Source organism: Canis aureus, chromosome 30, assembly GCF_053574225.1.
Source record: "Canis aureus isolate CA01 chromosome 30, VMU_Caureus_v.1.0, whole genome shotgun sequence".
NCBI classification, from domain to species: Eukaryota; Metazoa; Chordata; class Mammalia; order Carnivora; family Canidae; genus Canis; species Canis aureus.
Genome location: NC_135640.1, coordinates 31,855,846 through 31,975,932, shown reverse-complemented (window position 1 = coordinate 31,975,932; position 120,087 = coordinate 31,855,846). Strand labels below are relative to the sequence as shown.

Below are 120,087 nucleotides of genomic sequence, written 5' to 3'. Positions count from 1 at the left end.
CTTGTGAGCTTTCCCTTCTTTATCTTAAGCCACCAAAAGATTGGTAGCAGATGAGTGAAATGATCATCTGTATGTTGGTAGAGGATTGGTCTGGCTGCTGAGTGTCACTGGACTAAAGGGGTCAAAGGTGAGTCCAAGGATTTTTATACCGAAAAGAAGTGAAGGCAGAGACTCAAACTGGTCCTTGGAAGCCAATATTCACTGAAGCATTATTCACAATAGCCCCAAGGTGGAAACAGTCCAAGTAGTCATCCTCAGATGAGTGGATGAACTAAATGTGGACTTGTATTCACTCATAAAAAGGAATGATTTCTGATATATGCTGCAACATGGATGAGTCTTGAAAACTTTATGCTGGGTGAAATAAGCCAGGCACAAGATGATAAATATTGTATGATTCCACTCATATGAAGTATCTAGAAAAGGCACATAGAGACAAAAAGTGGATTAGAGGTTACTAGGAGCTAGAGGAAGAGAGAATGAAGGATTTTTTAAAATTTGTTTATTCATGAGAGACACAGAGAGAGGCAGAGACATAGGCAGAGGGAGAAGCAGGATCCCTGGAGGGAGCCCGATTCAGGACTCCATCCCAGGACCCTGGGATCACGACCTGAGTCAAAGGCAGATGCTCAACCACTGAGCCACCCAGGTGTCCCAAGGGAATGAAGGATCTTGCTTAATGGGTACAGAGCTGTTGTTTGGGGTAATGAAAAAGTTCTGGAAATAGTGGTGAGGGTTGCACGGCATCATGAATCTAATTAACACCACTGAATTGTACACTTAAAATGGCAAATGCTATAGGTTTTTACAACTTCACAAAATTAATAACGTGGTATTCCAAAACCCATCAAACTGTATACTTTAAGTGGGTCGGTTGTGTGGTACGTGAATTATATCTCTATAAAGCTGATTTTTTCTTAATCAAACAATAACAACATCTGAGTAGGTCCAAGAAGATGACTGGGGGGGTGGGGGGAGCGTAGCCAGGAGGCTATGGCTGTGCTTTGAGCTGGGGCTTTGCTGGTCCAGAGAAAAGGGGCAAGTGGTCAAACTGGATTGGGCACTGGGGAGGATGGACGGTGCTGGGTGGCTAAGCTGTTGTGGGACACAGGGGAGAGGAACCCAAAGGACAACTCTCAGCTGCCCTCCTCTTTGCCCCTCCGCTACTTGCTGTGAAGCCACATTTTAGTCCTAATCTGATCTCTTTAAGAATTTTTGCATCTTGGGACACCTGGATGGCTCAGTGGTTGAGCATCTGCCTTCGTCTCAGATGGTGATCCCAGGACCCAAGATCAAGACCCACATCAGACTCCCTGTGAGGAGCCTGCTTCTCTCTCTGCCTATGTCTCTGCCTCTCTGTGTGTGTCTCATGAATAAATAAATAAAATCTTTAAAAAATATTTGGCATCTTGCAAGAAAATTAAAGAATTCCATTTATCTCCCTCTCTGGATTCCACACTTCCAAGTTCCTTTGTGCCCCCAACCAAATGGAAAGCAGTTACTGCCTAGCCCCCATTTCCCTCTCTCTAAATATTATATAGTTGAATGCCTCAACTTTGAGCCACCATAAAAGCTCTTAGGGTGAAGAACTAAGAGGAAAGCACACACTCCAAAGAGAGGGAAACTCTTGTAAAATCAACGTGGGGCATGAAGAGAAATGACCTTTCCCACCAAGACAGTTCCCCCCTGAACTCTTTCTCCTGTGATGGAATTTTAAAAATCACGACCCATTATAGCCACTTGGTTACTCGTCACGACTGCAGGGAATGGAATTGAAGCAGGTACAGTCTGGTGAGGATGAGCCAAACACTACAGCTCCTAAAGTGTCACCACTCTCAGCAACCCTTTGAGATAGGGGCTAACCAGCACCAGCTGCACAATTCACTGGCCTAGTGCAAAATGAAAATTTGGGGTTTTTGTTCAAAAATAATTAAGAATTGGGGCACCTGGGTGGCTCAGTGGTTGAGCATCTGACTTTGATTCAGGGCATGATCCCGGAGTCCTGGGATCGAGCCCCACAATTGGACTCCCTTCGGGGAGTCTGCTTCTCCCTCCGCCTATGTCTCTGCCTCTCTCTGTGTGTCTCTTATGAATAAACAAATAAAATCTTTTAAAAAGTAATAATAATTAAGAATTTCGAGACAATAGCAGCAAAGCATTTAAACCAAGCGTGGGGGAATCCCTGGGTGGCGCAGCAGTTTGGCGCCTGCCTTTGGCCCAGGGCGCGATCCTGGAGACCCGGGATCGAATCCCACATCGGGCTCCCGGTGCATGGAGCCTGCTTCTCCCTCTGCCTATGTCTCTGCCTCTCTCTCTCTCTGTGACTATCATAAATAAATAAAAAATAAAAAATAAACCAAGCGTGGGCTCTTTGAGCATGTGGCCCTGAGCGACTGCACAGGTCACATGCCCGTGAAGCTGGCCGTGGTGCTACCGCTAACTCTTTGTCTCAGATGTGGAAACCTATGACACAAACTCACACAGATCATCTGTAGCAACATCTGAAGCTTTCTTAAATGGCAAAGACAGAAATTGGGGATGGAGGCCAATACAGAGTAAAAGTGTCCCTTCTTAGGTGATGGCACCATTGGGTGCTCTTGGCCCTCTTTGCACACAAGTGTGAGAAATGCCCCTGTACCTGCCACATTCGCTCTGTGTCAGAGGCATCCTTTGCAGGATATTATAAATTCCATGCCTTTTTTCTTCTTTGGAAGCAATCCTGTCCCTTCTTTCAGCTCTAAGTGACATTCCTCTTTTCCTCCTTGTCTGACACCCTGGCTACTTCCTTCCCCACGGAAGCCTGCCTACATTGGAGTCTGTTGCGTGCTCAGACCCCAGCGCTGCACCTCACCCCTTTCTTCTGTGCCACCAAAGGTAAAGCTCTGCGCTTTCAACAAAGACTGGCTACAGCCGTTCTCAGAAGACAGAAGCCACCATTTGTCAGCCTCAAAGAAACCAACCTTTCAGCTCAGGAGACTGAGGCCGAATGTTGTCCAGAGCTAAAAAGGCTTATTTTTAGAAAGCAACAAATGGTGGTTTGTTTATAGAGCTGGCACCAAAGAGGCACATCAATAGCAAAGAGCCTGCTCGCTGAGGACTGGAGGTTTGGGCGGGGGGGCACTAGGAGGGTTGTGTAGGCATGTTTGGCCCAGAAGCCTACAGAAGGTGGCCTTTAAGGATATGCCAACTGATGTGTCTACGGCAGTCCATCCAAGGTCAAAGGCATCAGGCGCAATAGTGTCTACTCTGTCACACAGGGGCATTTGACCTCTCTGCCCCCATTTTCCACATCTGCAAAATGAAAAGTTTGGGCTCTACAGTCCATTTTGGCTCTAAAAGCCCATAACCTATTTAAATTAAACATAAGATTTCAGGAAATTGGGCTAAATCTATGTGATTCCTTGACATTCCCTGATGTTCCCTGAAATTCATAATTTCATTCGTTTTTGTACATACTATCAGTTTGCTTCTATGTCAATCATATTTTTCCCTTTCTAAAAGAAGAATGCAATGCAAGCAAACTCCTGGGGGTTCTTAGAGCACTGCGAATGAGTAAATTCTGATCCATGGGAGATTTCAGTGTAAAAATTCCCAAGTATTCAAAGCGGTTTTCAGAACTCAGTTTCTGAAAGAGAGTAGACGAGTCCCCCTCAAGACTAGAAGGTGTTGAGTTCCCATGGAAGCTCTAAGGTTGCTCCCTACTGCCTTCTGCAGATACTGCAGAAAACCGAGTCGGCCCGAGAGACACCCTCGTCTACTCCAGAGGACCCCTAACTTCCTCTCCACCCTCTTGTCCTTGCTTCCCTTCCCTGTTGGGGGCCAGGCACCCTTCTTACCCAGCTCTCTGTCATCAGAAAGGAATGTGTGCTGATGGAAGGAAGCTGTTGGATGTAGTATGTGGGAAAGAAGCACACGTAGCTCTGAAAACCAAGCTTGTCCTGCATGCCGGCACAGTGTAGGCAATGGTTAATTGTATGGGTTCTGTGGTCAGAGCTCAGGCACAGAGGTTCGAATCTCAGCTTGGCCGCTGTGGACACTTGTGTATGGATGGTGGTGCCGTTTAGAGCTAATATAACTGAGAGATTAGAGTAGAATCCTCATAGATGGTAGCAATGATAATAAATATAACCATATTTTATTTATATTAATAAATATGCCCAATATTATTATTATTGAGCATATTAATATTATTATTTATTGAGCATAAGACAGTGTTTGACTTCCATCTGAACCCATGCGAATGTCTTTTTTTAAGATTTATTTATTTATTCATGAGAGACACAGAGACAGAGAGGCAGAGACATAGGCAGAGGAAGAAGCAGGGAGTCCAATGTGGGACTCGATCCTGGATCCTGGATCCTGGGATCAGGACCTGAGCTGAAGACAGATGCTCAACCGCTGAGCCACCCAGATGTCCCCTTGGGAATTTCTTTGTGATTAAATACACTTTCCATCCTTAGGTAGTGATGAAAGTAGTTTCCAACGTATTCATGTCAAGGACAGTGGTCCTGGCCCCCTGGTGGAATTTTGTTTTCCTTTTCCTGTGAACTGGTTAGGACACTCTCCCCAGTCCTGGTTTTTGAATATCCCCTTTCTCTCCCCACCTCTGGTCCACTGTCAGTCTCCTCGGGCCTGGCTCACCCCATCGCCCTCTTCCTCCGCCCAGAAACGTCCCAGTCCCCCAACCCTGTGTGATATACCTGAGTTCTTGGGACCCGAAAGAACTTTCTTCCAAAATGGCAGCAGCCAAATCTGATGCCAGCTCTTCAAATCCTCAAAGGCTTGATGCTCCAGATATAGAAATATGCTTAGGTACAGACAGATATAAATTACTTTTGTTGTCATAAGATGCACATAACATAAAATTTAACCTCTTGACCATTTTTAAGCGGATAGTTCAGTGGCATTAAGTACATTCACTTTGCTGTGCAAGCATCACCACTAGACACCTCTAGACCTTTTTCATTTTGCAAAACCAAAACTCTGTACCCACTAAACACTAGCTTCCCATTCTCCTCTCTTCCCAGGGCCTGACAACCACCATTCTACTTTCTGTCTTTATGAGTTTAACTACTTCAGATGCTCATAAAATAGAATCATACAGTATCTGTCCTTTTGGGACTGGCTTATCTCACGTAGCAAAACGTCCTTAAGATTCATTCATGTTGTAGCAAGTGTCAGAATGTCCCTCCTTTCTGATGTTGAATAATATTCCATTGTATGGCTAGATCACATTTGTTTGCCCGGTCACCTGTCACTGGACACTTGGGTTGCTTCCACCTCTTGGATATTGTGAATAATGCCGTTATGAATATGTACCAAATTTTTTTAAATTTTATTTTTTAAGATTTCATTTATTTATTCATGAGAGAGAGAGAACGAGAGAGAGAGAGGCAAAGATCCAGGTAGAGGGAGAGGCAGGCTCCATGCAGGGAACCTGATGTGGGACTAGATCCCAGGTCCCCACCATCAGGCCCTGGGCCGAACGCGGCGCTAAACCACTGAGCCATCCGGGCTGCCCTTTTTTTTAAAGTTCATTCCCAAGAGAAAGACTTTCTTGTTCAAGGCTGAATAACATTCCATTGTATGTATGCACGGTACTACCCCTTCTAGTGACTTCATCTCTCCTCTAAAGAAGAAAAGAGGATGGTCATGTATATGCCCAGTTGGCTTCCCATTGGTCAACAACAGTAAACACCCTTCAGCCAAAGCCTCAGGAAGGTGAGAGATTGACTGAGAGGCCCAGGACTATTGCACAGGCTCTGGGGAAGGGAGATAGCTGGAGTTTCAGAAGGTCCAAGTCCCGCACACCAGGCAAGGAAATGCCACTAGGAACTGTCAGTGGCACCCTCTGTAGGTGAGAATCTCAATTTATGTCTTCGTAATGGTGACAGGAGCCCACAAATTTCAAAAATAATTTTTTGTTGTGGTCAAATATGCGTAACATAAAATTTACCATTTTAACCATTTTTAAGTGTATAGTTTAGTGGTGTTAAGGACAATTCTGAGACAGATTTTTGGTACAGTTGTTTCCATTAAAAAGTACTGGTTCTAAAAACTACTTAAAAAAATAAAAATAAAAACTACTTAAAACTCTCTCCCTCTACTTCTCCCCCTGCCTCCCCCCGCCCCACAAATGTTCTATAAAACATTCTCCCTTCCTTTTGGAGATTTTATGACATATTATTATCACTAAGGGGCCTTTTACTATTAAATTTAAGTGGCTAAGGGTGCCTGGGTGGCTCAGTTGGTTGCAGATCTGTCTTCAGCTCAAGTCATGATCTCAGGGTCCTGGGGTCAAGCCCTGTATCGGGCTCCCTGCTCAGTGGGGAGTCCTTCTGCCCCTCCCCTGCTTGTGCTTTCTCTCTCTCAAATAAATAAAATCTTTAAAGAAATCTAAATGGCTAATTGAGACAAACAGTTTGGAAACCAGTCTTCCACCACTGATGAAGACAGGGGTAGCAGGTATTCAGGATAATATTCATTTAGCCTTCTGAGTGTTCTGGGCAGACTTGATGACCTTACCAGCTCCAGTAGCTTTCTTGGCCACTGCTTTGATGACACCCACATCAACTCTGTCTCATGTCAGGAACACCAAAATAACCCAGAGGAGGATAGTCAGAGAAGCTCTCTACACACATGGGTTTGTCGGCGACCGTATCAGCAATGGCTGCATCACTGTATCACCAGCTTTCAAGAATTTAGAGCCATCCTCAAGCTTCTTCCTTGAACAACAATCAATCTCCTTCAGCTCAGTAAGCAGTGTGAGCTATGTGACAATATGCACAGGTGCATAGCCAGCACTGATGAGGCCTAGGTGGTTTGAGATAATCACCGGAGCCATGCAATCACCTGCTTCCATTAGTGGGTCATTTTTGCTGTCACCAGACAGGTTACCATGATGAACATTTTTATAGACACGTTCTTGGCATTAAGTCCACGTTGTCCCCAGGAAGAGATTCTCTCAGTTTCATAGTGCATTTCAACACACTTGACTTCAATTATAATGTTGGCTGGAGCAAAGTTGCCACCATGCCACGTTTGAGAACACCAGACTCCTCTGGGTCCACAGGAAAGGTACCAATACCTCTAATATGGTAGACATCCTGGAGGGGCAGATGAAAGGGCTTGCCAGTTGGATGAGTTGTGGCAGATGCCATTCAGAATCTCAGGTAGCATGGTTCCACTGGTATTGCCATCTTTATGGGGGACTTTCCATCCCTTGAACCAAGGCGTGTTAGCACTTGGCTCCAGCATGTTGTCACCATTCCAGTAATTGGCACAGATGCTGCTGTGTCAGGGTTGTAGCCAACTTTTTAAAATTTAGGTGTTGACTTCCTTAATGATTTCCACAAACCTTTTCTGGCTGAAGAAATTCATCTGGTTAATATCAATAATTAGTTGTTTCATGCCCAGCATGTAAGCCAGAGGGTATGCTCATGGGTCTGCCCACTCTTGGAGATAGCTGCTTCAAATTCACCAACACCAGCTGCAACAATCAAGATAGTACAGATGTGCTTGAGATCTTGAGATGTGCTGTGATCATGTTTTTGATAAAGTCTCTGTGTCCTGGGGTATCAAAGCTGGTCGTACAATACTTTCTGGTGTCCAGTTTTCATGGGGAGATATCGATGGTGACACTAGCTTATGTTCAGATTTCAGAGTATCCAAACCCCAGGCATCCTTGAAGGGCCCCTTCCCCATCTCAGCAGCCTCCTCTTTAATTCTTCAGTGATTCTTTTGTCCATCCTACCTCACATGTAGATCAGATGGCCAGTAGTGGTGCACTTGCCTGAATCTACATGTCCAGCGACAACAATGTTGATATGAATCTTTCCTTTCCCATTTGACTTAGATGCAGCAGTGGTTTTCATGACACCTGCTCTGATGGCAAATCCATCACAAAAAAAGGGGTGCCATGTTTACTGTACATCAAGTTGCTATATATGCATAGATCTTTGTTTCAAATAAACTTTTATGTTGGAATATTCCAGATTTACAGAAAAGTAAAAAAGTGAGGGATTCTGTACACCCTCACCCAGTTTCCTCTAATATCTGTACCTTTCATGCTTACATGGTAATTTATTAAAACTAAGAAACTTCATTGGTACACTGCTGTTAAGTAAAGCCCAGATTTTATTTGCAGTTCACCAGGTTTTCCCCTGGGGTCCTTTTTCTGTTCCAGGATCCAGTCCAGGGTATCACAGAGCATTGTGTTGTCATGTCTCCCTGGGCTCATCTGATCTGTAACAGTTTCCAAGTCTTTCCTTGTTTTTCATGACCTTGACAGTTTAAAGAGTATACATGATATATTTTTTACTGTCCTTTGATTTAGGTTTGTCTGGCATCTCTCATGTGACTGGGCTGGGGTTATGGATTTGGGGAAGGATACTACAGAGGTGATATCCTTCTCATCCTATCACATCAAAGGTACATGATAACAATGGAACTTATCACCACTGATGTTAACCTTGACCATTCAGCTAAGATAGTGTTGGACATGTTTCTTCACTATAACTCACCAGTTTTCTTCTTTCCTAATCTAATCTTTGGAAGTTACTAAGTCTACACTGGTGTGTGTGTGTGTGTGTGTGTGTGTGTGCATGTGTGTGAATTAAGCTCCATTTTTTGGAGCAGGGAATATCTACATATATTATTTGGATTACTTTTGTAAGAAAGATTTGTAAGAAAACTTACTTTGTAAGGAAGATTTTCTCCTGTTTATTTATTTGTGCAATCATTTTTTTATATCAGCATAGACTTACTTATATATTTATTTTATACCATAGATGATCATTGAATACAATGTTCATTATTTTGTCCTTCAGACTGTTCCATTAAGAATTATTTCAGGTTGGTTCCCTATACCCCTTTGACATATTCCTCCTCCCTATTTTTTTTCTCCAGAGTTTTGTACTTTATAGTACTACAAGATGCTCCAGGCTCATTTTATGTGTGCTCTGTCCCAACCTTAGAATCAGCCATTTCTGCAAGGAGTCATGGTTCCTTTTACTCAATAATGATATTAAAAACCAAGATCTGGGCACTGGGTGTGCTAATTACTACTGGCGTGTCACTACTTTTAGGCCCCATCAGTGAACAGAACTAAAAAATGAATGCATATGTACTAACCCAGGTAGAAAACATGTGCACACTTATGTCTGTATCTACCCATCTTAGTTTATATTAAGCTAGTTTATATTAAGTTTATATTAGGCTAAACATGAGATCATACTGGCTTCTCTAATGCTAATCCAGTCCCACAGGGTTCACTCTACCCCAACCGTCTTGGTTTTATATAACTTTCCTCTCCAACAGTGAGAAGGCTGGTCCGCATCATCCCCCATCCATTGATTGGATTTTGTTCAACCCAGGATACATGAAAAACAATTTTGGAGTCTTTAACCCATACTTCCATAACATGGGTCTGATTTTGAGTTTGTATTCTGTTTCACTAGGCTATTTATCTAGTCTTTTACCATTACCAGTATAATTTATTAAAACCTTGTCTATGTCTTCATGCATGATAAGGAAGACCCCATTATTCTTGTTGACTTAATCATTCATAGACCCTTTTTTTTTCCTACAAAGTTATCATGATTTTTTTGAGTTTCTTAATTTTGATTGAAATGGCAGTGGTGATATAGGTTGATTTAGGAAGAGTTAACAGAACAACAACACGAAGACATTCTTCTACAAACATATGTCCCTTTATTAAGTCAGATCTCTTTAAAAATGTTCTCCTTAACCATACTCTACAATATTTTTTAGTTCTGAGATAATTCACTGGTTTTCTCTCTCTTTGTGAATGGTGTCTTGTTTCCTACTATCTTTTTTTGATAAAGGGGCATTTTTATGTATCTTAATTTATTTTTCATTTAAGTTCAATCAATTATCATATAGTGTATTATTAGTTTCATAGGTAGAGTTTAGTGATTTATCTACTATATTTTTAAATTAGCTCTTGCTAAAGTAGAGGTGATGACACTGACTTGGTGATTTGATCTCACATGTGACAATCTTGTGCAACTCTAGTTTGTGTTTCTGTTGAATTTTCTAAGTAGATGACAGTTTTATCTCTTTTAATTCTTTCATATTTTTTTGTCTTGACTCATCTCATTACTCAAGACGTGTATGAATAGATAGTAGCACAGATAGTGAGCATCCCTGTCTTTTCTATTGTTCTCATTCACAATTCAAATGCATCTACAGTTTTTCCATTACATATGGTGGCTGCTGCAGGTACATACAGTCTTTATCAAGTTAAGGAAGTTTTTTCTATTCCTAGTTTTACGTGAGTTTTAAAAATCGTAAATATTTCTTCAAATGCCTTTTTAAAGATTTTATTTATTTATTTATTTATTTATTTATTTATTTATTTGAGAGAGAGAGAGAGAGCACAAGTTGGGGGGTTGCGGAACAGAGGGAGAGGGAGAAGCAGACTCCTCACTGAGCAAAGGGCTCCATGCAGGACTGGATCCCCAGACCCCGGGTTCATGACCTGAGCTTGAAGGCAAGCACCTAACCAACTGAGGCACCCACGCACCCCCTCAGATGTCTTTTTCCATCTATTGAGATAATAATTGGTTTTTCTGCTTTAATCCATTACTGTAGTGAGTGACATAGACATGATATTAAACCTTGTATTTCTTGTTTTTTAAGTACAGTGTTGGTTCAGGTTAGCTAATATTTAATTTACACATATTTATGTCCATAAGTGAAATAAGCCTATCACTTTCTTACTTTATATTATCCTTAGCTAGTTTTGTATTTAAGTTCTATTAGCCTTATACAAGATATTAGGATGTTTTCTTTCCTACATCTTTCATGGAATAAACTGAGTAAGATAGAGATTATCTGTTTCCTAAAAGATTACTAGCCTTCACCTAGAAAAATAATCTGTATCTTGGGAAAAGTTTGATTAACACATCATTTTATGTAATGATCACTGTTCTATTCCAATTTTCTGATGCCCTTTGTGCCAATTTTGGTCTTTTTGCCCTTTTCCAGAAATATATATGTTTCTTTTAGTTTTGAAAGTTTTTGAGAATAGTTGTTCATAATATTCTTTATTATTTAAAATCCTGCCACAGATTCGTTTACTTAATCTAAAAAACAAGAACAAACAGCTTTTGGTTTCTGGATGGTCTTTAGTTGTTGTCATTACTGTTGTCTCCTCATTCTCTTTGTAGTCAATTTCTTTCCTTGTCTTTGCTTCTTTTCCCTTCTTACTTCTTTGGGTTATTTCTGTTGTACTTTTTTCCAGTTTCTTGATTTGGAACATGTACTATTAGCTCATTTGTTTTCAACCTTTCTTGATTTCTGATAAAAGTATTTTAAGCTCTAAATTTTCCTCCTAGTGTTGCCCCATAGATTTTGCTATATAAAGTGTTCCTTTTGCTGCATTCCAAATCATTCATAATTTCCTGTATGCTTTCCAAAGATTAATTTAGTAGAAGATTCCCCCCAACCCCCAGCCTTATGGAATTTTAAAAAACCTACCCTCCTATTTTTTTTAAAGATTTTGTTTATTTATTCATGAGAGACACACAGAGAGAGGTAGAGACATAGGCAGAGAGAGAAGTAGGCTCCCCACAGGGAACCCGATATAAGACTTGATCCCAGGACCCTGGGATCATGCCCTCAGCCAAGGGCAGACACTCAACCACTGAGCCACCCAGGTGCCCCTAAAACCTATCCTCTTACTATTAAGGTTCAATTTTATAGCTTGGTGGTCAGAGAACATGGTCTGCAAATGTTGATTTTTTAAAAAATTTATTGGGGCCTCCTTTTTTGGCCTAAATGTGGTCAATTTTTATGACTTTCCTATTATTTCAAAAGAATATGTATTCTCTCTAGATGTAAAGTTCTCTTGCTATCTATCAATTTGAATGCATTGTTACTCAAATTTTCTAAATTTTCTCCCATTTCTGCACAATGATAAGATGGTAGACTGGTCTCTATTATATCTTTGAAATGTATCATTTGATATTTTACTATCTAAACTGGGTATGGATTTTGCTACCTTTTGCTGTTCAAAAAATAGGGCTGTCAATTCAATAACCTAGTGCTTTGAGTGGTCTGGCCTAAGATCCTAGTCACCAACATAACACATATTTATGGAGGACATGGCTCTTGTATGCATTGTCCTAGCAGGATCAGTGCATACTTCCTGAATGGACTTGGAGGTGTATTTTTTAAAATTGATTCATGCTCCCCGTTTATAAAATGTGACATGGGATAATGTCTGGAATTCACAGGCAGATTCACGCACAATGTTCAAAGACTCCTCTTGTCCCAATCCATGACCTCTTTATTTTCCACCAGCCCCATTCCCATTCCCATGCAATGTCACAATTACTAGAAATTCATTTTGGGGGTGGTGATCTCCAAGCGTCCTCTTTTAAAGTATAAAAATATTTTCACAGGTTGGCTACAAACTGCTATTATTCTCCAACATCTAATGGTGAATTGATCAGAGTTCTCTATTTTCTGGTGGCTGGCTAAAAATACTTTTGTAAGGGAACAAGTTATGGAGGAAGGATGGGGAAGAAGGAGAACTAACAAAGGGAGGGAACCACAAAAATGAATCCTTCTGGAGGGGCGTTTTGCAGGGAGATGAGCTCTGGGAGAGCTGCTCCAGCTGGGGCTCTGGGAAGATAGGGGCGGCAAGGATGTGTGCATGCAGGTGTGGAGGGTGATGAGTGAGCAGAGACTGGACTTGAGAGATTCAAAACACAAACTTCATCTATGTCAGAACTCTTATCAAGACTGGCTTCACGCTTACAGCTCACTTATTCCATATTGGACTTTTCTTCAATTTTGCCTCAGAGAGGAAAAGAAGGCAAGTTTCATGCTTCTGTTTTCTTCTCTGCTTTACTGTCATTTTTGTAAGAAGCTCACAGTGCTCTAACTTGGATCATGCTAATGTGATGTGACTATTTGTCAAATCATTCATTTGTACTTATCACAAGGCCCTATAACATATCACCTTGGGTTCTTGGCTAAATTCTTTATTGCTGTTGAACTTGCCAGGTGTGTCATATTCTCAGTGATTACTGTAAGCCCCTTGTGGGTAGGCATACTGTGCTACACGTTTTTGAATCTATTATAGTCAGTTGTATAATGCAATGCATATAGCAAATATTGGTGGATATTGGTGCTTTGTTGACTTGAATTGAGAAACTGTAGGTTTACTTATCTTTTCTAGCTTATGGACACCATGTCCTTCACCTGAATTCATAATGACTTTGAAAGAATACTTCATTTTGCTCACTGCTAAACAAACCAATGATGGAACTGTCTTGATCTTGGTAAAGGCCACACTAAAACATCCATCACCAAAGAGATAAACACTTGTATCAGAATGAAGAAATTCCATATCTCTCCTCTCTACATGACTGCATTAACAAGTTTTTATCCAGATGAAATAACACAGGGTAAACCATTTTGATAACTTTTTCGTCTCTACTGCAATGTATACTTCTTGCCTTCTGAGTGACTGCAATAAACATGCTTAATACTAACTGTATATGGGCTCTGATTCAGTTTCTCTTTTTACCCCTTTCCAGAACTTGAAATTAAACATAAGATTGAGGGGCACCTGGGTGGCTCAGTGGTTGAGCATCTGCCTTTGGCTCAGGTCGTGATCCCGGGATCCTGGGATGCTCTACCTCTCTCTGTGTGTCTCTCATGAATACATAAATAAAATCTTTAAACTTATAAGACTGAAATAGGGGTCTTAAATGAGTCTGCATCCAGTTGCTGTCTGTATGAGTCTTGAGACTCTTAAATAAGTCTTAAATGAATAGACATATTCATTTAAACCTCTATTTAAACACACACACTTAACAGGGGTGAATAAAAAGTGTGGTGACTAGGGATGAATTGGTTGGCTATTAGAGTTTGAACATTTCCCTTGGCTAATTCTGCCATAGTCCAGAAGCCAGTTCACAGGCTTATAGACTCAAAAACCTGCATCCTGAGGCATTTTGATCCAAAAGACAACCTTTTATAATAGACTGACATTAACCAAGACATTTACCTATTCAACAACTATTTATTGAGCCTTGTGATGTACCAAATCTGTTCTAGGTAGTAAGAATGAAGCACGGAACTTTGTCCTGTGCCATTACAGAGTGAACATTTTAATAAAGAAGTTTGACAAACAAGATGAATATCTAATGTCACCAGTAGATATTAAAGGCAATAAAGGAAAATAGAGGAGGAGGAGAAGAAGGGGAAAGATGGATAGGAAGAGCCCACATGAAATCAAAGTATGAGTCATGTGAGATCCTGGTAGAGTTTCAGAGGAAAAAGCAATTGCAAAGACCCCCAAATGGATACCAGCTTAAGATGCCATGAGAATAGAGTTGTATTTATCATCAATATAGAATGTTCTCTGGAGCAAATAAAGCCCTTTCTCTCCATGCAGGCCTTTAATATAGAAAGCCATGTCACTACCTGGAAGTTGTTTGGTAAGCCTGATAACTGAACAAGTGGGGTTAGCCTACTGGCATCAATGATTCGTGGCATCAGGCTGAGTCTGAAGCATTCATCCATGCTTCTGAGCCATGCCTCAACAGGTATGTCTCTGGATAAGGCTGGGATAATCTGTTTTGTTTTTAAACTGAAGATAGTAACTGGGGTTAGGATAAATTGGATGAGTGGCTCCAACACTTATTAGCTGGATAATACTGGCAAGTTCCCTCATCCTCCCTAAGTCTTTGTAAAGAGAGATGATAGTTTGTCCAAGGTCATACAGGCAGCAACTGGATACAGGGATTTTGATTGTTTCTTACCTTTCCCTGCTGCCCTTTGGTCCACCCTGGTTGCAAACAAAGTTGGTGGTTGACAATTAACTATAGGAGAGAACCAGTGTGGACAATGAGCCAGAATTAAGCCTCTGTCTTTACTAATGGGAACGTTGTCCTTTACAGCTTGAATTTTGGGTATATCCTTATCTCTTAATACTGCTGCATCAGTTCAAATCTCTTAAGATGGAGGGAGTCTGCCTCTAACATAAGCATTTCCACCAGTACCATAGTCTTGCCCAGTCTGAGTCAGTTCAGGGTCAACACCCTGGGCTTTTTCTGTTAGAGACTCTAAATCCCAACAGGCCACAGAAGGTACCATGGATGCTCATCACACATCTGTTCATGGAACACAGGGCAGTATTATCTCAGAGTAGGAGACAATCTCACAGAGAATTCCAGGAATCACGAAATTACCCATTTAATGAGCTGGCTCATCATTTATTTGAACACATATCAATCATAACCAAGTATTGATGAAGTCGAATTAAGAAATGGGACGGTCTGTTTTTGCTTATTTAAACCTCTATTTTATTGCAAAGCATTTAATGCTGCTTTTCAAGTCATTGACATCTTACAAAACACAGTACTCCCTGCCCTTGTCCCCTCCCCCGTCAAAGTAGTTTTTCTTTCTCTTTTTAAAGATTTTATTTACTCATGAGAGACACACACACAGAGAGAGTTAAAGACACAGGCAGAGAGAGAAGCGGGCTCCATGCAGGGAGCCCGATGTGGGACTCCATCCCAGGACTCCAGGATCACGCCCTGAGCCGAAGCAATGCATCACTTTCTCAGCTCAGGGCAGCCCCCAGACAGCGTAGGGCTGGCTCTGCCAACTCGATTTCAAGAACGGGAACTTAGACGTGGAAGTTGCTGCTCTGCCCACGAATGAAGGGTTTTCCAGAAGTTAAAGTCTCTTCGCACCTGCATGGCCGGAAGGGTTCACGTCCTCCCATCAGTTTGGGGAAGAATGGGACGGACGGAGGCCAGTGCGGGGCGACACGCCGTCTGGTTTGGGCTGTGACAGAAACTGGAGCCAGCTTTAGGGGCGCCCGCAGGACCCTCGGGCCAGGTGCGCGGGGGTGGGGTGGGGTAAGACCTCCCGCCCAAGGCCACCTGGCATTTAGCCGGGGGCTGCCCCCAGCCCCGCCGACCTGCAGGGCCACAAAAAAGCCAAGAAAGCATCGAATCCCACTGCTTGTCCAGCAAGTTCTGTTATCCGCAGCGTCAGGGAGCCCTCAGGTCAAGAACTGTGAGTGTGCAGCCGCCACACCCCGAAACGCGCGCCCTCGGGGGAACGCACCTGCCGGGAAGCCTCGGGAGGGCCGCCGGGGGCGGGAGGCGGGTCCCCGTGGGCTCCTCCTCACCGCGGCCGGGTGGGGATTGCCGGGAGGTGTCCGCTCCTCCTAAGAAGCGGGCGAGCCAGCGAGGACGCGGGAGACAGTAAAAAAACTCGGGGGTGCGCACGGATGCAGCCTCGCCTTCTCCCCTGGACCACCTCCCGGGTCTCCCGCCCTCCCTCAGGCCCCGCCCCTCCGAAGCCACGCCCCCTCCGAAGCCACGCCCTCCAAGGCCACGCCATCCCTCTAGGCCACGCCCCTTCCGTCGGCTTCGGCCCCTGACGTCGGGCTTTTTCCTGAGGCCCCGCCCCTTCCGCCGGCCCCGCCCCTTCCGGCGCACGTGTGGCACCGGGGCGAGCAGGGGCGCTCCGCCGCTTTCCGGGCATCCTTTTGTGGGGACCCCGGGTCGGAGGGTCCCCGCGCGCCCCCGCGCTCTCGACCATGGGAGTCCCCAAGAGGAAGGCCCCGGGCGGCCAGGACGGCGCGGCTCCCCGCGCGGGCGCAGCCAAGCGGGCCCGCTCCGAAGAGCTCACGGGCGTGCGCTTCAAGGCTCAGCTGCGGGAGCCGCAGGGCGCGGAGCCGGGTGAGTGCGGGGCCCGCCGGGGACGGAGAGCAGGTGCCCGCGGGGCGGGGCCCGGCCGCGGCCCTACGCCGGCCCGACTCTCCTCTGTGCAGCCGTTCCCTGTCTGAGCCACCGAGCCGGGCCTTCCGGTGTGCAGACGGGAAACTGAGGCCCGGCTGCTCGACGGCGGAGGGCCCCCCTTGCCGGGTGGTGACCGCCCCACGCGACTGCACGCCTCCCTTGGCCGGGCGGCATCCCTCCGCAAGCTCCAAAACCTCGTGGTTGCAAGGGTCAGGGAGGCAGATACGGGCTCCACCGCTTCACGCAGCAGACGACACTTAGGCACTTGCCGAGTCCCAGCTGCGAGCCCGCTCGGGGCTGCTCAGTGAGAAGGTTTGCTGCTTCTCTGTGGCTGTCAGCGCTGTTTTCAGGAGCTTTGAGCCTCCAAACACTCAGGCTGATCCGATGACATGTCCTAAGCCACCTCCTGAAGCCCCACAAGGACCAGGTTTGACCAGGTTTGACCAAGTGACTAAGATGGAGCAGATTCTGTAATTTCACTTTCTGAAAAGCGTGATCGATCACCCTTCTTCACAGCTGCTTGTAATCCATGAGGAAGTATGTAGGTGATGGGGGAAAAAAAACCCACAATTGAATCCGCTGCTATGTGGAGACACTGGTGCTGTCTCAAAATAAAACAGTGTCCCTGGGCTAAAGGGATTATAAAGTTGACGGCCAGAATATCTCCAATTAATCATTTGTTTTCTGTAAGTTTTGTTTGTTTTTTTAAACAATCTTTTTTTTTTTTTTAAGATTTTATTTATTCACGAGAGACACAGAGAGAGAGAGAGGGAGAGACACAGGCAGAGGGAGAAGCAGGCTCCATGCAGGGAGCCTGATGTGGAACCCGATCCCAGGTCTCCAGGATCACGCCCTGGGCTGAAGGCAGATGCTCAACCACTGAGCCACCCAGGTGTCCCTAAATTTTGTTTGTAAACATTTGATCCCTGAAGCTGCCAGCCACTGTTATAAAGATGATAGGTGCTTTAGCATAGAATTATACATTATACAATTGTACATGAATACAATTACACATTATACAAATGTATACAAATGTGTACAAATGTGTACAAATTATACATTATACAATTATATATGAATGCATTCATTCATTCATTCACTTGTTCATTATTTACTAGTGGCTGTTATTTGCTAGGGAAAAAATGGCGAGTATAACCCCCATGGGCACTGTCATTATGGAACATACAAATAGTGAAGTGGGGAAGGCAGATAGCAATCAATAAAATCACATACGGAGAGTTCTACATACCAGTCCTCCAAAGGAGAGGTACCTGATGTCCCCAGGCCTCAGACCTAATCTGGGAGATCAGAGAAGTCTCCCCAGCGTAAGTGGCTTTTCATGGAGTTGTAGGATGAGGTCGAAACAGGGACAGGAATGTTCGTGGCAGAAGAAAGAGCATGCTTAATTATTTAAAAGATCTTCATTCATGTAAATATTCATGATTTTGCTCAGAGAGCTTCATGGCATTCAGGTGCTGCGTTTGAACAGGTTTCCCAAGGAAACTCAGGTTGATAGGCGGTGGGTGCAGAAGAGATAGTTGGAAGATGTGGCAGGGCTGAAGTCAGAGGGTGATCGGTGAATCCTTTGTATGAGGCTGTATTGAATTTGTGTTTGAATCTGGTCTTTATCTTGGATTCTCTCTCCCTGTTAATATGTTCTCATAACTTTCTGTGATGAGATCTCCTGATGGAAAGATCAGGGAAGTGGAATTGACAGATGTAAGGTTTTGCTTTCATCCAGGTATTAGGAAAGGTTTTTGGGGTTTTTTTTTCCAGCTTTATCGAGACATTATTGACATAACTGATGTAAGTTTAAGGTGTACAGTGGATGATGACCAGCTTGGTTAACACTTCCATCCCCTCACATAATTACCATTTTTATGTGTGATAGCATTGAAGATCTACGCTCTGAATAACTTTTGAGCATATAATATACTACTGTTAATTATACTCACCATGCTGTACATTAGATCCCCAGAACTTATCTTACTATTTTTAAAGGAAACGCTACTCCCAACATGGGCCCCAAATTCACGACCCCAAGATGAAAAGTCACATACTCTTCCTACTGAGCCAGCCAGGCACCCAGAACTTCCTCATCTTATAGCTGGAAGTTTGTACACTTTGACCAACATCTCCCCATTTCCCCCACCCCTTATCCCATGGCAAACACCATTCTGCTCTCTTTCTCTATGAGTGTGGCTCTTTTAGGTTCCTCACATAAGTGGAACATAAAGTATTTGTCTTTCTCTGACTTATCTTGCTCAGTGCCCTCAAAGGATGTTGTTAAAGGCAGGATTTCCCTTTCTTTTCAGGCCAAATAATATTCCATTGTATATAGACCTATTCACAGAGATATACCACCTTCTCTTTATCCATTCTCTGATTTTACCCCGTTTGTGGGGCAGGGGTAGGGCTTCAGGGTTAGATTGGTCAGGACCCAGAGGGTGCCCAAGGGTAGATCACCGCACCAAGATGGGTTGGGCTTTAAAGCAGGTCCTTTGAATGCTGTTGCCCGTACCCTCCCTGGGGATAGAGAAAAGGCCGTGTCAGAATCCTTGATATCCTTGTGTCTACATTGCTGCTGTCTTCTCGTTCTCAGTAAGTGGTGGTTCCGGTCCCCTGGATGCCAGACATCTGCCTCTTGTCACAGTGGTGGCTTGTGATTGTTGCTAAAGAGGTAGTCCTTGTTAACCTTTGAACATTACTCTATTTCAGCCTTAGAAGCGTTTGTCGCTGCTGCCAAGAAGTTACCTCGAGAAGACGTATATGATGTTGTGGAAGGGTACATAAAGATTTCTGTTGAGTGTGCAGAGATCTTCCAACTCCTGAATGGGGAGAAGCGACCTGAAAGTGAAGTACGTTAGTCCTTACCTGGCTTGCTGAAGAGGAGAAAAAGTTCATGCCACTATTGTGTTAAGCTTGATGGAGAGAAAATATGATAGAAATTTCCAAGATGGGATTCCTGGGTCGCTTAGCTGGTTAAGTGTCTGCCTCCGGCTCAGTGATCCCAGGGTCCTGGCATCGAGTCCCGCATTGGGTTCCCTGCTCCACAGGAACCTGACTTCTCCTTCATTCTTTCTGTTTCTCATGAATAAATAAATAAAATCTTAAAAAAAAATTTCTAGGACACTACCAGCTTTCTGTAGAAGATGATACTTTGGTTTTTTTTTTTTTTTTTTTTCTGTAGGAATACATTCAGTTTTGCATCATGACTTATCAAAGCATTTTAGTGGAAAGTGCTAACCTCATATTAGTGAATGATACCAGAAGGAAGGGTCATAGATTCTTAATCTAAATATATTTGGTTATGATATGGTTTGTTTTTAAGTAATCTCTGCACCCAGCGTGGGGCTCAAACTTACAATCCCAAGATCAAGAGTCACATGATCTCTACTGACTGAGCTTGCCAGGTACCGCCTTAACATGGTTTGTTTTAACAGAAAGGAAGTAGGTAGAAACCACATGTCATGATTGCAGACAGATACTGAGTTCCCTGGTTTTCTGGTTCCAAACAGGTTCAAAGTTTGGAATATTTATGAACCTGTTGAAAGCTCAGGGTTATTGCTATAAGACCCTAATATCCGCAAAGCAGTGAGGCCTGGTCAAGATTTCTCTCCTCATCTCATTTTGTGGAACTGTAAGCAAGCAGTTCTCTCTTTGGCTGGACTATGAAAGTGAGACTGATTTTAGAGCCTGGGATCTGCAGAGCTACCTGCTAGGCTGTCACCTTCCTGCCTTTGGCCCAGGATCTGTTGGAAGTTTTGTTTTTTAAAGATTTCTTTTTCATTCGTGAGAGACACAGGCAGAGGGAGAAGCAGGATCCATGCAAGGAGCCTGATAAGGGACTTGATCCCAGGACTCTGGGATCACGCCTTGAGTCAAAGGCAAGATGCTCAAACATGGAGCCATCAGGCGTCCCTGTTGGAGGTTTTAAAGTAACTGGCTAAAACGAGAAGCATATGTATGGAGGGGGGAAAAGAAAAACCCAAATGAGCTGATGCATAGGCATTTCATTTCTTTGCAGATGCTGTTAATATTTCAAGTTTTTGAGGCCATACTGTTGCGGACTGCGAGCGATCTTTCCCATTTTCACGTTGTAGGGACCAACATCGTGAAAAAGCTAATAAATAACCACATGAAGCTCATCTGTGAGTCCCTGTATGCCTCGGGCTACAGGTAAGCTGCCTATATGTGGCAGGACTACTCATGACGTGGTCTGCATTCATCTCTCCCTGAGTGCACTTGACCTTCCTTCCACTCATAGAGCGGAGCTGAGCAGGCTCTGAGGCCATCACGGCTGTGGCTCTGCCCCTTCATTTCCTGCTGACCAGCCCCTCACTGTCGCTGACTCTTCTGTGTGTCCATCTCACTCCTGCCCTGCTATTCTTCTTGCTGTCGTGGGAACCTTGTAGGCATTCTTGCCATTGTCCATCCTTCTGCCCCAGTGGCTCTTCATGTTGGTCACACACTCCCTGCCTCTCCACTTCAGGATGTTGTAGTGCAGAAGTGGCATCTCAGGGAGGCCTTGTTTCACCACTGCCCATCTGCTGTCACTTTGTGTCCGTTTGCTTGTGGACAGAAGTATCTGTTTGTAGGTCTGTTTGCACAGCTAGATGTTTGATTTAATACTCTTGACTGTCTGTTTCCCTCCGCTAGAATGCAAGGTGCATGCAGGTGGAGTCCTTGAGTGGCCTAGAAGATTTGGTCTTCCACCACCTAGGACGATGCCTGGAGTGTGGCGGGTGTGCAGTAAACCACAGATCCCGGGTGGCCGTGGGACGGGAAGGCTGCTGAGAGCCTGCTCTGAACAAGTCTCCCCCTGTGCCCTGCAGTGGCAGGGGAGCTGTGGGTCTCCCAGTTACAGAATGATTTCCCAGAGAGAGAAATTGCCATCTTCTTTGTATCTCACATTTTGTATCCTTGGATCCTCTTCAGACTCAATCTTTAAGCTTTGTTTGGAGATTTTGTCAAGTTGTATATTCTTTTCTAGAGCCTGTCTGGTGTCTCTTTGCTTCCTCTTTCTGGTTTGGGGAGAGCAGACCCTACAACCAGGAGCACAGCTGGCTCGGTGCTTCTGCTGTTCCTGACATGCCTGATTTTCTCGTCCCTGTGCAGGATGGCTCGAGCCTGCCTGAACCTGTTGGCCGCCATGGTGACCCAGGGCCCTGAGGCTGCCAGGGATGTCTGCAGTCATTTTGATTTGAATAAAAAGACCTTGTACACCCTGGCCACCAAGAGGGATTCGAAGGTGAGGAGCTCTGAGCGTCTTGTCCCTCCTGTGTATTTCCTTTCCCTTTGGAGGGCCATCTTGATTTGTTTGTTGTCCTTTCTCTGGCCTTGGTCCTCACATGGGAGGAGAGGAAGGCCTGTGTGTAGAGAAACATGTGGCAGAGCCTGAACAACAGGGACATCTGAGGACAGCTTCTCTGGGGGCTCAGGCCTGTGAGGATGACATAGTTTGTGAGCATCTTCACAGAGCAAAAGAAATGATCTCCGTGTGCCTTGCAGCATGGACCTTGGGGCATCCCAGTCCCGTTTCTATTCTGTCCACTTCGGAGAAAACCCTTGGAGGTTTAAACCAGTGACATCATCATGGAGGACACATATGGCTTTTTAATGTTCCTTGTGTTTCCCATCAGTGAATCTTTTTGTTTTATATATAAGATTTTATTTATTTATTCATGAGAGACACACACAGAGAGGTAGAGACATAAGTAGAGGGAGAAGCAGGCTCCCCACAAGGAACCCATTGCGGGACTTGATCCCAGACCCCGGGATCAGGACCTGAGCCGAAGGCAGACGCTCAACCGCTGAGCCATCCAGGTGTCCCTACCCGCCAGTGAGTCTTGTAACAAGTAACAAGTAGCTGTCGGACTATGCCAAAGGGAATGGAAGCGTGACTGGTTTTCAGGAGAGCTTTTATAGAAAAAGTTCCCTGGTGACTCTAGAAGTTTCCTTTGGGTTTAGAGTCTTGAGGAGGAAACACAAGTGGGAGGACTCAGAAGCGGGAGAGTTGTTGCACACCAGCCGTAGTTGTCTCAGCGCTCCCAGCTGGCCCCGAGGACAGCTGGGGCTCCCCGCTCCACACCCCTGACCCCTGCACAGACAGCAGACCGACAGTTACCCACGTGTCTGCCAAAGCAGAGAGCCACGTTAGCCTGATTTACTTCTGCACCCTGTCATCTCACTCTTCGGGGAAATTAGTAAGTTTCCACACTGCCAGGTAATAGGCTGAAGGTTAATCATAGTAACACCCGATAACTTTTCTGGCTCTGTGAGGTCAGCTCAGTGTTAAGGGTGGTCCTGGCATGACAAATAAGGTGTGCTCTGAGGAGAAGATTCCAGGTCTTGGTGTCTCATGGATATTCTTTTTTATTACTGTGAGTTATTTACATACCCTGAATGTGTCAACAGATTCCATTCGTTGAATAATGGTTACTGACATTTAAATGCATTTCTAATAAAAAGAATTTGCGTGCTGTTTGCACACTAGGGCAAATGTCACGGTTCTTTGGTCTTAGCTTGGCAGTCGGCCTGTCAGTAATGATGCAAGTTCCCTTCCCGCTTCCACCCTGTCTCTCTGATCTCAACCAGCTCAGCCCTGTAAGTAAAATACATCAGTACCCCGACCACCCACCAAGACATGAGAGAAAGTTCTAGAAGTAGGGCTCCTCTGCCTGAATGGATGCCAGCTATAGGCTGTGCATGTGCTGCCTCACCTCAGGGTCCTCTTGACAAGTGTTTTTACATGTCCTTGATCTGTAAAATGGGAATTATTCTCAAGATGGAAGTGTTTTTTTAGTTTATGGTGTACCTTAACTATTTTGTCATGGGAAATGGTTTTTAGACATTAAATTTTTATGTTCCACATAGGAATGAGTCTCATGGATATTGAATGAGGACGTTAAAAAATAGAGAGCAGCCCAGAGAACCCCCCATGTACCCATCCTCCAGCTGCAGACAGTTACCTCTGCCGTGTTTTTGGTTTGTTTTGGGGTAATCAGGTATAGCTGATCCCACATGTGAACCATATTCCCTCATGCATATTTCAGTGTGTATCTCTTAACAGAAAGCAACCTTTTGAAACAAAACCAGAGGCGATCGGGGGGCTCAGTTGGTTAAGCATCTGCCTTCGGTTCAGGTCATGGTCCTGGGGTCCTGGGATCGAGCCCTGCATTAGGCTCCCTGCTCAGCATGGTATCTGCTTCTCCCTCTTCCACTCCCCCTCCTTGTGCTCTCTCTGCTAAATAAATAAATAAAATCTTTAAAAAACAAAACACAAAACCACAGTACTATTCTTGTACATGTTACCGTAAATAACTCTTAATATCACCAAATGCCCAGTTTGGTCTCAGTTTTTCCCCACCATTTCTGAAATGTCCTTACACTTTGTGTTTCAAATCAGGATCCAGACCAGGGCTACGTATCGTGTTTGGTGGGTATGTTTCTTAAATTTCTTAATGTTGAGTTTTCGATCCCTATCTTTTTTTTTTTTTAGTTAATTATTTATTTATTCATGATAGAGAGCAAGAGAGAGAGAGAGAGAGGCAGAGACACAGGAGGAGGGAGAAGCAGGCTCCACGCCGGGAGCCCCACGTGGGACTCGATCCCAGGACTCCAGGATTGCGCCCAGGGCCAAAGGCAGGCGCTAAACCGCTGAGCCACCCAGGGATCCCCTCTCCCCAACCTTTTTTTTTTTTTCATGTCATTTAGTTATTGAAGAAGCTGATGGTTATCTAGATCTTTTTTTTTTAATAAGTGCATTTTTTAACATTTTGAGGGGAATTATTAAAGCCTCATGAGGAGAGAGGATTATGGTTCTTTTTCATCCAGCCAAAGAAAGCACTGTTCATGTCGTTTGCCAAAAAGGAGTTTTACCAAATATGTTTTGGTCTATTTTAGACAGTGTTTTGCAGAACAAGCCATAAGGAGTTCAGGATGCTTTCTTCCTAGGATGAATAGCATTGTGAAGTCACAGAGTAGGAATGAGGAGTAAGCATGTGACCCTCTTGCCTTTGATGGGGCTTGCTGGGGATGGAGGTGGAGGCCCAGGGGACAGTGAGGGGCTGTCTAGTCGAGGATGAGCAGGAGGCATGGCCGTGACTGCTTGGAGTGGGGTGCGGATGCTATCTCTTGGGCATCTTGGCTTGTCCACGATGTCAGGAACCTGAAATTTGGGGTTGGCTGGAATATACAAGATGGATACCAGGAGGTGAAGACATTCCATGTCAGCTCAAAACTCGTTGCTGAGGCGAGCGGGGGGGCGGGCTGGTACCCTGGAGGGGATCTAGTCCCAGTTGCTATGTACAAGCAGGATGGAAAGATCTAGAATAGTACATAACTGAGATCCACGTTCTAGGACTCTTGCTTCCAGGACTTAAGTGGACAAAAAAACAAAACAAAACAAAACAAAAAAACCCTAACAACCAAAACCCCAGAACGTGTAGAACCTTCCCAACTAGCTAGCAGAGCACAGAACCTAATTTAATCTTACCAGGCAAGTTTCAGCATCATACCAGCATTCTTTTGAAACACAAGGCATACATAGATAAGGCCAACAAATTAACTGTGCTTGGATTAGTTGACAGGTTTCTTTCAACGACCAGGCATCTAGGTAGCTTGGGAGCAGTGTTTACGTTAAGCTTCCTGAGGACAGGGACAATATCTTAGTCATTGCCATGTCCTCTCTCGGCCTGAGATCATGGCATCTTGAATAAAGGTGGTGTTTGAACAACACTGAATTGGTGAATTTTGAAGGCACCAAAACGTTGCTGTACTCTGAGGAAATGCAGCTCATTTTCACATGGTATCCAAACTCCACATTGTGAGGAGGTCTCTAGAGTAGTCCCTGGGATAAGGAGGATGGTTTTAAGCTCATAGTGGAGTTGGAGTAAGGTCTGATAAGGTCTTGCTGGAATGCTGTGGGGCATGGGTGGAGGTGTAGACCCAGGAATACAGTCAACGTGTAAGATCCCCCATCCAGATGTTGCAGAGTATGAGTCAGATGGCCTTTCTTCTCTCCCTGAGAAACATACACCCGGCAGGACAAGACAGAAGTAATGAAATACTCACATAGAGACCTAAATGGTTCCAAGTGTAGTCCTTTCATCTTGAGGAAAAGCAAAATGAAAATGCTCTGGAAGTTCTGAGAAGAAAGCACTTCTCTGTAGTCAGACATGAAGTTGAGCAGGAAGCGGTATGTTTGAACAATGTCTAGTTCTAGGACATATTTGCTTAGTAGCTATGGGACCTGGAATGAGTTTTTTAAATTTCCATTTCCTCATCTGTAAAATGGGTATAGAAGGCATCTCCACCTCAAGTTGTCATAAGGAGTAAATGAAATCACACATATGCAGCCTTTGACTTAGTGTCTGGTGTATAGTAAGTGCTCAATAAATGACAATGATGTCCTCCTCTTCACCATTCCACCATCATTACCACCACCCTGCCATTACTAATAGGAATGGAACTATCTGGAAGACAGACTTCTTAATTTTTCCAGGCATCCAAGGGCAATAATTCTCCATGGTATTAACTTCTTTGCAGCAAATTAAGATATCTTTGGAATAACTGAAGTAGGGGGAGAGTACAGTTGAAGCACCGGAGGATCCCAGTGTATATGAGCTAGTGCTAGTACAGCCAATGAGCGATGCACATGATCAGCCACCAGGGTTTGAAACAGACGAGAAGACACGATGTGTGTCTTAAAATTACTGGGAGGGATAGTTGATCAGATGGTCCCCATAACTTCCCCTGAAGTGTTGATGACTGGCCATGGCCTGTGGGCCCTCCTTGAGGATGTCCACTCTCCTGGAAAAGCCACACTGGTTTGTAATGTGACAGCATCTGTGCTTTGATGTCCAGAGTGCATTTATAGTACCTAATTTATAGTAACCTATATAACCCAGACATCACCTCACTGGTGTCAGCTAAAGTAGAACCGGTCTTTCCATTGGCTCTGGATTTTCAAAAAAGTGTATATGATTTCACTGGGAAGTGAAATAGATGGTATCTAGATGGGCTGAGAATCTTCTGCTCTATGCTGAAGTGGTCCATGAACCACAAATGTTTAAGTATGATGGGGGAAGGGGACACAACTATACTTTACCCATACTTTTATGTTTATGTAGCAGTGAGCCATTATGCTATGGCTTTTAAGCACAGTGGATGAAAATATGTAATGCAAAAAAAAAAAAAAAAGAAAATATGTAATGCAGATAGACATCTTGATAATTTTTATTTTTGGCTTGTTTCTTGACATTTTATTTCTTTTTTTTTTTTTAAGAGAAGGAGGACGGGAAGGGGGGTGGAGAGAATTTTTTTTTTTTAATTTATTTATTCATGAGAGACACAGAGAGGCAGAGACACAGGCAAAGGGAGAAGCAGGCTCCTCGCAGGGAGTCTGATACGGGACTTGATCCCGGATCCTAGGATCACCATCTGAGCTGAAGGCAGGCAGGCGCCCAACCGCTGAGCCACCCAGGCATCCCGAGAGAGACTCTTTTAGCAGCTCCACACCCAATGTGGAGCCCAGCACAGGATTCGATCTGATGTCTGACCCTGAGATCATGACCTGAGCCAAAACCAAGTCAGATACTTACCTGACTGAGCCACCCAGGACCTCCATACTTTTGTATGTAGAAACAGCTTGAAGGAAAGAAAAATAGAGCAGAAGATGGAGAGAAAAGAGCAAAGAAAAAACCCTGTGTTCCCACAGAGAGATGACTGCTGGTTTTAGACTTTGAGCCTCCTGACAGCATAAGACCAGAGACTTCCGTTGCTGCATTCTTGCTTTGGCGCTGGGCAAAGGGTATGGATATACACATGACACATGGTCTCCTTCCCCCTAGGGTGTGCATGATGTCCGGCTGGCCTACATTCAGTTTGCCCTTTCCTTTCTGATTGCCGGCGATGACAGCACGATCATGCAAGTGCTGGAGTTGAAAGGTAGGTGTGCCTCTGTCTCATAGCAAAGCCTGATTGCAGCTGTTTTTGGAAAGTCTCCTGCAAAGCAGTTTTCCCAGGATAAAAAAGGTCTGCAGCTTTTGCAGCTGCTGCTGCACGCTAGAATGAAGGACGCGTATGCGGTGAAGCTTCCAGTCAGGTCAGTGCGGTTGGGAGGTGGCTAGTCAGCATGAACAGAGGTATTCTTGCTATGTTCCCTGGAATGCTGAGCGATGTCCCAACAAAGAATGGATGCAAACTTCAGAGACTCGTATGAACAAAGGGGGCTTTATGGTTTCAGAACATGGGTAGATACGTACCCTGGCTACCTGCTTTTCCTTTGTAATTAAGGAAAAAATAAAGTTTAGTTACTTCGATAGCTTTACCAAATGTTAACCAGAATATCACTTATAGAGCTTCAAGGAATTCCAACTGGACCACCTTCTGGTGGCTGTCACCCTAGAGCCAGGCTGGGCTTAGTTGAGTTAGTTGAGAGCACTTGCATATTATCAAGACATTCAGTAAGACAGGGAATAGTAGCGCCAGACCACACTTAGCACATGGCAATTGCTCTGTATGAACCCCCCCTAGAATCCAGCTCTGTCTGCAGGTGGGGTGAGCTCCTTGCTGGAGCTCTGGGAGTTGTTGGAGGAATGACGTGGTGCCTGTGGCCCCATGTGGTCGGGTGTCCAGCCTGTCTCTCACCTCCCCCAGGGTGGAAGACCTAAGCTCTCTCCAGATGATTGCCAGGCACCATTTAACAACAAGGTGTAGGTGCTGATCACCCTGTATATTAGCTCTGGTCCGTGCGCGTAGCCACCTTGCACTAGGGAAGAAGCACCGTGGAGATAACTTCATTGCGTGCCTTTCCTGCTTGGGGCCAGCTCCTGTGGGAACTGCTGCTGCTGCCAGGGCTAGGAGTTCTGCAGAATTCCCCTGGCTCATCTCAGCTGTCTGACTTTCATTAAAAGACTGTGATTTGGGGTTATTCACCTACACTGCTAACAGACAGGGCTGCACTTCAATTGGTGTTTTGCAAGGCATTTAGGCCAGTATGCATCAGAACTTTAAACACATTCAATCTGGCCTTTCCATGTCTAGTCATTTATCCTAAGGGAAGAATTAAGGATGTGAGTAGAGGTTTTCTTAGGGGATATTTTTTCATATTAGCTGAAAATTGAACTCCTAACTGTCCACCAGCAAGGCATTGATTGTGCAAACTGAGGGCTAATCGTAAGATGGAATGCAGCTATTAAAAATGATGTTGACATATGCTTCCTGACATCAGCCTTTTAAACAGTATGCAATTAGGTATAAACTCAGTGTAAAGCTGTCAAGTATCCCATTTTACTAAAAGATAAATAGAACAGAATATGGATCAGAATATCAGAAGGCTCACAGCTAGTAATCTAGAGGTTAACACTGTTATTTAGTAACAGTGGTATTTTCCAATTTTTCATTTTTGGGGAATGAATTTGCTTTTGTAGAATGTGTGCCCATGGAGCACCTCTGGAGCAGGTGAAATTATAATTGCTCTGATGTTTCTGCCCTGTATCACCAGTACATTAGCAATGGTATGGCATCAAGCTGTGGTGGCTGATTCCTTGGGGATCCAGAAGTTTGAAAAGAAAGCAATCATTCTGAATTCTACCACCAGTCAATAAAATGATGACCATCATTTATTTTAGTTCTTTAAAGATTTTATTTATTCATGAGAGACCCAGAGAGAGAGAGAGAGAGAGGCAGAGACACAGGCAGAGGGAGAAGCAGGCTCCATGCAGGGAGCCTGACGTGGGACTCGATCCTGACGTGGGACTCGATCCTGGGTCTCCAGGATCATGCCTTGGGCCGAAGACAGGTGCTAAACCGCTGAGCCACCCAGGGGTCCTCCTGATGACCATCATTTAAAATGTAACTCTGAGCAATTCTAAGCAAAGAGAGACATTTAGCAAAATCATAATCATACCATACATTCAAACGGTCAATACAGCATTAATTTTTTTCAGAATTAATTTTATTTATTTATTTATTTATTTATTTATTTATTTTTTATTTTTTATTTTTTATTTTATTTAAATTAATGTGAGAAAAGGAAAGTGAAATAACAGAACTAATGAACTTTAATGGTTCTGTTATTGTTTTACCTTTAGATACTGATTTCCTATGAAGTAGTTATTCCTACTGTAAACTTGCATAATTAAGAAAGACAAAACCTAAAAAAAAGAAGAAAATGGCATTGTGTGCTGCGCCATTTTAAGAAGTAATGTTCTCTCATCTGTTCTCATGTTCAAAATATTTCTGAGTTTAATGCTGTGAACCTTTTACTTTCAGAATTTATTCCTTGCATCTTTAGCTCAGGCATAAAGGAAGACAGGATTTCTACCATCAATATTTTGTTATCCACGCTGAAAACCAAGGTACGTGCTTATTCAGTGTTCCTGTCATTTGTCTTTTCCAGTGTTTGACAGGACCCTAGAGCTGTAATGGTGTAGGGCACACATTAGGGTTGACTTATAGGTGAAATGGAAAACTTTCTTAAGGCTTCCATATTATCACACCAGGAGTTGCTCACTATTTCACGGGAAGCCTTGGATTAATTGAAAGCTGTAAATTACAGCTGTTTTTCATTTACACACTTAGCAAAACATTATTTTGAATTACCTTACATATTCTGCCTTTTACAAGCATCTGGTAGAAATTTTAGAACTGGCTGAAGGAATTGCTGTCTTTAATACAAAAGCAACTTAAATGATCAGTTAGAAAAACTATGACCCTCCCAGTAGAAAAAGTGAAAACCATGAATTGGTAGTCCCTGTAAAAATAGCTAGTTAGCATAATATTTCAAACTGTGGTTCTCAGCTGGGAGTGATTTTGTGCCCCTCCTCCCCACTGTGGGACATTTGAAAGCACCTGGAAACATTTTTGGTTGTCATGACTGGAGAAGTACAACTGGTACAAGTGGGCAGAGGCCAGGGATGGTGCTCAGCATCCTACATTGCACAAGACAGTCCCTTACAACCATTATTTGGCCCAAAATGTCAATTTGTGCTGGGGTTAAGAAACCCTGACTAAAAGTAATATAAGTCAGGAGATAACAGGTTTTTTTTCACCTATCAAATTAACATGCATCTTTTAAAACAATGATATTCATTGCTAGCAGAGATGCTTTGAATCAGGTACTTTTGTGGAGGAAGTGTTAGAGCGGGTCTGGCAGTATGTGTCAAAGGTCTTAAAGATGTTCCTAGCCTTGGGGGTGTTGGGAGGTTCTCAGAATCACCCAGGAAGCAAATTTGAAACACATACATCTGGGCCACATCCCTAGAGGTTCTGGGAGTGGGTTTATGGGGAGCTGAGAACCAGTGCCCCATTTCTAGCCCCATAATCAGGGATACAGACTCTGTACAGGGATGCTGATGACAGCCAGAGTGGAAACAGCCTAATTGTACACACCATGGGAAAGGTGAAATAAATTATGGTCACTCAGGCTAGAGTGATATCGAGCCCTCCAAAATGAGGTTCTAAAGGAGTTTTTATTTTTATTTTTTTTAATTTTATTTATTTATCCATGAGAGACAGAGAGAGAGGCAGAGAGAGAAGCAGACTCCATGCAGGGAGCCCGATGTGGGACTTGATCCCGAGACTCCAGGATCGCACCTTAGGTGGAAAGCAGGCTCTAAACCGCTGAGCCACCCAGGGATCCCTAAAGGCGTTTTTAATAATGTGGAAAAAGCTCATGCTATATAAGTAGGCAGAAAACTCTAAGTATAATCTCAAAGAGATAAACAAATGGTACGTGTATGTATATATTACGTGTTGCGGGGCAGAGAGCTAAAAGGGAATGTACCATGATGCTAACTGTGCATATCCTAGGATGGTTCAAAGGTTGTTGACTTTTGTTGTTTTTCTCTTCATATTTTTCCTTTTTTCAGTCAAGCTTTTTGCCATAGGCCTTACGTGGTTTTTGTAATGACGAAGTACAAGAAACACTTCTAAAAATCAAATTCCTTGAAATTAATTTGTTCTATTGTTTTTAGGTAGTTCACAATAAAAATATCACGAAAACCCAGAAGGTGCGTTTCTTTACCGGGCAGTTATTGAACCACATAGCAGCTCTCTACAGCTGGAATGGGATTGTTGATGTAAACCTGGAAAATGTTGAGGTACAGTCCTGTTGGCTTTGAATTGACCTTACTGTTAGCGTGTGGTCCTCACCGCTGGAGGCTGAGGAATCCACCTGCCTTTAAAAAAAAGAAAGATCCCCCATTTAATCTGGGTCTCTTGGCTTATGATTATATTAATTCTCTACCTAGATGTAATACGGTCTTTCAAATTTTATTTTTTTAATCTCTGCAGTAATCTGATATTAGACTTTTTTTTTTTTTTTTTTTTTTTTTGCTCCCATTAAAGAGAAAACTCTTACTCCTTTAGCTGAGTGACATGCTGGTTTCCCTACAGGGCTTGCCCTGTAGACACATGGTGTTGATCCAGGCTCTCTTCCTTCTCTCATTGACCTCTTCTTTTCCATCTTTCTGTTCTTTCCATATGAGCCTTTAGAATTTCAAGGCCAATTGCTTTCACTTCAGGATCCCAAGTGCCTTAGGAAAACCCCAATTTCCTCAACTCCTGACATGTGTGATTTATTTTGTAATAGTCACTCAAGTGTTGAGTTAGACCAGTTGCTCTCGAGTTGACCCAAGGCTGGAGTACCTTTTAATTCTCCTCATTTTGATTTTCCTCAGGGTGTTTCTGAACATGGAGTTGGCCAGAGTAGTAAAGGCTCAGACTTCCTGTGAACTTTATAGTAATTTACCTCTCAAGAGCCCTGTGTTTTACCTGCTTTTATCTTGGTGACTTGCCTCTGTCCTCTTGTTTTCAACATGTTTTGTATGCTTTATTACCAGGAAGCCTTGGGGGCTTAATAAAAACACTCCCAAACGTGGAATTTTATTCAAAAGAGCAAGAGAAATTAAGTCATTCTTAAGCTTGTTTAAAAATACAGGTTTAAACTTGTCCCTCTTAAGAGTATTTTTTTTTCTTTTTTTAATGGTTCTACCTTATAGGTGAGGATGTTCAAATTCAGAGTTAGGTAATGCTCTCATCACTGGTTGCATTCTGGTTTCCAGCCAGAAGCTATCCAGGAGCCCATTAAGAGTTTGGCCTCATTAGAATAAAAAATGCTCCTATCACTCAGGACAGTCTAGGGGATTTTAGAACTCTGTATGGACATTAGTCTCACCCCATCACTCAGGAATGTACAGCGGTTTTGGAAGCCCTCCTCCAGGAACTGGGGGTGCAGACCAAATTCACATTACCCCTGAACTAGGCAGGGGCTAGGGGCGCTGACCCCCATGCAGTCAAAAATCCATATACAGTTTTTGACTTCCTGAAAAACTTAACCTAACTACTAATAACCTACTGTTGATTGGCAGACTTACCCATAACATAAACAGTCGATGAACACGTTTTGTACGTTATGTGTATTATATACCATGCTGTTACAGTGGAGTAAGCTGGAGGAAAGTAAATGTTATTAAGGAAATCATAGGAGAAAATACATTTATAGTACTGCACTGTATTTATGGAAAGCAATCCGCATAAGCAGAACTGTGCAGTTCAAACCCATGTTGTTCAAAGGTCAACTGTATTTCTTCTATCATAGTATCAGCACAAAAGCAAAGAGAAGCTTAAAGAAATGATTCTGTAACTGAAGTATATGCTGTAAAGAGAGGCTTTTTTTTTTTTTTTTTTAAGATTTTATGTATTCATGAGAGGCAGAGACATAGGCAGAGGGAGAAGCAGGCTCCATGCAGGGAGCCCGATGTGGGACTCGATCCCAGGACCCCGGGACCACACCCTGAGCCAAAGGCAGATAGATGCTCAACTGCTGAGCCACCCAGGTGCCTCATAAAGAGAAACTTTAATCATGGGGGCTCTTCACTCGCTAGCCCAGTGGGGACTTCAGCTGTACCATTGGTTTGCTCTGCCAGACACATGGGGCTGCTGTAAAAATTAAATGAAAACTCTTACTGTCAAGTACTTGGAAACAATACAAAATAACATAAAAATGTTGAGTTATCTGTAGTTTCTTGTTCTAGCAACTCCATTCAACTTCAAAAAGAAATATTTTCTTTTTTAACTCAGTTTATTTGAACTAAAAAACAGTTCATCCATTTCCTTCACCACCCTGCCACTCCCGGCAACCACCAGTCTTTCTCTGTGTCCATGAGCTTGTTTGTTGTTGTTTTTTATTTAACTTATTAATTTCTGGGATCCCTGGGTGGCGCAGCGGTTTGGCGCCTGCCTTTGGCCCAGGGCGCGATCCTGGAGACCCGGGATCGAGTCCCACGTCGGGCTCCCGGTGCATGGAGCCTGCTTCTCCCTCTGCCTGTGTCTCTGCCTCTCTCTCTCTTTCTGTAACTATCATAAATAAATAAAAAAATTAAAAAAAAAAAAACTTATTAATTTCTTTTTCAATTCCATGCATAAGCTGTGGGTTTTTAAAATCTTGATTGGTGTTTCTGTTTGTTTTTTTTTGAATGATATGAAGAATTCAAGATGTTTTCTAAGAGGTCATCAGGTGCCTGGTATTATCCAGTTTTACTCCACAGCTCTTACCGAGGCTTATAAACTTGAGATTTTCATTGAATTTTTAAAAAACCTTGTAGGCTTCTGCTGAGGATGCAGGGAAAACCATGGTGAGGGAGCTTGTTCACACCTTCCTGATGGATCTGTGCTGTTCACTCAAGCATGGGATTAATTTTTACGATGCATCGCTCGGCACCCTTGGCAGGTAAGATAGCACCCCTGGGAACCCCGAGTGTGCACTCCTCAGTACTCCTCACATACATGACTTGCTGGGGAGACCCGTGGAGTGATGGGATCGTGCTGGATTACAACTAGGATTCTAGACATTACCTAACTCATCTCAGCGATGAACATTTGGTGACCTGGAGAGTGGCTGCCCATTACAGGCCCTCAGGGCAAAGGGCTGGGGGTAGCCCAGTAGGAGATGTCTCACCCAGCGAGGTGCTGCGGGTTTCACTCCAGATGTGGCATTGGCTGGGTCTGAGGGTAAGTTTTACCTCTGCCTCCCCAGAGAGTGTGAGCCCCTTTGCGGGCCTCGATGCTCTCCTGAGGTGGGAGCCACTGTGATCCCAGTTTAACGGATAAGGGAGGTGGGCACAGAGAGGTTGGGTCATTCAGCCCGTAAGTGGCAGAGTTCACATTGAAACCCAGGGAGTCGGGATCCCTGGGTGGCGCAGCGGTTTGGCGCCTGCCTTTGGCCCAGGGCGCGATCCTGGAGATCCGGGATCGAATCCCACGTCAGGCTCCCGGTGCATGGAGCCTGCTTCTCCCTCTGCCTGTGTCTCTGCCTCTCTCTCTCACTGTGTGCCTATCATGAATAAATAAAAATTAAAAAAAAAAAAAAAAAAAAAGAAACCCAGGGAGTCTGGTTCTAAGCCCATCCTCGTACCAGGCACAATAGTCCTTCCTCTCCTCAAAGACAGCCGCTAATGAGCTAGGTTTTCACAGTTTGGTTTTTTTGTATTTCATTTTATGTTGCACAGTTACGGTGCCATTTCATCAGTGAGGAAGCAAAGCCCAGACCTGATAGTTTAGATTATGTTCTTTCATTTATTTATTTTTTCCCCATTTATTTATATATATAATTTAAGCTTGTGTATTTATTTTAAATTTAATTAATAAAAATCTTTTTAAAAAGGTTTTATTTATTTGAGAGAGAGGGTAAGCATGTGTGGAAAGTGGGTGGGGAGGAGCAGAGGGAGAGGGAGACGCAGACTCTCAACATGCGGAGCTTGATCTCCAGCCTGAGATCATGAGCTGAAGGCAGGCACTTAACTGACTGAGCTACCCAGGTGCCCCAGAATTATGTTCTCTTAGACCTTCTGTTTTAGTCTAGCTGTAATACATATCCGTGTTACTAGTTTTTAAATAACCAAAATAGCATACTGTTGGATTTATTAACCTGCTTTTTTCCCTCTCGATTGTAAAAATATTAGGAATATTTTCTGGTCATCATGAATACCTTTAATTAATTAATTAATTAATTTTTTTATTTACCTCTGTGGCATTTTATTTTTATAAAGATACAGGTGGTTTGATTTAGTTTCACCCACCCAGGCAGATGACTGATTCCTTCAGAATGAGATAACACGGTGGATATTTTTTTCCTGCTTGTGACTTGTTTTGATTCTGAGGTCATTGTGAATTAACTTGCCCCACCTCATTTCTTTTTCTTTTAACTTTTTTTCATGATAGTGTAGCTTTTCCCTCATCAGCAAAAAAATCAGGTCACTTGCTTGTTAAAGATAACAGCAGATTTTTATAATCAAATATACGTATTATATAGCATGTATTAACATTAACATATGCTTTGTATAATAACGTGTAATATATAAGATTTGTAGTATATAACATGCCTAAAACACATGTGTTTTCCTCTGTAAGACCCATAAAATAGATCATCATTTGATGAACATATTTGAATTAACTTGTAGGTATGGTTTTGTTCAAATAAGCTGTGGCTTATATCAGTTTTTTGAAGCCGGGGCAAATGCAGATGTTTGCACTTAGAAGAGGAAGGGAATTTTGTTTGTGGGGATATTGATGTAAAACTTAGAGAAAATTAAAATGTATTGTCTGGCAGTAGTTGTAAGGCTCTTGCAGCTCCATTCAGGGCTCGCGTCACCACATCGGAGAGGCCTTCCCTGGCAACCCTTTTCTGAAATAGCCCATCTTCTGTCACTGCCCTTATGCCTGGCTCTTGCTTTTGACCATGACTTAGTACCACCATGAACGTTTGTTTATTTACTTGTTCGTTACCTGATAGACAAGAATTGATGAGAACGTAGGCTGGTCTTTTTGGGATCCCCGGGGTCTAGGACAGTGCCTGGCACATCATGAATGTTTGAAAGCGAGGCATTACAGCGTAGGCCGGGGTTGGTAAACTTCTCTAAGGGAAAGGTAATATTTTAGGCTTGGTGTGCCATACAGTCTGTATTGTGACCACTCAACTCTACCATTGTCGTAGTGGAGCAGCCATGGACATAATGGGTGTAACTGTTCCAATAAAGCTTTATTTACAAAGACAGATGGTGGGCTGTAGTTTGTCAACCCCTGATGTGAAAGTTAAGAGAACAGAATTTGGAGTCAGCTGTGAGACCTCGACAAATACTTGCTTCTCTCTGCCTCTGTTGCCACATCTGTAAAATGGAATCAAAATTAGTATCCACCTTAGAGAAAAGTAGCGTGTGGAAATTGCCTGGAGCAGTGGCTGGCACGTGTTGCACACTGTAAATATAAATGTCATCTATTTTATTACAATACTGCTTGAAATAACGTGGATGTGTCGTATTTTTAGCGTACTATGTAGATTCAGCATTGTGTTCATTTGATAGCACAAACTTTTGCTCGTGAAATTTTCATATTAAGAATGTAAGCTTTTTAGACTTATAGAGCATAGGTTTCTGATCAAATTACCCTCTAATGCAGTTTTTGAAAAATTATTATATGTAAAACTGCATATTGCATCTTAGTTTTAGTCAGTTTTATAAGGGGATATGGAACCGTGAGGATCCTAGAAGCTGTCAACGTGCATGCTAGTGGTAAATTCTGAGATTTTCTGGAATTATGACTTCCCAGGGACAGGCAGAAATGAAAAATCATCCTTCCTTAGAAGGATCTGGGGGTAAACATAGAGTCCTGTGGGTTTGCCTCTGTAGATCCTGGGCTAGTTGCTTACTTTCTGCAAGTTTTAATGTCCACAGGTTTTCTTGATTATTATTTTTATGATCTTATACTTTTGAAAACTGCCCACTTTGGGACAAGTTTTCAATATTTTCATACAGTAGATTATTTTCCCCTAGATGAGCTGCTTGTGGCTGCTAAGTGAAAGCACAGGAATTAGAAATAAGTTAGAAACAGAGGAGGTGGAAAACCCGTGGAGACTGTGCCATTTTGTCGCATTTCAGAAATTTGTGGCACTGGACCACAAGGCAGTTTTGCGAGCACCTTCGTTAAAAGTCTTTTCAAAAGAAAAACATATCCTCTCTTTTATACTTAATGCTCAACATGCATATTTCTTTACACATGTGCTTTTTCATGTGCATTTAGAGGAAAGAGGTCAGGAAAATCTCACAGTGAAATTCTGGGCGTGGATTCCTTCCTCCCGGCGGGTTTGGTCCTTTCTTTATAGTAGCCTTGACTTCTGGGCAGACTGGCAGGTGGATGGGGTGGAGACAGAGAGTAGGTTTCTTCCTCTGCATAAAAATCAAATGGAACTCAAGGGAGGCAAAGAGAAATGGGAGAACAGGACAAAGTGGAGACTTTCAGCCACTCAGAAATACAGGGGGAAATTGAAGCCCTTTGTTGGAGAGCTGGAACCCCACAGGCCATGGGAACACCCCACTTTGTGTCATGAGGGAGATTCAGAGGTGCAGTTTGCCAGCCCCTTGTGTTGTAACTGTGTTCACGGTGTGTTGTGAAAATGCTGCAGACCCTTCTCTCCTCTCTCTGGCAGAGGTGGGAACCTGACCCTCTTGCACTTCCTGTTGGGTTTGAAAACCGCCGCTGACGACGAGCTGGTGGGTGAGCTTGTGGTGAACATCCTCAAAGTGTGCCCGGACTTACTGAACAAATACTTCAAGGAAGTCACATTTTCCTTTCTCCCAAGAGTGAAGTCCACTTGGTCAAATAACATCAAACTACTGAACAAGGTAACAAACCTGGGCATTCCGGAGTGTGTCAGGTGGTGGGCAGAGTGTCAGGAGCAGAGACATGGTGCCTAGGGAGAGAGACAGTGACGTGCCCGTGAACGTCAGGATGGAGAACCTTTCAGGCATTCTTCGAGGGTGCTTTAGAATGTGTCAGGCTGGCATCTGGTCCTCTGAAGACATTCAGCTTTTCATTGAGCTGAATTTTGAGGTGGATGCCTTTCGAGTCTGTTAAGCCAAATTCATCGCCTTCATCCAGATTTTGCTTGGAGTGAGATCTTAATGAATTTTAGCACATTTAGGCTGGAATTAGTGAAATGTCTGAAATGTAGGATCGTTTTAAAGACTACTGTTTTAAGTACTTAGAACAGCTTGAAGTAAGCTATGAAATAATCTAAGTGACTATGCATTAATATCTTTTTTTTTTAAAGATCTATTTATTTGAGAGAAAGAGCACGCAGATGAGCAGGGGGAGGGGTAGAGGGAGAGAGAAAAATCTCAAGCCGACTACCCGCTGAGCATGGAGCCAGGCGTGGGACTTGATCCCACAAGCCAAAACCAAGAGTCGGCTGTTTAACTGACTAAGCCACTCAGGCACCACTGTTAACATCTTCTAATCACAGGCAACAGCCTTCCTTCATCCCACAATGGAGGTACCAATTGTACATTCTTTGGCCGTACTGCCTGGCTCAGTCATGCTCTCTCTGATCTGTGGCCTGCCTAAGGTGAAATATCTAGGATTGTTTTCTTGTGCCTCGATCTGAGCATGGGATTATCTGTAAAACAAGCTTTCATTCAAATATTCTCTCATTTTTCCTGGGTGTGTGTGTATGCAGTACCCATGTATATCTTGGGACAATAAGGAGGCATCTTGCCTCCTCATTTGGGGGAAGGTAGTCCTGTGGCCATCACCCCCCTTGGTAGCTGCTCTGCCCAGGGAAGGGTAGGGGGCAAATGCATGACCTTTGCAGGCCTGGGTGCAAGTCCTTGCTTCACTGATTTCTAGCTCTGTGCCCCTGGGGAAATTACTTAACCTCGTTGAGGTCCAATTTTGTCATCCATGAATGTTTTTTTATTTTAATATAAAATATCCCTACCCCAAAGTGTAGTCATGAAGTATTCAAAAGATGACATAATTCGTCAGGTGCCCGTCAAGTGCAGTAACTTGAGAGTAATACGTTTGTTAATTCTAGCAGTGACTTATTTGCCATCAGAAGTTTTAAGGGGCTCCCCAGGCTGCAAGCTGAGCTCTGCTTTGCAGGTCACTGCCCTGGTAACAGTCTCGTGATCTGACTTTTCTCTAACAAGTAGATTCAGAGGTTAATCTCCTGGACCCTGTTCGTGGCAAGCCTTGGACCTTTATCACTTATAATCATTTTGTTGGAATGGCTTCACTGTGGGGTGCCTACAGTGAGGCTCAAGCTTGAAACGTAACCAGCTCATGCTCTTTTCTCTTTTTCGTAGATCTATGAGGCCCAGCCGGACATTTCCCGGGCTTTTCAGACCAGAGAGTTCATCCCCTTGCCTCGGCTCCTGGCAATGGTGATGGTGACCACCGCACCTCTGGTGTGCAATAAGATCATGTTCACCCAAGCATTAAATGTAAGTTGTTGCCTTTCTTCTAGAACTTTCTCAGTTCACCACATTGGCCTTTTTGGGGATCGTTCTGAGAATGCCTGCTTGGATTTATTGGACGGTGTTTTGTCAATGAGCCTCAGGCTTTCCCGTGTGTCCACTCACCTGGGCAAGGGACCTGGAGCCCGAGGAGCATTCCTGCCAGGGGATGCAGCTGCTGATGTTACTGCTCCAGCACAGAGCAGGACCACAGACCCCTGCATGGCTCTCTGCACTGGCCAGAGGGTGGGAGTCTATTGGATTTAGGAAGGGCAGTGTGCTCAGCTGCAGTGCAGTGTCATGTATGGAAGTATCAGTTGAGGATTTGTGGATGGAGTAGGACTACAATTTAGCAAATCTTGTCTTTTGTGGTTTAAGTGAATAGTGGAGAACATTTACTTTGAGGATCAGCTGTTTCAGGTTTTTTGAGAGGAGATGTTCATGGAAAAAAAAGTGACACATTTGCAGAAAAATTAAATTTCGTTGTTATGAAGGTCCCCAAGTCCTTCCAAAAGCTGTGTTTTGAGGGATACGTGCATAGTACCGAGGCTTTAAGTGAATGGCTGTGGACCCTGCCAGGCCCTCCTAAACCCAGGTGGCCTTGAGCCTTAGCCGGGAGAGGCTGGGTTGTGGATACAGCAGGACTGGGATCTGCCGTGGTGAGTGGCATGGGCATGAGGTGGCCCCAGCGATGATGGGGCAGTCAGTGCAGAGTGGCGAGGACTTCTTTGGTTGTGCAGTGGGGCTCCGCATCTCTGGTACCTGTCCAGGTTCTGTGCCAAGAGTGGGCAGTGGGCAAGGAGCAGGGGGGAAGCCGGTGTGGGGCTGCTCAGAAAGGCCATTTGTTCAGGTTGCCAAATCACAATAACCAAAATTAGGACCCAGCTCACTTGCTCATTAGTCTGATGAGAGGCACAGACTGTTTTATCTCAAGGGGCTTTCGAGGAAACAGAACTGAAAGGCCTATGTCGGAGCTGCCGTTTGTGGGTGGAAGACCATGTCCACAGCGGCTGTGTTGGTGCCCCCAGGGAGTGGTCCTGGCAGGTGGTCTGGGATGGAAAGCCACCCCTTCCCTCTCCCAGTGTCGTTTCAGGACAGGGGGTAGTGCCCTTGATGGGAGAGGATGTCCCCTGGGTGGGCCTCGTCCTGAGTGGGCCCTTCCTGACTGTGACAGTGAGACCGGCGACTCGGGAGTGTGTCTGGGGGTGGCTGCTAAGGCTGTGGACTCTCTGTGCACACATGTGTATGTTTTACGTTTTTCTTTTCTTTACAGTGTCATCTGAAAGTTTTTACTAGTCTAATTTCTGATTTTAGAATCACAAAAGAGCCCATTTTAGAAACTGGAAATGAGGTGTTGGGAGGCAATGTGTGCCCACGAACACTTGTTCGGGCCCTGCCTTTGAAACGATTATGGAGAGGGAGTCACTGCTGGCTTAGGGCATTTCATGTAGCGCTACTTTCATGTCCAGCATCCGTATGAAATGAACCCCTAGCTAATTGGAATGCTAGGAAAATGTGGTGTCATGCTTGCTAAACTGGAAGCCCATCCGAAAGCCACTCTGTGTGTGCCTGCCTGCCTGCCAGTCTTCATGGCCCATCGGTGAGCCCGGGGCTGCACCATACCTTGAATGCACCTGGGCCCGATGGACTTGGTGAGGGCTAGGCCTGAGCCCGGGTCTCCCAGGATGTACCCTCATTTTGGTCATAACTCAGGTTCTTGAGCTGTTTATTCCCTCTCTGCAGCGAGTGGGGATTTGGAACACTCTCCTGGCTGTCATTCTGAACCCAGGTAGAGTTTGGTTGTTGGAGGCCTATATTGAGGGGCTGCACGCTTACCAAGCTTGGAGGTGGTTTTTCATACTCAGTGCGTGGTGCCTTTTTTTGTCACCTGTGCACTCAACGACATTACATGCTTTTCCAGGGTTGGGTTCTGGTGAGATCGTGGCTGTTCTTGATGGGGATAATCCATAGGAGCTCAGTGGCTGTCAGAGAAAGACTGACTAAACACAGACAATGAAGCAATTAAAAATAACTATTAGACTCTTCTTTGTATCGCCACTGCTGAGGTCAGCTCTGCAGGAGGTCAAGAGGTTAGGGTCCCCAGGCTGCTGCTTCCCCCAAGAGAGGCAGGAGCCAGCCAGACCCAGGACTTGGGAGGTCTGTGTCCACCCGTGCAGCCTACAGACTGTGGATTTACCTCTTTTTCTTTCCAGTTGGACAGCAAGTCAGTGAAACACACAGCTTTATCCCTTATTTCTGTCATTTTGAAAAGAGCATTGAAAACTATTGACCACTGCCTGAATAAAGAGATGTGGCAAGGATCAGGCGTGTACACGGCCACAGTGATGGGAGAGTTTGTGCAGCTCTTCAGAGAAGCTCTAAGCAAGGTAGGCATGGAAACCCGCTTTGGCCATTCCAGATGAGGTTCTGGGGCATTCCTCCCAGCTGTCACAGGCCAGCACACCGAGGCGAGAGGCAGTCCCAGGACAGGCTGGGTGCGGAATGAAGTGCTGTGGAGGGGTTGGGATGCTCCATGGGACCTCAGTCCCTTCGGGAGCTCTTCGTTTCTCCCTCCCCAGTCACCGCATCCACACTGCAGGGGGGCCAGAGTGAGGGTCCCTCCTGCACCCTCTTCCCTGTGGCCCCTTCTGGTAAGTAGCAAAGGGCAATCATCGTAGATGGGGTCATGCTGGGCAAGACCTCCAGCCACTCAGGGGTCAGCTTTCTTTATTCCCAGTGTCTTGCTCAGGTGAATGAGTCATCAGGCAATTTGTTGTAATTTTCAGGGCTTGTTTTGTCACCAAGTCCATGGTGTCTGCAATTGTGAGAATCAGCACAGAGCAGAAGTGGCGGGGGGGGGGGGGGGGGGGGGGGCATGGGCCTCTTGTCTCTCCACATCCCGTGTCTTACACACCTGCGTGTGCTCATTATCTTCTCTTCGTTGTTGCTTGTCCTTCGTAGGTTCATTTCATTTGTTTCTCTCCCTTGTTTAGTGTGACTGGGGTTTTTGTTTTCCCTTTTAGATTTTGCCAGACCTCAACACCATTGTGTGGGTCTGGCAGTCTCTTCGAAAGCAGGACACAAAACAGGATGATGAGAAAGGAAAGAAGAGGGACCACTGGACTCCTGCCACCTGTGCGGCTCCCGAACGAGGTGAGGGCTGCGCGGGGCTCTGTTGTGTGTGGACAGAGGGGGCAAAGGCAGCTGGGGACACCTCCTGTCTAGAGGGGCTTTCAGAGTATCTGTTGGAAATGTGTGCAGGCTTTATGCAAGTACTATGACCCCTCTAAAGACTTGAATGATGGGTACCATGTGCTCTGGACTTTCCATGGCCCTCTCTTTTGCTGTGTGGGTAGAGGTGGGGTAACCAGTCCCCCCAGTAATGAGATACATTGACTCAGACCTTGCTGTTGGCCTGCCAGGCAGTGGGCCTTGTACCTTCTGTCTGGGTGCTACTTAATCCATATGGTGGTCCTGCGAGGGTGGGCAGTGCTATGTCCTCATTGTTCAGATGAGGATGCTCAAGTAGACAGGGTAACTTTAACATGTCTCAGGTCACAGCAACAAATGGGGATTTAAACCCAATCCATTTGGACAGTCTTGACCTTTACCACGTTGATGTCATAGGGATCTATCTGTAGCCTCTGTGTTCAGCGTGTTGCTGACTGCAGTGGGTCACAGACGGCTTGGCTGCTTCCTGACTGCTGATTAAAGGCAAAGAATGAGTGTGCTTTCTAATTTAAGGTGTTTTATCTTGGTTCAGATGATGCTGAAACCATTCTTCTGAAAGCCGTTCTGCTCCAGGTCATATGCCTATACCAAAAGGTGGTCCCACACGTGGTCACGCAGTACAACTTTGACTTCAGCAAGCTCCTGAAAGGTGCGTCTCAGGAGCCTGCAGGTGGCCCTCTGCTGTTTCTGCCAGCAGGGATGAAAGAGCCCCTGGAGCTGGGGGCCGGGAGGGCTGGCGGGCCATTTCACCGGCATGCGTGATCCATCGGCCTGGTTATTAGCATTTGGACTCATAGTTTTTTAAATAGCCAGGCTTTTTAAAGTAAAGATCAGGGAACCCTTAGCAGCCGCAGACAGAGAAGGAGAAGCCAGGCAGCCCGAGTTGTCTCCTGGGGATGAGTGACAGATCATGTGACATGAAAGCCTCTTTTCAGAGGCGCAGGGATGCAGAAGTTAGAGCCACTTCGAAGGGATGTCCCATTCATGCAGATACTTCTGACAAAGTTTACTCATATTTTACCCAGTGAGACAGGTTCAAACCATATCTTGTAAAGGTAACGTTATGCCTGTCTGGTCACGTTTCCTTGATGGAAACTTTGTCTAATAAAATCTGCTTTATAAATGGGCCTACAGAAGAAAACTTGCAGAAATGCCATTCCTGGGATTTATATAAGCTATTGGAATAACCCTAATGAAAACCTATAATTAATTTTTTAATTGTTGGAAGGTGAAAGGTCCTCTTTGCTGTAAGAATACAAAATTTACCAGAATGTGGCCATTTAACATTTAATACCATGTTGTTCTCAAGCAAAGAGAAATCCAGAACTCAGGCCAGAGGATGAGGACCTAGTCCTGGGCTCCGGTGGCCACAGTGTACTCACGAAATGTCTGCATGTATGGGGAGTAAGGCTAATGCCTCCCACCCGGGATAACACCCAGGGGGGGCAGCATGAGGTGCCCCAGGCTTCAGGCTGTAGGGAGAGGTCAGTGTGGGCCAGGGGGCTGCTTTGGGCGGGTACAGTTGGGGCTTTTTACTGAAGATTTGGACAGACCACAGGGTGGGAGGATGTGTCAGGTGAGTTGTGTCTAGGCAGAAGAATGGGCCCAGGATAGGGTGGGACAGAGCCCCATATTCCCCCTTCTTCTGCAAATGGAGGTCCCCTCGGCCAGGGGCTGCAGTTGCTGGGCACCTTCGTCCACCTGACTTCTGTCTCTTTCCCTCTTTTCCTGCCCACAGGCATCATCTCAGAGCAGGGCCTCCGCGAGGAGGTGCCTCCCATTCTGCAGCACCACATTCTCAAGGTGGCCCTGGAGCTGCCCGCCAGCAAGTTTTTGTGGTTAAAAGCACAGGTAGGAAGCAAAGAGCTCTCCCGCGTTCTGGTAACTCACTCTTGGGCATGTTGGTTTTTTGGCCTGGAAAATTGTAAGTGGATCAGAACCTGATAGTTACAGAGAAGACATTTGCAGTTCCCCTTTCAGATGCTTCTAGGGCCGAGGCCAGGGCCTGAGTCATGAACCAGGAGGGCTGTGAGTCTCTGCTTTTGCAAAATAAGATGTTTTCATGTGTCCTTAACTGAAACGATATTATTGCTGGATGCTGGGAGTTTTGGGTTGTTTCTTTTTTTTATCTCGACAATTTTACATCTTGCTTGTCATTTTAAAACGTTTCTGGAAATAAAATACGTTCTTTTTCCTTTGTCCTTTATTCTAGAAGAACTTAAGACAGAGATCAGAGTAGATACCAAGCCGGAGAGGATACTGGCTGGTGGAAAAATCTGTAAAACTTGCTGGCATTTTTTTTCTGCCTTTAATAGCGTCTTCTAGAACATTCTGGAGAATATGATGTTGAATCAAAGGGAACTCCAGATGCAGCACATCCTCACTTGTGTACTTAAGCATGGGATGCCGTGTCACTTCTATTCAAAGAAAAAGTGACCAGGCAAAATTAAGCATTGTCAAAGTGTTTCTCAGTAGCTCAGATGACAGTTTTTTTAGTGACTTGGATCTTATTTAAAATCTTACAGAACCAATCGTGTGGAAACGTTTGTGGGCGTTTTCACATGTCGTATTTCCAGAAAGGCATGCCAATGCAGTGGGGTTGGGGGGGGTGTTGCTGGATCCTCACCTGCATCACAATTAAGGATTGACGTGGGTGCTCCATGCATCTGCACCTTTACTGCTACTTACTGATGAGGCAGCCGGGGCACAGAGTGGTTAGGGCACATGTGCAAGGTGCCAGCCCTAGCTGGATGATCCAGAATTGGCCACAGACAGTGTGGCCACAGCCTTGCTCTCAACCTCCTCATCCCACCGTGAGGTCACTGCTGACTCCAGAGCGATGACCAGCCAGGGGCATCATTGAGTTTTTCACCCCAGGTGAATAGGGCCAGTGGGATCCTGATGACTGAAAAAGTGAACAGAGGGAGAGGCCTCTTTGCAAGAACCAGTATTCAAATATTAATTTATATTCTGTGCCCCACCTTCTGCTTTAACGTAAAGTCTGCTGGGCTTCATGAACACCAGCTCTTCTTACGTTTAGGGTCATCGTCATTGCCAGGGGCTGCAGGGACACTCCAGCCAAACACAGCCTTATTGGCATTTGGACCTACGATCTGGAGCTCCATGTACTTCTCTGAGATGTGCGTTTGAAACTCAGAGGCCTTTGTGAGAGGCTTAATTACTCATAAGGGGTCGATTCTATCAGGACCAACATCTTGCTGAAATGCAGCCAGCTTAGTTCCCCAACTGCTGTTCGGGGTTTGGTTGAGATTCCGAAGCTCCTCATGTCTAAAATCCCAGCAGTCTTGCCAGGTCACAGGTAAAATGAGAGGAGATAAGAGGCCTGGAAGCATACTGGGTGTGCGGTACCTGTTTGCTCAGCATATAGTGGCCTCTATAATGTTTATAACGTGCTGCTCTTCAAATTCCAGGAAGGCCCAGATGCAGAAATTATTGGAGGAGAACGATCTGTATTTTACTTACTAATGAAAATGTTTGTGACCAGTAACCATCTTCAGCTCAAGTCATCGACCAAGCTGCTGATCATAAAGGTGAGCATTTTCTGCTGGTTCCTGATTCAGAGAAGCATTTTTACTCTTTGTTATAATAGGTGCTTAGTAAACAGTTGTTAAGAATTAAAGGTGTTAAAAAAAAAAAAGAATTAAAGGTGTATCAAGACTTCTGTAAACCTAAAAGTAGGAGGTTTTATGGCAGCTTTAATTTGTGACATCTAAACTCAGCCACATTCCTGAGAGGCAGCACAGTGAAGTGAAAACATGGGCTTTGAGGTCCTGTTTCCAGATTTGAGTCCTGGTTCTACTCTTCCTGGGTGGCATGGGGCAAATTACTCAAGCTCTCTGAACTTGATTTTCCCATGGTGAATGGGAATGATAAACCGAAAGGATTGCAGAGGAGAGTACTTGTGATCACATAGTAGGTCACTCCTCGTACATTGTAGGCTCAATAAATGTATTTCCGGCCCTTCAGGGAACTGTTTGCATAGACCATCCCTCTTCCCATGTGTCCAGACTCAGCCTTCTCTGGACCTCAGCCTTCCTGACCTCCTCCATCACCCACAGTAAGGGGTCAAAGTCAGTGGCGGAGAAGGGGAGTTGTACCATGAACCTCTCTTTCTTACACTCGGTACTTAGTTGATGTAGCCAGAGGAAATCTAATTCCTCATTTCTGTCGCACAGCAAATGTCTCAGGGGTGCTACAGAATTCACGTGCATTGTTTTTAGGGTGCAGAGATTTTACCTTTCTTTGAGGGGCTAATCTTGCTACCCTACAGCCTTCTTGCCTGAACTGTTTGACGAATGTGAACATCTGGGTCTTGATCTCAACAAGTTGCCGTTTCCCTATAGGCCTGTACTTGACCCTGGCCTAATTTCATGATCGCTGACTGCACGTGGGTGGTGTTGGCACAGCTGGGTCTCCTTTTGGTGCACTCTGCCGCAGGGCTCATGCAGTGGGGCTGCTCAGACTCTGAGTCCATGGCATCAGGCCATTTGGGGACGTCATTTAATCACTGTGGTCCAAGGTCCTGTCTGTTAACACATTCTTTTCTCTTTGGAATGCTGGTCCTGGGTTTGAGGCTTGAGGGGCCGCACAGACGTGACGCGACATGACAGTGGTGTGTCATCTTGGAGAATTTCATGCAAGCTGACTGCTGGTTGCTGTGAGGGGCCGAGTCATACATGTTTACCTGGGGTCTTTGTAAAAATCCAGATATAAAAACCAGACTCCTGAGTAGCAGCTGGGTTTTTTTCTTTTTTTTTCCTCTTTATCATTTAGGAGTTGAAAGAAAGGAATAGGAAGCGGCAAAGCCAGGGGTCATGTGATCTTTGGTGGAGCGCAGAATGATCACTTTTCCTTGTTTCCGTCAACCTTGGGAGTGTTGTTTTGAAAGAGTGGCTTTTGGAGTAGAACTGCAGATGAGGCTCTGACCCCACCCTACCCCTGCCCCCCCCCCCCCCCCCCCCCCCCCCCGGTCTGCTTCCTGACAGATTCTGCGGGACACGGGTGTGTTCGAGCACACATGGAAGGAGCTGGAGCTGTGGCTGGAGCACTTAGATGACACTGTGGAAGAGAAACAAGAAACTGTGATTCAGTTTTTGGAACGCGTAAGCACGTATTTTCAGCATAAAGAAGCATATTGCTAAATATGCCAAGTGGCCTTCAGTTAAATGAAGACATTTTTGAAGCACCAGTGCCAAAAGCCCACTGCTCTGATTTACTTTCTAATTCCTGCTGAGATGTCAGAATCTATTTAGTTTGAGAATCTGTAAAATGGGAATATATTACCGTTGACTAATTTCCTTTTGGGGATTTGTTTTTGCATAAAGAAGATAGTGATATGCTTAGAGCAATATTAAAAGCAATGGTTTATACTAAAAGGAAATTTTTTTTTTTTTAAATTCTGTAAGGGACACCTGGGTGGCTCAGTCAGATAAGCGTCTGCCTTCAGTTCAGGTCACAATCTTGGAGTCCCTGGCTCGAGCCCTGCATCAGGCTCCTTGCTCAGTGGGGAGTCTGCTTCTCCCTCTCCCTCTGCTCCTCCCCCCACCTCCTGCTCATACTAGGTCTCTCAAATCAATCAATCAATAAGATCTTCAAATAGATAAATACATATATTCTGTAACAAAAAGTTAAAAAAAAACTTTGTAGAAGAATTATTGTTCTTACTGAGGACTGCTAACATTTTAGCTCTTCCCTTTTTACTTTTTTTTAAAGATTTATTTATTTAATTGAGAGAGAGCATGTGTGCATGCGTGTGCGTCTGTGTCTCTGTGTGTGTGTGTGTGTGTATGTGTAGAGATGGGGGAGAGAGGTAGAAAAAATCTGAAGCACACTCCACGCTGAGTGCAGAGCCCAACACAGGACTTAATCTCAGGACTCTGAGACCATGACCTGAGTTGAAACCAAAGGCAGATGTTTAACTGACTATGCCATTCAGGTGCCCCAGCTCTTCCCCTAATGTTACCAGTGACATTTTTGGGCATATTTTCATTTCATTTGTGACCATCAAAATGCTTTCTGCTCTGTTTTACTGACGTTATGACCATCTAAATGCCCAGGTTTTACTGACGTTGGTGGCGAATCCCTATTTATACACAGACAAAGCATCTGACTTTGTCCAGGAAGCCAGCACACTGCAGGCCACTGGGACGAAGCAGGATGCTGATGATGTCAGCATTCCCATCTCTCACATTGACGGTAGGTGTCACTGCCTCTTTGTGCACCTCAGGCTCCTGAGGATGGAGCCAGTGGTGTATCAGTGATGAAAATGAGAAAAATGAACATTGAAAATGAGAATTAATGTCTTACGCAGAGTTCAGACGTCTGTTCCTTTTAGTCAAAAGATCAGCCTACTCTGGAAGTGAAAATTGCCTTACTTGCTCATGATAACAGGGAGTATGTACAGAATCTATGTGCTGAGCTATTTTTATTTCTGCAGTGTTTCTTCTGTGCCAGGTGCTGATGGCAACTCTTCCTAAATCTATGTCCTGCAACCTTGTGAACCACCCTTGTGGCAGGAGTCCTCATCCTCATATTATACAGTGATAAGGCAGCTGAGGCACAGAAAGTTTAGGTAATTAGAGCAAATTCACATAGCTAGTCCATAGGAAAGTCAGGATTTGAATCCAGACACTGGCTCTGGTCTGTGCTTCAAAACCCTTATGCTTTCTTGCCTCTCAGATTCTGACTCACTTGCCTTGATATCCAGGTTGAGATTTTCAGGCTTCTTGGTGTCACTTGAGGAAACTTCAATCTCTTATCACCTAAGCTGGATATCCTGCATTTTGGCAAGGATCTTAAGATGTGATAGCTGATGTCCTCATCTGTTGAGAACAAGCTTCATATTAAGTCTTTTTCCCCAGAGAGGTTTAGCTTTTATGTTTTCTCTTTTACCAAACATTCTTTTATGCCTTCCTGTGGAGCTCTTTGCACTGGGGTCCTTCGGTGGCTCTTGCCTCAGGTTGACTGTCCCCTTGCGTCTTCAGATGTTCTCGACATGGTGGATGTCCTGGTGGAGGGCAGCGAAGGCTTGGATGAGGAAATTGGATTCCTACTGAATGAAGACATGATCCTGCTCACGTTCCCATTCAGTGCAGTGGTTCCTGCAGCCCTAGAAGCCAGAAATAAGTTGCTCCTTGGGACAGAAAGTGAAACAGGTACCCATGTGTTGTCAGGATCTTCTGGGTGCACCATCCAGCTGGGTCTCCGTGGGGTAGGAGGTGTGATTCTAGGGCCTCTGAAAATAATTGTTGAAAATCCAAGGCAACAAGGTTCAGACCCACCACCTTGATAGCTACCTGGCCTTTAGAGTTAAGCATGTACGGATAAGAATCTAGACGTTAGCTGGACTTCGGGGAAATTGGTCCTTTGAGGGATAAGTCTGTAGTAACGCATTTGCGTGGCTGTGCAGACAGACCCCTGCTAGGACATTGATGGTTTGTCCTCGATGTTTATTCTTGCTATCACAGTGCTAGAGTGTGAGTCTTTCGTACTTCCTGGGAGTTGCCAGAACCTAGAACCAAGCAAGTACTCATAGATGACAACGGTGTGATTAGTCAGGTTTGCTTAGGCTTTGCTGCAATAACAAGTAAGCCCCAACTTGTAGTGGTTTAATGAGTAAAGGTGTCTTTCTAGACCTTGTTGTAGTCCAATGCAGGTCACATTGCTCTTTTGGGTGATTGCCTGCCAGGAGGCAGCTCAGGGATCCTGGCACCTTGTAGCTATGCCATCTCAATGTATGATGATCTCAATGACCCTTCCAGGGTCACTCTGGAAGAGGAAGAGAGAGCAGATAGTTGAGCAGAGGCTGTTCTAGCCTTGCCTAGATGTGGCTAAAAAATCAGTCACTTGGTCCCAGGCTAACCACAGGGGCGGCCCATGGGCCCGGAACAAGAGATGGTTTGGTGGGCACCGAGCAAGTCTCAGCCCCAGGTAGTTTTTGCATCACTTCTTCTGTGCCTGGATCCCCACTTCCTGGCATCAAGACCTGAAGCCTGACTGTGTGTCACACATTTAATGAAACAGAACCTGGGTGAGCTCTGCAGTGATCACACCTGCCTTCCAGTGTGTTTACCTGACCCCTTGTGGAATTGGCATGAATTTTGCTGAGTGTGGAATGCGTATGGGAGTTGGTGTTATTGATGAGTGATCCCAGCAGGCCTCCCTCATGCATCTCATTCCCTTGCAGGAGAGAGCATCGTGGTCTATCTGACGACCGTGCTGACAGATCTCCTCCATACCCAGAGAGACCCTCTGGCTCTGTGTCTGCTGCTTCAGGCTTATGACAAGTTGGAGCCTCCAGTCCCACCTTGCTGCCACCAGCTGGCCCGGTTCCACAGATACTACAGCCGCTGGATCCCAGAGCCAGCCCGAGAGGCCTCGGTGAGCTGCGGCATCACTGCTCCTTGGAAACCAGGCCTTTCCCTAGAAAATCCCGAGGTGACTTCAGTGGGTCACTCTGCCTGTGCCCCAGCTCTGTAGCTTTACAGCTCCTCGGTTTCCAGGAAGAAATGTGTTAACCTTCTGATTTCCCTGCACAAGAGAAGGAGCTTAGTGGTGTCACTGCTGCTCAGCTGATAGGATGGAGCGTGGATGATTCGGTGATGCAGTGGAATTGAATTTCCCGCTGACAGGATGGTTGCCTCATCAGGTGCCAGCTTCAGGGAGGGAGGAAGTTGCCTTTTCTCCTTGTCAGATCATCTGGCATACCCAGTTCTGGCCTTCTTCAACGGGCCTTAGCTTGCCCCTGGCAATACGGCTCAGCTGTCAGACCAGGCCCTAGTGGGCCTTAGCAGTCTCCATTCTAGGAAGACTGAGAAAATGAAACAAAGAATCCTCTTCAGGTGGGGACTATATCCTTCTAATGGGGTGCTGCAGGTCTGGCCCCAGTGCAGAGAATTTACAAATGTTAGGGGCAGGGGCGAAGAAATTAACTTTGTGGTGTGTGTTTTGTGTATGCATTGGATTTTAGCTGTTCTTGAAAAAGCAGGTGGCTCGGGCCCTCTGTCTTGTGATACCTGTAGCTGCCGCTTACGGTGGTGCTGAGGATACTATGTGTATTTTAAGTCATTCCTCACAGCAACTCCGAGAAGGTGGTCAGGACTTTCTGGGTTCATTACACACATGAGGAAACTGAGGCACAGCGTGGTTCCAGCACTAGGCAGCAGTGGAAGTGGGGGGTCAGGATCCCACCTAGGCCGTGGGCTCTAGCATCCACACCCTTCCCGGCCACTGCCACCTTCCTCCGCTGGCTAGCCTGTGGTTCAGACTTGGTGGTGGTCTTTCAGAGCCCAGAGGAAGCGTCACAGTTCAGGGCTGCACCGCATGGGTGCTGGAAGGCAGGTATCCACTTTGTTGAGTAGGTCCCAGCAGTGCTTCTCACCCTCCAAGGAGTACCACCCACAGTCTCTGGGCCCCACGCTCAGTGGGTTCAGTTCAGCACCTCTACCTCAGGCTCTGGGGTTTGGCCTCTCCGGGCGGTGCCCATGCAGTGCTGCTGCTGGTCCAGGGACCCCACCCGGAGCCCTGCTGCCTTTCCAGACACGTGCAGCCTCGTTTCCTTGGCCTTGGGAGTGTTTGGAGTTAAAGTAATGAAAGGCATGTGGGGTCATTAGAGAAGGCAGCATGGAGATTGTTGTAGAAGTAAGCAACTTCGGTTTGAGGTGGAATTCCAGAAATTTGTCTTCATTCTGTCCACTGTCTTGTTAGCCTCCCAACAAGGTTCTCTGAGCGAGGCTCCCGGGGAAGGCCTTTGGAGGCCATGCAGCTTAGCAAGCTGGCTCTGTCCCGGCTGCAATCTCCCAGTTTCCAGTGATGAATCCTCTTTTTTTTTTTTTTTTTTTTTTTCAAAGATTCTATTTATTTGAAAGAGAGAGAGAACAAGCACAAGTGGGGGAGGAGTGGGAGTGGAGGAAGAAGCAGACCCCCGGCTGAGCATAGAGCCTGCTGTAGGGCTCAATCCCCGGACCCTGAGACCGTGACCTGAGTCAAAATCGAAAGTCAGACGGGCACTGGGGGTTATTCTGTATGTTAGTAAATTGAACACCAATAAAAAATAAATTAAAAAAAAAATTGGAAAAAAAAAAAAATCGAAAGTCAGATGCTTGGCTGCACAGCGACTCTTCTGAGTGAAGTGTCTGTCCCACGCAGCTCCAGTCGCAGCGTCTGTTCCCCAGCGTGTGTGGACACCTTCCTGGTCCACTGCTGTGTTGACGGCCTCTAGGAATGTCCGTGTAACTGAAAACATTAGGGCTTAATTTAAAGTAAACCGCCATGTGGTCACATATTTTTTTAGTAATAGGATGAGACAGCGAACTGTTGCTTTGTCGTGAACATCCCCCTGTACCTGTCTTTGCAGACTGTGGTTCTCACCTGTGGTTGTTTGTCTTTCCTCCTCTCAGGGCTTTCTCAGCCTCCCCAAGCCCCTTCAGACACCAGGCAACCTTGGTCCCCAGGGCCCTCCCGCCACCTCCTTCGCCACCCTGCTGCAGACAGCCTACGAGAGCGAAGGCTCACTCCTGGACGAGCAGGTTCAATCACAGCTGCGGGCGGCCCTCCAGCACATCCCGATGCACCAGGTCCTGCGCTCGGCGAAACACCTGCTGCTCTACGTCAGGAGCACTGTGGAGAGCTTTGGCCAGGTCCGCACTACTCCTGCCTCACCCTGCAGCCCCCACACGTTTTCACCACTCTGCCCCCAGGGTGGCCCCCTCTGAGTCGGGCCCAGACTGCATGATGGTGTTGATAGAATCCTGGAGTCTCGTCACCCTGTTGCACACGAAGGGACTTGGTGATGTGACACCTGCAGGGCACCCACTCCGCCCCCGTCCCCCCCCACCCCACCCCAACACACACACAGGGAGCCCAGGCTGCTAGTTCACTCCCTGCTCCACTCTGCTGGGCTGCTTCTCCTCCCTGGAACAGATGTACGCAGGTGACTTTAGCACTCATTTCCTGCGGGCCTCACTCGGAGGCAGCATGGCCAACCGTGTTGCTGGGGCAGCTATCAGGCAGGGCCCTTCCAACAGCAGCCTGGATCAGTGCACTGCCAGACCCACTGTCTTTCCTAAGTTTGAATTTAGTAGAGTTCCTTGGTGGGCTTTCCATTCCCGGTGTGGTTTATAGCATGTTAGTTTGGGTTTCCCTCATCTTGGTCAAAGTAAACCTGCACACTTCATCAAGATTTAGGGCGCACACCATACGGAGAAAGGATTTTGAGGTTATTGGTGTTTTATAAGGAGTTGCCACTCTAGCGTGCCTCCCTCCTCAGTCCTTATTTCTGGTAACATGGCAGCTTTTGGGCACAGAGGGAGTCGGTGATGACCGTTGTGACTGTGAGCCCTTCCCTGGCCTCTTGTCCTCACAGCTGGGCCGAAGTACAGGGCCTGCCCTCCTGCAGCTCCTCCTGGATCTCCTCAGGTGCCTGGTCGTCCACTGTGTGCAGCTGGATGCAGAGAACCAGCAGAAATGCCAGGCTGCCCAGGCTGAGGCTGACCTCTTTTTGGACATGGAGTCCATGGCCTCGCTGGAGCTGGCCAGTGACAAGGTACTGCTGCCCTTTTTCCGTGGGTCTCCTTCCTGTTAGCCTTTTCCTGTACACTCTCAGACCCTGGCTTTCCCTCTGCTTCTGCTCCAAGACGACGTGTGCGTTGTAGGCAAATAAAGAAACATAGAACCCTGTGGAGGAGACACTGGAAACACCTCCGACCCCTGCACCCACAGAAAAGCTTGGTGTCATTTGGGTGTGTAGCTCTTCACCTGTTTCTCTGCTCCCACTTGCCCTCCCCTGTGAGCAGTTTCTCTTACACCGGGGGACATGTGAGCACCTGGAGAGACAACGGGGACACTTTCCTTTTGGGCAGTTGCAGTCTGTGTTGGACGAAGGCTGGGGAGTGGGTATGGCTGGCTAATCAGTTCACCCCGAGAACTTGTGGCTCTGGGCGGAAGCCCCTCCCCTGCTGTGAACCACCGAGCCACTGTAGATTTGGGCCAGGGTGCATCGCTCACCGTCTGCCACTTTCCCTGGTTTCCTGGGCTTGGGAAGCAGCCACGTTCATGTCTCACTCCTAATGGACATCCTTCTTCCTTTGACCTCGGGCTTGACTTTCTGGGAGGTGTCTATGGGTGCAGGACCACCTGTTAGCTGTTTGGTAGGTGGTGGGGGGGTGGGCAGCAAGGCAGTGCTAACAGGAAATTGTGCTTCTCTGTTGGAAGGTGTGACAGGCTCTTCTTTCCTTACCTGACAAGTAAATGAGGAGAATGTATTCCCGTCCCTGGGGACTGGTGTCACTTCATTGGCTAGGAATTGTGTTCTGCACAGCTGCTTAGAACGGCTGGATCAGATTAGTCTCTAATCTAGCAAGGGCGCTTGGCCGCTTTCTGCTCCATGGCTTAAACACGGTGCTGGGGCAGAGCTAGTTCCCCGGGGTTGCTCAAGGCTCAGCCTCCGCCCGCGTGCTACCTTCAGTTCCGGCTCGTGGGCTCGCACAGCAGCTTGATTCCCAGACACAGGGTCTCTCCCACACTGATCACGCTGCTCCGTACTCAGGAGAAACCCACATTCCTCAATCGGATTGATGTTGGAGGGCAGGGCTGCTAAGCAGAAACCAGATGATTGATCTTCAACACGTTTTGATGTTTCTGCGTAGCCCATCCCCTGGCGGAGAGCAGTTTTGTTGTATAGTAAATTCATTCAGGCTGAATTCGTCAGACACCTGTCAGTCTGGGTGGGGCACTGGCCAAGCCAAGGTCCAGCTGTCACAGTCACCTGGGGAGGTGATGCACTACAGTCAGGTCATAGCTTGGCCTGGGCTTGGGTTGGGGTTCTGTGGGGCACCCCTGAGAGGGGTGTCAGAACTCAGGCTTGAGGATGGAGTGGCTTAGGAATGCTATTTTCTGCCCTCCATCCTACTCCCTGCTGGCCCTGGGCCGTGTGTGAGCTCTGTGCCTTGTCACTGTATTTCAGACGCTGGAGGAGGTGCTAGTGGCCATCCTCAGACACCCCACACTGGAGGGCTGGTACCTGGCCCTGGAGCAACAGGCCCTTCCTCCGCACACCCTCAGCCCCATCCTTGTGAAACTCCTGGCAGCCCGCCTCAGCGCAGGGGTCCTGCAGCTACTGATGGCAAGTGCCCCGGTCCTCCAGAGCATTGGTCAGCGGGGCCTCCTGGCCAGGTACTCGGAGGCCATTACCCAGAGCGTGTTGAAAGAGCTGCGAAACAGGAGGGCGGCCCCGGCCACGTCACCACCAAAGACCCTCCCGCAGCTGGAAGCCCTGCAAGGACTGCATCCCTACATGGAGGGCGCCCAGCTCCACGAGGTCATCCTGGCCCTGCTGAGGCTGCCTGAGGCCCAGCTGGTGACCCAGCGACCCACAAAGTCTCCCCAGAAGGAGAGACATCTGAACGCTCTTGGCAAGACCCTGGTCCAGCTGTTGACTGGCAGCACCCAGGACCAGCTGCAGAGCAACGAGCTCCTGTGGGCTTCCGAGTTTGTGAAAGGCCTGGGGGCTCTGCTCCCCACATTGGCTGTGGACGAGCTGGATGCCGTATTCCTCCATGCTCTGCAGAGAGAGCCCACACTGGCCCCCGCGGTCCGGGCAGACCTGCTCGACAACTGCCTGGCCCGGCGGTCGCAGCCTGCGCTCAGCGTGGCCACCCTGCTCGTGCGGCTGAGCTGCACCCACCTGCTGCGGTTCGAGCTGTGGTGCGGGCGGCCCGGCACGGGGGTCTGCCTCCAGGAGCACCTTGATGACTTCCTCCCCGTCGTCCACGTGTACCTCCAGGGCAGGACCCAGGGCCGCTTTGCACGCCTGGCAGGAGGTACGGAAATTGGAGGCTTTGGGCAGCTGGGCATGTGAGTCTGGGGCGGAGGAGGTGGGATCTGCAGGTCCCTTTCTACACCTGTACCTTCCACATTTGGGACGTGGTGAGGTTCTGTCTCTCCTCCAGCCACGGACCCAGCTCGGGAGATGGAGAAAGAGGAGGGATTCGGCCTGTGGTTTGAGATGCTGCCCTGATGCTCCTGTCTACCCTGAGCCCCCCACTGGAAGCTGGGAGGGGTGGACTGACAAAGGGTCAGCTCTGGGGCAGGGGAGGCATTAGAGTGTCCTTCGTCTTGTCCCATTGTCCCCTCCAGAAGGAGGGTCGGTGCATTGACGCTGAGTCAGGGCAGCTTGGGCCCAGCCCTCTTCTTCTACCTGTAGGGTTTCAGGTCTGAGGCACTTTGTGACCACCTGAAGTCTACTTTAATCCTCTTTATCGTGTGTGTGAATGGTGGTTCACTCACCGCTTTGCCTTTGTGTGTCGTGACTTCACACCAGTGACAATAGATACTTTAAAAAGTCTTAAAATTTAAAAAAAATAAAAATAAAAATAAAAAGTCTTAAAATTTTTTTTATTTATTTCTTTTAGAGAGATAGAGAATCTCAAGCAGACTCCCCACCGAGTAGGGAGCCTGATGTGGGGCTCTATCTCACAACCCTGAGATCATGACCCGAGCCGAAACTAGTGGTTGGCCACTTCACCCACTGAGCTGCCCAGGCGCCCCCTCTAGTGATTCCTGGTGCACATCTTCTGACAGGCCCCCCTGGTTCCTGTGCCTTTGGGGCACAAATCCCGAGTCCAGAGTTTTGGTACTCACAGTCCCATTACCAGCTTTGAGCAAGGCGTTAGGCACAGGAGGATTGACTGACAAGAGGTGACCAGTGGCGTGCTGGTCAGTGGTTAACAAACTGGCCTTGCCTCTGTCAGTCTCCATGACATCCGTGCTCCTGCCCAGGCCAGGAGCTACAAGTGTGACCAGCTACAAGTGTGACCTCAGCCAGTCAGGATTCCTCCAAGTTAGCCAGGGGCTCTGTAAGCTGGTACATGCTGGGCCTGGCACAGCAGTGTGTGACTGTCTCTCCTTCTCGTCTCTACCTAGTGTCCTCTGCTGTCATTCCTGTGTTGAGGAAGGCCCTTTGGAGACAGCTGCAGACCAGGCTGCTCAGCACAGATGGGCCCCCAGAGTCTGGGCTGCATCAGGAGGTCCTGGCCCAGCTGGTCCCCTTTGCAAGAGCCAAGGACCTTGCTGCCCTCATGGCCCATCTGCCCGGCTTGCTTCAGACTCCAGGCAGGCACAAGAGGTATGAAGGCTTAGATCGCTGGGTGGCCATTCCCCTTTCCACTTCACTTTTCCCTCTAGTTTTTACAAAATGGTGAGAATTTGCTGTGCTGCTGTGGTGACAGTCGGTGAGAAAGCACTTCCTACAAGAAGTCTTCCAGCCGTCCTGCCTGGAGCAAGCACGTCTCCAAGAGTGGATGGTTGGGTCAGATTCCCTGAGAGCAGCAGTTCTCAACCAGGGGTGGCTTTGCACCCTCCCGGGCACAGTTGGCAACATCTGACATTTTATATTGTCATGATGGGGTGGCGGGGGGTGGGGGGTTTCTGGCATCTAGAGGGTGAAGGCCAGGGGTGCTGCTAAATATCTTATTATGCATAGGACTGCCCTCCCTTCCCCCTGAAAGAATAATCTGGCCCAGCGTGTCAGTAATACTGACCCTGAGACAGTCTAATTTAGGCAAAGTCTGGATAACAAATTTTTGTTTCTGGTTAAATAATAATTGTTTCCTGGTTAAATAATAATTGTTTCCTGTAATTGTAAAAATGCTGGTATATCTGCTGGAGCAAGGAAGCCAGGGCAGCCTGGGACTCCGTGCTTGGGTGCTGAAGGGGGGCAGGACCAGGGCATCTGCCCCAATGGCCCACTGTAATGTGAGCTACTCAAAAGCTGGAGGGATTTAGGCCATCGCCTGACTCTGTGCCTCTTGTCTTCTGCTGCAGTTGGAGTGTGGCCGACTCTGTCTCTGCAGTCCTGGAAGGGTCGGCACAAGAGCTGCGTGCCTGGAGAAGGACTCTGCTGGACTCCTGTGTGAAATGGCTGATCGTGTCTTTCAGTAGTGGCCAGCTGGACCACAACAGTGCCCAGGATGAAGAGAGGCAGATGCTGCTGAGATTTAATGAGCTGTTGGTAGGTGTCTCTCCTTTTCTTAGAGAGCCTGATTACACTTTTAAGGGAAAGCGTGGACTAGGCAGACCAGAATTCACAGATGTGCTCCAAGAACTAGTGGGAGATGAGCGGGGCTGTGTCCGGGAGGCAAAGTGACAGGCGGGGGGCAGGTCCTAAAACCATGTGCCACCGTCTTCCAAGGATGGATATTGGATTTTGTCAAGTGCTTTTTATACTTCTACCAAGATAGTTTATGGTTTTGTTTTTTTAAGTCTGTTAATATGACTTACATTCATTAATTTTTGATCGTTAAAAGTAACTTTATGTTCCTGGGATGTACCTGCTTGATTAGTCTTCTCATAGTGTTGGATTTGATGTGCTAATATTTCATATTATGAATCTTTCCATCTATGTGCAGGTGGGATATTTGTTTTCTTTGTAATTTTATTTTCTAGCAGTCTTTCTTTGCCTGGTTTTAGGATCAACTCAGAGTGAGTTGGGAAGCGTTTCAATCCAGGTTTTGTATTTCCTGTAGCATTTTAAAGTGTTGCTTTAGTGTCTTCTGGCACGCCTTGGACTCGATAAAAATCTGTCATTCTTTATTTTCCTACCTTAGGTCTTTTTTCCTTACATTGTTTAAAACAACATGATCATGATGTGCCTCAGAATAGTTTTCTTTAAGATTCTTACGTTTGGGGTTCACGGAACTTCTTGCCGCTATTAGCCTAGAGCTGTCGTAAGATTTGGAAATATTCAGCTCTTATATTTGGTCATTATTCCCTTTTATTCAAGTGTCTTTTTTTTTTTTTAATTCTTCACAAAAATAACATCCTGAAGCATATGAGTTGCTCCTTAGTGCATGATGTAAAATTGCAGTAAAAATTAGAGTCTGTGACTTGTGTTTAAACTCTGGACCCAAAATTTAAAAAGTAATCCTGACGAGAACAACCCCAGGTGACAGTTGTATGATAAATAGATTGGTAGGTTAGAGATCAAGCAGCGTGCTTACGTTGTATTAAGAGACTTTATAATCTCTATCTCAGCTTTAATTCCTTGTGCCACAGGTTTGTGCATTCAAGGCTCCTAGGAGCCCAAACATGGCAGAAGTGGGGGGTGCAAGGAACACCCCTGAGATCTAGAGAGAGCAGAGTGTAGAGGAGGGTGCTGGGCCTTCCCGTGTGGCCCCTCACCTAGCAGGCTGGCTTGCTGGCTGATGGCGGGCTGTGCCCTTCAGGGATTTGTGCTCCGGGCACGCCGTCTGCCTTGCCTTCCACAGCTCCTTTTCTCTCTCTCCTTTTTCCCGTCTCTCATAGATGTCATGTTTCCAGGGTGGTTTTAGGTTCGCAGCAGAGCTGAGCAGACAGTACAGAGTTCCCCTGTGCCCCCCCTCCCCATCCCCAGGCCCACGCAGCCCCCTACTCTCGGCCCACCTCACCAACCCTTTTAACTGAGGACACATTTTCACGTGAAATCCAGTCTGTGTGTATGTGTGTGTGTGAGAGAGAGAGAGACATACAAGCTCCTAAGTGTACAGTTTAGTGTTGACAAGTGCATAGACCCTTGTGCCCACACTCCCATCAGAGATTGTCATCATCCCAGAAGGTCCCCTTCCCTCCAGAGCACCCACCCCTCTGATATAACTTAGCACCATATTTGGAGATTTTCTCTGCATCAGTGATGGGATCAGCATTGTCTCTGCTGGTGGTGCAGAGGTCATCCCCCAGGGATGCGCTGTCCTGTGTTGAAGCCATATGTGGCTGGCCCTGTGCGTGCTGCAGGCCGCTGGTGCCCTCGGAAATGGTGGGCAAGGGAAAGAACAGGACTTCAGGGAGTTTTCTCCTGCTCCTTTAGTGGTCGTAGACACGCTAATGAAATGACAGAGCTGCTAGCAGAAATAATAAAATGATTTTAAAAATTGAAGAAAGAAACAACCACTTGCTTTCGTGGGTCGCTTAGGTAACTATATTCGTGTTTCCTGAATAGCTGTAATTCAAGTTCTGTATTCTCTGTTTTAAATGTATTGAAGAGGTCCCATGACTATTTCTTGCTTATTTTATTCACAGAGTTCCCTTAATGAAGTTGATCCTGGCGATTGGCAGAAATTTGTGAAGACTGGACTCAAGTAAGTCCGTTTCATCCTCTCGCTGTGACTGGGTAGGGGGTGTGCATGTCCGATGCAGAGCCAGACTTGTTAGCATATGAGCATGGCGTTGGGGGTGGGGGTGGGGCCTCTGCCGCTCCTGTGTTGGGGATGACAAGCTGCAGAAGGCCAGAGAGCTGGATGATTTGCCTATTAACATGGGGTCTGCTTCTGGATCTTAGAGCCTTTAAAAAATGAAATACGTTTTAGAAACCAGATGCACACAGAGAATCCTGCAGTAGCGCCCAGATTTAATAAGCACTGACAGCTTCCTGTGTTTGCCTGGTTTATTCTCCTTCCTCCCCTTCAAGCATCACTTTCCTGAGGTCAGGCTTTGTCACGGCTGTGGGCCTTTGCCTACTTTGGTTGCATGCCAGCCCTAAACAGCGTGTCTCTAAACAGCAGTGACGTTATTTCAGTCGGCTTCACATTCTGTACAAATGTATCACATTATGTGCCCCCCCCCCTTTTTTTTTTGCACTGAAGTGTTTTTGACTCAGGCTGATACACACAGATCTCAGCCCATTTGTTTTTGCTGCAGGGCTGGTGGGGGGGAGGGGGGCAAGCCTGTTTCCTGACTACACCGCAGTTTATACAGCCAGCCTCCTGCTGGTGGACATCTGCCTCCCTCCCTCCCATGCCCGCAGTGAGGGCTGCTTGGCTCTCAGTGCCCCGTGCCAGGTTTTCTCAGGGAGGGCCATTCACTGGCACTAAGTGTGGGCACAGCTTCAGTCTGGCTAGATTTTTAATTTTCTCTCCAAAGTTTCTGAGCTAACCTAACACATCTTTTCCCTATACCTCCCTGGCTGTTTAGAGTCAGACTCTTCGGTGTTCAGCAACCAGGTAGTCACAAAACGGGCTTTCATTGTGCCTATCATTTTCATTTTCCTGGTCAGGCACCACCTTGAAACAGAGAAAAATACTCACCTTGCCTAAGAGGAGAGAAAGGTGAGAAGGAGGGTCACAGATAAATGACCACCAGTGATCACCATCACGAAATGGTGACATTTCTTTCAGGCTTTGGTTTGTATTTCTAGAATGCCCACTATATGCTAAGTGATTCTCAACATTATTCACATATGACTGGAAAGCTGCTTCGTTCAAGAACCTGATGCTTTCATTCCTTCGGTGGATTTATGGGGGGCTTAAAACAGAAGGCCTCCGAACCATTGGGTGGGAGTTCTGAGTTCTGAGTAGCTGGAAATAAGGAAGGAGGGAGGCTGACCTGGCAAGGTATGCTGAGCAGTGAGGGTCATCTTGATTCAGGCTCGGCTGTTCTGCTGCCTCCTCGCACTTTAACAAAACAGGAAGTTTGTTTGGTGTTCATCCTGCAGGGAAATGTGTCCCCTCCCTGTTTTCAGAAATGCCCCCCTGTGACAGGTGGGTGGCTAGGTGCGTGATAAAGCAAGGGTCCCACAGCAAAATCGAAACAGGTAGACAGAAACGCACTGTCATATTCTCATCTTTGTGGTGTGTTCGAAGTTTTTCTTAATAAGATGCCAAAAAAAAGGTTTTTTTATCGTCTCCTGCGAAATAAAACTTCCCCGTCTGAAGATCTTTCCCCCTTCGATTCTTGCCTCCTAGATTTCGGTATCAGGACCACGCATTTTTAAAGGCCCTCCATGCTGCCATACAGCACCTATATCTTCCCGAAAACTCCATGTGCTCACAGCTTATCCAGCTTCCGCTGGTCCACATGATGCTCACACAACATTCTCTGTTTTTGCCAACTCTCCTGAAGTCTGAAGAAGAGGAAGGCCCAGACAATCAAGTGAAAGGTGACCCCCTCTCCTCCCCAGCCTCCCATTTCAGGGGCAGATTTTATGTCCTGACTTGTGAAGCTAGCTATACACTGAGGTTTCACACCTCTGTGTTTTCAGAGCTAAGGAAGCTTTACCAAAATGGCATTAGGATATTTTGTTTCTATTAAATCAAAGCTCAAAAAGTGTTTCCTCTGACCTGGGGCCAAGCAGCAAATACAGACCTCTTTTCAGAGTCTGTTCTGGCTTCCAGAAGTTGTGTGTGAGGTCTTAACTGCCCTATTGTGGTAAAGTGCTAAAATCTGGGAATTAGGGGAAGTTCGGCTGCCCTGAGAAAAGTTGTTTAGTTGTGTGAAATGCTTTAATGAGAAGATCGAAACCTTCCTTTATCAAGGGCGAAGAGTTCAAATGTCCCCGCTGGTAGTTCCCTGCCAGGAAGCTCTCTGAAAGCCCAGGTTCTGAAAGCTCTACCCCTAGTTGGTTCTGTGGGGTTAGTTTCAGCACCATGCTGCTGAGCTTGGTATAGGCTGCGGGAGAGTTCAGAGGAGATGGTCTGTAGGGTCCAGTCGTCTTGAAGCCATTGCTCTGTTTAGGAATAGGATTAACATGCTCAGACCCGGTAGAAATCCCCATGGGGTCGGTGTGTAATGGATTGCTCGACTGAAGAGAACTATCTCCCAAGTTCCTGGTGTGGGTGGTAGGAAGACCAGAAGGGCCCGCCCTGTATTTAGGCAGGAGCAGAGGGAGATTAGACTCTTGGCTGACACAGTCATGGGGAAGACGCTTAGGTGCTGAAATCTGTGGTGGCCTAAGACTTGGGAGGGGGAGTGAAGAGAGTGATGACAGCCTGGCCAAAGACCTGGGGAGGGAGATGACTGTGAACATGGGCTTCTTTTAAAAAAGGAAAAAGATAACTCTGGGAAACGAACAAGGGGAGGTGGAAAGGGAGGTGGGCGGGGGGTGGGGGTAACTGGGTGATGGACACTGAGGGGGGGCACTTGATGGGATGAGCACTGGGTGTTATGCTATATGTTGGCAAATTGAACACCAATAAAAATAAAAAATAAGGGATCCCTGGGTGGCGCAGCGGTTTGGCGCCTGCCTTTGGCCCGGGGCGGGATCCTGGAGACCCGGGATCGAATCCCACGTCGGGCTCCCGGTGCATGGAGCCTGCTTCTCCCTCTGCCTGTGTCTCTGCCTCTCTCTCTCTCTCTGTGACTATCATGAATAAATAAATAAAAATCTTTAAAAAAAAAATAAAATAAAATAAAATAAAAAATAAGTAAAAATAAAAATAAAAAAAGGAAAAAGAGGGACAAGGCACAGTCTAAAGACTGGTATTGTTCAGAGAAGAATATTTAAGCATTTAAAAGTTCCCCGAAGTGCTTCCTCCTCTACTTCTATTCTCTCCGTGTGCATATCCCCCTGCACTGCTGTGTGTTTCAGTGTTATTTTCCTTCCAGAAGCGCTGGTGGACCTGATGTCGGTGGTGGTGAAGTTGTGTCCTTCTGTCTGTGAAAGCAGCCATTTTGCGGTGCTTCTGGGGGCCTATGGTGCCACTCTCAGCGTGCTGGGTAAGGGTGTGAGGACTGAGTGGTATATGCCTGGGGAGTGTGAGGGGACCAGGCGGGCAGTGTGACCAGGGAGTCTGAGGGGACCAGGCAGGCAGTATGAGTCTGGCAGGGAGTCTGAGGGGACCAGGTGGGCAGTGTGGCCAGGGAGTGTGAGGGGACCAGGTAGACAGTGTGACCGGGGGGTGTGAGGGGACCAAGTAGGCAATGTGACCAGGGGGTGTGAGGGGACCAGGCAGACAGTGTGACCGGGGGTGTGAAGAGACCAGGCAGGAGTGTGACTGCGGAGTGTGAGAGGACCAGGCTATATGCCACGAAGTGTAAAGAGACAAGGCAAGTGGTATAACCAAGGGGTGTGAGGGGACTGGGCAGTGTGACCAGGAAGTATGAGCCCAGGTGGTGTGACAGGATGGAAGGAGGCTATGAGGGGTTCAGCTTTCTAAATGGACTTGATTTGACTTGTAGACCAGAAGATTTTACTGCTTCTCCGGGCCTATGAACAGAACAACCTCAGCCTCGTGAACTTCAGGTGAGGTTGGGCTTGGAGGTGTGAGCAGCAGGCTTTGAAGCTGTTACCTCGGACTGAGGGAGTGTGTTCCACACAGCAAACTCCCCAAATTTTCCCTCATACCTTTTTGATTCTTGAGGAGAGGGTGGTGTGGATGGAGCTCCCCTAGCTCACACACCAGCTCCCGTGGAAAGCTTGGCCTCACGGTCTCAGGATGGTCCTTTGGCAGGGGGCTGCGTTGTCAGGGTGGCCCTCCCCTCCTGGTTGTCCTAGAACTGCCCCACCCTCATTTCCAGCTGGAGTGTCTAGTTTAGTTGATTTTTCTGAAAGTCCTTTTTCTCACTATTTACTTTGGACAGGAGTGACTTTGACGGGGTGCTGCTGGGGAGAGGAGTGAGGGGCAGACTGGATTTTAAGGGATGTTCTCTCTGCCTCTCCGGGCACGCACACACTGTGTCTGTCTCTGGACCTGTTTCTGTCCGACTGTGTCTTTCTTGTCTGCTTCTCTGTCCGTCCCTCCTAGGTTCTCAGCACAGCCTGGGCCTGAGGGGCCGAGATGGGTGCCTTCCCCTATGGGCCCTGCCCCCCCCACCAGGGTCGGGCCTAACGGGACTTTTGTCCGATGTGCTATTCATGGAAAGCAGCTTAGATGCTCTGGGCTACCCTAGTGTCGCCTTTTCTCCTTGTCATTAGGGCCAGCCCCCAACACCTACCCAGTACGTTCATGAAGAAGAGTTTGGTGCGTTAAGGCAGAAAGTGGGTGAACTGGGCCAACATAAATAGTTCAGGAGGACTCTGCAGGGAGGAGAAAAAATAATTTTCATGGCGGAATACTTCTTTTTAAAGATAAAAGCTGTATTAGCCAAAGAACCACCCGCCCCCTGCAAAGAAAAAGAACATTTTCTATCTCTTGAGGATGTGCAGATTATGAATAGCCGTTCTTTCCCTTCCCCTTATGAGCTGGCCTCCCCCTACTGCTTTGACATTGGTGCTGTGTCAGCTGTACCCTTTCTGGAGTAAACAGACCATGTGTCCGTAAAGGAGAACAAAGCGGAAACAGTCTCTCAGTGAAGAAAGAGCCGTTTCAGCCGCTGTCTCTGAGAGAGTTGAAGACAGTTGAACCGGGCTGCCCAGACGGGTCAGAGTTGGTTGTGGGAGGAGCGGGAGAGCGGAGGTGGTGCCCACAGGACTCCGTACAGCTGAGAACAGAAGAGTCTCCTCAGTCAGCCTGCATGTCACATCCATTTCCACCCCTGGAATAGCGGAAACTCTGCTTTCCAGCACATGGAAACTCTGTGGACGGCCGGTGGAAGGATCTGCCACCAGCAGACAGGGCCCCATCGACGGGTGTCTCCAGTCTGTCAGCTGCTTGCCTGCTTCCCCACTGGGGAACAGCCTCCTGAAGAGGCTGATTTATATTTTGACTTGAGTGACTCTTATTGACCTGCATAGAAAGAAGTCTGTATGTATGTATGTATGTATGTATGTATGTATGTATGTATGTATTTATTTATTTATTTATTTATTTATTTTAAAGATTTTATTTATTTATTCATGAGAGGCACAGAGAGAGGCAGAGACACAGGCAGAGAGAGAAGCAGGCTCCATGCAGGGAGCCCGATATGGGACTTGATCCCGGGCCTCCAGGATCATGCCCCAGGCTGAAGGCAGGCACTAAACCACTGAGCCATCCAGGGATCCCCAGAAGTCTGTATTTAGAATTTGGTTTATTTATTTATTTTTTTTAAAGATTTTATTTATTTATTCATAGAGACAGAGAGAGAGAGAGAGAGAGGCAGAGACACAGGCAGAGGGAGAAGCAGGCTCCATACAGAGAGCCTGACGTGGGACTCGATCCAGGGTCTCCAGGATCACGCCCTGGGCTGCAGGCGGCGCCAAACCGCTATGCCACCGGGGCTGCCCTAGAATTTGGTTTAGAAGGTTTTTGTTTGTCTGTTTGTTTGTTTTAAGATTTTTATTTGTTCATTTGAGATAGAGCACATGAGAGAGAGCATGAGCAGGGCAGGGGCAGTGGGAGAGGGAGCCTGATGTGGGGCTCGATCCCAGGATCCTGGGATCACAACCTGAGCTGAAGGCAGACCCTTAACTGCTGAGCCATCCAGGCACCTCCAGTTTAGAAATATTTAACTAAATAGGTGTTCTTTGAACGTTGGCTGTTTTACAGGGTGCTGGGACCAGTGTCACTGGGAATACCCAGAGGAGTGAGACGCAGCCTTGCTGTCTGTTAAGGGGATCGGATTATTGTAAATGTAACTTTTTAATTGGCCTTTGTTGATGTAACTAAGCTGTTAGGGGAGCACTCTCTCCTTAGGGGAGTCAAGGAATGCTTCATGACCCGGTTGGCGCTGGAGGGATTTGATGGTGGTGAGAGTTGGTTGGAGGAGCCTGGGGGTGCCACTCGGAGGGAATAGTGTCACCACCGCTGGGAGTCGGGAAAGTCAGTACATTTCTGGGAATGGTGAGCGGGTCCACTTATGTACATCACAAGATATGTGTAGGGAAAAGGTGGTGGGAAGGCCGGACAGGCTGGTTAGTAAGGATCTTAAGTATCAGATGGAAAAACTATCATTTCCATCCAGGAGACAGCTGATAGATATTGTGGGGCAGAGAAGTGGCCCCCGTGAGAGCTGGGCTTTCAGGGAACATCCTCCACTGGTGGGGAGGTGGGTGGGAGATAGTGGGGAGAGAAGTAGAAGGAAGGGAAGGTAGTCTCTTGGGGCAGCTGTATCGGGTGCTGGTGGCATACCAGGTAGAGGCGTTCATATGGTAGACTCGAGGCAGGGACAGCTAAAAGGCTGTGGGGGCAGAGCTGCTGTGGCCCAGCCGCTGGACTCTGGAGCCAGACTTCTCAGTTTTGCATTCCCGCTCTGCCACTAACCAGCTGGGCTAAGTGACCAGCTGAGCAACTTTCCTGACCCTCTCTGTGCGTCTTCCCTCATCTGCAAAATGGGGATCATAAGAGTACCTTAGGGAGGGGAGGGGTTGTCACACAGGTGAAGGGCTTAGAATAAGTGACACATCATAAGCTCCATGCAGCTGTCATCATCCCCCCACCCCGTCCCCCCCACCCTCATCATTGCCTCCACCCTCATCATTGCCTCCACCACCCCCACCACCTCCTTTGTTACAACGGGGATTAAATGATAGAACACATGTCACATGCCCCAGACAATGCCTGGCATGTGCTTGCTGCTCGACTAAGCTACCTGTGATTGTGATGGTCCTCGTTGTCATCATGAATTCTTTTCTGTCTCTTCTCCCCTCCCCGGCTCCAGAGTGTTGCTGTGGGGCCCGGCAGCGGTGGAGCATCACAAGACGTGCCGGAGCCTGGGCAAGTCGCTGTGGCAGCAGCCGAGCGTCGGGGACATCCTCCGCCTGCTGGATCGGGACCGGATGATGAAGACCATCCTCCACTTCCCCCAGAACCGGAGGCTGCTGTCCCCCGAGGTGCGGGGGTGGGGTCATCAGGGAGCACTCCCAGTGGCAGAGGGTGTTGTTCTGCTCGCCCCTTTGGGGGTTCTGTATGCACCCTCAGCTTTAGCATACCGTAAGATACAAACGCTATTTCTTTTATGGATCATTAACATCATTTGAGTAAAATTCCAACTGTGTACGCAGGTACCAAGACAGGACCCCTGTGGACCTGTCACTCAGCTTCAGCCAATATCAACACTGGCCATGCTTGTTCCATTTATGATTCCCTGTCTGAAAGACTAATTTTTAAAGCAGATCCCAAAGATAACCATTTCATGCAGAAGCACTGGTGGGGTTTTTCTTATGCTTTTGAATATTCAAAATAACTTGAACTCTAGGTGTAGAAGGATAAGCATTCACATGTTATTACATTTACGGGGCCAAACCACACATTTTTGTTCGTTTCGGGCTATTTCAGGACACACAGGAACTGATATTTAAGGACCGGAGCACAGTGGATCTCGACGGTCTTTATGATCCCTGCTTTCTCCTACATCTCTTCAGTGAACTGACCAGGCCAGGTAACCATAGCCCTTGGCAGGGCGGGAGAAGCAGCACCTGCTGTGCGTGGCCAGGGCTGTGACCGCAGTCAGGTGTCCATGGGAATTACCACCATGGTAATTGAAGGCTCGTTGTTAATCCTAAAGGGCTTTCATCCACCTTCTCACCTTTTCATTTCAGTGATTTTCAGAAGTAACAGTGAATGTTTTGAATATACAGTGATTTAAAAAAAATTGTAATTTTAAAATCTGGGAGCATCCCTTCATTCTTGATGTTTTCCTAATTCTCAATGGCAAGGGCCTTTTCTGAATTCTCACTAGATAATGATTGAATAGCATCAGATTTTATCCTTGAGATCAAGCGAGAGCCTGCTTGGTTTAAGAAAGTGAAACTGCATTTTGTGTCTAGTAGCCAGAGGGTAGGAGTCTTTGTTGAGTGAACGTAGGGAGGAGACAGATGACAAACATGCATGCATGTGCACCTACTGGTGAGGACCAGTGTCTGATTCCCAGGTGCGGCAGGTCTGCTGGTTTGTGGTATTTCATCACCGATAGGCATGTAATGTTATCTCATTGTGGTTTTCATTTGCGTTTTCCCGACGGCTAATGACGACAAGTGTCTTCTGCTTCATCTGCCATCTGTATGTCTTCTTCAGTGAAATGTTTGGTCGTGTCTTTTGCCCATTTTCTAATGGGATTTTTTTTTTTTTACTGTTGAGTTTTGAGGGTTCTTTATATATTCTAGATACTTGTCCTTTGTTGGATATGTGACTTACAGATATTTCCTCCCAGTCTATAGCTTATCTTGTCATCCTCTTGACAACGTCTTTCACAGAGCTTAAGTTCTTCATTTTGAGCAAGTTCAGTTGATCAATTTTTCTTTTTACGGATCACGCCTGCACTGCTGGGAGAGGCAGGAGGGACCTGTGGCTGCTCCTCACTGGGCCTCTCCTGATGAGGAGGCCTCCTCTGATGCCCAGCGGGGAGCAGGAGGGGCCTCTGTTTATTGCCCCCCACCTCTCTCTGGGCCTTTTCTGACAAACACCACTCCAGCAGGGGACTTGGGGTCCTGTCCCACAACTTGACAGGCCCCACACTCCGCCTTTGCTGGCGTGGGTGAGAGCGGGGCCAGGGCTTTCTCTGAGATGTTTGGCCAGAGCAGAGCAGTTGTCCAGATTTCTTGTCTTGTCAGGCTGCTCCTTTTCTAGTCTTTTATCTAGAGACTAGAGAGAGCAGGCTTGTTTTCAGGCTCTGTTGTGCCAGTTGGTTTTCTGGTCACTGGCTTCTTCAGCTCAGAATCTAGGACACCAGAAGCAGAAAGAAAGCTCAGGGAATTCACCTGAAGACCCCTAGCTGGTCAGCTTCCTTTCCACCTTTTATAGTCATCTTCCATCAATCCAGGATTTTTCAGTTGTACTTAACTCGTAAAAACAGAGAAAATAACGTCAGCTCCATCTTCCCAGAATTCTACATGTAACTTAAGTAATTTTGAACTTTGGATGATATAGTCACAGTTCAAAATTCAGGTGGTACCAAAGGCTGTGTGGTGACACTGTCTTCCCACCTGAACTCCGGCCGTTGTTTCCTCCAAGCAGGGACATGTGTTAGCTGTTCCTCGCATGTGCTCCTGGGCCTCGCTTGCTTCCTTGTAGCCTGTCATGACTCCAGTCAGGCCCCCACGGAGGGCACCCAGGGGCAGGCGTGGTGGGCGAGTGCAGGCGTGTGTTCTGTGTCTCTGCTCTTTGGCACGGCAGCGTGAGGCTTGCAGGGACCCCCGGGCCACCTGGGTTTTGGTGCAGCGGAAGACCACGGCTCCTTATTCATGCTCTTTTGTCCCTCTTTCAACTTACAGTCGTCCTTTTATGCTCTGGTGCTCGTACGTGTGAACAGATTTGCTGATCCTGCACCGCTGCCTTTCCTAAGAACAAGATGACGGAGCTGGGTCTTCTCACCGGTGACCCCTGGGGTTGCCGTGGCCCCCCAGCCTCAGTGAACATGACATTCTGTGGCTTAGCCAGATTTTGTTTGCCAGAGAGCAGGGGCAGTGGGGACCTTTCCTACCAGTGTCCGATCACCATGCTGGGCAAGCAGAGATCTTCCTGGGACTTAACAGAGCCACAGGGACCAGTGTGCGGCCCGGAGGCTCTTCTGCTTCCCCCGCCTTCAGCCCCCATGAGATCTGTTTCTTATCAAATACAAAAATAGATTTTCCATAGTCTGAAAATAGGAGATAACTCGAGTGGATTATAGCAAATCACTTAGTCTGTTGCTGCCTCCCTTCAGAGATTTTAAGAGAGACAGAAGGCAAAAAAAAAACCTTGGAAAACACTAATAAAAATCCTAAGATTAGGACACAGTGTTGTTCTCAGAATCTCAAATGCCACCCTTTTTGGATGGGTGGACAGTGTCTGGGAGGCCTTTGTTGAGAGAAGTATTAAATGGTCTTTTAAATTAAGAAAATCTCCAAATACAGCCTATTTTGAGTTTTATAGGCATAATGCGGATAGGAAAATTTGCTAAACATGTCTACCCTAAAGAAGATTTGTGGTAGCTTAAGATACCAATTACACTAAAATCTTTCACAACAAAGTAGAAAATCTTTAAAAGCAAAGAGGTGGATAAAGATCTAAAAATACAAAAATTAAAAAGAACAGACGAGACAAACTAGATCATTAAATTTTGCTCAGGAATACTTATCATCCAGAACCAAAGGCAGAAGCATGTTTTAAACAAATTTTGTTGTCTGATAAAGGGAAGCACACCGGTTTGTAGGGAAAGGAAAATTTCTAGCAGTAAAATGGTAAGTTGAACAGAACAGAAATCTGTGAACAGCATGTGGGCAGTGTAGGCTAGGTTTATTGTTGTTGAATTAAATCATGAATTTATTTCTCGAATTATTTTTAACATGTATTTTTCTTTTCACTTCTGCCCTTGGCAGAGAAGTAAGCATAAAGAATGTTTTAAGTGTGCTTTTATTGAAGCGTGGTATATGGGAACGACCACAAATCCTGTGTGTGTAGTGGGAGTTTTGTTGAAAACACCGCTGGATCAAGGAGCAGAATGTACCGGGCAGCTCCTCAGGCCCCCTTCCTAGGCAGTACCCCCTTCCTCCGCAGCAGGAGCCAGGGCCCTGTATTTGAACTTTATGGGAATGGTGCTCTACGTGATGTGTTCTTTTGTCTCAGCTCCATGCACCATGCATTGTGTTTGTGAGATTCCTTCACATTGGGTACGGAGCAGAAGCCCTCAACAGCGTGCTCACTTCCCGCACTGGCCCCTGGGTCCCAGTGTTCCTGACGTCTTGCAATCCTAAATTGAGCAGATGATCAGTTTTTAAGCGTGGCTGCCAGACGTCAGAGAAACCATAGCCTCGCAGCTCCATTTCAGCCTTTCCTGCAAATGGGAACCTATTTTCTTAACCTTCCTGCTTCCCGGCGTTGAGTCCTTGGCTGACAAACAGGGTCAGCCAGGGCTGTTCGCAGCAGCAGCAGTGACAAATGCTTTTTCCACAGTGAATTCTTGTCCTCAACAGAACTGGGCTGATAGCTTCAGCTCATAACTCACGTACATCACAGAACAGAGAGGCCAGTGTGCAGTTCTCTGAGCCTCGTCACCAGACCATGGGGACACAGGTCCTTGTGGACTCCTCGCTCACCTGCCAGGCCACCCTCGAGGAAGAGACATGAGGATAGCTCCTGGTACTCTGGCAGCACGGCTGTACACCACCGAAGCCCATAAAACCTGGGGGTCTTTTTCTCTTAATCCTTGCTAATTGTGCTGGTTAAACCATTTCAATCCAAAGATCTGTTATCAGAAGGCCAAATTGCTATGTGCAAGCTTCCTGAAACAGAGAGTGGCATTTATAACTATGTTTTGATAGCCTGCTATACTTTGAGCACCCCAGGGCAGCTCTCCTCCTGAAGTGTTAACAAAACCAAGACTTCATAGAACAGCAGGTGACCACAGACATGAAATTGACTTTTCCTCAGGGACGCGTGGAAAATCCATTTGTCTTCCAGAACGTCAGTGATTACTAAAAATACCCTAGGCAGCTGAGTACTAGCTGTTTTTAGCCAGTGTAATATTGAATGTTTAGACTGTTCTCTTTCCCAAATACATTCCCTTTACATGTGTTTGGTGTATAGGTATGTAGGTGTACCTTAACACATCTCTTCTCCTAAACAAAGTTATCCTAGTTGGTTGCTTTTTTAAAGCTTTGGGGGTTTTTTTCCCTGCCTTTTTTTTTTTTTTTTTTTTTTTTTTTAAGATTCTGTTTATTCATGAGAGACAGAGAGAGAGAGGCAGGCAGAGACCTAGGCAGAGGATGAAGCAGGCTCCATGTAGGGAGCCCGACACGGGACTCCATCCCGGGACCCCAGGATCATGCCCTGGGGCAAATGCAGGCACTAAGCTGCTGAGCCACTTTTCATCAAAACCAGTCACTGTCATTTGTTAGAAATGAGATTTAGTCTGTATGCTCTTAGAGCCCAAAAGTCTTTCATTTGTTCTTTTTTCATCCTTTTAATCTGCGTCTTGATATTGGAAGTGGTTTTCTGTTGACAGATGTACTTGGGTTTTGCCTTTTTGAAGCCCAATCTGACCATCTCTCCCTTTTAATTAAGATGTGTACACCATTTACATTTAATGTGATTATTGATCTGATTCTGTTTTGTTTTCTTTGTTGGTTTTTAGCTACAGTGCGTATGTGTATGTAGCTTGAGGGTTAATAGAACTCACCAATTTATTTGTTTACCTTCAAGTGAGATTATACTACCTCATGGATACGTAGAAGCACCTTACAGTAGAATCAATCCACTTGTGCCCCACCTCACTTTCCATGCTATTCTTACCAGACATTTTAGTGCAGTATGCTATAAGCCTCACAATATGTTTTTATTTTTGCTTCAAATTGTTAGTTACCTTTTAAGGAGATTTAAGTGTCTTATATTCACCATCTTACAGTTACCATTTCTGGTTCTCTTAACTCCTCTTTGTAGACCCAGATTTCCATCTTCTTTCATTTTCCTTCTGCCCCAGACACTTCGTTGAAGAACTTGTAGTTCACATCTGTTGATCAATTCTTCAGCTGCTTTATAGGGAAAAAAAAAAAAAGAACTTTTGAAAGGTTTTCATAGGGTATAAAATTCTAGGCTGACAAGTTTTTTTTTTCTTACTATACTTAAAAGATGTTGCCACCTGATTTTGGGTTACATTGTTGCTAACAAGAAACCTATCAGAATGCCTGGGGGGCTCAGTTGGTTGAGCATCAGACTCTTGATCTCAAAGTCATGAGTTCAAGCTCTGCGTTGGGCTCCATGATCAGCACAGAGCGTACTTTAAAAAAGAAATCTACTGTCATTCTTACTTTGTTTCTCTGTTTGTTGTGTGATTGCTTTGAAGATTTTTTTGTTTGTTTACTCATTGGTTTCAAGCAATGTAAGTAGAGTGTGCTTTAGTGTGATTTGTTTCTTGTATTTGGGGATATTCACTGAGCTTCTTGGTTCTACATTTATGAAGTTCTTGTCAATTTTGGGAAAGTTTTGGCCATTATTTCTTCAAACTTTTCAGAGACTCCAATTGCACAAATATTATTAACCTGCTTGAAAATTGTCCCACAGCTCACTGATGTTCTGTTCCAGGTTTTATTTTTTTTTTTCCTCTCTGTGTTTCAATTTGGATCATTTCTGTTGCTGCCTTAGGGTTCACTGATCTCTTTGTCTATAATGTCTAATCTGCCAATAATCCCCTCCAGTGCATTTTTCATCTCAGACATTTTAATATTCATGTCTGGAACCTCATTTTGAGTTTTTATAGCTTCTGTGTGTCCATTTAACATACTCAGTGTTTCCTCTAGCTTCTTGAACATCTAGAATACAGTTGTAGTAGTTAAAACAGAAGCCTAGTTCCTATTACCTTTGTCGTATCTGAGTCATTTTCATATGGATTTTTCTCTCCTAATGGGCTGTATTCCTGCTTTAACGTCTGATAATTTTTTGTTGTAAACCAGACATTATGAGTTTTACCTTGTTTGGTGCTGGATATTTTTATATTCCTGTGAATGTTCTTGAGCTTGTTCTAGGACACCTTTGAGCTACTTAGAGATGGTTTGATCCTTCTAGTCTTGCTTTGAATCTCTGTGAAGTGGCACTACAGCAGTGTTTCGCCCCACAGCTGACTTTAAATCCTTCTGAGCAGTCTGCCCTCTCCTTATGAACTGCGAGGATTTTGCCCTGGCTGGTGGGGACAGGACCTACATCCAGGCAGGTACAAGCCTGGTGTTCCCCGTGTTCCCCTTGTTCCTCAGGCTCTGGTAGCTTCCTTATGACTCTTGCCGAGTGGCACTCAGCTGAAGACTCTGGTGCTCTGATTGGAGCTCTCTTCTCCGGGCCTCTCCCTTGTGCACTCTGGCCACCTCGGCCTCCCAGTTGTGTGCTCTGTCTGCACAACTCTGAGTTCTCCTGTCTCTGCCTAGGTTTGCCCTCCCTGTGTCTTAGCCTAGAAATCTCCAGGCTTCAAGCTGGGACAGTGAGAAGTTTCATTCTGTTTGTTTTTTCTCTCAGAGATTGTTGTCAATTGTTGCCTCATGTCCAATGTCTTGAAAATCCTTGTTTCATTTCTAGTTTTTTAGTTGCTTCCGGTGGACAGGTAAATCAGGTTTCTGCCACTCTCGTGGCTGGAAGTGGAAAGCCTGGTTATTCTTTGTTATGATATAAACATTGAGACAGAGGAAGGGAACAGTATGTATGTGTCTGCATCACCATTGGTCACCCCTCAGGGGAGATGCTGGTGGAAGGTCCAAGGAGCTCTGCTACTCCTGAAGAAGGAAACTTGATGGTTTAAAGGAATTTCTATGCTTTTGGGCAGCCACCCATTTGGAGACAATTATATGCCTATGGAGCTGTTTGGATTACAGAGAAGTAGCTGATGATTACAATTTTTCTTCTTCTTATTTATTCTCAGGTTTTTTTTAATTGCCAAAGCTATCCTTTTAAGTCTAACTTTAAGGAAAAAGTGACCTTTTAAAAACATTATTGGTGGTATTTCTTGTATCAATAGTATATTCCAAGATTACACATTTGGGGTCGTCACGTCAGTTGGTTTGTGTTTGGTTCCTAATTTAACCAGGTCACCAGGCACTCAGTCTAAAGAACGTCTGCGTGGGTGATTATCATAACCAGACCTGCTGCTTAATCATTTTTAAACACAGTGACCTATCCTTGTTCTAAGGCTTTTCTTCACAGTTTTTTTTTTTTTTTTAAGATTTTATTTATTTATTCACGAAAGACACAGAGAAAGAGAGAGGCAGAGACACGGGCAGAGGGAGAAGCAGGCTCCATGCAGGGAGCCCGATGTCGGACTCGATCCCCGTACTCCAGGATCACGCCTTGGGCTGAAGGCAGGCGTTAAACCACTGAGTCACAGGGATCCCCTTTCACAGTTCTTATCACATAATTTGTGATGTGTTTATGTTATAAAAGCATTTTATTTGTATTTATGTGTTTTTATTGTAAAAAGGCCTAGATCTTTATTAAAGAGGATTTAAAGTGTTCTGAATTTTGTTATTGGTAATCACATCCTTCAAGTTGTGGTCCGGTGAGTTCCCTTTTATATCTGGCCTTCTCTCTTGGTCATGTCCTTTCCTGAAGTGGTTGTGAGTTTTCACAAGGCCTCACGGGTGACAGACGGACATCAGCAAGCAAGCTCTTTAGACTCTAACTTTTGCTCCAGCTTGGTAAGCCACTCTTCTGTGACATTTTTGTTTGTTTGAGGAAAGAAGTATGGTTGGAGAATGGGTATAAGTTAACCCTTCATAAAATTGATGGGCCAGGGGCCCTGGGTGGTTCAGTGCCTTCAGCTCATCATGATCTCAGAGTTCTGGGATCAAGCCCCACATTGGGCTCCCTCTCCCTTTGCTTGTGCCCTCTCTCTTTCTCTCTCTCTCTCTCTCAAATAAATAAAATCTTTAAAAATAAGGAAATTGAAAGGTCAGACAGGTTTGCACTGACTGAATTTTCTAGCCTCCCTGCCTCTCGTATTTTTAAGAGTGATGTTTGTGGCTAGGAATCCAGATGCTGCGGGCTGAACAAGATAGAGACAGGGAGCTGCTTTTCTCTGCCAGCTTCCCAGTCGTGTTTCCCAGGCCTCCGGCATGCTGGGATCTTGTATCTCAGGTCTGAATGGCACCTCCATTCTTCTCTGGCTTGTTGAATGCTTGTGAGAAGTAATGAAATAATCCTGATTGGGATCGACAAGCATTTTAGAAGCTGCAAGTATGGATTATTGCCATGCAAAAAAAGATAGGCTTTTATCCAACCTAAGTGGAAGTTAAGGGGAGCTGGAGAGACTTCATTTCTTGTATCACTCACTCATAGCTGATATTGGCAAAATGCAAAAGGAAATTTAATTCTACATGTTACACAAGCATCGTGATCGTCCCGTGTGTGTGTGTGTGTGTGTGTGTTAAATGCCGTATTTTACTTCCATAGAATTTGTGGTGGATTGTCGAAAATTTTTGGATTCCAATTCTCTCGGCCTAACTGTCGCAGCCCTCAGCAGCTATGACCCCCAGATGCGAGCTGCAGCCTACTACGTCCTCGCAGCCTACTACTCGCACCTAGAGGGGGCACGGTTCCGAGAGCAGTCCCAGGTGAGTAGGGCTGAGGGTCCTGGGCAGACCTCAGAGAGCTGGCTTTCCACTGGGTCTGGTAGAAGGATTTCTGGGGAACACATAGGCATGTTGGCAGGAGACTTCTGATAAAGAGCCAGGTCCGTTCCCTTTTAGGGATTGATGCTGGAGATTGCTTCTAGTTCTCAACCTTTGGGGAGATTGAGAAAGCTCTCCCCTTTCAAACACTTCTTGGCTGTAGGTGGGCAAAGCAGTTCAGTTTCTCTGGTCTGAACTCCGTGGTTAAGGCAGCTGTTGTCCAGAACACACTGAGCCCCAAAAGTCCATGCTCCAAGGTGGCAGGGAAGGGGAACAGACTGGATTGTCAAGGCGTGGGGCCAGGGATTCTCTCTGCCCTTGTGCACATGTCTGGTCCTCAAGGAAAAGCAGAAGTGTTTCTGAGATGGCAGTGAGCAGGGGCATTGCCATCATGAGCATCATCTTCAGTGGCCTCTGGGATGTGAAGAGTAGGCAACCCAGCAAAACTTGCATAAGACAAGGTTGGTCACAGTTCTGAAAATTGTTGTCCTTTTCTTTCCCCCCCTTTTTTTCTTGGTTTTAAGCTACTTTACCTGTTAGATGTAGTCCGGAATGGGATCCGAACGCAGAATATGAGACTCACCTTCACCTTGACTCTCTTCGTTGCCAAGGCAGCCCTGCAGATTTTGAAACCAGGTACCACTGGTCCATTTGTTGGCTTTAATCCTGCAGGCGTTATCCATCACACGTGTGAGAAAGGACCTGTCTGGGTCATCCCATGCATGTAACAGTGAGCCACATGGATGTCCACAGAAGTGGCCAGGGAACAAAGCATGACTGTGAGGAAGCTCTGTATGGGCCCCTGTGAGTGAAATCAGAAAAAATAAAACAACAACAAAAAAAACAGTGAGAAAGCCCAGTGTAGACCAGTGTATACAAGAGAGGCACGGAGTACATATTTGCATTTGCTGATAGATGTGTAAACCTGAGGTACACGCATATCACAGCACTTGGGTTGGGGGGGCGGGGTGGATCCTGCACAGGAGGGCGCCTGACATGGGAAGTCTGTCCATCAGCAGCTGCGGATCCGTACTTGGAAATGAGAGTCTGTGTGGCTTGTGGGTCCTTAGCCAGAAGGTGTCTGGCCCATGTGTCACCGCGCAGGTGCTGGCTAGGGCCCGAGAACCAGCTCCTTCTGTGACTCACCCCAAGCTACCACTGCCGAGGTGGCATGAAGACAGATGTTGGCACCATTACAGGCCATGGGGTTCTTGGAGTCTTACATGGTCACATTCAGTGAGGCAGTGGCCGCCCATCTGAGGCCCCCCAGATCAGATAGTGTGTCCAAGGCCCCACAGTTCATCTCCAGCCAGGTTGATATAGGAATTCAGATCTGGTATCCACCAATTCCTGTATAGTTTTTATGATTTTTCTTCCCCTTAGAAATTATAGGAGGGAAGACAGTCATTTGTAGACTCTAAAGAAAAAAGACACTTGTTAAGAAAATGTCTTAGCAGAAGCTTCGGTGACTGGTCCAGCCTCTGCTGCCTCAGACCTCATGTCAGGGTCAGGGGCCTGGGCAGCAGTGGTCATGGGGTGGCCTCCGAGGATCCTTGCAGTCTGTACAGGATGGAAGCGGTGATCCATCCCAGAGTGGGAAGCAACGCAGGGTGGAGGAGGTGTCTGTCCACATTGGTGTCATTGCGTTCCAGAGCAAAGTGACCCTGGGGGTGTGTGAGCCTCCTGTGCTGTGACAGTGCCCTTCAGTGAGAGGCTGATGAGCGTGGGTGTCAGCCCCCAGCTCTCCGTGTGACCTGATCGAGTCTCCCTCTGCATACCTGCTGATCGGAGCTTAGTAGGAGGCTGCTGTTGGGGGGGATGAGCAACATCCCATAGTGGTTTCCGAACCGGGGGAGAAAGCCTGTATGCGGCATAGAGTGGGGCAGTCTTACTGCAGTCTGATTCTCGAGAACTGAGGATCTGGATAAGGATACAAAAGCTCCACAGGGCAGGGATTTATGCCTGACTCCCTCAACCCCTGCTCCCCACCTCCAGCAGAGCATGGGGGTGGCGCTTGGTGCCTGCGGTAAGCCACTGTCTGCCTTTGTTCTCAGAGGAGCACATGTACTTGAAGATCAACAAGTTCCTGCTGTCACATGAGTACTTGAATATGAACAAAGTGCCTGGCTTCTACCAATTCTTCTACAGCTCGGACTTTGAGGTAATGCTTCTGAAGTCCCCGGGATCCCCAAAAGACTCCTCCATTGGATTATTAGTCCCTGCTGTCATTCTGACATGTTCCCCCAGATACTGTTGACGGTACAGCAGCATAATTGTTGGAACAAGGTCAGGAAGGGGAAAGGTCACGTAGGCTCTCTTACAGAAATGCTTTTCATTCCATGCATTCGTTTTTAGGTGGCTTCTCACACCTTAAAAACTCTACTTCAGAGGCCTAAGTTTTATGGCATTCTCGTTAATATTTTCTTGGTGGATGCCTGGGTTAAGTATTAAACATGCTTTTGTAGGACACGTGTGTGAGTCAACACAGTGCAGAGTTTAAACTTGACTTGCTCCTTTACTTCTGATCTGAAGAAACTGAATCAAATATCAAGTTGTATTTTTGTTTTAAGATTTTATTTATTTGAGACAGAAGAGAGAGAGAGCACAAGTGGAGAGGAGGGACAGGAGAGAGACTCTGTGCTGAGCAGGGAGCCTGACGCAGGGCTAATTCCAGGACCCTGAGATCATGACCTGAGCCAGAGGCAGACGCTTCACCAACTGAGCCACCCAGGTGCCCCCACTATTGAGGACTTTAGATGACATACTCAGAAATGGAAATTTTTTTGCTGCCGTGTTGCCACCACTTGGAAAGAGTGGGGTTGAAGAGCCGTCAGTTAAAAGGGCTTTAACTTATTAACAGTAGTCTCTGTTTGCCTGGCTCGTAGCAAAAGACAGAACGGGAATGGGTGTTCGGGATCCTACGGCAGGGGATGCGGGACAAGCACTGCTACAATCTCTACGCCAGGCGAGGAATCTTCCACATCATCCTTTCCTTCTTCAGCAGCCCTCTGTGTGACGAGGAGGCACAGGTAGGCAGGTCCCACAATCTGTTTGAAAATAAAAAGTCTGTGCTTTTTTTTTGGAGGAGGGGTTTATTTATTTGGTGGTTTGGGGGTGGGGAGAGAGAAAGAATGAACAGGGGAGGAGCAGAGAGAGAGAGACAGTCTCAAGCAGACTCTGCTCAAGGTGGAGCCCGATGCAGGACTCAATCTCATGACCTTGAGATCATGACCTGAACAAAACCAGGAGTCTGGCACTGAGCCACCCAGTGCACCCCATTTTCCCTGAAGGTTTTCTTTGGAAGTCACACCCATGTGAGTTCTCATCCCAGCCGGGACATGACCGACCTACTGATTTGCCATTAAACTGACTTCGACGAGGGAAAGTGAGATCCCATGAGTGCCTTTCATATTGCCGTGTGGGGCTGGCACCCACCACCGTGTGTCCTCTGGTGAAATGCTGCTTGTCATGGCCTCTTGGCTGTGTCCTGGCCTGAGAGTAAGGCCTGTGCAGAGGGAGGAACTGACCAAAAGTCGTGAGCCTTGGAGCTGGCTTACAAAGTCTAGGGACAAATAACCTCCTTAAATGACTAAGTGCTTTCACTGAGACAGTTTTGAGCCACCAGAATGTCACTAAATGAACAGAAGCTGTAGATTCTGAAAACTCAGCTAAGAAACTAGCATCAGGAGTTAAAACCAACTGCATCAGAGCCAACAAAAGAATCTCCTTGACCAACAGCTCGTGTGAGAGTGTGCTCAATGCCACGGGTGGTTGGAGAGAGTCACTGGGCAAAGCCTTTGGTATTTGAACTAATTGCTCGCCCCGTCAGCTTTTGCATCTGATGGTATATAAAATGTGGGTAAATGGGAGCAAGTCAGGAGTAAAATACTCACTGGAATAAACGGAATTTGGATATGGTAGTTTTTATGTTTTATGACATGTGAGAATTCTGAAACACCCAATTAACCATTTAGGGGGCAGTCCCATTCTTTTATGTCTTCCTTTCCAGATGCTAAAACCCAAGGTACTTTTGCTGCCTCAGTTGCCCAGTTTCCCCATGTGGGCAAAATGGGCTGCTAGCTGTTTGGGCACAGCAGGACTCCACGTTCTCTCCCAGCCTCCTATCTGGGCCATGTGGTTTCTGAGCTGCAACTTCCTGCCCGTGGGTTGGTTTCCTTATGATGGACCAGCAGGAGTGGGCACCCCCGGGGCCTGGCAATTGCTGTGAAGGCCCGTGTTCTCTGGCCGGCACGGCCACCCCTCTTCCAGACTTAGCAAAGCAAGCTCCGTGTGCAGCCACCACCTGGAAGCGTAACATACCATCATGTTGTTCAACTTGTTCCTTTGCTCGAGGAAATTTGATTTTCATACCGAGAGGTAACTCTTCATTTTGGGTTTTCAGAATTGGATCCTGGAAATTCTGCAGAATGCTGCCCGGGACGCCCAGTGTGCGTATGAGATCCTACGGGACTATAGCCTTTTAACGTGGATCTTACACATCCTTGAGAGCAAGTAAGTACCTTGTGTGTGTGAGAGGTGTGTTGGATGGGAAGAGGGTTGGGTAGAGACCATGGTGTCTCCTGGCTTTAGGGGTGACTGGAAATGTGCAGGAGAACCCATACTCTCCGGTTGGGATTTCAGCTGGTCATCCAGCTAGAAGGTGGACTCTGAAGCTGCATTTGTGTGGCAGGCTCCCTGTTTTGACTTCGATGCTGGGCCTTGGGGGCTGCAGTGGGGGTGAGCGGATGGAATTGCTGGGAGAGGGGACAGCCTGCCACCCACCGCCAGGTGCTGCCCCACGGGCATTAGTGTGGCCCGTGCTCCCACCCACCCCAGCTCCAGCCGAGGTGACCGAAGGGAGAGGATGGGGCGCTGAGCGTTCTGCACTTGGTTTCAGGTTTCTGGAGACCCAGCTGCTGTCCAACATAATCTCCCTGCTGCACACACTCTGGGTGACCATCCTGGGAGACAAGGGAGCGGACTTGGAGGGCCAGCCTTCCTGCAGGCTGGGGTCCCAGGAGCCCCCGAAGCTGCTCGCCCTGCACGTGGTCAACGAGTTCCTTTATGTCCTCATCATGCTCACGAAGCACCTGAGGTAAGCCCCGGCCCCGCCAGGCATGGGTCACTTGTGGACATCGCCTCTCAGCGTCCCCTTGGTCACGGCTCCACAGCTGCTGCTGGTTGCAGGTGGCATCAGAAAACCAATTTTATCTGCTGCTGTTTTTCTGCTTCAACTTTAGGGGGCTCCTTCCAAGACCCTGAGAATTCGATATTATAGAAACCTAAACGTGTCCTACTGGGTCATCTTTAGTAGGCAGACGACTTGATCGTTTGATTCAAGCACTCAAAGTGATGTTCTGTAGAAAGAATATGTTTTCCGTGACCTTAAACCTAAGAAAGTCAGGGTGTCCTGAGACTTGCTTTCGCGAGCCCACACAGACTCATATACCCGAGAATCTTCTAGAACATTCCAGTATTTTCATCTGGCCCCTTGGAATAATGCTCTTCACTTCCTCAGAGAGCTACATCCTCCTCAGATTGCACTGTCGTAGAGAAAATAGAGCCTGTGTACTCACAGAGTTCTGACTTGGGAACAGAAGTATGCTGATTGGAACCAGAAGATTGATCTCAAATGGATTATAATCTGAGTGAGAGCTTTCTTGATAAAACACAGGGCATTTGGCCTTTCATCTTTATGAATTAAATTGTTAAATCAGTGCCAATAGACCCATTTTTTTTTATTCCAGGGTTGTCAAAAGACACATTTGGTGTTTGAGAACTGATTGCTCTTTGAAATAATGTTAAAATTGTGTGCAGCAGATGGTATTGAATTTTAAATTCCCTCGAGTTCAGAGTGGATTTCCTGCAGTGCCCATAAGCAGGTTGGGTGGGGCTGAGTCTGAGCGGCCTTGAGGCGCAGCGGGGTCAGCAGTCCTGCAGTGTTTGGTTAGGTGCCTGGTGCCCAGACCCTCACACTCTTCCGGGTCTCCAGGGTTTCCAAGACATTTTTGTGCCTCTGGCATGAAGGTGAGACTTGGGTCCCCCCTGGGTGCACTCTGGCTTTTTCCTGTTCTTTGTGCTGGGTCCTCCACTTCCACATCTGTTTGAAGGTACATTCGAGTAGTGGGTGGACCGCTGGCGCCCTTGGGCCTGTGGCACCACCCAGCCACCGCGGTCCTGGGCTACGGGACGAGGATGCAGCTTTTTCTCAGTCTGTGACATTGGCTCCCTATAGGCCGACCTTGGCCTCCGCCCAGCTGACTCACTTCTTCGGGGCACTCGAGTCTGTGCTCAGGTACCGGGCCACCGTCATGCAGGCCTTCAGTGACATGAACCGCTTCACCGTGAACGAGACAGTGCTGTCCACCAAAGATGTCCTTGTCCTCCTGCACAAATGGAGCCTCCTTGAGAGAGACATGAAGCTCCAGGAGGACCTGAGAGCAGCCATTGAGAAATACCAAGTCAAGGAGTTACTGAGTGAGTGTCAGGCCCCGGCTGTCTGGCTTTCCCCACAGTGCAGCTGGCACTGTCCCTCAGAGCAGCATAGTCATAGCCAACAAGGCTTAGGAACAGGGTGCGTCCTCCCTCCTTGGGGAGCCCTGGCTTTGAGTCCCAGCTCTGGCACTGTCGGCGCTCACTCTGAGTGATAGCGGGTGGTTCTGGTTGTGCTGAGGATCGGATGGGGTCGTCATAAGAGTAGTGGTGACCATCACAGTCCTGTGGGAGCCAAGCAGGGGCCAGCACTTGGGACCTATAAGCTGCCCCTCCTCTGCCTTTCCCTCCTCCCCCCTGTATTGCCTGCCTGCCTGCCTCCTGCATCAGTGTGGGGAAGACAGGCATCAGTCTCACTGCCTTCCTCTCTCTGTGTGTAACAGAGATGCTCAAGGATAAGAATAAGCCTGTCGTGCCAGCCCGAGCCAAAGGCCCACGGGGCCGGAAAAGGAGGCCTGGGGAGGCAGAGGAGACTGCTGACCCTGAGCAACAGGCGTCTACCTTGGAGATATGCAGGGGCCTCCTGAGGTCCATACTGACCCACTGGGGGCCAGCATTCCCCAGCCCTGCACGGACCCAGGAGCCTGTGGACCAGGCCACCCCCGAGAGCGATACGCCAGGCCTCGCATACGCCACCGCTCCCCTGGTGGTCAGCTGGGTGCTGTGGTCAGTGGCTGAGCACCCACTGAGCAGGGCGGAGACTTCAGGACTCCTCCACTGGCTCAAGAGCCACATTTTGCCCCAGCCAGTGGTCGTGGCTGACCTTCTCAGGGACAGCGCTGTGAGGAGTAACATATTCAAGCTGTACAGCTGGTTCTGTAGTGCCGAGGAGCTGGTGGGGCCCACGCAGAGTGTTGCCTGCCTGTTCAACACGGTCATGCTGCAGTTGGTGGCGGCCCAGGGCCCCGAGCAGAGCCCCTTCCACCCGGTGATGGAGACCCTCTGCCTTTCATGTCTGCAGGAGGAGGATGAAGCCACTCGAGGTGAGGCTGGGTCTTTGGTCCAAGGCTGAAGGGGGATGCATGAATGGGTGCGGGCTGGGGAGCAACCCCCAGTTCTTAGAACCCATCAGGTACTTTCGATGAAGTATTTGTGTGGCCCAGCCAGAGTTCTGAGGATCACAGATAGTTTGCCATCAGGCCCTGGATGTGAAGGGAGAGGAGGCCTTTGCCTTTGCTCTCAGGTCAGAGCCCGGTGACAACGGTATTTACAGTGGAAAGAGGTGCCCAGAACCAGTGCAGAGTGGAGGCTTTCCTGCCTTTCAGCTGTTACTCAAGGGAAGAATTACCTGTCACAGCCCGTTCAGACATACACATGGCTGCAGATGTGTGTGTATGTGTAGACTTGTACGTATATGCCCACAGTTTATGTGCTCAGCATTTAGCAGGTCCTTAGTAAAGGCTTAAATGCAGCAAAGAATGAATGACCGAAGACCAAAGGCTTTAAAAGACTGTAAGGGAGAAGACGGAGCCTGTGACCACGTGTGTGTGGCCGCCTCCATCTGAGAGGATTGTTCCTTTCACCAGGGATGGGAGGGGACAGGGAAGGTGGGTAGGCCAGAGTCTGGGCAGATGAACTCCCCTGGGGAGCGACCTCTTCTTTCATCTGGATGCTGCTGGGGAGTTGAGTCTGGGCCCAGGAAACCCTTTCTCCTCACCTATTCCGTGAGGAAATGAACTGAGCCTTGGAACCTTTTCTCAAACCTCGATTCTGGTTCTCTGCACAAGTGGTCAGAACCAGGAAGAAAGTTGGCTTGTAGTAACTTTTTTTTACATTGCACACATGATCAAATTAAAAGGTAATTTTTTTAATTTAATTTTTAACTTCTTAAAAAAGATTTTACATATTTTACACACACACAGAGGGAGAGGGAGCACAAGCAGGGAGAGTGGGAGAGCCCCTGATGCAGGGCTTGATCCCAGGACCCCAGGATCACGACCTGAGCCGAAGGCAGACACTCAACCACTGAGCCCCCCAGCTGCACCTAAAAAGATAAACTTTAAAGTAACAAAGATTAACCCCAAAGTGAAGCAAAGGCACGGGTCTTAAGTTTGTCTTAAACAAACGCTCACCTCACCTCCTGATAAAGCCCCCGGGTCCCGTGTGTGTGTGTGGGGGGGGGGCGGTTGAGGGATGACTGACTTTCCAGCGGAGTAGGTTTGCATCCTCATGATCTTGTCCGCCTCTTCCTCAGCCGCTGCAGCATTCCTGGTGTCTCTCTACATTAAGGACATCTGGCTGGGGGCTCAGCGGCCAGACACCCTCTTAAGTCATGTCCAAATGATCTGTGACGCCGCGGAGGACACGCCAGGTGGTGATGAGGAGGCCATCGTCATCCTCTGCAAGGACATCGCCACCTCAGTCCCCGATGCTTGACGCCCTGCCACCTGACACCTCCTGGCACCAGGTTCTAGAAGTTTCATTGAGTCAGGATTTCCAAGCAAGGCTTATATAATGACAAGTTCTGTCCATATTAACTCAGTTTCCTGACAAGTGAAGCTGACTTATTTAAGTCACCAATAAGTATTAAGCTCAAGGGACTGTGCATACAACGTGGTCAAAGCTGTGATGGGCATGGGTCCATCTGGGCCACAAGCCTGTTCAGTGTTCCAAAAGGTAAGACCCTTCCTCTCGGCTTTGTTGCTCTTGAAAGAAAAGACCTCAAATTGAAGTAACATTTCTGAGCACCTAAGGGATTTGTAGATATTTAAGCTAAAATGTCCAAGAATATGATATGTCAGATAAAAGAGTGTGAAATGTTTCAGCTTTTCTTTCCATGAGAAGTCTTGCAAAGCTTTGTATAACTTTTTGAGTGAATGAGCTCCTGCCCGTAATTATTTTAGTAAGTAAAAGGGTGTTACGCTAGATCCTTAGAGTATAAAATTGATTTGACCTCTGCTTTGGGAAGAGAGCCTGTATTTTTTTAAACTGTCTCAAAAGAGGGATTTGGGATTTTATAAGTTGTTAATAAATGTCTATTTTTGTTAGGCTTTTGTGTTTTTCTTGATTGGTCTTAATAGGTCATTTTGTTTCACAGAAACCCATGTTTTAGAGGTCAAGATTTGGCTTTTCAGGTTCCTGTATTAATTGAAGCAGCAGCTGACAAACCTCAGGAGAGCTCTGGCCTGGGGACTTAGAGCTCCGAGTGCCCACTCCCCTCCTGCGCAGCTTGGCCGCGGGGGCTGGTCACAGGTCACAGGTCAGCACAATACCGTTGCCTGTCCATCGGCTCAGCTTAAACATTTACACTTTCATATTCCTCCAATCTTCCTTAGGCTCATTTCTAGTTGTTTCTCATGATTTAGGATTTTTTTTTTTTTTTTTTAATTCATGAGAGACACAGAGAGACAGAGACATACGCAAAGGGAGAAGCAGGCTCCCTGCAGGGAGTCCAATACAGGACTCAATCCCAGGACCCCAGGATCATGACCTGAGCAAAGGCAGATGCTCAACTACTGAGCCATCCAGGCGTTCCAACAATTTAGGATTTTTAACCAGGTTACGAGTAATGCTTCTCTGCCTCCAGTCCCCTCACCACATATGGGCTCATTGTCTAGAAAACAGGGAGCAACTGCCTCCTCTCCCCATCCTCCCCCAAACACCCACAACCATGTTTTTGGAGACCATCCCTAAGTCAGAATCCTGTGTTTAGATTCAAGTAAGAAGGGCCACATGCTCTTTCTCATTCCCCCATTGCGGTGTCTCCAGAGCTCATCAGTTCCCTCCCTCATCTCCCCTCTAACCCACAGCCCCAAGTCAGGTGAGGCCAAGCCGACCTTCCTCTGGAGGAATTGTCAGTCTGCCTTGGGGAGGGGGTGGGGTGGTTCTGTGGGCTCTGTACTTCCGTGCTGTCTCTGCTGGAGCCAGACCATTAAGCACTAGAGGACTGATCCTTTGGAGAGCTCAGATCAGAGGTCCCGTAACGTCACCCAGATGGGACCCATCCTAGCAGCTCAAAGAGGTCCCGCAACAGCATTCCCATGCAGACCCTCTCCTCTTGGAATCTGTCTTTTAGAGGCTTTGGGGAGGTCAGGAGTATAACTTGGGTCCCTTGACCACCGTCACCTAGCCGGGCAGGGCCTATACTGCCCTGTCAGTAGGGGATGGGTAGGAACTTCACAGCCCTCCCTGGGTGTCCTAAAGACCGTTCAGATCCACCTAGAACTCAGGGTTGACAAATATTACAGCAGGATGGAGCTCCTGGGTGGCTCAGTTGGTTAAGCATTAGACTGTTGGTTTCAGCTCCGGTCATGATCTCAGGGTCCTGGGTTGGAGCCCCGTGTTGGGCTCCCTGCTCAGCAGGGCATCTGCCTGTCTCCTTCTCTCTCTGCCCTTCCCCCGGCACGCACGCATGCACACACACACACACACACACACACACACATGCGTGTGCTCTTCCCCCCCCCCCAAATAAATATTTTAGAAAGACTATATTACAGCAGTAGGAGTTGGAACTAAAAAGTGGCCCAGTAAAGATAAGCAAATATTTTTTAGAGTTAATTCATGTATGTTTTATTTTCAACCCTTCCCAAAGTGAACACAAAGAGTAAGTATGCAGGTAAAAGGCACTAAAAATCAGCAATATCTAGGGCTACTTCCCTATGCTAGGATGGGTCCTGCAGGCCCCGGATAATGCATATTCGTGCTCCCTTGGAGAGTACATCTGGCCTAGTTGCCCTTCCTGCTACATGCAAGCAGGCTTTGCGAAGGCACTTCGGTGTCCTGGTTGGTTTGAGTTCACCGATTTGCTGATGTCAATTCTATGATTGAGAGGTTCTGTCTCCAGGCGGAGGCTCGCCCTGCTTGTTCTGTATGTCAGCTGATGCTGTGGGGTTCCCCATCGAAGGTCAGTCCTGGAGGAGAGCAGGGTGGGTCTGGGGGTGCAGAGTGGGGCAAGTCGGAGGGGCTCCTGGCCACAACAACTGCTCAGGGCTGGATACTCTGCTCCCTGGTTCCTCGCCCGAGCTCCATGGATCCTGGGGGGTGTCTCCGGATGCAGAGCGGGAGGTGGAGGCTGTGACTCCAGGGGCATATTGGGTGGTGCTGGGCGTTGTTCCTGTGGACAGAGCAGGTGGGAGGAGACAGGCATCAAAGCTGGGGAGAGAACTTACTGGATGCTTTCCTGTGGCACTGTCCTGCCTGCCCAAAGCCCGTAAAGAAAGCAACACAGGGCTGAAGCACCTCCTCTAGGGGACCAGACCCTGGGAGAGGGTCAGCCCAGCTCACAAAGGTCACCACTGTGGAGAAATTAACAGGCAGTGCTTGATGGTGACCTTGACCCTAGGTCATTCCCTCTGAGGTCACTTCTCCCCTTGTCCAGTTACGATGGGGAGCAGGCAGGTTGACCTTCCATCCGTCCATGTTTGAATATATAGCTCAGATATCTCTGCCTCCAGCCAACTTGTATCTTAGCTAGAAATCCATACTCTGGATGCCTCTCCTGAACGTGGGGTGCTGGGGGCAGTGGGCACAGCTGCCCAGCGTGAGCCAGCTCGCCACATCTCACCTGCCTTCAGTTTCATCAATGAAATGGGACCGTAATCACCTCCTAGCTATCATCAGGGCAACCTGAGGTGATACATTGGTAGAGAACTAGTCTATGCCAGAGAACTAGTTTCAACGAGTTATAATTCCACATGAGTGAAGACGGTCAGGAGGTGGGCCCAATGGAGCAGAGCCCTCCTTTCAGACGACGCTAGCGCAATTTATGTACTTATTTTTTTTTAAATATTTTATTTATTATTTATTCATAGAGACACAGCTAGAGAGAGAGGCAGAGACACAGGCAGAGGGAGAAGCAGGCTCCATGCAGGGAGCCTGATGTGGGACTCGATCCCGGGTCTCCAGGATCAGGCCCTGGGCCGAAGGTGGCGCTAAACCGCTGAGCCACCCGGGCATCCCTGTACTTATTTTTTTAAGCATAGAAAGAGCAATTCCTCAAGGAACAACTCAGCCTGTCTTTCCCAAGTCTTACTGAAGACCCACTTGGCTGTTTCAAAATGCCTGGAGAGTGCTTTCTTTGGTGCCAAGGTGAACATCATCCATCTGCCCCATAAAACTGTAGCCCTAAAGACCTTCAGGACTCCTCTCCCACAGCGGCCTGTGTGCCCTCCGGACTGGGGACCTTTCCACTGGCAGGATAGGCAACCATTCTGGCAAACTGTCCCTAGCACAGGGCTGGCAACAAGTCCCCTTAGAAGAGTGCATTCATTCCACCGTCCCCCCCCCGTCGCCCCACCCCAGGTACTTCTTAGAGTATCAATCTGCTTAAATTCAACGTGAGTTCTTAAGACTAGAAGAAAAGTATAGATTTCTTCATTGCTCAGCAGCCGGCCCCAGCCTCCCCTGGTAACCAAGATGAACCAGAAGTGACTTGGTGAGCCACTGTGGGCAGGGAGGGGTGGAGGCAGGGAGACAGGGCCCCCTGAGGTAGACCTGGACATTCACAGATGGGTAGGTCCCCCCTGAACTGGCCATGGGACCCCACCAGGTAGCAAGGCTGCCCTCTTTTCTCTCAGGGGCTTTGCACTCCTCATCCCCTCCTCTCCCATACCAGCTTTGCTCATCTCTCTGCTGCCAGCTTCCTGTGCTGGCTCATGGTTTCCACTCCCCAAGATAGCTTGGTCCATGATGGCGGCCAGCCCCAGTCTTCCCCCAAGACCACTCAGTGTTCCCTGGCCCCAGCTCTCCTGCCAGGCCATGATTCAAGGGGCTTTGGCCAGCCCTGGGCAGGCTCTGTTGGGTCAGTTGCCCACCCCTGGTCCCCTCAGCTGAAGCAGAGGGAAAGGCACTACAAGGTCCCTAGCTAGAACCATCATTAAGGACAGCAGTAGCTGGGGGGGGGGGGGGGGGGGGGGGGGGGAGGGTGCAGATTAAGCTAGAAGGGGAAATTGGATGTGGTGGGCCAATTGTCCAGCACAGGAGAATTAACCTACAATGAGATAAGTTAATTATTAGCTAATTACTGCTTGGAGCCCCAAGATTTTACCTCCGGTTGAGCTGCTGAGGCACACAGTAGGGATTCAATAACAGATGGTGGCCATAGATGCCTAAGTTTGGGTCCTCTTTTCCTAGTGAGTCATTTGACAAGACCTAATGGCATGTGGGGTCACTTTGGCTTTATTTTCTTTAACCGCTTCATTGAGATAGAGTTTATATACAGCCAAGTTCACCCGCTTAAAATGTAAAAATTCAAAGATCTTCAATATATTCACAAAATGGTGCAACCATCAACACACTCTGCTTTAAGATATTCTTGGCATCCAAAAAAGCAGCCCTGGCCCCATGAGCAAGCACTAATCTGCTTTCTGTCTCTAGAATTTTACTCATTCTAGGTGTTTCAGATCAATGGAATCCTACAATATGGAGCCTTTTGTGTCTAGCTTCTTTCACTGAACACAGTGTCTTTGAAGTACATCCGTGTCGGAGTGAATGAATCGGTGATTCGTACCTTTTTGCAACTGAATAATAGTCCATGGCGTGGACCTGCGGTCACTCACTGTTTAGCCCGGTGACTTACCTGCATCGGCACCCTCCTTACTCACCTCACCTGTGAGGAGCCTGACCAGGACATGTAGAGCAGGATGAGGAAGAGAAGCATGACGAAAAGTGCCAGGCTCACCCAGAAGGCGATGACAATCAGATCTGCAGGAGGAGGGTTGGTGCATCTCAGCATGATGGCCACAGAAGCCCACAGCCGGGAGAAATGAGGGCCCCCCCCGCAAGCACTGGGCCAGGAAGCTGAGGGCCCCCCAAGCACGGTGTCAGGGGAACTGAGGGCCCCCCGAGCACTGGGGCATAGGGCCCTGAGCAGAGGTGTTCTCTCTTCCAGCCTCTCAGCAGTGACCATTGGGAAGACTTTCCATTAACAACAATCTTGGGAAGGAACAGAGCAGCAAGGAAGTGACTTCTTCCAGAACAACTAGCGGCAGGGTGAGTTAGGGAGATTGCTGAATTGGGTGGCACCCCATGGGTTTGCTGGTGGTGCTGCTTCCCTCATTCCCCTTCCTCTTCAGAGAGCAAAGAAAGGGCTATGAGCAGGGCAGCTCAGCTAGTGTGACAGCCAACCTCCCCTTCACCTTGAGGGCCGCAGGGGCCTTTGGTGACTGCTCCACTGGGGGCAGCCTCAGAGCCCCCAGGAGCAAGAGATTTAGGAGGAGATGAGCTAGACTAGGGTACTGCAATGCTCCCGAGGCGGGCAAGGCAGAATTTTTAACCCAGGCCTCACTGGCCCCTTTCTGTCAGGGGCATCTGGCCAGCTGGGGGCAGGGGCAGGTGCGGGTGGGAGGGAGGGTTGGGGGGGTTTGGCGAGTAGGATCAGGAGGGAAGAAGACCTGGGCAGGCAGCAATAGCAATGTGCCTGTATTTAGGGCTAGAGGCTGGAGGGGCAGGGAAACTAGGAAACACCGTTGGCCTCTTTGGGGCCCTGGGCAGAGCCTGGCAGGCCAGGAGGTGCTATTCTCCTGGGATCCAGATCAGAAATGTTCTACAAGTCACTAGGTACTGTTGCAATACGATAATGTTTCTCAGTGGTTCCTCTAGGGGCAGGCACAGGGCACAGGGCTCATAATTAGCATGCGCAAGTATCTTAGCCCAGACACGCTCATGCCCCCAGGCCCAGATGCCCCCAACTGGACCTGCTATGGCACCTACATGTGTGAGCAAAGGAGGCTACTGAAGGGTGATCACCCCACAGGAATTTATTAAGCACCCACTCAGGCCAGGGGCTGTGAAGGATTCAGAGGGGGCCAAACCAGTGCAGCAGAAATGGCCGACACCTCTCTCCTGGTCGGTCTTCCCCCAGCATCCTCCCCTGAACCCCCACAGTACTTTGGGGATAAGCCAGCCCTGCCTGTGTTGTGTTCTGTTTATGAATGGGTACACAAATGAGGAAAGGAACAAACTGAATGAATGAATGAATGAATGAATGAATGAATGAATGGGTGTGTGGATGGGTGGATGGATGGTGGATGGATGGATGAGTGGATGGGTGGGTGGGTAGGTGGATGGATGGATGGGTGGAGTGTTAGAGATCAATGTGTCCTTCACACGGGCCGGAAGTGAAGGCCCTGGGGGTAAATAATGGTACTTGAGTAAAGAGTGTGGCCTCTACTCTCCGTGACCCAAGCCAGAGAAAGTGAAATCCTGTTAAAAGTTGATCTTAGGCCTTAACAGCATCAGAACCAGTTACAAGGAAGAGATAATAAATAGATGCAGTTCTTGCCAAAGGAATCACCACCACCACCACCCCACCACCCCACCCCACCCCCACCCTCCCACAGCCACCTTGTAACAATGCGTCAGCGACTTGGCCTTCCTGCTCAGACAAGGACAACGAAAGCCCCCAGGCTGGCTTCCCCACATCCTCTCTGGAAACAGATGGTGGTGCCCCAGAGCACTGACCAGTTTAAGGGGGCCTGTGGGCTCCCAGGAAACAGGGAATGGGGTCGTTACTGTCTGTCCTAAACTGAAGGACTTTTGAAAGGAGCCTCTGAAGTTCTGAGCATTCTCTGCTCACCACGCACGATGCTGGAACACCTGCTCTGCTTCCACCGGCCGGTCACAATTGATTTTACAACCCCCAAAGTGTGACGGGATAAATGCTTTCAGAAGTTTTGGGTTTCTTCTGTAAGGGTGTTTTAGATTTAGGCAGACACCACTGCTCTCTGTCCTTCATAATAATACAGGCTTTGAGGTCTTCAGCACCTAGTTAAGTTCTGTCCGGGCCTCTAAGAAAACAGATTCAAAAGTTTCCCAGCTGAGACAGCCCCTCCCCTTCCCCTGGGCTCACACTGGTCCGCCTGGCCCTCCGTCACTATCCCCACCTAACTGGGCAGGAAATGACACGACACCTTGCACAGAACACGATGTCTTCAGAGATGTGTGAGTTGAGTTTTTTTCTCAGACCAGAAAGGCTATCAGTAGCCATTTCCTGTACTAAATAAATTCTCTTTCCTTATGCTCTGTTGAAAAAGATGGCCAAAAAAATGCAGGTCTTTTTCCTCTTCCCCCTAAAGATTCAGTCTAAGTGCTTGGAGAGAACATTCTGTTCCAGGGGAAGAGCTGCCCTGGTGATGGAAATGTTTAAACATCCCTGAGCTTGTTTTTACAATGGGGAGCACCAAGCTGGCTTGACAAGGAAACTGGCCCAGTCACAGAAAACATCCTCCCTTCCCGCCTCTTCTCCCCCTTCTCCTCCTCCTCCGCTTCACCCCTCACCCTCTCTTCTCTTGCCCTTCCCCCCTGGCAGAATGAGGGGATTAGGCATCCACAATCCATTGACAAAAAGGCATGGTGAGGCATCACATCGGGGGATTTCTCATCCTACCTCGGAGCTGAGGAAGTAATCTGACCCATATACTCCCTACTCGTATGGCAGGCACCCCAGTTTTGTTAAATTTTATTAACTGCTAAACCTGTTTTAGCATTCCTCCAAATGCTGCTAATTAGCATTTGGGTCCCAGCATCCTGGTAGGAGACTAACTCCAAGATTTTTTTTCCCTTCTTGGGGTACAACGCTGGGGGTAAGGACCTAGGTTCTCAGGTGGGTGGCTTTGAATTCAAACTCTGTATTGGCCATTTTCTAGGCACGGGATCTCGGGCAATCTGGGATTTTTACGTCTCTAACCCTGTTAAATGGGGGTGATGGTGTGTATTATATAGACTGCTGAGTGGATTAAATAAAATGATATGCATACAGAATGCACATGGCACCATTCCTAGTTAATGGTCGTGAAATGATAAAAAGAACTAAAATTATTATTTCTGTTAAGAGGGTATTGTGGCAAGCGATGTCACTGTGTCCTTCAGGCTCCGCCGTAATGTAGGATATGAGCAAAGGTGATTGTGGTGTAGACTGGTGGCTCCCCATCCTGATGTTTGCTCGCAAGTGCTTTCACAGTAACAGAGGCCCAGCCTCTTGAGGCCTGAGATGAAGACTACATTTCCCAGACTCCCTTTTGGCTGGATATGGTCATGTGACAAAGTTCTGCCCAATGAGATGTGAGGGGGGCTGTTCCTGGATGTCCTACAGAGACTGCTAGATTTCTTTTTTTTCTTTTTCTTTTTTTTTTTTGACTGCTAGATTTCTAGTAACTATGGATCCCTCCATGGGTCCCTACTCCACTTTGCTGGCGGGAGGCTCGGACCTGAGGGACAGGTCCAGGGCAGGCAGCAAGGAGCTGGAAGGAAGCTGGCTTCTGAGGCTTCCACGGAGCAGACCCAGCGCCTGGTCCTGCAGACTTTTACGTTGAGAGAGAAACCTACTTCTGTTTCGTCTGGTCCTCTTACTCATAACCAGTCTTCTTCATTGAATCAGTAAACAAGCTCACTTTTTCAATGAGCACACCAAGACTTACAAACCCAAATGGATGCTGACTTTCACAGTAATCATCCTCTATCATAGTCCTATAAATTTTCCTGAAATACGTATCTTGATTAAACATTTACAAACATTTGCCAAAGATTCATAAGTACTTTTATTTTTTATTTTTATTTTTTTAAAGATTTTATTTATTTATTCATGAGAGAGACACGGAGAGAGGCAGAGACACGAGCAGAGGAAGAAGCAGGCTCCCTGCAGGACTTGATCCCAGGACCCCAGGATCACACCCTGGGCCAAAGGCGGATGCTCAACCTCTGAGCCACCCAGGGGTCCCTCAAAGTACTTTTCAATTATTCTTTTGGAATTAACATCAAGAACATACACACACATATAATACACACACACACACACACACACACACACACACAGTTTTGCTACTTTGTAAAATCATATCTTATTTTCACCCCCCAGGTGGTACCATTCAGCTCCGTCATCCCTCCCATTCACCTGATAGGTTTATGGGTGATTCTTAACTATTTCCCAAAAGCAAATCCACCCTGGAGAGATGTACGTAGTTTAGCACTGCAGATGTCCCATAGAATATGCTGTCACTACCAAAGTCAGTTCCAAAAGAAGAGTCCCAAGAAGTTTTTGAGCAATAATGGAATCATTCATGTGTAGCGCCTCTAGTTGGGACTTCCTCCATGGGAAAGTCATTCTGAGGTAAACAGGCTCAAATCTTGTTTAAAAATCACTTTCACTACTTATGTCCTACCCACAGGGTTGACCATTTGCTGAAGAGTCAGAAGTCTCCGTTAAAGTAGTAACATGAAATTAATTGCTCCGATGCAAGAAAAGAATTATGTATCATGAGTTCTCTGCCTTGTGTTCAGAAGAGATGAGTTAGTGACCTGTTTCCATGAGAGCAGCCGATGTACAGACCACCTTATTATTGAATCTGCCAGAACCAGTAGTACATCAGGGGAAGTCGATGTAGGCCCTGACAAATTTTTCCTAAGCCATAATTAAAGGAAGAAGACCTCTTGACCTGAGAAGTAAATAATACAGCATGAAAGCCAGGCACTACCCGAGGGAAATCAAGCCATCTTACTGCTCCCTGCAAGGGAGCATCAGAGCAGTATCTGGAGATTCATCGCATTAGAATAATATATATTGCGGGGGTGACATTGATATCTGGGACTGTCTTCCCCTAAGCTTTGCCTCTGAAAAGGAGACAGATGGAAAAGCAAACATATAATTAGCTCAGGCAAATCCTCAAGAAACAGAGTTGCATTTCCCCCTTTTTGACAGTATTGGGGATATTCTTAACCTTTCCCTGAAAACATCTGAAAATCACAAGGATAAAAATCCTTGTGAAGTCCCTGTAACAAAATCACACCCAATTTCAAGCCCACCCTGGGAAAAAGCAGCCCAGAGCCTTCAAGTCAGCGCTGAATGCTCCATGGGAAAATATAGATAGATAGATAGATAGATAGATAGATAGATAGATAGATAGATTCCAATGATCTGCCTATCCATGATGGAATAAATTCCAATGTATGGACATGAACACAAAAATCTTAAAATCCTTCCTGCCTGTTAGGTTAATGCATGAATCTGGATATCTTTCCTTCTGTTTTGTTTCCTTCTCTACTTGGCACAGAAAGTCAAACCCAGCCCGGTCTTCCACGTTTCAACCAGCCGCCCCAGGTGACCTTCCAGAAGCTTTGACTTTGTCTCACCGTAAAGCATCCCTGGCTCATGGCTCCATGCCCAGCATCACTCTGCCTTTGATATGTACCTCTGCACAGAACTGAGAGGTGAAGCTCTCTGATCTGTTTGACCGAGTCGGAGATCCAACTCAGAGGAACTGGTGAGGAGAGAGAGAGGTACATTTGTCAGCAATGAAGCTCCCCTGCTTTTCTGCAGTGTGACCTCTGTCCATCCTCACCTGGCCTCATGCTTACCTTACCGACCTTCAAAGCCAAGTAACAACAGAGCTTCCCTGAGACCGCCTGACACTGCCTTTGGCTGATCATTACAGAAAACAAAAATGACACAGTGATAACAGTAGCCCAGAGTGTGGATGATGGAGATTTCTGTTTCTGCATGTTGGGGCGGTTTGCTGTTGTTGACTATTTAGTAAACTTCTTTGGGTTCAAATACTGCGGACAAAAGTAGGCCAGATCATCTTTACTTGACACACAACAGAAGTTGTTCTTCTCCCCAAGTCCACTGCTTGTACTGGCAAAATCCGACAATCATTCTCTATGTTCAAAAATACAAATTTCTAGGACACCATGCAGTTGTTTGCAAAATCTTTGTGAAAGAATATTTAACCCCGCTAGGATATGAAACATTGTTGAGTCGATAAGAGCAAAGTACAAAACAGCATAGGCAGCCAGCTCTTATTTGCAATATTTAGGGGAGACAGGGGGGTCATAGTGGGCTCTGTAGAAAGGCGGGGCTGTGGATTGACTATGCCCCCCCCACCCCCCCACCCCCCCGCACCTCCCAGTGTGGAAGCCCTAATCTCCAGACTGATGGTATTTGGAAGTGGGGCCTTTGAGAGGTCATTAGGTTTAGAAGGGATCATGAGGGTGGGGCCCCATGATGAGATTAGTGTCCTTAGAAGAAAAGGAAGACTCTTTCTCCCTCTCCCCCATCCCAGCCCCCCCCCCCCCCAACCTCCCTGCTGCATCTTCCCCCAGGCTCTCTCCATTCCCAGGCATGGAAGAAAGGCCATGTGAGCCCACAGTAAGAAACTAGCTGTCTACAAGCCAGGAAGCACGTCCTCACCAGACAGCAAATCTGCTGCCACCTTGATCTTGGACTTCCAGCCTCTAGAACTGTGAGAAATGAATGGCCATAGTCGAAGCTCCCAGTCTATAATATTTTGTTACACCAGCCCGAATAGACTAGCATAGGTGTTGGCTGCTTAAAATCTAGTTTTGGGATCCTTACCTCGAAGGGATTTTCTTTAGAGACAGCAGAGAGTTCCCCCACGGCCCCGCACCCTGTAGGAGCAGTAGTGCCACTCCAGGGCACTCTGCACGTGTCCTTTGCACTTAATGGGACATGGTGGATTGGAATGTAATGTGTGCTTGAGGAAATCTGGGAAGCGAGAGATTCAGCAATCAGCATCAGGAGAGTAGAAGGAATCACCCTTCTGCCGAGATGACGAGGGACAGAGCTGTGTCCCTGGAGGGTGTGGGCTGAGAGCCGGTCTGGAGCTGGCCTAAAGGGACGCGTGCTTGAGCACGGCCTGGAGGGGAGGTGGGCCTCTAACCAAGCAGGTCCAGGTGGAGGTTGGCCTCAGAGCACAGAATCCTGAGGATCAAATGGTCACAAGGCCAGCAAGAGAGAGCATGGCCCCTGGTGGGGGCTCTCACAAAGCTCCCGCCAGGAGAGGAGGAGCCAGCCTGACTTGCTGCTCCAGGCAGGGGACACCACACCCCCCAGACCAGGGCCAGTCCCCAGCGTGACTGGGGGGCAGGGGAGCCAGGAAGAGGCCAGTGCAAGAGTTTAGCCAAGAAGTAATAACAGCTGCGGAGGGAAGTCACCTTCCCCACACCGGTCACCAGAGCTGGTGACTGTCGTCCCAGGGAACATGCCGAGGACCCCCCCCTCCCACCGTGCTGATGTGAGGAAGGGAAGCAAAGCTGACAGGAACAGGGTTCGGGCACTGCAGTAGCAGAGCAGGCCCCTTGCGGGGGACACCGCGGGCTCACAGTGCTGGGGTCTTCAGCTGCCGGGGCAGCCCCCGTGGCTCAGGGGTTTGGCGCTGCCTTCAGCCCAGGGCCTGATCCTGGATGATCCTGGATCCTTCATCCAGGATGAAGTCCCGCGTGGGCTCCCTGCAGGGAGCCTTCTTCCCCCTCTGCCTGTGTCTCTGCCTCTCTCTGTGTGTCTCTCATGAATAAATAGAATCTTAAAAAAAAAAAAAAAAAAAAGAATCTGAGCTGCCTCACTGCCAAACCCCGCTGTCCTTTCTGCCCTTCACTTCATTCCATCCCTCGTGCCCCAGCGAAGATGTGTCACAAACCAGGATGGGGCAGGTGGCCAGGAGAAAGTTGCCAGCAGAGCAAAAAAGGAAGAGGCACCCCTGCCCTGAGCCGGGAAAAGAGGAAGTTCTCCTTTGGGTTTTTTCTTTCTCTCTCTCTGTTTTTTTTAAGATTTTATTTATTTACTCATGAGAGACACACAGAGAGAGGCAGAGACACAGGCAGAGGGGGAAGCAGGCTCCCTGCAAGGAGCCGTATGTGGGACTCGATGCCGGGACCCCAGGATCACGCCCTGAACTGAAGGCAGACGCTCAACCACTGAGCCACCCAGGCGCCCCAGGAAGTTCTCACTTTGAGTGAAGTTTGAAGGTGGCTCGTTTTTAAACTCTTTTGAAATTTATTTTATAGGATTAGACATTCGCTTTGCTAACTAGACTGACTGGTAGACTTTTTTTTTTTTTTTTTTTTTTTAATTTAAGAGTGAGCAGGAGGCCTGCTCCAGATTGTCCCCAGGGGCAGGGGAGGAGCCAGCACCACTAAGTAGGTTTGTGGCCCGGAGAAAAATTAAAGCAGCTTCCTGACTGCGCTCCAGGAGCCTGCTTTCAATGCAGCAGTTCCCTGCAATTATGCAGATGAAGACTGGAGGGGACGTGGAGGCAGCTTAGGCCCCAGCAGGGGGTAGAAACCCCACAGAAGGACAAATGGGAAGTCTGATATAAAACATTAACTGGGATAAAAGAGTATCTATAAGATATAAGGAAACTCTCCAAGGTGCCCCTGGGGCTGAGGGAGGGGCCCCAGGTGTGTTCCTTTGCTCAGGTTGTGTTAAGGCCAGAACATTGCATTCCCTTAAATTTTTTTTTTTAAGATTTTATTTATTTATTTGACAGAAAGAGGACAAGCAGGGGGAGCAGCAGAGGGAGAGGGAGAAGCAGGCTCCCCCTCCCAGAGCACAAAGCCCAATGTGGGGCTCGAGCCCAGGACCCTGGGATGGCGACCTGAGCCGGAGGCCTAACCAACTGAGCCACCCAGGCGCCCCCATTCCCTTAAATTCTTATGTCTCCTCATGCCCACTGGCAGTGGAGGCTCTGGGGGTGCTTATGTCATAAGGGTGGAGCCCCCATGAGTGAGATTAGTGCCTTTCTACAAGAGGTTCCAGAGAGATTGCCTCACCCCCTCTACCCTGAGAGGACTCAGCCAGAGGACGCCAGCGGGGGGCCAGGGAGAAAGGTCCCTCAGCCAAACACAACCATTGCCGGGGCCTTCACGTGGGACTCCCCGGCCTGCAGAACTGTGAGAAGTACCTGTTTTGTTATTTAGAAGCCACCCAGCCTACAACATTTTGTTATATCAGCCTGAACAGACTAAGATGGCGGCTCGAGGAACAGAAATGGATTTTCTCACAATTCTGAAGTCCAAGACCAAAGTGTCCACAGGGTTGACTCTTCCTGAGCCTTCTCTCCTCAGATGGTGGATGGTTGTCTTCTCCCCATGTCCTCACGTGGCCTTCCCTCTGTGGGTGTCTGGGCCCTGATTTCATCTTATAAGGACACTGGTCATATTGGATTAGGACTCACCCTTGGACAATAGAACTTCATCACCTCTTTGAAGACACCCCCACTCCTTCTCCAAATATTGTCACACTCTTAAGAGTGGGAGGTGAACACTTCACCATAGGAATTGGGTGGGGGCCACAGCCCAGCGCATAACACCAAGGAAGGACACAGTTGGGAGAGGTTCAGACTTCAATGGAGTCTGGTGGTTTGGCCACTGGATGGGGGAGATGTTGGCTGGATCAGCCAGGCCTGAGCTGGTCTGGAGCTGCTGGACAAACCACAGACAGCCCTCCAGAGTTCCGGTGGGGTACAAATGACCCACAACGGGTAGTGGAGTCCCCCTGTCAGGGCCTTGGGACTCCTGCCCCCACCGGCCACGGATTGCCCAGAGGCCTGGGTTTCCAGGTCGAGATGGCTGCAGGGAGGTTATTGCCATGGGAAGGGACTGTGTTCTGGGCCAGTGACTGGGGCTGGTTACACCACATGTCCTCACACCCCCACCGCCAACCCCCAGCCCTCCTGCCACAGGAGGCACCCCCCCCCCCAACCAGGGCCCCATCCTGAGAAAGCTTAACTCCCCGCTCACTCTCAAGGAATTCCATCGTTGGTCACAGAGCGTATTTAGAAGGCAATAACTTGATAACTGACGACAGATATCCATCATGAAAATTAGCGTGCACAAGAGCTGCTTCCTTCGCTTTAGCTTATTTCTTCATTCCGCAGAGCCTGTGGCCTACGCGTGCCAGGCGCAGTCAGGGGCTGGGGACAGAGCGGTCAAGACCCGGACAGGCCCCTGCTCTGCTGCTTCCTACCGTCTGGTGAGAGAGAGGCTGCCCACTAATCATGTCAAGTGTCCTGGGAACAGTCCTAAGGGATCAGAGCCTAGAACTGAAGTCGCAGCTCTGCAAATATTTTGCTGGATGACCTTGAGGAAGTCCCTTGGCTTCTCTGGGCCCCAGGATTCCGCCCCCCCTACTTTCATTCCCCGTGGCTGCAACACCATAGCACGCTCCTTCCTAGACTGCCGACTCCTGAGGGTAGAGATCTTTTGCACTTTATGCTTCCAGGCCCAGCGTGTGGCTGTTTCCTGCCCATGTGTCACCCACCACCCACCCAAACCTCAAATTCCTATATTCGCCAGGGGGATATTTTTAGCAAGCAAATTGGACCTTGTCTCTTCTCCACTTATAATTTTAAATGACTCCCTGCAGCTTCCGTGAATCTTCTGTGGCTGATCTGGAAGGGTCTGTCCCCCCCCTCCCCCCCGCCCCGTGTCACTCTTCCCCAAAACACCCTCCTTGCCATGCTTCCTGGAAGCACCGTGTGACTGTTCTCCCCACTGAGGGCCGGTCCTCTGTGGGCCTGCCACAGACCCTGTGGGTCAGCTGACTCAGCCTAGCCCATCTTCCCCGTGGAGCCTTCCTTACGACTTCCCTCTCTGTGCTCTGCTGGCAACTTCTGCAAATGTCCAGCACAACACCCTTGATCGCCGAGCAGCTTATTCACGATCCGCATCTGCCACCTGGCCGGACAGTTGAGGACAAAAAGAGTGGCCCGCGCTCTCTCTCTCTCTCTCTCTTCCTTGAGTCCGTGTCTCCTGCAAAAAGGGCCCGTTCTAGACAAAAGCCAGCTGCAGGGATGTCACCTGATGTAGCGCATCAACACAGAGCAGACAAAGTGGCTCGTAAGCATCTTTTAGGGAAATGAGGAAAGTCCGGTATAGACTGAATATTAGATGACACCGAGATATCATTATTGAAATGTTTAGACATAGTGGCGTGTTCTTACTTGATACTATTTTCCTAAGTTTCTTGGAGGGATGTCCTGATGTCTGTAACCTACTTGGAAACACGCCATCATAAAATAGGTAATAATGGTAATAAAATCATTCTTGAGAAAAATCAGGGGCAGGGATTTAGCCTTTTTGCATTGGTGCCTCCTTCTAGCTGCCTGGCCTATCATGGATAGTTACAGAATTTTGATTGTTGAATGAATCATGAGCAAAAAGCAAGAAGGTAAGACAGGTCTGGTGTGTTTCTGGAATAGTGCGGGAGTGGGCCTTGTTGAGACGAATGAAAATCAAAATTGAGGGACGCCTGGGTGGCTCAGTGGTAGAATGTCTGTTTTTGGCTCAGGTCACAATCCTGGGGTCCTGGGATCGAGTCCCACATCGGGCTCCCTGCAGGGAGCCTGCTTCTCCCTCTGCCTGTGTCTCTGGTGAATAAATAAAAAAAAAAGAAGAAGGAAAAACAAAATCGATAGCACCAAACTTCAGAGCGACTACCAAGAGGAAAAGGGGAGCTGAGACTTATTGGAGGCGGCAGGGGCAGGGAGCAGCATGACAGGTTATGCCTGGAGTCCCTCCTAGGCCGTGGCACCATGAAGGGTTACACGGGTTGTGCACTGCTCAAGGAATTCCCCCTAGATGGGTTGCGATTGACTGTGTTCCCAGAGTAGGAGCCTTTTTCTGATTTCTGTGGTCTGGATAGTGGCAGCTTTATTCCTATGTTTGTGGGGCTGCAGGGAGAAGAGGGGAGTTAAGATGGCCATCTGATGTGCCTCAGTTCCCCAAGAGGCATCCATATAATGGTCTTGGGCCAACCTAGGGTGTTGGTCAGCCAAGGAGAGTGCAACCAGGGAAAGAAGAAAGAGGTTGAGAGAGATGGAAGAGAAGAGAGACATAGGAACCAAGGGGAAGAAGGAGGCGAGCCTGCAGGCTGATTTTCCGAAGGGGCAGTTTCAGATGATTTGGAAGCAGGGGACCAGAGAAGGGGACAGTGGTCGTGACTCCGAGGAGTCTGGCAACTAGGGCAACTAGAGGTGAGAGAGACTTTGGCTGGTGGTCCAGGATGGCAGCAGGGATGCAGACCTGTGTGTGTGTGTGTGTGTGTGTGTGTGTGTGAGACACAAGTGGGGGGGGGGGGGAGAGGGAGGTGCTGGTGAAGGGATTTCCCCAGACTGACCTGATGAGTGACGAGGAGACATGCTGGCATTTTGGCAAGATAACAAGTGGACGCCCCACACGGGGCTCCGCTGCCAGGTCACCTGTGTCCATCCACCGTCACGCTTGTGACCGGGTCTCTGGACATCCTGCTGTGGCTCCTGTTCCCTCCACCACTAAGTGGCCTCATCTGCTGACCAGCTCGGTTCACACCCTCGGATGGTTAGTTTTATGTGTCAGGTTGACTAGGCTGAGGGATGCCCCCGACAGCTGGTAAAACATGGTTCTGGGATGTGACTGTGAGGGTGTTTCTGGAAAAGGCCAGCGCTGATTCAGTAGACTGAGTCAGGAGATCTGCCCTCACCGGTGTGGGTGGGCATCATCGGCCAATCCGCTGGGGGCTCGAGTGGAACAAAAATGCAAAGGAAGGAGCGCCGGGGGGCTCAGGTGGTCAAGCGACTGCCTTTGGCTCAGGTCATGATCTCAGGGTCCTGGGATCGAGTCCTACATTGGGCTTCCTGCTCAGCGGGGTGTCTGGGTGTTTGCTTCTCTCTCTCTCTCTCTCTCTCTCTCTCCCTCCTCATCACTCATCCTCTCTCTCTCTCTCTCAAATAAATAAATAAAATATTAAAATTTTAAAAAGGCAAAGGAAGGGCAAATTTTGCACTCACTCCTTGAAAGGGGGCATCTATTTTCTCTTGCATTTGGACACTGGTTCTTGGGCCTTTGGACCCTGGCATTTAAACCATCGGCTTCCGTGGTTCTAAGGCCTTTGGACTTGGACTGAGTTACCACCAACTTTCTGGATTTCCCCACTTTCAGAAGCAGATGGGGGGACTGGTGAGCCTCCATCACTGCGTGAACCAACCCCTGTCATCCGCCTCCTCTTGTCCATATCGACATACAGCCTACTGGTTCTGTTTTTCTGGAGAACCCTGATAGGATCACCATACCAGGAGTGTCTATGTTTCTGGTGTCAGGAGATGATCAACCTCAAGGTCATTTTTTTTTTTAATTTTTTATTGGTGTTCAATTTACTAACATACAGAATAACCCCCAGTGCCCGTCACCCAATCACTCCCACCCCCCGTCCTCCTCCCCTTCCACCACCCCTAGTTCGTTTCCCAGAGTTAGCAGTCTTTACGTTCTGTCTCCCTTTCTGATATTGCCCACACATTTCTTCTCCCTTCCCTTATATTCCCTTTCACTATTATTTATATTCCCCAAATGAATGAGAACATATAATGTTTGTCCTTCTCCGACTGACTTACTTCACTCAGCTCAAGGTCATTTTTGTTGTCAAGTCTACCTGCCATGTATCTCTTTCTGCCACATGGCTCTGTGAATGGGCGAAATGGCCTAGAGGGTCCTTGTCGCATTGAAGACTAAGTGAAATAAGTTAGTCACAAGAGGACAAATACCATATGATTCCACTTATGTGAGGTGCTGTCTTAGTTCAGGCTGGTGTAACAAAATATATACATTTCTCACGATTAAAAAAAAAAAAAAAAGGTCCTTGTCAAAATGAAGTAACTGTTTACAATCCTGCCAGACTGCCCAGAGCATGGAGTTATTGTCACCAACCTCCAGCAGGCTCAGGATCCTCACCCTCACCCCCAAGCTGAGCTCATCCATCCACTAGAGAGAATGGCCACTTTGCCACCAGCTGGGCCCTGCCTGACGCAGTCACAGACGGGGCCAAGGAGGAGGGAGGTAACTCAAGGGAGTTCTCAGTTTCCTCTCAGGAGTTATTACAGACAACGTGAAGAGTAGGAGTCCATTTGTGTATGCAAATTTGTGTATACAGCGGTGTGTGCCCGTGTGCATAGGGGTGTAAGACGCAGAGAAACCCTGGTGGGCCAGGCATCAAAATGCTAACACTGATTTTTTTCTGAACAGTAGAGTGAAGTAATTTACTGTCTGAATCTTTTACTAAAAGCATGTTAACCTTTAAAAATATATATTTTAGGGGCGCCTGGGTGGCTCAGTCAGTTAAGTGGCTGACTCTGGCTTTGGCTCAGGTCATGATCTCAGGGGCCTGGGATTGAGCCCCTTGTTGGGTTCTGTGCTGGGGCGGGGGGTGGGGGGAGAGTCCGCTTGAGGTTCTCTCTCTCTCTCTCTCTCTCCTCTCCCTCTGCCCCTCTCTCAACTCACACATGTGCTGTATCTCTAAAATAAATACATATGTGTTTTAAATTTGAAGTATAAAGTGTTCCAAATATATAGAAAAATACAGAGTATTTATGCACCAAATACTTGCTTTAGATTCTTTTTTAAAAAAAGGATATTAGGGGGGATCCCTGGGTGGCTCAGTGGTTTAGCGCCTGCCTTTGGCCCAGGGTGTGATCCTGGAGTCCCGGGATCGAGTCCCACATCAGGCTCCCTGCATGGAGACTGTTTCTCCCTCTGCCTGTGTCTCTGCCTCTTTCTCCCCCTATGTCTATCATGAATAAATAAATAAAATCTTAAAAAAATAAATAAAAATAAAAAAAAAAAGGATATTAAGGATCCCTGGGTGGCTTAGTGGTTTAGTGCCACCTTTAGCCCAGGGTGTGATCCTGGAGAGCCGGGATCAAGTCCCACGTTGGGCTCCCTGCATGGAGCCTGCTTCTCCCTCTGCCTGTGTCTCTCATGAATAAATAAATAAAATATTTTTAAAAAATAAAAATAAAAAAGGATATTCAATGATTACAGATAAGGTTGGAACCCCCCTCCCCCCTCCCCAGGCCACTGCCCTTCCCCTTCAGGGGAAACCACAATCCTAAAATTGATGTAATGCAATTACGTCTTCCTAGGAGTATGCACCCCCATAGCAAAGAACATGTGTATTTTTGTGTTTACAAACTAATATAAATTAATTACACGATTAATTATAACAAAGTCATTTTAATTTAAGGAGATGTCATTATAATCAATAGGATCATTAATAATTAACATAAGTTAATTCTGTAGGATGTATCATTTTGCCCATGGCTTTTTACCTTCATGATACTTAAGCAATCTGCTCATATTGGCACATGCAAATCTGGCTCATGCATTATAACCACTTCTATATTGCCGGTGATAGTAATGTGATCATAACTTATTTATCCCTCCTCCTGTTGATGGATACGATGTCATTTCCAATTTCTGACTATCACAAACAGTGCTGCAGTGAACACGGAAATACATGTATCCTTGTGGCTGCATACAAGTGTTCCCTCGGGGCGCCTGGGACAGGGATACCTGGTTTATGCCTTGTGAGCATCTTCAACTTTTCTTTTCTTTTCTTTTCTTTTTAAGATTTAAGTTTTTTATTCATGAGAGACACAGAGAGAGAGGCAGAGACATAGGCAGAGGGAGAAGCAGGTTCCATGCAGGGAGCCCAATGTGGGACTCAATCCTGGGACCCTGGGATCACGACCTTAGCTGAAGGCAAATACTCAACCACTGAATCACCCAGATGCCCCGATTTTTGACTTTTCTGGTCCTTGGCAATTCCATCTCCAAAATGGTGAACCCAATTTTCATTGGGTTTTCATTCATTTTTTTTTTAAAGTAACAAATGCAACTTTAATTGATTTCTGGATAAAAACTACTCAGTGCAGGTCAGTAACCATGGCAGCCCCTACTCTTTTGGAGCCACGTCCTGCATGGTCTTCAGGACCTAGGTTAACGGGCTATTTGCATGATTTCATGTCATCCACAGTATTAGAAAAACAAGACATTAGATCAGTTTAGACGAAATGCACTGCTGGCAGCCAAATCCAGCCGTTATATTCCATATTTTTTCTTTAGATCTTCTACTTTGTTGACGTAAGCTTTCATGGCATCTTCTTTGGATGCTTTCCTTAGCAGCATAAGGCAATACTAATTTCTCTGCTTCCTACCTGGACACTCTGAATATCAATGTTCTACTATCTGCCGAGCGAATGAGTGTGAAATGGTATCTCCATGTCCTTCCCCAGTGCACTTCCCTGAGTACTCGTGGAGTTGAGCATTTTCTCCTATTCATTGGCTATTTGAGTTTCTTTTTCTGTGACTGTCTTTTTGTATCATTTGTTCATATTTCTACTGATCATTTTTCTTGTTGGTTGAGGGATTGCACTGACTTAAGAAATGATGAAGTGGTTTCCATTTCAAGGGGGAAAAAGATGTTTCCAAGGTAGTTTCCAAAATTCAAGGAACTAGTCATTGCACTCTCTTTTCATCCCTGGGATACAGTGGGCATTCATTCCCCTGCCTCAGAGCCTTTGTCCTTGGTGTTCTGCTGCTTGGAAGGCTCCTTCCATCTGTGTGCCACTGCCTCCCACCTGATGGCCTAGAACAAGCTAGGCAACGACCCATCCAGGACATAAACAGCCTGGGAGAGCATTTTTGTCTGGCCCCAAACTTCTTTTTTAGAAAAAATGGAAATTAAATTCAGATAACACATAAAGACTGAGATAGAACAGGAATAAAGAAAGCCAGAAGGAGTACCTCTCTCTGTGGGTGTCAAAGACTCCTGACATCTAGGGTGGCAGGGGAAATCCAGCAACTGGGCTTCCCCTGAAACCATTTCCTCATGGAGATGGTCTATATTGCATTTGGGAGTTTGAGGAGGAGTTTCTTATTTAACCTCATTTGTCAAATACATAAATAAAATCAAATAAATATTTGACCTCATGAATAAATAAACAAAATCTTTACAAAAAAAAAAAAAAAAGATTTTCCTGAATACAAATCTACATTTTGAAAACAAAACAATGGGAAAAAAAGGAAAAAACCAAATCTATATTTTTTTTCCAGATGAAAATGTATCCTGAAGTTCTGAACTTCTGTTGATACACATGAGTGGGCTTTTATTTCAGCCCTGTCACTTTCTCCCTATCACTATATGTCCTCTTTATTGTGAGATGTATGTGCCAAAATCTGCATTTTAATTTCATGAGTATATATATACCTTGCATTGGAAAACACACACCAAATCTATCATTCCCCCCAAAAGCTTCAGGGTTATGCTGGGGACACAGTAAGTCCTCAGCAAACATGGATGGGTACCTAGGCTTCTGGAGGTTGTAAGGGAAACTGGAAATAGGAACACTTTTTCACAAGACATTCTAGATGACTTCCTCCAAGGCTCTGCCAGGGATCAGCCTTTTGTTAGCAATAACATCCAAATAGATTTCAGGTTTCTCGTTTTTTCCTTTTTAAGATTTTATTTATTTATTCATGAGGGACACACAGAGAGGCAGAGACACAGGCAGAGGGAGAAGCAGGCTCCCCGCAGGAAGCCCAATATAGAATTTGATCCCAGGACCCCGGGATCACAACCTGAGCCGAAGGCAGACACTCAACCACTAAGCCACCCAGACGTCCCTAGATTTCAGTTTTGAGCTGGTGTGTAAACAGGTTCTCTTGCTTTTCCTATAAAAAGCATCCTTTTTCTTTTAGTGACAACAATTACTTTTTGACAGATTTTGTGATTGGAGGGCATGAAATCCCCAAGGAGACGTGGGGCTGGCAGAGGATGCATCCCCTGTACTGGGGACTTTGTTTTTCTCCTATTTTGTTTTTCATACTCATTTCCTCAGCTAACTTGTCATCCTGATGGAGGAGCTGGTATAATCAGAGAAGATTGTTCACAGAGCACCAACTTAACCAGAGAGAGAAAGACTCAGAGAGAGAGATGAGCACAAGATGTTGGTTTGTTCTGCTGGTCCTTCCTGGGACCAGGAAGATTAAAATAGGCTGGTAGGATGCTGCTTTCCCTCTCTCACAATACCTCACGCACTTCTTTTCCAACTAGGGCCTGGCAAAGAAGGGTGGCAAGAAGAAGAAGGGCCATTCTGCCATCAATGAGGTAGTGACCAGAGAATACACCATCAACATTCACAAACGTATCCATGGAGTGGGTTTCAAGAAGTGTGCCCCTCGGACACTCAAAGAAATCCAGAAATTTTCCATGAAGGATATGAGAACTCCAGAGGTGCGCATTGACACCAGGCTCAACAAAGCTCTGGGCCAAAGGAATAAGGAATGTTCCATACTGTATCCGTGTATGGTAGTACAGAAAACGTAATGAGGATGAAGATTCACTGAACAAGCTCTACACGCTGGTTACCAACATACCTGTCACCACTTTAAAAAAATCTACAGACTGTTAATGTGGATGACAACTAATCACTGATTGTAAAATAAAGGTATAAAACTGAAAAGAATGGATAAAAAAGCAAGACCCATCTATTTGCTGTCTACAAGAGACTCATTTTAGACCTAAGGACACCTGCAGCCTGAAAATGAAAGGTTGGAGAACCATTTACCATTCAAATGGTCCTCAAAAGAAAGCTGGGGTAGCAATCCTCATATCAGATAAATTAAAGTTATCCCAAAGACTGTAGTAAGAGATGAAGAGGGACAGTATATCATACTTAAAGGAGCTATCGAACAGGAGGACCGAACAATCATGAATATTTATGCCCCTAATGTGGGAGCTACCAAGTATATCAATCAATTAATAACCAAAGTAAAGACATACTTAAATAATAATACACTAATACTGGGAGACTTCAACACGGCGCTTTCTGCAAATGACAGATATTCTAAGCACAACATCTCCAAAGAAACAAGAGCTTTAAATGATACACTGGACCAGATGGATTTCACAGATACGTACTTTACATCTGAATGCAACTGAATTCACGTTCTTCTCAAGTGCACATGGAACTTTCTCCAGAATAGACCACATACTGGGTCACAAATTGGGTCTCAACTGATACCAAAAGATTGGGATTGTCCCCTGCATATTTTCAGATCATAATGCTTTGAAACTTGAATTCAATCGCAAGAAGAAATTTGGAAGAAACTCAAACAAATGGAGGTTAAAGAACATCCTGCTAAAACATGAAAGGGTCAGCCAGGAAATTAGAGAAGAATTAAAAAGATTCATGGAAACTAATGAAGATACAACCATTCAAAATCTTTGGGATACAGCAAAAGCTGTCCTAAGAGGGAAATACGTCGCAATACAAGCATCCCTCAAAAAATTGGAAAAAAACCCAAATACACAAGCTAACCTTGCACCTAAAGGAACTGGAGAAAGAACAGAAAATAAAACTACACCAAGCAGAAGAAGAGAGTTAACAAAGATTCGAGCAGACCTCAATGAAATAGAGGCCAGAACTGTAGAACAGATCAACACAACCGGGAGTTGGTTCTTTGAAAGAATTAATAAGATAGATAAACCATTAGCCAGCCTTATTAAAAACAAAAGAGAAAAAACTCAAATTAATAAAATCACAAGTGAAAAAGGAGAGATCACAACCAATACCAAGGAAAATCAAACGATTTTAAAAACGTATTATGAGCATCTATATGCCAATAAATTAGGCAATCTAGAAGAAATGGATGCATTTCTGGAAAACCACAAATTACCGAAACTGGAACGGGAAGAAATAGAAAACCTGAACAGGCCAATAACCAGAGAGGAAATTGAAGCAGTCATCAAACACCTCCCAAGACACAAAAGTTCAGGGCCTGATGGCTTCCCAGGGGAATTCTATCAAATGTTTAAAGAAGAAACAATACCTATTCTACTAAAGCTGTTCTGAAAGATAGAAAGGGATGGAATACTTCCAAACTGATTTTATGAGGCTGGAATCACCTTAATTCTAAAATCAAAGATCCCACCAAAAAGGAGAATTATAGACCAATATCCCTGATGAACACAGATGCAAAAATTCTCAACCAGATACTAGCCAATAGGATCCAGCAGTACATTAAGAAGATAATTCACCATGATCAAGTAGGATTTATCCCTGGGATGCAAGGTTGGTTCAACACTCGTAAAACAATCAACATGATAGATCACATCAACAAGAGAAAAGACAAGAACCATATGATCCTATCAATAGATGCAGAGAAAGCATTTGACAAAATGCAGCATCCATTCCTGATTAAAACTCTTCAGAGCGTAGGGATAGAGGGAACATTCCTCAGCATCTTAAAAGCCATCTATGAAAAGCCCACAGCAAATATCATTCTCAATGGGGAAGCACTGGGAGCCTTTCCCCTAAGATCAGGAACATGACAGGGATGTCCACTCTCACCACTGCTATTCAACATAGTACTGGAAGTCCTAGCCTCAGCAATCAGGCAACAAAAAGAAATAAAGGTGGGCAGCCTGGGTGGCTTAGCGGTTTAGCACTGCCTTCAGTCCAGGGTGTGATCCTGGAGACCCGGGATTGAGTCCCACATCTGGCTCCCTGCATGGAGCCTGCTTCTCCCTCTGCCTGTGTCTCTGCTTCTCTCTCTCTGTGTGTGTGTGTGTCTCTCATGAATAAATAAATAAAATCTTTAAAAAAAAGAAAATGCATTCAAATTGGCAAAGAAGAAGTCAAACTCTCCCTCTTCACAGATGACATGATACTGTACATAGAAAACCCAAAAGACTCCACCCCAAGATTGCTAGAACTCATACAGCAATTCGGCAGTGTGGCAGGATACAAAACCAATGCCCAGAAATCAGTGGCATTTCTATACACTAACAATGAGACTGAAGAAAGAGAAATTAAGGAGTCAATCCCATTTATAATTGCACTCAAAAGCATAAGATACCTAGGAATAAACCTAACCAAAGAGGTAAAGGATCTATACCCTAAAAACTACAGAACACGTCTGAAAGAAATTGAGGAAGACACAAAGAGATGGAAAAATATTCCATGCTCATGGATTGGAAGAATTAATATTGTGAAAATGTCACTGCTACCCAGGACAATTTACATGTTTAATGCAATCCTTATCAAAATACCATGGACTTTCTTCAGAGAATTGGAACAAATCATCTTAAGATTTGTGTGGAGTCAGAAAAGACCCTGAATAGCCAGGGGTGGAAGAGCCAGAGTTCTCTTTCTCTGAAAAAGAAAACCAAAGCCGGGGGCATCACAATGCTGGATTTCAAGCTGTAGTATAAAGCTGTGGTCATCAAGACAGTGTGGTACTGGCACAAAAACAGACACATAGATCAATGGAACAGAATAGAGAACCTAGAAATGGGCCCTCAACTCTATGGTCAACTAATATTTGACAAAGCAGGAAAGAATATCCACTGGGAAAAGGACAGTCTCTTCAATAAATGGTGCTGGGAAAATTGGACAGCCACGTGCAGAAGAATGAACTAGACCATTCTCTTACACCAGACTCAAAATGGATGAAAGACCTAAATGTGAGACAAGAATCCATCAAAATCCTAGAGGAGAACACAGGCAACACCCTTTTTGAACTTGGCCAAAGCAACTTCTTACAAGATACATCTATGAAGACAAGGAAAACAAAAGCAAAAATGAACTAGGACTTCATCAAGATAAAAAGCTTCAATACAGCAAAGGAAATAGTCAAAAAAACTAAAAGACAATCTACAGAATGGGAGAAGATATTTGCAAATGACCTATCTGATAAAGGGCTAGTATCCAAGATCTATAAAGAACTTATTAAACTCAACAGCAAAGAAACCAACAATCCAATCGTGATATGGGCAAAAGACATGAACAGCAAATTTCACCAAAGAAGACCTACACATGGCCAACAAGCACATGAGAAAATGCTCCGCATCACTGGCCATCAGGGAAATACAAATCAAAACCACAATGAGATCCCACCTCACACCAGTGAGAATGGGGAAAATTAACAAGGCAGGAAACAACAAATGTTGGAGAGGATGTGGAGAAAGCCTCTTACACTGTTGGTGGGAATGTGAACTGGTGCAGCCACTCTGGAAAACTGTGTGGAGGTTCCTCAAAGAGTTAAAAATAGACCTGCCCTACGACCCAGCAATTGCACTGCGGGGAATTTACCCCAAAGATACCGATGCAGTGAAACGGCAGGACACCTGACCCCAATGTTTCTAGCAGCAATGTCCGCAATAGCCAAACTGTGGAAGGAGCCTCGGTGTCCACTGACAGATGAATGGGTAAGAAGCTGTGGTCTATGTATACAATGGAATATTGCTCAGCCATTAGAAACGAAGAATACCCACAATTTGCTTCATCGTGGACGGAATTGGAGGGTACTATGCTGAGTGAAGTAAGTCAATCAGAGAAGGACAAACATTATATGGTTTCATTCATACGGGCAATATAAAAAATAGTGAAAGGGATTATAGGGGAAAGGAGAGAAAATGAGTGGGAAAAATCAGGGTGACAAAACATGAGAGACACTTAACTCTGGGAAAAGAACAAGGGGTAGTGGAAGGGGAGGTGGGCGGGGGGATGGGGTGACTGCGTGACTGAGGGGGGCATTTGACGGGATGAGCATTGGGTGTTATACTATAGGTAGGCAAATCGAACTCCAACAAAAAAATACAAAAAAAATTAAATAGGCTGGTATTTTAACAGAAATTAGTAAGTCATTTATCTTAGGGGTGGACACGATGACCTCTCCCGAATCTGCACAGAGCAAGAGAGAATGCAAAATCGACCATTCGAAGAAATTCACCTTGCTTATTGGAACCCCAGACAAATCAAACGCAATCAAAGAAATCTGTCTTAAAGGCATTTCTGCTCCCCAAGTGGCTGAGGGCCTTAGGGGGTTAGATTCAAGTCTAATTCAAGCCTAATACCAGATACCACTGGGTTGTTGTCTTCTATCTCCAAGTAGAGGGTCATGTTTGGGCTCCTCTTTGACATCTGTTGGAGGTGAGTGGAGAAAGTCTTTTGGGCCAACCCCCAGCCTCTGCCCAGCTGGCCTCCCCGGTTCAGAACTCACATTTGTTGGCTTTCAGCTTCCTCTCATCCACGGGAATGAGGTCCAAGTAGTCCAGGTAGTACTCGTAGCTGTCATACAGGGTGGAGGCGTTGGTCTCGTTGGCCATGTCTGCATCCGGAGCTGGTCGGAGCCCTGGGAGAGCTTGGCCAACAGGATTTCTGTAAAGTCATCCAAGTGTGTCTGTGGGTCTCCGAGCTCAAGGCCTGCCCACTTCTCCGAGCTGTTTGGCTGGGAGAAAGGCCAGGGGGCTGTGCCTGACATCTCAGCCCCCACGTAGAACTTTCCACCCTGTCCCTCCTTGATAGAAGTCCAAAATAAACAGAGCTACAAGGCAGGAGACTGAGGTTACCAGCAAAAGCTCTGGGTTGCCCTGAAAAAGGGTACCTGGACCCCTTGAAAAACAAGATGCCTAATAGGACTGGAAGGACACTCGCTGCTTGTTTTATGATTTAAAAAATGAATAAAACCACAGCAAAAGGCTGGCAGTGCCCTTGACTTACATGAAGGCGGTTCTTGGGGCTATTGAGCAACCAGCGAATCACTGCCTTAGATTTAATATCTGAGCGCAGAAATTGAGTGATGTGAGCCCTGAACTTAGCCTCTCTCATGTACACATAGCCAGTTAATTAAACCAAGAGGACCCACTTGGCCCAACTGAGGACACCTCCTGGCTTTTATCTAAGTCCTCCAGGAACGAAGCAATCAGCTGCATTTCGTTCCTAGTGAAAAGGCTGTCTGCCTGGGCCGGAATCCCACACAGATCCGGCTCTTAGGCAATAGGGCTGAGAGTTCACCCAGCCTTTGGCTGATGACACGTGTGACAAGGCTTCTTTGAGGTTTCAGTAGGGAATGACTCTAAGTTATCCATTCATTTTTTTTTTTTTTAAGAGCCTTGGGTGCAATCGAGAGAAATATTCCAAATATTTGGAATGAGCAGGACTCAATGTGAGAGGAGCCCTAGGATTTAGCCTCTGAGAATCATCAGTAAGGAAGTCAAAATTCCCAGAATGGTGGGGCCTTTCCCTCCAATATACCAACTAGTAATGTTAACTCACATCTACACTGCAGAGTAAAGCCGGGCATTGATAGGGTGCACGTCCCCATCCGCATTTGCTGAGGACTTCCTGTGTCCCCAGCACGATACTAAAGCTTTTGCTGGGACTAGGTTTGATGTGTCTGACTTTGAAGAATGGGTTGAACAGAAACAATTGTTCTACTAGCTCTTCCTTAATTTGGGTTGTACGTGTTTTGAGCCTTTTATTTAAAAAGATTTTATTTCTTCATGAGAGACACACAGACAGAGGCAGAGGGAGAAACAGGCTCCCTGCAGGGAGCCCGATACAGGACTCGATCCCAGAACCCCGGGATCATGACCTGAGCCGAAGGCAGATGCTCAACCACTGAGCCACCCAGGTGTCCCCGTGTTTTGATACTTTTAAGCAATTTAATGTATTATCTGTTCCTGTCACTATAATTTTTCCTTTCCTCATTCTAAACTTAGAAAGTTGGAACATTGGGGTCAAGAGGATGTGCAAGACTGGCAGGTGGAGTGGACGCAGAGTGTGAGAGTAGTCGAGTCAGGTTGGAGAGCTTGCCTCTCTCTCTACCAATCCCCAAACCCTCCTCCTTCTTGGCTCCTTCAAGATGAAGTTCCCATTGGCCCAAAACAACTTCTAGTCCTGCCAGGCCCCAGTGCCCTCCTCTCCTCTTTACTCCAATTACATGTATTTGTCATCACCATCACCCCTTAAAAAAATTCTTTTAAGGGAGCCTGACTGGCTCAGTAGGAGGAACACGACTCTTGATCTCAGGGTCGTGACTTTAAGCCCCACATTGGGTGTAGAGATGGCTTTTAAAAAATAAATTTTTAAAAAGTATTTTAAAATGGAGGTATAATTGACAATAAATTAAATGTCTAAATTTTACAGATATAGCTTGATGACTATCACATACACACACCCTCACACACATACTCACACACAACGATCACTCACATCAAGATAGAGAACATTCGAGTGCCAAGGTTCTCTCACGTTCCTTCCTGCCAGGTAACCACCTCCCCCCTCTCCCCCCACACACGGCAAGGAAACCACTATTCTGGCTTCTATCATCACAGATCAGTTTTGCCCAGTTTCAAACCTCAACTAATCTAATCTAATCTAATCATACAACACAATATGTATCCTTTTGTGTCTGGTTCTTTATTCACCAGATTGCTGCATGTACCAGTCTTTGTTCTTTTATTTTCCATATGGTGTTCCATTATATGAATGTTCCATAATGCATTTCTCCATTTTTCTATTGATGAACATTTGCATTATTTTCTGGGTTTGGTAATTATGAATAAATGGGTTATGGACATTTTCTTTCTCTTTCTTTCTTTCTTTCTTTCTTTCTTTCTTTCTTTCTTTCTTTCTTTCTTTCTCTTCCTTCCTTCCTTCCTTCCTTCCTTCCTTCCTTCCTTCCTTCCTTCCTTCCTTCCTTCCTTCCTTCCTTTCTCCTTTCTTTCTTTCTTTCTTTCTTTCTTTCTTTCTTTCTTTCTTTCTTTCTTTCTTTCTTCTTTCTTTTCTTTCTTCTTTCTTCTTTCTTTTTTATATTAAAGATTTTATCTATTGATTTGACAGAGAGAACACAAGCAGACAGAGCAGCAGGCAGAGGGAGAAGGAGAACCAGGGACCTGATGCAGGGCTTGATCCCAGGACTCCAGGATCATGACCTGAGCCAAAGGCAGCTGTCCAAACGACTGAGCCTCCCAGGTGCTCCTGAACACTTTTTTCCATGTATTTGGTAGACATAAGCACTAATTTCTCTTGAGTATATATCAGCAATAGAATTGATAGATAGCTTTACTAGGTACAACTAAATCGTCTTCAAAAACATCAGTGCCAATTTACACTCCCACAAAGTACTATATGTATGGCATATTGCAAGAATGGCTACAGTTCTTTTCCGTGTATACACAGGAAAAGCACATGTCTCTGTTGTGCTGCAGATCAGAGTCTTGATCTCAGGGTCATGAGTTCAAGCCCCGCTTTGGACTCCACACTGTGCATGGAACCTACTTAAAAAAAATAAAAATAGGGAATCCCTGGGTGGCTCAGCAGTTAAGTGCCTGCCTTTGGCCCAGGGCGTGATCCTGGAGACCTGGGATCAAGTCCCACGTCAGGCTCCCTGCATGGAGCCTGCTTCTGCCTCTGTCTCTCTGTCTCTCTCTCTGTGTCTCTCATGAATAAATAAATAAAATCTTTAAAAAAATAAAGAATAAAAAATAAATAAAAATAAAAAAGGTACTCGCTAAACCTTTCCATGTGTCCGTGATCCTGTACCCCTGCCCAGTCCCTGTGTGAATAAGAGCAAGCAAGAGTACCCAGAGCAAGCTGGATAATCAGAGACCTATTGCCCAGTCAACAGCCAACTATCCCCCTCGGAGCAGAGCACCCTAGCTGGCTGGCTGCTAACTGGAAACCCATGAGTGAGTGTAGCAAAAATCTAATTTTCACTTTACTGAACTGATTTTCAGAATTGTGAGATTTTTGAGCTACATGAATTGTTTTTCCTCTAAACCACTAATTTTGGGGTGACTTGTTCCACAGAAAAATGTCATTGATAAAATATGAACGTTTCAGTTGCTCTATCTCTTCACCAACCTTTGTTATTGTCAATCTCTGTCATGCTTAACTATTCTAGTAATGTCTACCGCATTTTAACATTCACTTGTGTACACGTCCTAACTTCCCTTGCTACTCTTAAAAGTTTTTGAAGATGAAGACCACACTTTACACAGTAGCTGTAATATCAGTATTTGCTGACAGCACCAATCATACTAATAGGTGAGACAAACCAAGCTAATTTCTAAAAACCAGAAATCTTAAGGCTGCAAAGAATAATGTAATTGTCAATGAATCCGGGTCCTTGGCCTACAAAATTATGAAATCAGAGCCCATTCAAATGGTTCTTAGTAATTGTGGAGTGGCATGCATCACACTAACTGGCCCACAGATAACAATGACAAAATCTGGAAAAGATTCGTCATCCACAGTGTTCAGAATATCGTAAACAAAACAAAACAACCCCCTGGAATGACAAAGACACAGGAAAGCTGTGACTTCTGGTGTGCAGAAAATGAAGTCAATCGAAACCAACTCCAAGGTCGTCTAGATATTGGAATTAGCAGACAAGGACCTTAAAGCAACTATTATAAATACGTCCACCAAAGACCTAAACAGGAAACATGACCAAAGTTAATGAACAAATGGGGAAATCTGAGCAAAGAAAGGAAACCTAAAAACAATGATCAAAAAAAAAAAAAAAAAAAGGAGGAAAATCCAGACTCTAAAAGTATAGAGTCTATAATGAAAACTTCACGGGATGGGCTTAACACAGTAATGAAGATGATAGTAGGTATGGTTGGGGAACATGAGGAGCAATAATTAGAACTTATCCAGGGACACCTGGGTGGCTCAGTGGTTGAGTGTCTACTTTTGGCTCAGGTCGTGATCCCCCAGGGTCCTGGGATCAAGACCCAAATCAGGCTCCTCACAGGGAGCCTGCTTCTCCCTCTGCCTGTGTCTCTGCCTCTCTCTCCGTATATCTCATAAATAAATAAATAAATAAATAAATAAATAAATAAATTCTTAAAAAAAATAAAAAGGAACTTATTCAATCTAAGAAACCATGAGAAAGATTTAGAATGGACAGATTCTGTGATATATGGAACAGATAAAGCAGCCTTGCATATGTATAAGTGATATTCCAAAGGGCAGGAAAGAGAGGATGGGGTAGAAAAAAAATTTTTTAAGGAATAATGGCTGAACATTCCCTAAATTGGGTGAAAAACATAAATTTGGGGATCTAAGATGCTTGGCAAACCCCAAAGGGAATAAATAGAATGAAAATCACATCTAAGCATATCCTACTAGGCAGGGATAAAATTTAACTCAAAGACAGCATAAAAGTGAAAAATCTACATGTGTTTAATGAGAGAGCACAAAATACATGAGACAAACACTTAAGATATTAACAGGAGAGAGGAAAATCTGCAAAGCTG

General features: G+C 46.7%; 2 protein-coding genes across 3 annotated transcripts; one reads left to right on the top strand and one right to left on the bottom strand.

The window, feature by feature from the left end:
• The first annotated feature begins 16,476 nt into the window (after nucleotides 1-16,476).
• URB1 (URB1 ribosome biogenesis factor) lies at nucleotides 16,477-87,484 on the top strand. Of its 2 annotated transcripts, XM_077878993.1 has the most exons (39): nucleotides 16,477-16,736; nucleotides 19,515-19,654; nucleotides 20,824-20,975; nucleotides 21,915-22,047; nucleotides 27,650-27,746; nucleotides 30,075-30,160; nucleotides 31,778-31,903; nucleotides 34,409-34,533; nucleotides 38,284-38,479; nucleotides 39,941-40,078; nucleotides 42,304-42,477; nucleotides 43,114-43,243; nucleotides 43,854-43,970; nucleotides 45,060-45,172; nucleotides 46,753-46,872; nucleotides 48,328-48,444; nucleotides 49,399-49,537; nucleotides 50,326-50,496; nucleotides 51,528-51,721; nucleotides 53,740-53,979; nucleotides 54,705-54,884; nucleotides 56,304-57,159; nucleotides 58,262-58,463; nucleotides 59,162-59,348; nucleotides 61,391-61,449; nucleotides 63,052-63,245; nucleotides 64,691-64,801; nucleotides 65,264-65,327; nucleotides 68,603-68,774; nucleotides 69,220-69,322; nucleotides 77,788-77,948; nucleotides 78,530-78,641; nucleotides 80,060-80,166; nucleotides 80,891-81,034; nucleotides 82,408-82,517; nucleotides 82,903-83,100; nucleotides 84,241-84,482; nucleotides 84,881-85,480; nucleotides 86,692-87,484. In XM_077878993.1, the coding sequence occupies exons 1-39, from the start codon at nucleotides 16,595-16,597 to the stop codon at nucleotides 86,871-86,873; spliced, it is 6,834 nt and encodes a 2,277-aa protein (XP_077735119.1). In that variant the 5' UTR covers nucleotides 16,477-16,594; the 3' UTR covers nucleotides 86,874-87,484. The 2 variants fall into 2 exon arrangements, with proteins under 2 accessions (XP_077735119.1, XP_077735120.1); XM_077878994.1 differs by lacking the exons at nucleotides 16,477-16,736; nucleotides 19,515-19,654; nucleotides 21,915-22,047 and having other exon boundaries at nucleotides 20,850-20,975.
• A 1,499-nt stretch (nucleotides 87,485-88,983) lies between these two features.
• On the bottom strand, nucleotides 88,984-115,721 carry MRAP (melanocortin 2 receptor accessory protein). The gene is made up of 4 exons (XM_077879008.1): nucleotides 115,541-115,721; nucleotides 115,041-115,198; nucleotides 92,042-92,141; nucleotides 88,984-89,553 (listed from the first exon to the last, which is right to left on the bottom strand). Exons 2-4 carry the CDS (start codon nucleotides 115,144-115,146, stop codon nucleotides 89,424-89,426), a joined length of 336 nt encoding a protein of 111 aa, XP_077735134.1. The 5' UTR covers nucleotides 115,147-115,198; nucleotides 115,541-115,721; the 3' UTR covers nucleotides 88,984-89,423.
• Between the last annotated feature and the right edge of the window lie 4,366 nt (nucleotides 115,722-120,087).

Coding starts and splice junctions, on each gene's coding strand:
- URB1 (XM_077878993.1), top strand. CDS start 16,595: ATGGGAGTCCCCAAGAGGAAGGCCCCGGGCGGCCAGGACGGCGCGGCT. Junction 49,538..50,325: donor TCCCATCTCTCACATTGACG/GTAGGTGTCACT, acceptor TTGCGTCTTCAG/ATGTTCTCGACATGGTGGAT. Junction 84,483..84,880: donor CCAAGTCAAGGAGTTACTGA/GTGAGTGTCAGG, acceptor TGTGTGTAACAG/AGATGCTCAAGGATAAGAAT.
- MRAP (XM_077879008.1), bottom strand. CDS start 115,146: ATGGCCAACGAGACCAACGCCTCCACCCTGTATGACAGCTACGAGTAC. Junction 92,142..115,040: donor GAAGCTGAAAGCCAACAAAT/GTGAGTTCTGAA, acceptor CTCCTCCTGCAG/ATCTGATTGTCATCGCCTTC. Junction 89,554..92,041: donor TCAGGCTCCTCACAGGTGAG/GTGAGTAAGGAG, acceptor CTCTGTCCACAG/GAACAACGCCCAGCACCACC.